This window comes from Hemibagrus wyckioides, linkage group LG05 (assembly GCF_019097595.1).
Source record: "Hemibagrus wyckioides isolate EC202008001 linkage group LG05, SWU_Hwy_1.0, whole genome shotgun sequence".
Taxonomy (NCBI): domain Eukaryota; kingdom Metazoa; phylum Chordata; class Actinopteri; order Siluriformes; family Bagridae; genus Hemibagrus; species Hemibagrus wyckioides.
In genome coordinates this window covers 10,867,616-11,003,195 of record NC_080714.1, presented here as the reverse complement: position 1 = coordinate 11,003,195, position 135,580 = coordinate 10,867,616, and the positions used below count along the sequence as shown (strand labels likewise).

The 135,580-nt window shown below is 36.3% G+C and overlaps 5 protein-coding genes across 5 annotated transcripts in view; 4 read left to right on the top strand and 1 right to left on the bottom strand.

Annotated features, from left to right (window-relative positions):
* Positions 1-7,297: 7,297 nt before the first annotated feature.
* On the top strand, positions 7,298-12,279 carry LOC131352745 (vesicular inhibitory amino acid transporter-like). The gene is made up of 2 exons (XM_058389076.1): positions 7,298-7,968; positions 10,257-12,279. The coding sequence occupies exons 1-2, from the start codon at positions 7,594-7,596 to the stop codon at positions 11,442-11,444; spliced, it is 1,563 nt and encodes a 520-aa protein (XP_058245059.1). The 5' UTR covers positions 7,298-7,593; the 3' UTR covers positions 11,445-12,279.
* Positions 12,280-20,030: 7,751 nt separating this feature from the next.
* bpifcl (BPI fold containing family C, like) lies at positions 20,031-32,413 on the top strand. The gene is made up of 16 exons (XM_058390672.1): positions 20,031-20,177; positions 20,335-20,465; positions 23,212-23,323; positions 24,265-24,393; positions 25,703-25,855; positions 26,319-26,382; positions 26,473-26,530; positions 27,455-27,546; positions 27,872-28,048; positions 29,074-29,133; positions 29,660-29,827; positions 30,421-30,488; positions 30,595-30,637; positions 30,733-30,796; positions 30,890-30,966; positions 31,947-32,413. Exons 2-16 carry the CDS (start codon positions 20,366-20,368, stop codon positions 31,986-31,988), a joined length of 1,407 nt encoding a protein of 468 aa, XP_058246655.1. The 5' UTR covers positions 20,031-20,177; positions 20,335-20,365; the 3' UTR covers positions 31,989-32,413.
* A 356-nt stretch (positions 32,414-32,769) lies between these two features.
* On the bottom strand, positions 32,770-87,668 carry si:dkey-11f4.7 (piezo-type mechanosensitive ion channel component 2). Its single transcript, XM_058390671.1, has 52 exons — positions 87,647-87,668; positions 79,526-79,627; positions 77,225-77,270; positions 76,470-76,626; positions 74,845-75,049; positions 74,408-74,621; positions 74,049-74,214; positions 73,296-73,397; positions 72,065-72,191; positions 71,808-71,968; positions 70,643-70,906; positions 69,356-69,461; positions 68,271-68,458; positions 67,245-67,393; positions 66,953-67,120; positions 66,723-66,764; positions 64,603-64,635; positions 64,408-64,511; positions 64,080-64,243; positions 62,504-62,680; positions 62,182-62,328; positions 60,896-61,096; positions 60,587-60,791; positions 60,024-60,125; positions 59,732-59,897; positions 58,537-58,780; positions 57,983-58,079; positions 57,226-57,385; positions 56,943-57,032; positions 56,427-56,527; positions 53,179-53,291; positions 52,976-53,084; positions 52,785-52,856; positions 51,971-52,137; positions 51,619-51,812; positions 49,453-49,641; positions 49,094-49,357; positions 47,437-47,695; positions 45,720-45,908; positions 44,616-44,814; positions 41,247-41,379; positions 40,259-40,406; positions 39,952-40,166; positions 38,700-38,858; positions 36,902-37,049; positions 36,502-36,690; positions 36,316-36,408; positions 35,454-35,623; positions 35,229-35,345; positions 34,667-34,746; positions 33,331-33,550; positions 32,770-33,155 (listed from the first exon to the last, which is right to left on the bottom strand). Exons 1-52 carry the CDS (start codon positions 87,651-87,653, stop codon positions 32,900-32,902), a joined length of 7,878 nt encoding a protein of 2,625 aa, XP_058246654.1. The 5' UTR covers positions 87,654-87,668; the 3' UTR covers positions 32,770-32,899.
* A 12,596-nt stretch (positions 87,669-100,264) lies between these two features.
* Positions 100,265-124,231, top strand: LOC131352854 (guanine nucleotide-binding protein G(s) subunit alpha-like). The gene is made up of 12 exons (XM_058389351.1): positions 100,265-101,682; positions 111,028-111,100; positions 112,267-112,321; positions 112,668-112,787; positions 115,613-115,710; positions 117,376-117,430; positions 118,597-118,670; positions 119,697-119,755; positions 120,158-120,278; positions 120,496-120,626; positions 122,182-122,249; positions 122,394-124,231. Exons 1-12 carry the CDS (start codon positions 101,544-101,546, stop codon positions 122,538-122,540), a joined length of 1,140 nt encoding a protein of 379 aa, XP_058245334.1. The 5' UTR covers positions 100,265-101,543; the 3' UTR covers positions 122,541-124,231.
* Positions 124,232-132,513: 8,282 nt separating this feature from the next.
* LOC131353491 (dedicator of cytokinesis protein 3-like) overlaps positions 132,514-135,580 on the top strand; it is a 62,535-nt gene continuing 59,468 nt past the window's right edge. The window contains exon 1 of the mRNA XM_058390573.1: positions 132,514-133,248. Within this exon, the coding sequence (XP_058246556.1) occupies positions 133,212-133,248 (37 nt within the window). The 5' untranslated portion in view covers positions 132,514-133,211. The remainder of the gene's footprint in view (positions 133,249-135,580) is intronic.

The following is a 135,580-nucleotide window of genomic DNA, read 5'->3' as shown; positions in this document are numbered from 1 at the left end:
TGGTGGAGAGCATGGAGCCAAAACGCATGCAAATTGAGGTTATTCCACCAAATACTGACTTCTTAATGTTATTTAGCCAAAGCATTAACACATTTTGTTTACAAATTATTTGCATTTTGTTTTATTTGAGTTATTAAAGCTCTGCAAATACTGCATGATCTTGGGTTATTTTGATGTGTCGTCATTTCCTTTAAATATACACTCTAAAGAACAATAGTTATATTTTGAATTTAGGAGAAATATTGTCAGCAGTTCACAAAAAATGAAACAAAACTGTTCATCTCACCAATACATGAACCTGTAAGAAAAAAACATAAGAAACTCATTATTTTGCAGTGGTCTTTTATTTTTTTCCAAAGCTTTATATGCAGGTGGTGATTTGTAGTAAAGTACTGTTTAATGTTTCTCATTTCAGTTGCATTTGAATGCCATAAAAATATTATTATTTATTTATGATTATTATTCAAAATCAATATTATCTTCAACATCAAAGCTGTTCCTTTATTTTTTTATTTTTTTTTTTACAAAAAGTGTGTTTTCTGTCTTGCTGAGGACATCAGGGTATGTGCCATGGGACTTGTAAGTAACAATTTGCTAATAAATAACATAATCCATGTGAATGAACAAAATGTGACAATAATAACTGATAAATCTAGTCAGCAAATCTGTTGAGTTAAATCAATTAACTCGACTCAACAATTAACATGCTGCTTATGTTCATTTTAAATATGACTGTTTACATTTTTTATAAGTTGAAACAAAATAGCATATTCAGCTTGGTTTATGACAATAGGCCGTGTCAATAAATGTTACTAATAATATAACACAAGTAGCTCTTGGTCATCTTTATTTTCCCAAAGTACCTCAGGAGACCCCTGATATGTACACCTCAATTCTTTACACAATCATTCCAGATTTTTTTCATGTAAAACCTTTCATATAGCAACTAACACACTCTTTTATAATTGGGCATGTGACTGTGCTCAGAATGACCCAGCCAAGTAACTGATGAAGTTATTCTGATTAACCCTAAATATAGCTCTGCTCTATCTGTAGGATATTTTTTTTCACAATTTAATGGTTTCATCTAATTTAATCTAATCTAATTACTGAAGCCCATGGTCCACAACATGCATTTACAGGATTGCATATATTGATCAGGAAAGGTGTACGAAAGAATTCTGAAAACGTTTTATGTAGCATTGAAAACCGTAAATCATCCATCATTAACATGATGTCCCTCCAAAATACATGAAAAGACAAGAAGAAAACTTATCATGGAGACTGCCAAGTGACATATAGTATAACAACATTAAAGGAGCTGCAGGATCTGGCAAGTACTGGTCACTCCCTGCAGATGGCACCAATCTCCTGAATTTTCAGTTTGGGCTATGGGATAAGGTGGCTAGACAGAAGTCCTTTCTTATGACAAAATAAAAAAAATCATTAACTTGATTTTGCTAAAGCATACAGTTTCCTGTATGAACTGTGTATCAAAATGGGTTATGGTCTAATGAAATCCAGCATACATTTTGGATATCATTCTAAAAGATATATTTGGTACAAAACCAAAATAGCTAATCACACAAAGTAGGGGAGAGCGGGACGGTTGAAACACTTTTTGTATTTTCTTCAGTTTCTCAGTGACCGTTTTAGTATAATTTTAATATATTACACTTAAATCTGTCAGGTACTCACCCACATTGTTGTAACATCCATACGTGTAATAATATATGAACAATGTAAACTTTAACAGACAAAGTGAAATGTTGCAACTGACCCCCTAACAGGGGACGGTTGCAACATTCATTAAAATGTAATTAAAAAATACATTATATAACATCATACTGCAATTTCTTTATTTTATTTGTGAACAGACAGGGTTAAATTGGTTAAACTGATAAAGACAAAGAGTAATAAAATAATGGAGGTCGTAGGTTGAGGTCATAGGGTCTCAGGTGAGAAATCGATATGGGAAGGTGTCTCTTGTGCAGTTCCAGCAGGTGCGGGCAGCACAGGTGGCAGTGGTTGAGCAACAGCAGCTGGAGACAGGATCTGCAGGAGGTGTAGGCAGGGCAGATAGAACTGGTGGAGCTGCAGTGAATGGAGGAGGATGGTCTGTCACCAAAGATGATGCAAAATCAACATCTTGGAAGACCTCCTGATTAAATGGCCAAATGCCAAAGCACCTAAAACCTGACAGCACATTTGCTGGTGTTGCTGCCAAAGGTTGCTGCCAACCTAACAATCCCAGGAATGTCATAAATTGACATTGTCAGCCCTGGTTGGCTCTTCATCCATGAGTCACAGAGTTCACAGCTCATTTTAGAGGACCATAAGCAGTACAATCCAGTGGCTGTAGTTTGTGAGAGCAGTGAGGTGGAAAGGAAAGCAAGACAATTCCATTGTCTCTACAGAAATATATTCCTGTCAGAGACAAATGGGATGAGTGGTTGTCCAGTATAAGCAGGACTTTAGCAAGGAAATTTTTTTTTTCTGGAAGTGCTTCAGAAACACAATAAAGTCTTCTTCCAGCATCCACCCAGATGCACTGGCTGTTCCAATGCATCCAGTTGGGCCATCACGGATAAAATGTTCTTTGAAATGGACACGAGGGAATACAAAGTGAGTTGGGATCATATTCCCCAGTGACTACACAAGCAAGGGTCATTGACTACACAAGCAAGGGTCACAAGTGTCCCTCTTTCTGCTGATGTGGATGACCCAAACTGTCTACTGCCACGCCTGGCAACAATATTTTCTGGGTTTTCGACAGTTGTAACCCCTGTTACATCCATGTTCCACACATCTTTTGCATGAAATTTGTTGCAACAACAAGCTGGGATGGTTGCAACACCTTGTTGCCTTAGTAATAGTGGCAATGCATTTCTTTATTTAGTGTCTGTATATTCTCGGTTCACTGCTCAAACACAAAGATTTAGCTCACAGTGACATTCATGAGCAGAATTAGGTCATCACTGAGACAAGAGCACAGAGACACACACATACACATGCATACTCTGTCATAGTACCCGGTAGGCATGACGGGGCAGTAGCTGGAAAAAGTGCATTAATCATACACAGAGAGAGAGCGAGAGAGAGCTCAGTGGTACTGAGATCAGGGCTATGTGCAGGACACTTGAGTTCTTCCACACTAGCCTTGACAAACCCTGCCTATATAGAGCTCACTTTGTGCACAGGGACATGCTGGAGCTTGTCTTACTTCCAGTAAAAAGAAATATAAATTTTACACACATTCTGGCTAATTATGTGCTATCAACTTTGTAGCAATAGTTTGGAGTAGGCCCTCTTATGGATGTAATCAATAACAGTCTATATACTTTCACCTATTAAGTGTATGAGCTCAGTGTCTTAAACAATGGGCTATAGTAGTAATGTTACACAATCAAGTTATGCACCAACTGATGAGTGCATATCAGTAACAGATAGTTCTTAGAGGGTACCTGCTATTAGACTCCAACTGGATTTCCATATGATGTCCATCTGTGAACCATTTTCCCTCCTTTCCTTTTTCCCTTGGTTAAAACATTTTTTTCCCAGGATTACATTGACCTTACCTTATATACATTTAGGTGGAAGCTGTTTCACAAATGATGTATCTCATCAACTAGATTTGGTACAACACCTGATTCCCAAAACTCTATCCTAGAGAGGCTGTTCGACTGCAGCAAGTCTCAATCTACTCTAATGCCGTATAAAGCGGACATAAGTGTGTGTGAGCGTGTCACAGCAGCATGGATGGCATTTCTCTGGAGGCTGATAAAGTTATGCACCTTACTGAAAGAAAGACTCAGGGTGGGATCTTGTACTTGGGCTGGATTACCTAGATTTTGTGCTAGATTTTACTTTTATGGCACGTCTGTCATATTACTGATACAATCAAAATAAATATTTGTAGATAAATAGATATAGATATAGATATAGATATAGATAAACCTTCCGGGCCTCTACGAGACTGAAGGGCAAAATGTTTCTTCATGAGCACTTATTATGAAGGTAATATTTAACTACTGCAGTAATTGCAAATCTGTTTTAGTCATGTTTTCTTGAAGCCACCATATTTATTACCATAATTCATGAATTTAAAAAAAATCATTGATTTAATGATTAATATATTATATATTAATATAATCCATTTTTAAACATGACAAAAACCTACAGCCACTATGCCACTTGATGGGTTGGCAAAACAAAGCTGTGGCACTTAAAAGTAAAAGGTTTCTATTTGTTTTTAGAAGCACAATGTGATAAGCTTTCTGTCAGTACACTGGGAAAGTGGCATACAGACAGGTTTGTAGATATTGCAGCTATGTTTAACAAGCTTTTTTGTTTAACTGGTGAAAAATAGACCAGACAGGGCAATTAATCTTCATACTCATGATGCAAGGAGTGTCAAATATATATTGTAATATAATTACTGTATATCATAACTATCTAATAGTCCACATATGTTTTAATTATTGTCCTCATTTTCCAGTCACTGTTTGTGTGGTTATAACTGAAATCAATAATGTGTCTGGCAACTTGTCACAACTCATAAAACCCATAATGTAAGCATTATTCCACAGGATGTATGACAGTGTAGATGCCCCTTTGTTCATCACAGCACCTGCCCATGTAGTGCTTTCGGCATGTCCATGTCATTTTATTTGCGAATGCATCCATGAAGTCACATGATCACGTGATGTCTCTCAAAAGGCTTGAAGCAATGCCTGAAGCAATGTTGACTGGTGCTTATTAGGGCAAAAAATAAATATAACAAAGCTTAGGTGTACAAAATTACCTGAAAAGTTTACCCTATATTACAAGCTATGTTATGTTGATTTTTGGAAGGTAATTACTGCTACAATTACTACCTCCACTGCAACAATAAGAGGGACTATTACAGCCCCCAGTCAGATGTACTTATACACACATGCACACATAGATACATAAGCTTGCGTGCATGCTTATTCACAAATCCCACCCCGCCTCCTCTTTCCTGAAGTCTGCTCTCTTTTGTCCTTTTCCACAACTTGCTTTGTTCGATGCAGGTGCAGTTGAATTGTGGGACTGGCTGCACAAAGATGGAAAATGTTTCATTGTTCCCCAGTGCCCAAACTGACCAGACCAATGAACTACTACTACTAATAATAATGCTACTACTACTATGATTATTATGATTATCAAGTGCATGGAGACTTGATGGTTAGCACGTTTGCGTTGTACCTCTGCCACTTGGGGTTTGATTCTTACCTCCATGCCCTGTATGCATGGAGTTTGGAAGCTCTTTCTGTACTTCCGGGGGTTTCTCTGGATTCTCTAGGGTCCCCCCACAGTTGGGTCTGTCATTTTGAAGAGTGGGAATGGATGTATGAGTGTGTGCAGTTTTGCCCTTCAATGGATTGGAACCCCATTTAAGAAATCCCCCCCCCCTTGCACTTGGAGCCTACTGGTATGGCTTCAGGTTCCCTGCAACCCTGTCTAGGATAAGTGATGAGAAAATGAATGGATTTTTGTTGTTATTAGTTTTATCTGTTATATTAATGGCAGATATAAAATAATATAGAATAGAGTGGAATATAATAGATATAAGACATATTTGCTTACTAGGATGGAGGAAAGAACCATGGGAGGACGCAAGATTCCAAGACTCAGTGTGTGTGTCTCTGTGTGTGTGTGTGTGTGTGTGTGTGTGTGTGTGTGAGAGAGAGAGAGAGAGAGAGAGAGAGAGAGGAACTTTCTTTCCTTCTCTGTCCCCGGTGCTGATGCTATATTAGGAGTGTCAGTTGAATATATGAGAGTGAGTTTTGTAGGTTTTATGGACGGGGACTTCAAGGGATATTAATTGTATATATATATATATATATATATATATATATATATATATATATATATATATATATTCAATTTTACAATTTAACAGCAATATGTTGTTTTATCTCTATAGTGGAAATCAGAATAAATAGAGCTTTTAAAAATGCTGTTCCGAATTTGGCTCCCCATGCTGGGTTATTGGTGTGGGTGCTGACTGTGCCTCTGAATATATATTGAATGTGTCCAAAAGTAGCCTAACTCTTACTATGAAAGAGGGGCTGTTTCACAATCAATTTTTATTTGTCTAAAAGTATAAAACATATATACTAAGTATATTTAAAATACTAATTATTCTAAAAAAAAATAGACTAAGAATACAATACAATAAAATAGGAAAGAAAAAAACATAGAAAATTATATGATTTGATCACATGACTATGATTATATTTTGTGCAGATGTGCGCAATTGCAGCGCAGGGAACCAATACTTGGTTAAATGCTTGTGTATATGTTTAAAAGCTCATGCAGTGAATTACTTGCTGTTGATTAAAAAGAATTGTAATGCTTGTAATGACTGCAAAAAAAACCAAGAGATTGCTATTTTAAAAGTTCATTCAATGAAAATGAATAACTGTACGAATGAATGAACGAGTGAATGAATTTATGGACGTATAGACGGAAGAATTAAATGCTATACAATCAAATAGCAGATGTAAACTTATCAGTAATAAGTATCTTTCGCCATTAATTCGCTGTAACCTTGTAGCTATAGTACTCACTCATTTTACTGACCCTTAAAGTGCACTATGCAGTTTCCGCATACCGCGTATCATCCAGCATTTATTCCATTGTCTGTGTAAATAGGAATTAAATTAGAATTGAGATCTACAGGCTGTCACAATTTTGCCATTAGTAACGGACAAAATTTCTTACATTTTAAGTAATGCACAATTCATTTGTTTTTTATTAAAGTGTGACCATTAAATACGTCTTCATCATTTTTGCGTTCCAACCCCAAACTACATTAATTATGTAGCTTAAAAAATAAAAATAAACATAAATCGCCTTAGTTATTTAAATAGCTTTTTACCAACAAATTACATATATATATATATATACATATATATATATATATATATATATATATATATATATATATATATAGACTCAGTGTTTAACATTTAGAAATAAATTACAGATAAAATGATTAGACATTTAATTTGTTCGTTTGAACAACCCTATTCAGAACACAAACTGCCATTTGGGGAACAAAATTATTAATTGTTTATAATAACCCCTGTTTCGACTCTGAAACTGAGTAAGCAACTTTCATATTTATGGAACGCGAATATCGACTACATGATCAAAAATGGTGACAGACTTTTCTTCTCGACGCTGACTTTGGAACAAGCGCCACTAAACGGACTAAACGAGGTCTCACACACGCGCGCGCGCACACACACACACACACACTCGCGCGCAACTGGCATTTGCCACACTGAGGAGTTGGTATGCTTCTGCTACTGGACTAGATTTTAAAAAGGAAACTACTGAATTGGGATTTTTTGGGGGGGTGTGTTCATGGATTACTCATTCTTCGCCTTCGGATTAAGATGTATTTTAAGAAGAAAATATTAGGACGCATTCTTTGAAGAGGAAAGACATTAAACGGAATATGCAAAAGGAATGATTCGTGTTCGGTGATAAGCTGCCTTGTTTGCGCAAAGTGATTGTTTTGTAATTCTTAAACACCCGATCATCTACAGATTTATAATCATGGCCCATCTAATACGGCACACGGTTTCAAATAAAATCATCGGTCTAATGAACAGTGCGTCACATAAATCCGAGGCGAAGGTGAGCGGTGTGTTTGCGCGCCTCGGCTTCCAAACGGCCACCGATGAGGAAGCTCTCGCTTTCGCCGATTGTGATGGCCTGGATTACGATTACAGACGTGGGCTAAGAATGGACGAAGTGAAGACGACCGAAGAAACAGATGGAATGGTGGCTGAAGACAGTCATTACCAAAGACACGGTAATGGCCCCTCAGAATCCCGAAAAAACAGCGACTCGCTCGAGGTGGAAGGAGCGCAAGACAAACGGAAAATCACAGCATGGGATGCGGGCTGGAACGTCACCAATGCAATTCAGGTGCACAGCAGTTGCTGCAAGTAGTCTTCCTCAAATAAAAATTATATCAGTAATTTCCTTCAGGCATTATTCAGCTTATTTCTAAATCGGGGCATTTGCAAACAAAATGTATTATCTATTAATTTTATATTAATAGTTAAATAGTAAAATAGTTAATAAACTAGACTAATAACTAAAATAGATAATAATTTAAATAAAACAATTTACACGAGCTGCAATAAACTACTGGTTTTCACTATTTTTCATATAATTGATTTTTAACAAAGATGTCAAATGCGTTCAGTGAGCTACTATAAACGGGGGAAAAAAACACTTGTTTTCATGTTTACGCACCATCACTCACGGTAAGACCTCGTTCTATCAGATCCGATTTTATTCAGTGTCGCTTGGGGCAAATTGAAGGCGATATCACGATTTCACTCCGCCTTCAAGTCGCACACTGGGCAATAAAAAGAGAAAATGTATGCCACGAAGAAAATAAATTGAACAGCAAAAGAACAAATCATTGTTTTTAAACTGGCAAGCCATCCAACTACCCACATTTTAAATGAAACTGTTTGTACTAAAAGCTAGGCAACGTTTTTCCTATTGGATAAAATAACTGGATAAATACAACTTTAATAAAACAAACAAGCAAACAAACAACCAATCTTTAATAATAGTAATAAAAAAAAACTAAAAACTTTATCGACACCTGTGCTGCTTTATATCACCATCAAACTCAAACGGCACACACCATTGACTTGTGAGAAAAAGTGGCTCTGTGTCCAGTCAACAATAGCCTATACATATAAGTAGAGAGGCTATCACATTTGACTTATGCTACAGGTTACTGGACTATCAAGTAAATTTTTAGAATAACGTCATAAAAGGCAGGAAAGAGTCAAGAACATATAGTCTAACGGCATACAGCAGATATTGAGCAGCAGATATTGAGCGGAACAAACAAACGTTTGTTCAACTGGGTTTTGATAAAGCAGATGTTTCCAAACTAAGAGTTAGCATAAGCTAAAACACACACACACACACACACACACAGAAAGGCCAGAAACCTGCCCACAAAATCATTTTTTTCTCTGGCTTTACATTGGAAAATGATTTTTTTTAGTAATTACTAATGTAAGCACAAATCATCTCATATAACCCCATTCCCCTCTCCTATATATTCAGTTCAGTTCAATTTTATTTGTATAGCACATTTAACCAGGGACAGTGTCACTGCTTTAAATAATATATAAATTCAGGTCATAAATGATACATTTTGTAAAATTTTGTTTAATTTATCCCTAATGTGCAAGCCAGATGCAGCAGTGGTAAGGAATAACTCCCTGAGATTTGCGCACTGTGTGTATAGTGCGTATAGTGTGTATAGTGTATTGTCTGGCAAGACTAGATATGACAGCTTAACTTATGGGAGAGCCAGAAGGTGACACAGACTTGGCATAAAGCAGCCAGCCACTCCACTGTACACAAACCTGGGGGGGTGTCCCAGTTCCCCAAAACACTCTATTCTTATTAATCCTCTATTCAAAACTATTCACAAAAGACTTGACTTAATAAATGCGTTTACAGTCTAGACCTAAACACTGTGACTGCGTGTAAGAACTGCAGGCCTTTGTATGAAAAAGCTCTGCCATTTGCTGTGGCCTTTACTACTTGAGGTATCAACAATTAGCCTATAATAGCTTGTTTGCTCAGGTACTGCAGCGTAAGACCATGGTACTGGTAATGGTTCTGTACCCTGTAGGTACACTATATGTACTTACACTCTGCTTTTTTTGCAGAAGCATTTTTTTAAAGTAACCCATTTTGGCATAAAACTACAACCTTGGTGACCCAGCTTCTCCTTCTCCACTAAAACCTGTAGTTCCTGCTCCAATGAGTCAATGCATCTTGCTGTTTTTACCACTAAGCCCAAAACAGACTTTCTGAACAGACAGACTACATATGCAACTGGCCGTTAGTGGTAAAGGGTAAATTGTAAATCAATTAGTACAGGGAAACAAACCTTAACACAGAAAAAAAACAACAATAGAATGAATAGATTGATATATAGGAGAAAAGCAAGCAAACAAGAAACAGATAGATAGATAGATAGATAGATAGATAGATAGATAGATAGATAGATAGATAGATAGATAGATAGATAGATAGATAGATGTAATGTGTAATGTTCATTTATATACTAGTGTTTGATGTCTGCCATTGCAATGTTTCCTGCTCAGTCAAACACTTGTGATGTATTTAAGTAATTTATTCAAGTAATTCTAATTATTTTTACACTGCAGGGTATGTTTGTGTTGGGCCTCCCCTATGCTGTCCTGCATGGTGGCTACCTGGGACTCTTCCTCATCGTCTTTTCAGCGGTGGTGTGCTGCTACACAGGCAAGATTCTCATTGTGTGCCTCTATGAGGAGAACGAGGATGGAGAGCGTGTACGTGTGCGTGACACGTATGTGGACATTGCGAATGCTTGCTGTGCGCCACGCTTCCCTGTGCTTGGTGGCCATGTTGTAAATGTGGCGCAAATCATTGAGCTAGTGATGACATGCATCCTTTATGTGGTTGTCAGTGGCAATCTGATGTATAACAGCTTTCCAGGATTCCCTGTGTCACAGAAGGCCTGGTCGGTGCTTGCTGCGGTGGCGCTCCTGCCATGCGCATTCCTGCGCAACCTGAAGGCCGTTTCTAAGCTAAGTCTGCTGTGTACTATTGTGCACTTCATCATTAACGTGATGGTGATTGCCTTCTGCCTGTCACATGCACAGGACTGGGCATGGGACAAGGTCAAATTCTACATTGATGTCAAGAAGTTCCCCATCTCTATTGGCATTGTTGTTTTTAGCTACACATCACAGATTTTCCTGCCCTCACTTGAGGGCAACATGCAGAAGCCTGCTGAGTTCCACTGCATGTTGGAGTGGACACACATTGCTGCCTGCATTCTCAAGGGCCTGTTTGCCCTTGTAGCCTACCTCACATGGGCCGATGACACAAAAGAGGTGATCACAGATAATCTGCCACCTGGCATACGGATGTGGGTTAATATCTTTTTGGTGGCCAAGGCATTGCTCTCCTACCCCCTGCCCTTCTTCGCTGCTGTAGACATTTTGGAGAAGTCTTTGTTTCAAGATGGAGATGGGACCCCATTCCCAAACTGCTATGGAACAGATGGGAGGCTTAAGTCTTGGGGGCTTGCCATGAGAATTGGGCTTGTTGTTTTTACCCTTCTCATGGCTATCTTTGTCCCGCACTTTGCTTTGCTCATGGGCCTCACTGGAAGTCTCACTGGTGCTGGACTGTGCTTCCTGCTACCCTGCTTATTCCACCTAAAGCTTCTCTGGCGCAAGCTTTTGTGGCATGAAGTCTTTTTTGACATCTCCATCTGTATAATAGGAAGCATATGCAGCATATCAGGGTTTATTTACTCCACTGAAGGTCTCATTGAGGCCTTTAAGTATAACACCCTGGATTAAGGATATTACAGATTTTCTTAAATGCGAATGAAATGCTCCTTGATTACATATATGACCATGAGATGTGTTTCATTTAAAATCATTCTGTAGAAAACAATTAAAACTAACTATTTATTTCTTGTTAAAGTTTGCTGTGATAGTTTAACTATGTACTTGTTATTTTCTGAATATCTCCCTAGCAAAATATAAGCCAAAAGAAATAATTTCCTAAGTAAAAACTAAGTCAAGAAATGTTGTGATGCAAACCCAGCCAACATGCCTTGTGTAGCGGAAAATAGAAATCAGCATTAGCATTAGCAACCTAGTATTAGTGATGTTGGAAATTGAATACATTAAATATATCATTAAATGTCAAAGACCATCGAGCTACAGATACTGACCTTTTAAAACACAATTTCTCTTTATTATTATTATTATTATTATTATTATTATTAGTTTATTTATTTTTTAAATTACCAAATGTGTTGAGATATTTCAAGTAAATTTAAAAGAGTACAATCAGAATATTTGACAAATTATTTGGATCTCTGATATTTTATTTAAATGTTTAAGGGTCAGAAGAATCAAAGTAACAAATTAGCGAAGTTATCCAAATAAACACTGTCAGAAACTGTAAATTATTGTGATAGAGCATATTTTATTTTGTCCCCATATGTTTAGTAAGATTGTTTTGTAATACAGTGTGTGTATTCATGAGTGAAAATGAGGTGCAAGGTGGGCTATGGAAAAGTGACTGAGTTGTGTGTTTAATGTAACCCAAACCTAGGTTGGCCTTGTGGTGCGTGTACAAGAATAAAAATGTGTACAAGAATAAAGAGAGCGTGCGCCCTGAAGATATCCCTGAAGTCAATAAACTAAATATTTGTTTCATCAGTGACCTCTTGGCCTTGTATAACAAATACATAGATCCTCCAGAGCTCTTAAATTTACTCAAGTGGTATTGATCTCTCTCTCTCTCTCTCTCTCTCTCTGTCTCTCTCTCCTTGTATGTATATTTGTATCTTACAGGTTACCAAAAAATTTAAAAATCTTAAGTATTTATTTGAAATTTATTATTGATTATTTTGTCTATTTGAATGTTCTTTTTTTATTATTTATTTATTTATTTGTCTCTGTGTTTTTCAATCCATGCAGACCTAAAATATGTATGGATGTAACTTAGGATACAGGGAATACAGGAGATACTGGTAACATCATGTCCTCATTACTTTTACCCACAGTTTAGCTAGATAAAAGACTATGCTATAGTATGATTGCTTGTGGCAGAAACAGATTCAATTGCTTTCTAAACATTTCAGGTTAGCCATTGGCAGGGCCTATTTTAGCTTGTTTTGGTTTAGTTTAACTTAACAAGTTTCTAGTAGGTTTCCATTGCTGCCAACCTTGACATTTGCTTCCAACAAAGAATAATTTGACATGATTACTGTAACATGAATTTATCTGTGGAAAGCTGAAATTGCTATTTTGTGGCAGATATCCAAGTGAAGCTATAACTTGCAATTATTATAATAACACTTGATGTTGACACTTTCATTTAGTCAATAGCCATTTTCTGTGATATGGCTCTATTGGCTTTGTAGTTTTACTCTGCAATCTAGCAAATATCATCTCCCAAAAATGTAGTCTGGTGTACTGGAGTGTAGTGTACTGTATTTTAGTGTAGTGGAATGCAGTTTGGTATTGTGTAGTGTGTTGGAGTGGATTGTAGTGTGGTGTAATGTGGTGTAATGCATTGTAGTGGAGTGGAGAGTGTGGTGTTGTGTAATGAGAGTAGAAGAATGATGTAGAGTAGTTTATGGTAGATTAGAGCAGTGTAGTGTACTGTAGTGCAGTGTAGTGTAGGGTAGTGTTGTTTATGGTACTGTAATGTAGAATAGCGTAATACATTCCTATATTTATTTCTGTAATATAACAGGTATTTGAAATGGTGTACGGTAACAGGTAATGGTCTCTAGATTACTCACTGAAAAGCATGACTAACGTCTACCTGTGATTTTCACAGTGATGTTCGGAGTCTCATCTTTATCTCTGCATTAGAAAGTAAGTGACATTTGAAAGATGATTCCATGTCTTGAGTATTCACTTGTAACCAATCAATCCATATGTCCTAACATCCTACCAGATGGATTTTGCTTGTTGAATTTAAAATATGCAAATCATCAAGTTCATTTCTTAGGTTGTAATAATAACAATTAATTGAACTTATCCAGTATGACTCATTTAATACTTGAAAGGGCTTGTATTTGAGGGATTACATAAAAGCCACTTGCATTTTGTTACCCACTGTAACTAAACAAAAACCAACAGTGACACAATATATAAAATTTAGATATTGACCAGATGTATCTTAAGCTGTAGTACTGGCCCCCTGCTTGGCTGGGAACATTGCCCCGCCTCCCAGCTCTGCTAAAAAAATGGCCTACTTGCTTTGAAATCATTGTTGCTCCACCATCTGGACTCTCTGTGGGTTAAGCTTCTCCCTCTGGCCTCTCAATAGTCATTGCTCCACCTCTCAATCCAGAGGTTCAGGCCCTCCCAAGCTTGGGCACTTCAGGAGTTGTATCTTAAGGGGGCTATTATGTCACATTCTTAATTCCTCCCCAGTCCGCCAGAGGGCAACCTCACTCACATTTTGTTAAATTTCTTTTCTTGTCTGTGTTTGCACATGCTTGTTTTGTGTTCCCCTAATTATTCACCCTATTTAAATTCTGCATATTTCCCTCTAAGTTTAGACATGCTTAATTTTCTTAATAATGTGTTGTTATCTGGACTGTTTTTATATTTTGTTATAGTTGTTCATGAGTCACTTGTTTGTCCTGAGTTAACTGTCCACTGCTCTTCATAAAAATCCTCTAGGTCCTGCACATTATTTGCTTTTCCAGAATCTTCTGCATATTTGACCTCTTTGCAAGGTTTTTGATTGTGGTTATATGAATTTAAGATCCAACGTTCATGCTGAAGACAATAGAAGGACTATACATATAATATATAATATATATAGACTTTTAAACAGAGTGAGCCATGTAAATGATTAGATTTTAGATTAGATTAGATTCAACTTTATTGTCATTGCACATAGTTACAAGGCAACGAAATGCAGTTAGCATCTAACCAGAAGTGCAAGATAGCAGTGCAATATGAACATATATACAGATATATATAAATAAAAGCTATATATAATGCTTTATCGTGTTGAAATATCTTTTTGAAAAATTATATTCTGTCCTTCAGAAGCTACACGAGATTTTTACTTGTTCCCAGAAGACAAAATAATAACAATTTACACCAATCATCCTGTTCAAAATATGGCTACCAACTCAGGAGGGTGAGGGCTAGCAGATGCTTCCTCCAAGACACACAAAAACAACTATTACATCTTTAATCAAACTACACCTTGTGCAGAGTTACAAATTAACATTTGTATTAATTTAATTAATTAAAAAATGCTGACTGCCCTATACTTTACATAACATACATAAACACAGGCATCCACAGTTGGCTAATGAACTAATTGCCATGGGAGAGACAAATGCTATCCTTCACACCCAAAAAGCATAGCCAGCTATGTGCCTTTGGATTCCAGGTCACAGATGGCATTGGCAAATTCCTGGTGATAGCAGGTGACAGCAGCCTCTCTTATGTAAAATGAAACAAAATCCTATCTATGCTATGTAGTGCTGAAATTAGCTGGCTGATTTTAATTTTAATATTCCTGCCTATAAAATTTTAATTCATATAGTCTGTTCATGTGCAATATTGCAGTTAGAATGGATTACATGTACATTTATATGCTGAGATCACAATCCATTGCCCTAGGACATTTGAGTTTTGTGATATGTTGCGTGTCATTGACAGAAGGCAATGGTGGATACAAGTGCAAATATTCATTACTATAGTATAAAAAAGAACAAACAAACAGCAAAACCTTACTCAAAAAGCAGAAACATACACACTAGGAACAAGGCTATGGCAATAAACAAGGCAAGAGTTAGAAATGGGAACTTATGACACGATACAAAAATCCTCTGTGGAACAAAGAGGGGAAACTTCCTCAATAGAACAGGTGAAAAATGCAAAATAGGTGAACATAATCAGTGCAGTAAATGGAATCAACAACAAAAGAAAAAGTTAAAAATATGCAAAAGGTGGTCTGGGGCATTGAGTATAGTGACCATGACAGTACCCTAGTTTAGGTAATAGGTTCTGCTATATTGCTTTGCAGCTAAATGGTACTTTGAACCCATATACTGGAAGGTGGAGCAGCAACCCTGAGTTTGAAATTTATTAAGAAAAACAGCAAACTAACAAAACAGGAAACACTAGGAACCACACTAAGCAACTGAAAATACATAACTCAGAAGGGCATCACAGGACAACACATCAACAATGGGACTGCGATGTGAACAATGCAAAACAAAACAAAGACTCAGCAAAGACCAGCACAACAGACCAGGTATATATAGTAAGGTAATCAGGGCAACATGGGGATCAGGTTACAGGATTAGATCAACATGGGGAAAAGGTGGGAAATGGAACAATGTATCGGACAAGCACATGGGAAGACACAATCATAAACAAAAGCACATGGCACAAGACACAAGCAACAGCATAGAAAAGCCTGAACTGTCCACGACTCTAAGACTTTAGCAAGAACCTTTAAGTCAAGAAGCTTTAAGGCATTTAAAACTGATATGTGTCTGTACAAGGAGCATTCGTCTGGTGGTTTACCTTTTGTAGGAACCAAGGACATATTAGCCTCCATCAGCTAAGGAAATCAGGGCCTGGGGCTTTATTATTAGGAAGCGATTAAATACTATTCTTTATTTTACTAAGAGTTAACAGATTGTCTAAAAAAACATTCTTAAGCTCTTAAATTTGAGGCAAGTATTCATACAGTGAGGGAAAAAATTATTTGATCCCCTGCTGATTTTGTACGTTTGCCCACCGACAAAGAAATGATCAGTCTGTAATTTTAATGGTAGGTTTATCTGAACAGTGAGAGACAGAATAACAACAAAAAAATCCAGAAAAACACATTTCAAAAAAGTTATACATTGATTTGCATTTTATTGAGTGAAATAAGTATTTGACCCCTTTGCAAAACATGACTTAGTACTTGGTGGCAAACGCTTGTTGGCAATCACAGACGTCAGACATTTCTTGTAGTTGGCCACCAGGTTTGCACACATCTCACATCTCAAGGAATTTGGGCCCACTCCCCTTTGCAGATCCTCTCCAAGTCATTAAGGTTTTGTGGCTGACCCTTCGGCTCCCTCCACAGATTTTCTATGGGATTAAGGTCTGGAGACTGGCTAGGCCACTACAGGACCTTAATGTGCTTCTTTTTGAACCATTCCTTTGTTGCCTTGGCCGTGTGTTTTGGGTCATTGTCAGGCTGGAATATCCATCCACGACCCATTTTCAAAGCCCTGGCTGAGGGAAGGAGGTTCTCATCCAAGATTTATCGGTACATGGCCCTGTCCATCGTCCCTTTGATGTGGTGCAGTTGTCCTGTCACCTGGGGATGGTGTGCTTGGGGTTCATAGGCAGCATTCCTCCTCCTTCATACACGGCGAGTTGAGCTGATGCCAAAGAGCTGGATTTTGGTCTCATTTGACCACAACACTTTCACCCAGTTCTCCTCTGAATCATTCAGATGTTCACTGGCAAACTTCAGATGAGCCTGTACATGTATTATACATTGATTTGCATTTTAATGAGTGAAATAAGTATTTGATCGCCTATCAATCAGAAAGATTTCTGGCTCCCAGGTGTCTTTTATACAGGTAACGAGCTGAGATTACAGTAGGAGCACTCTCGAGGAGTGCTCTTAATCTCAGCTCATTAACTGTATGAAAGACACCTGTCCACAGAAGGAAGCAGAAACAGAAACAGCCTTTATTTGTCACATATACACACAGCACAGTGAAATTCTTTCTTCACATATCCCATCCTTGGAGGTTGGGGTCAGAGCGCAGGGTCAGCCATGATACGGCGCCCCTGGAGCAGAGAGGGTTAAGGGCCTTGCTCAAGGGCCCAACAGTGGCAACTTGGCGGTGCTGGGGTTTGAATCCCTGATCTTCCGGTAAACGACCCAGAGCCTTAACCACTTGAGCCACCACTGCCCAAGCAATCAATCAGATTCCAAACTCTCCATCATGGCCAAGACCAAAGAGCTGTCCATGGATGTCAGGGACAAGATTGTAGACCTACACAAGGCTGGAATGAGCTACAAGACCATCGCCAAGCATCTTGGTGAGAATGTGACAACAGTCGGTGCGATTATTCCCAAATGGAAGAAACACAAAAGGACTGTCAATCTTCCTCAGTCTGGATCTCACCTCATGGAGTTTCAATGATCATGAGAACGGCGAGGAATCAGCCCAGAATTACACTGGAGGATTTTGTCAATGATCTCAAGGCAGCTGGGACCATAGTCACCAAGAAAACAATTGGTAACACACTACGCTGTGAAAGACTGAAATCCAGTAGTGCCCACAAGGTCCCCCTGCTAAAGAAAGCACATGTACAGGCTCATCTGAAGTTTGTCAGTGAACATCTGAATGATTCAGAGAAGAACTGGGTGAAAGTGTTGTGGTCAAATGAGATCAAAATCCAGCTCTTTGGCATCAACTCAACTCGCCGTGTTTGGAGGAGGAGGAATGCTGCCTATTACCCCAAGTACACCATCCCCAGGTGACAGGACAACCGCACCGCATCAAAGGGACGATGGACGGGGCCATGTACCGTTAAATCTTGGATGAGAACCTCCTTCCCTCAGCCAGGGCATTGAAAATGGGTCGTGGATGGATATTCCAGCCTGACAATGACCCAAAACACACGGCCAAGGCAACAAACAAGTGGTTCAAAAAGAAGCACATTAAGGTCCTGTAGTGGCCTAGCCAGTCTCCAGACCTTAATCCCATAGAAAATCTGTGGAGGGAGCTGAAGGGTCAGCCACAAAACCTTAATGACTCGGAGAGGATCTGCAAAGAGGAGTGGGCCCAAATTCCTTGAGATGTGAGATGTGTGCAAACCTGGTGGCCAACTACAAGAAATGTCTGATGTCTGTGATTACCAACAAGGGTTTGCCACCAAGTACTAATTCATGTTTTGCAAAGGGGTCAAATACTTATTTCACTCAATAAAATGCAAATCAATGTATAACTTTTTTGAAATGTGTTTTTCACTGTTCACTCTCACTGTTCAGATACACCTACAAACCAATGGCAAACTAAACCAGTGTCAAGAGTGATCAAGAATTTATCATGAATAAATAAAAAAAGTCATGGTGGAGCAACACCTTCAGAATCAGGCACAGAGATTTATCACTTGTCTGCTGAAATCATGTGTCAAGTGAGTCATGTGTGATAACAGGGTTGACAAGCTAGGGTACAATGATAACAAAAAAAACTTCATTGTGCTTATATTATTAATTACAGCTCTATATATATTTTATGACCATGAAGTGGATTGATCTCAAAGTTAAGGTTTTAAGTCTCACTTCTTCTTTTGTTTGCTGGGGTAATTACTTTCACTTCCTTATTTGATTAAAATTAGAAATCTAATAACCATTTCTGAGGAAAATGCATGAGACAAAAAAGGGCAATCAATTACATTTTCATAAGAAATGTATTTGTTTACTGGTCAGTGGGCTCACAGCTTTCTCACAGAACGAGCACAAACAGTGTTTATGATTACAGCATCAGTTTTTTGAAGGTACAAATCTACAGCATCCACTTGGGATTATCCAATGAAGCAGAGGGTGGACACAAACTGTTTTTTTTTTTTTTGCAACTCTTTACAGCATTAATGCAAGACCATTAACAGCAGACGGTGTATTCCAGGTGTGAACAAAAGAAGAAGCAGGAGGAACAGAGTAGAAATAAAGTGCAAGAATGAATCATGCAGCTCTGGGTTGTGAGCAGCAACAGCAGAAAAACTGTCAGAATCTGGCAGCATCATTATGTCAGGCAGCAGGAGAACATGTACAGCTCAACAGAGAGAGAGAGATTATTAGCTTTGCTCTAATCATTGTGGTTTAAAAGGATATATCACGACCAGAGCGCAAGCAGAGACTCTGGCAAGTGTAGCTATGACAGCTTAACTAAAAAAGAGAGCCAGAAGGTATACTGGCATGGGGCACCCAGGGACATCAGCATCCTGCCACTCCACCAAATGTTTGAATGCCCTTTCAGTCCTCCTTCTGAACATTGCATATCATAATAATATGTCAACCAGAAGAGCATCTGTTCCTATTTTAGGGTTGCTTCCACAAATGGTTTGTTTCCTTTAAACTTGAGCAAACTACTGTCTTTGTACCATTTCCATCCTCTGGCATGCTTTGTTGGGGCAATTATTAATTCTAGAAATCAAGATTATCCTGTAAACTTTTTATGAACAACATAAGAGCAATGTGCCGCACAAGTATAACTGAGCTACTTGAACTGTCTTTAGATTTAGATTTCTTAGAGACATTAAAGATCAGACAGCGTCATTTGACAAAAAGTAGAAAGTGAAACTCTTGGAAATGTAAAAATTAGGTACACAGAGATTTTAAGTATAACAACAAAACCTTTTGTGTGTGTGTGTGTGTGTTAAATGAAAGTAATGGTGCTAGCTTTGGTTTCAGTTCACTATCTATAGCAGAAGTAAGTAGTATAATGAGTCATGAACCAAGCTTTTTGAGCATATATGAAATATACACTCCTGTGGAAGCAACAGCTGTAGATGGTAGGTAGTTTTAATTTTCAGGTTATACCAACTTAACAACTGGATAAAAGATTCTTTAGTTTTTTGTTTTTATCTGTGTGTGTTATGTGTTATAGAAAAAGGCATGTTTTGTTTTCTTATAGAAAATGTTTTTCCTTGCTCCCTATTATTAACTCAGCAGGTGCAGCAATTCAGTAATCAAGGCCAAGATGTGGTTGGTTGCTACTTTCCTCCTATTGGGAATAACACAGACACATGCTGAATATCCTTCATTGCAAGCTGTTCTGTCACAGAAGGGATTGCAAAAAGGTATGATATTTCACTTTCTAGAAAGAGGACACAAAAAGAGAAACTAGACCGCAACAAAAGGACTATGAATCATCTTATCTAGCAAGTGTCTGTACTCATTTCTATAATAAGAGAATATTTTTATGTATGTAATGGAATTCTACGTTCTTTTATAGGAAATTGTATTTAAATGTAAATGGCCATACAGTTACACTCCTCCATTGCCATTTTCATATATGTTTCATTCAGTTTTATATATTCAATTATATTTACTAAATCCTATTGCTCTTTTCAACATAACATTACAAGTTATGGTCAAATGTGGTCAAAATTTCTGTCAGAGCAGGCGTGCATAGAATTAGAAAGAAACCCTGCATGTGAAACTATACTAGTTACTAGACTTACACTTTGATGAAAGGACTACTGATCTCACTGCATCACTTAATGATCAAAATTTAATGCTATAATGCCACTGATTATTAGTGATAGAAATTTATACATAGAATGGATTCATTAGGATGGTTTTGTATGCTGTAGCTTTACAGTTTCTTTTACTGGAACTAAGAGGCTCAAACAACTTTCAGTTTGACAAAGTTAGCCCCATATAGACATGGTTTGACAGGTTTGGCTTAGAAGAATTTGACTGTTCTGCACAACACCCTAACATCAACCACACTGAACACCTTTCAAATGAAAGGTGGCCTCCTCACCTAACATCAGAGCCTGATCTAACTAATGCTCAAGTGGCTGAATGAGCACAAATCCCCAGAGCCATGCTCATAAATTGTGAAATTCTATCCTAGAGGAGTAGAGGTTATTACAACAGAAAATTGGGACTAAATCTTGAATAGAATGTTCAAAAACCACATATGAATGTGACGGTCAACTGTCCACATTCTTTTGGCTTTATAATGTATGACAGGATGCATATGATAATAATTTCAAAGAATGACTGTAATCACACAGCTTTACACTTTTACACGATTTAGACACAATTTTGTTGTTAATGATTATGAATTTTGCTAATAATGTCAAATCATTTGTGCAACACAAAATGTGAGAGGACAAACAATGAAACTTGTGAGACATGTGATGCAGATATATTTCCTCTTTCCTTACCCCACCTCCACAGTATTTGTACTGGTCTTGATTTCGCATCATTAACTTTGGAGGAAGTAGGTCTTAAAATGACAAATGTCTAAATGTTTTAGGGGTTTGATTCCTGTCTCTGTCCTATGTGTGTGTGTGTGTGTGTGTGCATGCAGAGTTTGCATGTTCTTCCTGTGCTTTGGGGGATTCCTCTGAGTACTTTCATTTCTCTTGTCTTGTTCTGGCTGTTTGCTATCACTAAATTGTCTGTAGTGTGTAAAGGGGTGTGAGTATGTGTTTCATTATGCTCTGCGATGGGTTGTCTCCCTGTCCAGGGTGTCTCCCACTCAAGACCTTGGAATAAGTTCCCTATGAACCTGCATAGAATCTGTGGTACAGAAAATGTATGGATTGAGGACTAAAACTATCTGCAAACATATGGTGTAGTAAGCAAAGAGTCATTTTGAATGCAGACATAGTACACCAATTTGGATTAAAAGTAATAAGATTTCCATGTTTGTATACAATGTTTGGAAAATGAATGTGCTGGTGATATTTGGGCTAGACATCCCTTGTATTTGCTGTCTTAAAATCTCCAAGCATATAAAGGGTGTGAAATTTCATTTCAAGTCCACATGATTTTTATAGATGTCACCAAACCATGTGGTTTATCTGCCTGAGGTGGAATGTCAACAGCTGTAACCATGAAAACTGAATTCCTGAGGTAGATAGGTCAGCCCTTTGGAATTAACCTTAAGATTAACCTCTGTTTTCTAAGTTAATACATAAATTTCTCTTACAAATTATATGAACACCAACTGGAATTTCTTTGTATTAGGTAAATCCTCTTTTTGCTTTAATGACAGCATGCACCTGGCATGGTCTCCACAAAGTTGTGCAAAATAATATGATCAATTTTAGGTTAAATCCATCAGTATCACCTGAATTTGTCCTTCAAAAGAAAAGATTAGTCATGAGGAAAATCTCACCTTTTGTACCAAGCAGTTAACATGGTAAATTTCACACATTTGCTTACATTTAAATAGGGATCCAGAAATTGTACAGAATCTTAAACATTAAACATTTAAGATCTGCCATCTTTGTTTTGACTATTTTAAAATTCTAAAAAACTTCTGCTAATTGCATATTTAAAAAATATATATATATATATATATATATATATTTTCTGTGTGGGCTTAGATATTTGGACATTACTGTATTCTGTGTACTGTGTTTGCAAGATTTGGACATTCTATCCTGACAGCAGGGGGTAATTCCTGCTGCTTTTATGCCTTGGTTGAGTACTGATGGCTCCAGCCACATTTCTGTAAGCAAAAAAATACACAGCAGTTCCTGTTGTTGCTCTGAATCAGTTTTACTGTCCAGTGAATCCTTCAGTGCTGTGAATATTTTTTTCACACCATTACCCTCTTGCTTCTGAAAAAGTGAGGAGCCTTAATTCCCAGAACTCCCTCTGGTGTTCAAATATTGTAAACGTAGAGATGATTCTTTTTACAGAAAAAAAACATGTATCCATGTTGTGAGAATATTATGAGTAATTAGCTACATTCACATTAAATAATGGCTTACTATGTAATAATTTAGTGTACAGGGTATGAACGTATTGTGTGTGTGTGTGTGTGTGAACATACAACATTGTGTTAATTACTTTGTGCAGTATCTCACTGGGTGACTGACTGGCTTCAGGGTGATCTGAGTACAATTACGCTCCCAGAGATCAAAGGGAGCATCAGTATTTTTGTGGGCTCTATTCACTACTCCCTGCATGAGTAAGTACTTAAACTAGTGATAAGTGTTGTATTTAGAAAAAAACAAATTAAAACAAATTAAATAAACCAAAAGCAATATGAAACGTAAAGCAGTTGTAGAGATTAAAACTTTAGGCTTTATCATTCCCTGGCACTGATGCTGCCCCCAACACCCCCACCCCCCCACCAGCAGATCACAAAACAGTAAATGGCATTTGCCACCACAGACTGGTAGAAGATCTCCAGTATCCCAATAGCGGATCTTTCTGATCTTCCTCAAACAGGGGCTACATACAGTCAATGTCATATGACACGATACATTAAGAGCCAGTGGGTGTAAACTTTTGAAGAGGATGATCTGTATAAATTGTTAGTATTTTGTTTACAGATATGATTTTTTCATTTAGTACTGGCCATCAAAAGATACATAAGATGTTTTAAGAGAAATTGAAATATTTTAATGGTTAATTTGTGCATAATCAATTGGACTATAAGTAAACATGTTATGTGAAATAGCTTATGAAAAAATAAAAAATAAATAAATAAAAAACAACATGCAATTTTTATGATCCCTCTTATCACCACTCTTAAAATTAATAAATAAATAAATTAATAAATAAATAAATAAATAAATAAATAAATAAATAAATAGCATTTTGTTTATTTTGTTGGGGCTGCTTATGTATGCCAAGGTCCCTTGCTCAACACATGGGGGAAAATACATGACAACAGGATACAAGGTTAAAAAAACATTTTGTAAATGTTTACTAATGCATTCATATGGTGTTTTTGTTTTTTGTAACATAATTTTCCTCTCAAGGCTTTCAGTGTGACCAAAATATAATCAGATTGTGTCATTTTGAACAAACCTAGGAAAAGATCTATATTGTTTTTTATTACTACTGCTTTAAAGTTTTGCTTCTCTAACTTGCTATTCCTGCTGTTCTCTGTAAACTCCTCAGCATGACTATTGTGCGCTGCGATTTGCCAGAACCCTCTGTATCCTTTTCAGAAGGAACAGGGTTGTCTTTCCAATTGCAGGGACTCTCCCTTGCCATCACTGGTCAGTGGAACACTTACTTTGGCATCATGTAAGTGTGTGTTGGGGGGGGGACTTCTCTGTGATTTCATCATATTACTTTTTAATAGGTTACTGTTAGATTTAAGTTGTTAAGTGGCTGTGGATAGTCAGAATTTTTGTACGTATGTATTAAATTCAAGTTTCTAAGCTGTCAAGAATGAAACTTTAAGTATTTCATTGTCTTCACTACTTGTTAGTTGAAACAAAGATTAACTTCAAGTTGTGTTTACTCACATTTTTAAGGCAGCAGTTGAACTTTTATTTTTAAGTTTAACCCTCATGAAATGTTTTACAGTGTAGTCATAAATATTAAGGTGTAGGTGCAGGGTGCAGTTTAATTTTTTTTTTTTTTTTTTTTAAAGCATTATTAGAAATGTATATATTCCATTCACACATACTGTGCAGGCATAAAACTAAATGAATGACCATATGAAAAGCAAAGAAAGTAATCTACCCTGTATCCTCAAAACAATACTGCATACTGATCCCACAGTGTCTTACAGTCTTTCAGTAATATTCAGGTAAATTATAAAAATGTCAGTTACTTAAAGAGGTATACAGTTGTATATATACCCATTAGCCATAAAATTAAAACCACTGACACAAGAAGTGAATTGAACATTCTGGCATAAGCAGTATGATGCAATGTTCTATAGGGAACCCTTGGGTCTTGGCATACATGTAGATGTTACTTTGACACATACAACCTACCAAAACATTGCTGCAGACCAAGTACAACCCTTCATGGCAATGCTGTTCCATAATGACAGTGGCATCTTTATGCTACACTTCCTGCTACATTGCAAAAATTGTTTAGGAGTGGTTTGAGAAACATGACCAAAGGTTCAAGGTGTTGAATCAGCCTCCAAATTCCCCAAATGTGTGTTACCCAAATGTTTGTTGGATGTGCTGGACAGATGAGTCTGATCCATGGAGGGCCCATCTCACAACCTACAGGACTTAAAGCTACTTAAGCTGCTAAAGTCTTGGTGGCAGTCCATACCTAAAGTGGACAGAGCTGTTTTGGTGGCACAAGGGGAACCTACACTAAATTAGGCAGGTGTTTTTAATCTTATGGCTGATCTGTGTATTATACCAAAATAAAGTCAGTTTAAGGAATTGAGTACCTATGTAAATGCAATATTTCTATTTAATCTCTTAGCACTTATATTTTGGGGAATTGTTTTTCATGGTGAGCAGAAAATAAATGAATTGAAAATTTATGCTTCCTTAATGACGATGTACATATGCATTGTGCATTATAATGTCATTGTAAAGATTACAAAAAAAAATACTGTAATACATTTTCTTTACTGCAGTCATGATGGTGGTTGGTTCGATATGGCTCTTTTTACCATCAATCTCAACACATTGTTGGAGTTTGAGAACACTGAAGAGCACCTTTCCATTACCACTGCCATGTGTAATGCTGATGTAGGAGGTGTTCAAATAAATTTCCATGGTGGAGCAAGGTAAGTCTAAATGTAACTAATCTTAATGTTTAATATTTGACAAGAAGTACAAAACACACTCAAGTACACAAAAACATATCAACAACCAGATTTAGTCCTCCTTTGCTTTTTAAAAAAAACCTCCAATCTTTTGGAAAGGGTTTTCGCTGGAGTGTGGCTGTGTGGATTTGCACGTTTGCACAGCTAGCATTACAGTTGAAAATCAGGACTCTGTGCAGACTACTTGAGGTCCAGTGAAGGAAAACTTTAACGATGTAGCATATAAAATCATTCTATAAAACTGTGTGCTTCCAGCTTTTTGGCAACAGTTAGAGGCCAACAAATATTTGGCCATAATGAATGCTTTCCATGCACATACTATATCTAATCTAAGCCTTTATTTAGCCCATCTGCTTGTGCTGTGAATACTGCATATATATGAGATATAAAAGGATAATTAATCTCAGCCTACAATATTTTTCAGTTTCCTCTTCCGGAGTTTTGTAAAAAAGTTCAGTGGATACATTAAAACTATGATCCAACAACGGGTAGGAAACTTTGTTGTTGTGATTCAAGTCATGATTCTTTGTATCTTTAGCCAAGTATCAAATAATGATATATTGCTTCTCTTCATCCAGATATGTCCACAATTTCAGAAAGGAATTGAAAATATTGACAAATATCTGGCTGCAAATGGTAATTCAATGCTTAAATTCTTTATAAAGCTGTGTAACCGTTACTTGAGTAAAAATGTGTAACTAGTGCACATCTTTGTTGAATCTGTAACCATATTCATTCGGGAGAACTTAGGGTTAGTTATCATTTGACTGCACAATTTCTAAGTTGGCAGTAGTAAAGAAAACTATCCAAGGATGTTGATCTGTCCTGAATAATCATATCAAGTCTGAAAACTAATTTCTAACATGAACTAAAAATTCAGTCCTTACATAAAAAAGCATGCAGTTTTTTGTTTGTTTGATTCTCTTCCTATTTTATTTTATTTATTTATTTTTTACATGCAGACACAGTAGCATTGTTGAGCACAAACTCTCCTGCCTTTGTACATATGGAGGATTATAAAATCCAAAATATCAGTACAGTTTCCAAGTCGAATTGTAAAATGTTCAGTGATTTCATACTAATGTTACACAAACTGACAAAATCTTTTCTTAGTTAATACCACATGCTTTCACACAAAAAAAGGCCAAAAACAGGGATAGGTAAAAGTATCAGAACAAAATTAGGAATGGGCAAAAGTATTAGACAGTAACAAAAAAAAACAATAAACTGCAAACAGGCACAACATAAATCCAAAAGGCAAAAGCACAGTCCAAATGGGCAATGGTCAACAGGGCAAAACAGGAATATCAGAGCTTAACAGGATCAGAAGTCAGTGGTATAAACACAAAAAACAATAATAAAATAATAAAACAACAAAAGGGCTGTGGACCAAAGGAACAAATAGAGAGGGATATAGGGATATATAAAGCGTGAGAAACAAACTTGCATAAACATGCAAGATGCATAAACAGGTACACAGTTAAAAGTCTGGTGACTGTAAATGTGGGAGTGCTAAAGTAACACACTAAAGTAAACCTCTCATTATCTTTTGTTTAACAGATGTCATTAAGTTTGATTCTTATGTATATTTGAATCTTTCGCTGACCGACTCGCCTGTTGTGTTCGACAATGGATTTGAATTAAATGTAAAGGTATGACAAATATTTCATTTGCTAACACAATGCCACTCGATTAGGTTACATAAAGATTTATGTCTGTGGATTATGATTGTATGTTCTGGTTTTCCAGGAATATTAAATAAAAGAATGCCTTAGAGTTGAAAACTGCTTTTAAAAATGTCCCCCTATTTACATATGCATCAAAGATTAGATAATTAATGCAAATAATATACGTCAAAATTCATTCTTTATAAGCTGCCTATCAAACTGTAGACTATAAACGAAAATGCTGGATACAAATGATTTTTTTTACACTGATTATTTTGTGATAAATAATGTTCTTGTTTCTTTGTAACAGGGTGAATTTTACAGCATTAAGTCTCCTTCTGAGCCACCATTTTCTCCCCACAATTTCAAGCTGCCATGGGAAGCAAATTACATGCTGTCAGTGGGTGTGTCTGAGTTCTGCATAAACTCAGCAGCATATGCCTATCTTAAATCTGGAGTGTTGAGCATCAACATCACAGATGGCATGGTGAGGATATTATCTAAAAAATCATCTGTTTCTTCTTCTTACTACAAGATGATTTGTCTATAAATTACAAAAAAACAATGGGTAATTAAAAAAGTCTACACACTCTTGTATCACTTTTTGTGATATAAAAAATTAAACCATGCTCAGTCTCGTCAGAATAGAATAATTTATGGGGGAAATGGAAAAAGAAAATGCTACAATAACCTGGTTGAAAAGTACGCATACCCCCAAACTAATAGTCTTTTTGGGTAAGACTCTACACAGTTAGCTTATCTTGAGACAGTAGTTTTATTCCATTCAATATCTGATTGCACCTGAATTAACAACTTAAATATGAACTAATAATGAGTTAAGGAATGCATTAATCACAAAGTAATAAAGAATTAACTCTGATTATGGTGTGAATCTTATGAATTCATGCATGAAGAACAACCACCTGTACAAACATGTTATTACATGTTTGTTAAACAATGTTAATGCATTAAGGAAAATGTTTGGGTTAAATCTAAATCTAACATGATCTAACTAAGACTAAAACACCACAAAATGATCTTAAAGAACATAAAATGTTTACAGATTTAAAATTTTTACAGGTTTATTTCATTTTACTCTTGTGGGTAAAGGAACACAGCCCAAGCCACCCAGAGCACATACTAGTATTGCAGTGGAATTTTAAGAGAAATGAATAGAAATCAATGCAGCTTGGGCTGAGCTGAATTGGTGTTTATTATTAATGTTTTTCCATGTTTTACATGCTAATTATAATATTAACTAAATATAAATAAACTTACTGAAGGTGGTCGTTATTTTTGCATGATTTGCATGATTTATAAAACTCACTGTGTTGTAAAGGTTAGCTCTTCATTAGTGTGTGAGTATGTACACACACATACACACACACAAACACATATATATATATATATATATATATATATATATATATATATATATATATATATATATATATATATATATTACATAGTGCTTGCATAAGTATTAACAAGTATTGATTTCTTGTTCCAAAGATCCCCAAGGCCTCACCCATTCACCTGAACACAAGCCAGTTTGGATCCCTGGTTCCTCAGGTGTGTATTGGGTTTCTGTAGGGCATATCATCTAATGTTGCCAGATTGACTGGCTAATCAGTACTTCCAGGATTTTTTTTTGTGGCCCAAAATGTTTTTTTCCAAGTTTTTTTTAAATGTTATTTTATTTTTTTTAGCTTTTTTGCAGACTAAGTGAATTAGTGAAATTGCAAGCACATGATTCTTTTTTTACATTATTATCAGTAAAGACACATATGTAGTTGCTTTGTATGATAACTTTGTATGATACTAATGTTCAATGCACACAAACTGAATGTATGTTGTTGGCTTGATAGTGTCACATGACGAGAAACATAGTTCTGTAGTAATTTTGGAAAATTGAAAGCTCCTCTGAATATTATGAAGTTTGCTTTATCGCAAAATTGATAAATCCTGGAGAGACCTTATAAAATTGTGTAAAAAGGAATTTATGGTTTACAGTCAATTAATTTTCACGAACATGATCTTGCACCTGATCTTTGGTCTTGCAGTCAATTAATGTCCTTTTTGGGTTTTTTAATTGAAGCTTCCCAAGAAGTATCCAGACATGGAGATGGAAGTAGTGCTATATGCCACTGATACCCCACTCATTTCTTTTAATCAAACTGTGATTAATGTGGAATTGTCTGCTGCAGCCAAATTCAGCGCTATCAAGTCACCCACTCATTTAATCCCCCTCTTCACACTGGATATGGTGAGAGTTTTCTTCTTTTATTCACATTTCTGATACACTTTCTAATCTACAGTACTGCATTGTTCACTGGTCCTAAAGCTTCTACTTCCCAATGCATAAAACAATCATAGTCATCTAATGTATGATCTAATATTTACCTTGGCTTATGATGCCAGTATCTTGTAATAAAACCAGACCACAAATTATATGAATAATGATCAACAGTGATCAGAAACTATCAAATGTGTCAGTCAGGAAATATCAAAGAAACAATGCCAGTCCAAATAAGTCTGCCTAGGGGAGTATTTATCAATCATAGTCTTGGAGTACTCCTACCATCGCAAACAAAGAGTTTTGCCTCTTCTACCTCATTAATGAATCATTAAATTGAGTCAGTTGCACAGAAAACCCCAAGATCAGTTTCTACAAAGAGAGATTCTTAGTATTTTACAGAAACGTGTAAAAAAAAAAAAAAAAGAAAGAAAGAAAGAAACAAACAAAATTCTAATTTAAAAGCATTGAAGAAATACATTGAACGTAGAAGCACAGTAGATTCAGTGTAGATGACATGTGAATAACACTTGTTCTGCATGACCATATTTCCCCTCTACAAGCACTATTCTTTTAGCGCTAAAGTCTACACCGACGGTCAGCTGCTGAAGGGTGTTTTGGAAATGAAAAAGTAAGTGTATACATACCTGTTTTATCCATCTTAACTTTGTTTAAATGAAAACAGAATAACAGTTTAACTTCTATATTCTGTTTTTAAAATTCTCGGATGGCTGCAGTTTGACCGTGCAGCTTGGATCGACAGAGATTGAGAAATTCGATGTATGTGCTTAAGAACTTCTCAATACGTTGATTTTAAGCTTATTATAACACTGTTAATTTTACAATCTATCTGACACCATTCTGATCTTTTTCAGACCGCACCATTTGAGAATTTGATGAAGACAGTAATGAACAGCTTTGTACTTCCAAAGATAAATGGTGAGAAATAAATCCTTCTGACATTTATTAATTCATATTTAGCATCATTTGACTTCTCTGATTTTAATATGAAACAACACTATAATGTTTCAGCCCAACTGAAGGAAGGCCTTCCATTGCCGAGTGTAAAGGGTTTCAGCTTGAATAAATCAGTGATGACCATTGAAAATGTAAGTAGCACTGGTAAGCTAGCTGTTTAGTGCTCTTGAAAATAGGTGTAAATGGAGGCATTCTAGCAGTGAGTGTCTTTATATAGTTAATGCTAGATCTCCCGGCACATTCTCTAAAATCCATTAAATTCAACACTTGCAGTATTTATACATTTGTTGTCACAGTTAATCCATAAATAAAGTGTTTAAAGGATTTCAGTATCACAAAATCAAACAAACTCTGCAATTATCTTAGAAATGACCTAAATCTAAATCACCACAAATTTTGCTCAGATTTAGGCCAAGACATATTCAACACACATTTAGCCAAAGCTCTGTTTAATTCATGTGCATCACAGAAAGTACTTACATATGTGTATTCACTGGTAGTAGTTTAAAAGCAGAATATTGTGCTTGTATATTTACCAAATAAAGTAGGATTGTGGAAAAAAAAACTCCAGAATTTTGAAAAATGTAAAATCAAGCACTTTTTTTTTTCAAAATCACAAATTTTGAGTGTAAGTGTTCCTGTCACATTATATACCTTTGATACCTAGATGAATCCACCAGTATAAAAAAATATTTTTAGTATGAATGTGTGTAAGAAATCTAGCATGATCATTTCAGTTAACAAGATGTGTGTGTGTCACAAACTGAAACTGAGTACCTTTTTATCTGCTGATTACAGTAAAAAGCATGACAGTCCATCACCCCAACTGGCATTTTCATTTATTTAAAATATAAAATTTCATTTATTTATTTATTGATTTCATTACATGTATATAGCAAACAAAGTCTGTAAGACAATAGTTCGATTTTTTTGTAGACATTACAGAGATTTTCAGTTAAGAGAAACATTAAACACTGTAGGAATGTGTTTGCATGTAACTGCACATGTATGGGGTGTGTGATGTGCCTGTGCACATTAGTTATATTTAGGATAAAACTGTGTTTTGCGGTTATCGTTTTAATGCTACATGTTTCCATTTTTCTCTACCCAGGGATTTTTGTTTCTTGCAGCAGACATTACTAGTCCCTTCTAGTCCCTGAAATAAGACATAATGTGATCTCTGGACGTGTAATGAGAAATACAGACTCCTCTGCTATCACCATCATAAGGTGTAACAATCAACTGTTACAGACGGATTTCTTTTGAACATGAAATGTTATTTCTAAAATCATTTGTGTAATAAAAATAAACTATCAAGTAATCATTTCCAAACCAGCTTGCCGCACTGTAGTGCTAATCCTAGAACAGATATTATCTGATTATCTTATCTATCAAATCAGCCGGATTTTATTATTTTAATTTTCAGTTGGTTCACTGTCATATCCATTATTCTTTTTCTATGGTATTTTCTGTAAGGTGGAGCAAATAATGTATAATGTAGTTATCCAAATGAATTGTTACTTGCTTGCAACTCAATTTTTCAAAGAAATTAAATGCATGAATAACGTTAAAAAGGAATGCGTCTATGGCACCTTTGTTCTGCTACATTGAAATGAAATAGTGGGATTTATGAAATAGACACATGCATTAGAAAGAGTAAGGCAGAGCTTAAGACGATTCTCTTTAAGGAAAATGTGGCTGAAAGGGTTTTAAGACATCTGCCAAAAGACTTATTTGTGGAGACATGATGTACTGCAGCAAACCAAAAGTAAATAATAGCTGTTGTTTTCACCCTTTTAAGCATCCTTTAAGCACTGCTATACCCTCAATTTTTCATACATACATGTCATATATACAGTATAAAGTAGAATGGAAGAAGTATAAAGAATTTCATGCTCAAATGGTAAAGACTGATAATACATAGCATTGGGCAAATACGTTCTGAGAACTCTGTTTAGAAGTAGGACTTAATTAGGGAAGAAGGACAACACTATTAAAATTGTGGTATGATATTTAAAAAAACAACAACAACAACAGTAATCACTCAAAGGAAACTAAGAAATGCTAGTCTGTTTTCTTTTCCCTGGTCATTTTGATCATGGTTTCAGGTGATCGGTATAAAAAGATGAGTTTTTCAAACAGTTGCTCCTCCAGTTCCATCTCGCCAGTCTCCCGGACAACAAAGATGTCGGTGCACAGTTTCAGCACACGGTCCACATTTGGTAGTTCCTCAAACATGATGGAACGTGATATTCCATTAAAGAACTCACGCACAAATTTACCAATCACCAGTACCACTGACATGTACAGTCCCACGATGCTGCACAACACACAAGACACACATCAGCTTGTAACCTTTTTCAGTGTTCTTTGAAAACAGCTTATGCACATTTTACAAAACATACTATGCTATTCACTGTGTGCATGTGGTTCAAGCTACACATTCATTGCCTACTAACTGTTATGCTAGGAGAAAGAGGGAATAGCCTTCTTACCCATATCCAGCCAAGAATCCCAGGCTGGATGGACTGACTTTGTCATTGAAGACCACTATTTCAATGTTCTGGCATCTGGTTACTGGATGACCTGGACTGCACTCCTCCACCACCCACCAGTATGGCGCATTACCCTCGTTGCTATTGTTGGCTTGTTTCAGTTTGATGGACAAGGGACGGAAGAAGACCAAATTATGGTCATCTGAGCGATCAGAATTTTCTGTGAAGTTTAATACAGCCAAAGGTCATTAATGCATGCATTTCTATTATAAGATATAAAATATTATATATCATATATAAAATTAAGACTAACATCACCACTACTGTATGCATTTAAGCTGAGAAGTTACTGAGCGAGTAAACATATAGAAAATGTTTTATATATTACACTGCCGCCAGAAAGTATTCACCCGATCCCTGAATTATACTTTCTCAAAATACCACAATGAATGCTTTCTGTGGAGTGATTCTTTACAGAAAAAAATAAAATGTTTGGATGCCCTCTGAACTTTTTTAAAAGGAAAAAATCTACAAACTGTCTCATTTCAACACCTCAATGTGAATTGTCATTTTGCAGCAATCACAGATTTGTGTTGTCTCTGATGTGTCTCTGTAAGCTTGATATTTGGCATCTTCTTCTATTCCTCAATGAAAATTTTCTCCACCTTTCTCAGTTTTCAGGTCATGCCACAGTATTTCAGTTGTATTGAAGTCTGGGCTTTGATACAGATGTTCCCTAATGTAAACCATCTTTTTTTCAAGCCATTCTTTTAAATTCTTGCCCTGTACTTTGAATCATTCCTGTTGGAGCCTTTAATTTTGACTGGAGAAGTTTCTCTGTTTTACCTTTTCTAACTTCTCTGAGTATTGCTCTTCTTGCTCAGTTTGGTTTAACCTTGCTAGTGTTTGGGTTGTGTCATTTTATTCACTTTGTTGTAATGGATTTCACAGTGCTATTTGCTGAAGTTTTAAGAACCTTCTCCAGCATTTTCTTCCTATCTGTTTCATTCTGAAGCTTCATGGCTAATTCCTTGGTCTCCATGACCTAACCTGATCTGAGAGTTTAGCTGTTAGCTCCAAAAAACAAAGATACTTATTGTGTAACTAAACAATGGCTGAATACAGGTGGATTTAAAATGAACACAGGTATACCTTCTCTTGAGCTCTTGACTTTCCATTTTTTAAATAATTCTCAGTGTGTGTGTGTGTGTGTGTGTGTGTGTGTGTGTGTGTGTGTGTGAGATCATGAACAAACTGAACAAATTCTTTTTATGACACTATGGTTTCTTTTTTAAATATCTAGTAACCACTATTTATTAGAACATGAATGACTTGCCAACATTAAGTCTATGTGCCATTTTTGATTCTGGCCCTGAGGGTCCTCTGATATATTTAGGCATCAGGTTTTCAATTATCCTACAAAAAACACACAAGAAGCATAACAAAATTGACATTTGCTTAACAATTGGATGAACATAAAAAGTCTTTTATTTCACACTTGAGTGAAATTTTATATATATATATATATGTATCACATGCACAGACCCCCTTAGTTTTTTTTCCCTATTCCCTCATAAGGTTTTGTCTAACACAATGTCTATATATTATGTATTCTATAACTAGTACCTTTGCCATTATTGTATTGTGTCCCTGTGCTTTGTGTTGTATCTGTTACTATACAATATAAGCATTTTGTATATGTGACTGCTGAGGGTGGGGGCATTGTTATGTCCCTCTAAGTTATTTGCTGCTTGCCCGATAAGGTGATGAGCATATTTGAGCTTGGACTATAGTTTATAAGATCACATAATTCTTAATTATTTTCAGATTAAGGAAAAATACAAGAATAAAGGAGAAAGCTATATAAAGAAACAAAGGAAGATTTTTAAAATACTTACACTGGTTTGGTACGTGCCCCTTTGAGCATTTGCACAAGGTTATGTTGAAGCACTTTGTCCTCATACTTCACAGTATGTTCACCTATGGTCTCTACGTTCATCGCAATGGATGCATTTCTGCCCATAACACAAAAAAGGTTGGTGTCTGGTGGTGTCAGCAAAGTAGGTTTGTGTGTGTGTGTGTGTGTAAATCTTGGATTTATATCACGGTGAGTGTGCATGTACCTTGTTAAGGTCCAGCGCATGGTAATGTAAATGTGTGAAGAATTGCTGAGTTCATGGATCATGGCTTCATGGCTAGCTGGACTGATGCTCCACAGCAAACTGGCATCACTTTTAATTTTTGCTATTACTATGTCCTCTGCCATGTAGTTTACTATGAACTGCATTGCAGACTGGTCGAGGTGAGAAAGAGTAAGAGATAAAAGAGATTAAAGTTGAGTTACTCAGAGTGATCAAATAAGAAATTTTTCATACATATTTTATTTCATACATACATTCTTTTCTCAGCTGCTTTGGTCACAACTTTAAAACAGTATCACTAAAAAAGTGCAAATAAATCATTTATCTTCCCTATCTGAAGCATATAGAGGCTGCAGTGAGTTTTATTTAAATACTGACAAGGGGCTTACTTAAGGTATTTTTAGACTAGAAAATATATACACATTGTAGCACAGGTTAATAAACTAAATAACTAAACTAACAAGAAACTAAACTATTTATTTATTTATTTATTTGTTTATTTTTAAGATGAACACACCTGCTATCTCTGGGCACTACAATATTACTTCTGCAATATCATGCCTCATTAAGTCCATAAGTGGCAATGTGAAACAACAACATGATGGCCTACATGAGCAATGTAAGCAATTAATATTTTCTGTGACCACAACTGTAGCTGGATAAATTCATCTGTATTGTTTAATGTTCTGAAGACACAAGAACCCACTGACCTTTTAAACATCTCCTTAACAAAGGTAAACTCTGTTGTCTGATATCAAGCTCACAAAATAGTGATAAATTATTCCATTTACTATAAGCATACAAAGCCTACAATTACTATAAACATACGTATTTATGAGTTTACCGGGTGAGTAGCATAAACATTTGTCATCTTTTGGAATTCAGCTTCAGAAAAAGGCACTAGATTCTGTTCTTGGGCACTCATGCTAAACAAAGGCTGAAACAAGAAAATACACAGACAAATGAATGAGCAAAGGTTTCAGTAATACAGATTTGATAAAATTATTAAAAACAATGTCAAATCTCCAACCTCGTATCCTGATATGCTTAGCTGAATGGAAACATCTAATGGTTGATTAGTTACTCCAGCTACTGATTTGACGAGTGACATGAAGAGAAGTGGAAACCAGACAATGCAGATCAGGGAAAAAATGATCACTCCACCCATACCATATTTCACGACCTTGTTTTTTTTCTGTCCGGGAGTGTGAGGATATTTCTACAAGGAAGGACAGAAGGGAATATTAATCAACCACACACAAATCTTTAATCCCTGACTTTTCTAATTATAAATACACATCGTTGTTTACTGGCCTTTAATTCTGATTGGATTTCAGGAAACTAATCATGATAAATGGAGTTATATGTATAAACATTAGGTATTTGTGTTCTTAAGGATTAAGGATATATTTGTGTAAAAATTGTTCTACCTTCTCAGACTCCCTCCAGCACTTGAGAATGAATATGTTGGCATAAATGTCTTCTACACAAATCCAACTAGACAAGCTAAGAGTGGTATCTGTCCATACCCAGTCCATCACTGCCCGCAGTTCGGTCAAAAACGGAACCATACGGAAGCTGTGAGTTTAAAATCAAGGCAGATAAGATAAAGAGGCACAAATTTGAAATGGTAAAAAATAATGTAAATATATAAATATTGAAATGTTTAGGTCACAGCTATTAACTTAGAGATTAACTGCATTCATTCATTCATTCATTCATTCAGTTCTTTATCTTCTTATTCATTTGTTTTCATTTGCTTGTTTTGAAAATTGCAATTTGTAATTACTTCTGGTTTGGCCAATCAATCCTTTCCGTAGAAATAATAACTAATCACTTAGATAGTAGACAGAATGGAAGAGTGTCTATTGGAAAGTCAGGTGGATATATACATATAAATTAGTTGTACTGGATACCATTTTGTCACAATGATATACATACATATACACATACATACAGGCTATGCAGCACTGCTGTGTCTACATATACAGGTATATCTCATCATCTCATCTCAGTATTATTCAATTCAATTCAGTTTTATTTGTATAGTGTTTTTAACAATGGACATTATGCTGTTTACAAAAATTCAGAAAATAATTACAAAGTTTAAAAGGAAATTTATATTTATCACCTTGTATGTTTGCTAAGATGCACTCCCTGTGATTTCAAAACCTAGTACTATAAACAATATATTCCATTAGCATAGCTAATGCAGATAGTTTGCAACAGGAATGCTGTTGTGTAAAAAGCTGTTCCATTTGAACAGCTTAAAATGGATATTTTGTTTTGTTTTGCTTTATTTTGTTTTGCAAACTACCAATTTTCATCGCATATTGTTGAGGCAATATGAATATTTTGTCTCCCCAGTGATCCTGAGAATGTTCAATACTGGAACTATGAAAAGTCTACTGACTCAGTGCATCTCAGTGTGGTACGGAAACTGCACAATCCATGAACGCAGTGTCCTGCAGAGAGTGGTGCATCTAGCTGAGGTGTGCATCTCCGGGTCTGCTCTCCCCTCTCTGCACTATATCTACACCAGACAATGCAGTACCAGAGCTGCCAAAATCATCAAATATTCCACACACCCAGATAATTTCAGCCTGCTGCAATCTTTTTCCACAGACTGATGGCTAAAACTGAGAATCTCAGGAGGAGCTTCTGTCAAGCCATCAAACTATGTTTAACATAAACATATCCATCTTACAGATCCCTTATGATTCTATAAAGACTCATTTACTGCATTCATTCTGCACAATGCACTTTACTGTTACTACATGTATCTCACCTACATGTTTAATATCACTTTCCATTCTGAAACTTTTGAATATTCTGTACTTTTACTACATATAACATAATTCACTCATCATGCTACTATATATAACACATTGTACATCATATTATATTACTTCTTATTATTTTCATTATTATTTTTATTTATTCTTTTTCTTTAACTTAATTTCTTAAATTGAATTTATTTATAAACAAAATCTAAGATTTTTATATCACTAACTATACTGTATATGACTGTGTACATGAAAAATAAAATAAAATCTTGAATCTTAAAAAACATTTGCAACTGCAGTCTGGTTATCTGTGTAGTAAAAATTAAGTAATTCATTATTTGTTTTTGTTTTTTTTTTTAAAAAAAGAAAACTCTCTTTTAACTGTCCAATAACCATTCAAATCATTTATTTTAGCTTATAAATGAGAGTGAAAAGCACTAACCCCTGGAAGAGAAAGAGGTTGAGATAGTTGTAGTTCTTAGTGAGGAAATTGCCCAGGACACGATTCGGGTAACCGCATTTGATCTGATATGCTGACAAGCCAAAGTAGATGCACTTCACAAAGTACCATAGCTGTGCAACATGATTTCGGTTAAACCTCCTGCAACAAATGACAGTCAGTTTAACAAATTAAACATGATTAACTATTTTAGTCACAAGTACTCTCAAAAGACATTTATAAGGTTAAATGCAGGTTTATTTAACAATGTCTTCCTACTTGGGTCAAAGGAATCCATTTTAAAGTGGAACAATACTAAAAATATATTTTTCTAACAAACTTTTTTGACTGGTGCAACTTCCCTATTGCTCGTGAAAAACATTCATAACAGTACATTACCAACACTTGAGGTTATGTTTGAATGTGCCTTGCAGTATTTGCAAAATGTAAAATCATAAAAATTGCATTTAGTATTTTTTTTTATTAATTTTTCTGTAAGCTACAATATTAGTCCACAAGACACAATATTAACTGAAGTTACCCAACTGAACCAGTTCAAACGTTCGCACAAGCTTGATTCTTAATATTCTGTATTGTTACCTGGATGATCAACAACTGTTTTCCTTTGTGATAGCTGTTCATAAGTCCCTTGTTTGTCCTGAGCAGTTTAGTTGTCCACTGCTCTTGGTTCTAAAAAAAAAAATCCTGCACATTCTTTATATCTTCTGCATATTTGACGTCTTTCAAACAGTAGCTATATGATTTTGAGATCCATCTTTTCATACTGTGTCCAACTGAGGGACTCGTATACAGCTATTACAAAAGGAGCAAACATTCACTGATCCTCAAGAAGGCAACACACCACATTAAGAGCCAGGGGCTTGTAAACAGGATGTAAATTGTTAAACTTTTGTCTTCTGGAAAAAATGTAAATATTTTATGTAGCTTCTGAAGAGCAGTACTAAATAAAAAAAATATATAAGACTTTTAAATGAAATAATAAGTTTTAGACATACTGGGGACAGTAATGACCCCAACTATATGTGTGTTTTTTTTTTTGTTTGTTTGTTTTTACTAAAATACAACTATCAAATCAAAGACCTTATGTGGAAAAAATATGTATGAGGGTTAATGCAAAAATATAATTTTCAGACAAAATTGTAAACTCTTCCACAGAAAGCCATGCATGAGCACAGCATAGAAGTGTTTTTAGTGATAGCACAAATTTGTGACCAATCACTGAGTAATTATTTACCTCTCAGTGACACCAGGGAGTATGAAGAACATCCAGACGTGTATTCCAAAAACTAAAACCACCTGAAACACACACTTTCCTAACAAGGTTTTCCTCAGGTAAAGAGCCCGGTCAACAACCATAGTGGCAAACTGGATGAGAAGCATGACAAGGAAGGCCTCAGGTACTTGGTCTTCGGACAAGGATTCAGTGATATCAGCTGCTGCTGTATGTTTCTATTTAAATAAACACAAGAGTGAGTGTATAGTCTATCAAAAACCTGAAAATGGAAAGAGAAAATTAATACTTTGATAACAGTCAGCCTTACCCCAAAAGCCCAGTAGCCGAAGATAATAATGATAAAGTTTACAACATCAATCAAGAACATCAGAGCATATACATCACACACAGGGCTGTAGTCAGGATGAATGATGTCATAGAAAAACTGCCTGATGGGTAAGTACACATGTAGAGCACTAGAAAAACAAAAAAGAAAGCTTGCTGAACTACTGAAGCCCTGTGAAACTGTATGCTTATCATATAAATGTAAAGCAATAAAGCTTTACCCTTCAGTCAATATAAGATTTAACAGAGATTCAGTTATCCTTGATAAAATGGTCATGATGAAATGAACAATTAAAAAAACGAAACATTTTTAACAAAGAACACTGTAAATGCTGTGTCCTTTAAATATTAGGCAGCAACACAAAAGTTAAAACATCTTACTTACTATATGCAATGGAACACTAACATTTTTTTAATAACTGGAAGTATAAGCCATTTCCCAATTGATGGCAAATAATGCCATATGCAAATAACGGTTAGATTTAGTGGATTAATCACACCCATACTGTATATGTAATATAGTAACCATGACTGTTAAGTGCATGAAGTGTCCAGAATTTCACACTTCATTTATCTGGTTGAGTTTGATCAGTTATTCAGTCAAGTGCATCATCTGGGTACTTGATGCACACTTGGAATTTTCAGTGTGAACACAATACTCCCACTATTTATACTACAAACTGGCGTAGAATAGTGCTAAACTATGCAGTTCAAGATGCACCACAACATTTGTAGTCTTCCACAGCAGCTAAAGGGATATGGTAGCTAATAAGAAGAATAATAATAAGAATATTTTTTCCCAAAATATTTTCCTTAAATACAAAAGCCTTATTTTTATTACACACATACTTTGGGGCGAGATACACGTCCATTACTTTCTGAAAACTACATTTGTGACAAATTTTTAAAATTTGAAATTTTCCACAGCTATTAATTTAGAGTAGTTATAAATTATGCTAGACTTCACTCACACTTCTATGATAGCAGTCTTAGCTTCCAGCATTCTCTCTCTAATCATCTTTCTGATCTGTTCCTTCCTGGATAAAGGTACTCTGGAGTGGCGTTTCTTCTTCTTTGGCCGATTTTCTTTCAACCGGCTAACCTCTGTTGAAAATATACCAGCAAACATTACTACGATTCAAGAAATCTGTAGCATATGTTCCAAGTAAAACAAATTATACCATCTCCTAGATAAGCTAGGTGCAAGGTTTGGATATTGTACTATTATTTGAAATAATTATATACATACAATATACACATGGGTGACAAAGGAAAAAAGAGCATACATCATGTCTTAGTAAAGTTTGGAGTCATTCCAGCTGCCAACACAGAATCAGTGCCATATATTCTCCAAGTTTCTGCAGCTGTAATGGGGCATGAAGATTTTTCTGAAAGATATTCCCTCAGTTTATGTTTGATAATAATGGAGTGTGCTGTCTAACATTCTGTGTTTTCAACCAGCCCAAAAGAACCCACGTCACCACCTGTCTTCATCTCCCTCCACTGCCTTCCTCTAGACACCTGAATCAAATTCAGTGCCTTGATGCTCATGTACAAGACATTGTTATGTTCCCTCCCACAACTTGTGTGCAGTTAACAACTGATGTCAGGTAGTGCCTACTTAGCAAGTAATGAGGACACTTTCCAGAACCTTCAAACTGGCTGTCCCTCAGTGGTGGTATGAACCAGACAGCAGAATCTATCACTATCTTTAAAAAAATGACTAAAGACCCACAGTGAACATTTAACTAACCCCTATCCTGTATCAACTCCAAAAAAAACTCACACCACTAATCTGCACCTTGCTCCTCCAGCACTAAATAAAAATCAATATAAATCTTGTATGATAGCAGTATTGTCCTCTGCTTGATATATCACTTTGCTTGTATTTCCTCGTTTGTAAGTCACCTTGGAGAGAAGTGTCTACTAAATAAATAAATAAATAATGTAAATGTAAACAGTCCAAAATAATTAGTCAGGTGATTATTCAGAACAACTGTTCATATGCAGATATTTTTTTCCTTTTGTATTCAGGAAGTATTTAGACTAGTTTGCATCCTTATTTTATTAGGTTACAGACAAAATTTACTGCCATGATTATGCCATATTTGGTGCTGAGCTAGATTACCTACAGGCCCCAGCAAGTCACATGACCACATCACAGATCACTCACACCAGTTTTGTGTTACTTCTCATTATTACTCTCATTTATCTTCTGGTATCTGAGTTTCAGTGTCAAGCTTTTGTTGCTGTGTTGTGTTTGTTATGTATGTGTTTGGGCTGTTTTTTAGTTGCACTTTTTAAAATAAATTGTCTGCATTTCCATCTACCTTTGCCTAATTTTCATAACAATCTCCTGGAATATTACATTTAGACAAGCTGTCATGTCAACACCAGTGACATCTCTCAGAAGCTGCCGCAGTCTACAAGTATAGCTGCTCAGGACTCCACTCTATAGCACAGTGCCCCATTAGAGCATCCCAGCTCACCTGACTTTGGATCATGAACACCTGTTACCAGTCATGCTATGTACACTATATAAACACACTCCAAACACTGACACAATGTGAAGTATTGTGCAGTGTATATTTGCCTGATGTGCTAAGCCTTTGTTCTCATGTTTGAGTTCTGGCTCATGGCTTGCTCATTGTCTCCTGGTATACCAATTCAGTCTTTCCTTGTATACCTGTTTTTTCTCTTGTTTGCTTTCAATATAGCATATCTTCACAACTGCATGCACCCTCTGCTGCCTGACACAAGTATTCAGCACCTGTAATTGACCATAGGTGAATCTTGTTTGTACTGATTGTCCTTTCTTATATTAACCAGCTGATTGGATATGCTGACCAAAACACATAGCCAAAACATCAGAGAAGTAGTGCTAAAAGTATGTGAATGCATTTGAGTGGTCTAATCAGATCAGAGGCTGGAACCATGGTTAACATCAATGGAGAGACTATAAATAGCATCATCATAATGCTTTCCATTCTGCTTGACTGGCTCTGCAGTGGATCCTGAATGCTAGAATGTCACACTTATCTTATTACATAAGATACTCTAGGATAATTCAAGGGTTAGTGTATAATTCTTAACAAATATCTACCGTATTATGTACATGTTATATAACTTATATTTTAACATCTATAAATGCTTATTAGTTAAATCCAAAATGTTGTTTCTTTGGCAGACATTTTTAACCAGGGTAACTGAGGCCAGTCATGTACATAACTACATGTTCCATATAGTTCAGGCCTGCTCAAACCCAGATAGCAATATTTATAATCAATTTATTGTATTAAACTGTGCAAAAGATTCAATGTAATTTGACGTTTTTGGTTCAAACTTCTTTCATTAACAAGTTTGTTTATTTTCTATTTTCTTTGGCCAACAGATTCCTGCATTACCCACAATGCCATTCAACTGATTTGCAATAATCGCACCAGTGGGAATTCATCTCCACCTCTTTAGTCCTTTGGCCAGTCCAGATTTCTCACCTCCCCATTTGTATACTCTGTTGAATCACAAATGGTCCCAAAGCTTCCATTTTCATGCAACAGCTGCTGTCCTTGATCTATACAAGTACAACACAGTTGTATTCTGGAATCTGGAGTCCAGCTTTTGTCTCCACTATTTGGATTTCTCATGAATCTAATGTGGAATATCTCTGGAAAATGGTCAGTGGGTGAAGAAGCTCTTAATCTTTTTTAGGAGTAGAATCTGGCTGTAATCACTTTTGTCTGATATTTTCTTTTTCTCACATTAAACACCAGTGTAAGTATTCTATTAATTTCATCCATGGACAAGACTGCACACAATTGCTTTTCACAGAAATAGCATAGTCGTATGTTACTGTGTTGTACTGTGTTGCTGAGATACAGCCTCACTTCCTTTTTGGCGACCTCACCATAAGATTTAATGGCCAATTATGGGCAAACAGCATATAAAATTCTTTAGATGACTTTTGTGAAGCTTACTCTGAATTGTGACAATTTTGATGATATGTGCCAAAATTGGTGATGATTGGACAAAAAGGTGAAAATTGGTGTCAGGTGTTAAATTCAGGGTTTGTCTGGCTTTTACATTTTGGATGCATGTTTCAAACATTATGACCATGAAATAATTTTCAAATTAGGCCCAAATTTGGCACAATGGTAGCACATTTACAAGCACTTGGTCCAAATTTGGTCAGAATGTTCCTTAGACCCTCCTCAACTGGTTTGCCAAAATTTGGCCAGAAGAAGAATTATGTAATAAATAATAATAGGGTGCCTATTCACCTTCAGTAATAAAGTGCTCATACATGCAATAATGCGTCTAATATTATATACACAATCACGCACCATGGCTTTCAGAATCTTCTTTTCTTCTGAAAAATAGCTTAGCAGTGGAGGTCTGAAGAGGCAGGAAACCAAGTCGTCTTTTTTTATCTTCCTTTTCTCCTTTTGCACCTCCACTTAGCCTGTTTTTTTCTGCTTTCTTTTTCAGCTTCTTAAGGAAATCAGGCATCTCTACCTCTTTGTTGTCCCAGAGGCCATGACACTGCAACCACAAACATAACATAACGTTTTTCTTTTCAGTTTCTAACATCACTTGCTCATTTTTAATTCCTGACACATACCAACACACAACACTGTAATCTAAAATCTTGAACTCTAAATGCTCTAAATTCATGAGCATTGCAAATGAGGGTCTATAAACAGGAGTGGCTCATTAGCTAGACTAGAGCTACTAAGACCACATGTTTATACTAATGTTTATCAGAGGGTGATACAATTGTCATTCTACTTTTGACAAAAAATCTAATTTCTTGCCGTTAGAATTAAACATTCTGCAATGAAACTTGCAGTGTATAATACTGCAGTGTATATCTGCATCATATCATACAAAATGAAGGAGAAGAAGTGTGTGGTTATTGCCACAGATCTTGTGTGTCTTCAGTCCCATTGGTAGTGGCTCCACCAATGGGACACAAAAATGTTAAAGTTAAAATTAATCATTTTTGCTTTTTTACTTTCAGAGAATCAATCCAAAATGAACATTTAGAACTTACGAATGTCAGACAGCTTTAATCTACCATTTTTTCTAACTTGTTCTCTCTTAACACTGGTTGAAATGTTGCCAAAGGCATATAAATATTTATTAGGATTTTCTGGCATTACATAATGCTTCATTATGATTCTACAACAGAAAATAGAAAAAATGAAGAGAAATTCCTTCTATGAGCAGGTGTGCCTTGAAATTTGACTGGTAGTGTAAAATTAGTTACCCCATGTAACTAATGGAATGTTTTAATATTTTGCTAGATTTTTTTTTGCCAAAAAAGCTCTAGCTATTCCTCTGCATAAATAATAAATATTAACTAAATAAATAGCTAAAATAAATCATTCTTTAACCATGTTTGTATTTAATTTATATTTGAGAAATATGTATACTGCCTTCACCACCTTGAGGATGGAACGATGGAAGAAAAGAGCAAGTAGCTGGATAAGATCAAACAGAACATAGCCGTCTTTCTTTTCCACTCCTATAATGTTCGGCAGAGCAAATGGTCGCTCAGCATTAATGCCACGATATGCAGAGGTAGTCCACGGAAAGAAGCCGAACTGGAAGAAGTACTTCACTACCACTGTAAGCTAAGAGAAAGAAATGAAGAGAGATCCAGATGGATTAACATTATTATAGAACAAGCCATATAAACTACAGAATACACAATAAAAAAGAGGCATTTGTTTCAGACTACCACAGCTTAGCGCAGCTTTTTTAATACACATTCGAAGGGTACAGGATATAAGAAACTACTACGTAAGGGTATCTCTGATGGGATTGTGGAATTGATTGGTCTTCAACAGGGCATCTGACACTGCACATAACTCCGGGTTACTGTAGTTCTAAATCCAGTTTTTAACCCCAGATAGAGGAACATGTCTCTCTTGTAAATTAGAAGCAGGGATAGCACTGCTTTTTACCAGGGGTTATGAAACTCTGCCTCCAAACATGGTTAGCAGTGTTTCTGCAGTGTTAACTTCACATTTCAGTGCCAAACATGCTTTGGTGTTAGAATGTTATGGCTTAACAATAGACACCCAATCAGAATTCAATAGTGCCTGCTTAATATCACGTGAAAACCAGGACAAGGCAACAGTTAACAAAAACGGCTCGGTAGCATGAAGCGGCAAAACACTGAATATCATGGTGTGAATTGTAGCGGGGGAAATACTGACACTGAAAAATTAGTGGATGGATATCAATGTACGCCTGGTTATCTATGCAACAAACTTAAAAAGGCACACACTGTATTTATCCAGTCATGGTTGTCGACACCACAAATATGCATGTACGATTAACCCAAGGTTTATGAATATACAGTGTGAAATGGCAGATTGTGAATAGCTAGGCAAAATATGAGCAGTGTGAAATGTTAAACACGATACTCCAGAATTTCATTTATATGGATTAACTATTCCAAGTGTGAAAAGCCCATATTTGAGAAGATCCGATTTTCTAAAATGCACACACTTGGCAGTAGAGTACATAGTGCTTAGTGTAAGTGCATAGTGTGTAGTATGTCATTTGGGATGCAGCTAATGAGATCCTTGTGCATATTTAGAGAACAAGAGAAACTAGGAGAAAAATTAAGCATTACACAATATAAGTAAGTAAAGCAGTTAAGTTCATACACAACCCCCTTCCTTCTATGACTACTTTCATAATTAACCCTTGTGTTATTCACTCTATTGACCCAGGGCATTATTAAGATTTTGAAGTGGTACAGAAAAAAAAATACATAAAAATACATAAAAGTCCTTTACACATATTGCCTTTATCTCAATCCCAAACAACATAGATATCATTTGTGATTAACATTTCCAATTACAAGATCACATTAACAAAAAAAAGTTAGTGTCATTCATTTTTGTGATACAGCTATAAATTGTATAACAAAATATAATATAATAAAGACCTTGGTAATAAATCTAGAAAAAAATTCAGTTCATGTTTATTATTTTGAACTGATTTATCATACAGGAGAACAACAATAAAAGCACGAGAAACAAAAGATTTTTGAATGCAAAACACTTTCAGTAAAAATATAAAATGGGTCAATTTGACCTAACACCAAACAAGGGTTACATAGGAATAAAGCACTAAAATTGTACTGACCTCAGTGTAGATGATGGCAGTCATCCAGAATCGCTTAGTGGGCCGTGGAACAGAGAGCATAGCCCAGAGAAAGATGAGAATGGGGAGGAAGAGCGTGAGCAGCGAGGCAGACACCATGTGGTTTAGAATGATGACGAAGTAGCAGAGCATCTCTGACTGGGAGACCATTGTGTTATAGAGGGCAAAGAAGAGCTGCAGGAGCCGGGGTATCGAGAGGTAGAACTTATCCGAGTCATCAATTTCTGGGATCTGGAACATACTTTTAGGGTTTGGGTATGTTTTCATGAATGGCTTTTTGATACACTATAAAAAATACAACTAAAAATAAAAATATTACTTGTTACTATATGTTATGCCAACATTTTACGCTGACATTTTTTCCTTTCTTGGGTGGAACTGATATAAATTCTTACTTTCTTTTATTAAATTTCTTATAAAATATATTTGCGAGTTGAATGTGCATGAACATCACCACAAAGTGAAAATTACGAGTAGGAAACTCGAAAGCTCCATGTTTCTGAGCTGTGGATGTGCCAGTAATGGTGGAGTGTATGTATGCAGTGTCTGAGGTTGATAATAAATTTATTGAAATTGACTGTTTACTCATCTCAGAAGCTGATTTCAGTTATTAAGAGTTTGGTAAACATAGCATGTTATTGAAATACAAGCAAACTGGTTCACATTTAAGCACCCATAGGAGAAAAAACTATTTGATTTGCATCTACAATGGCTTCATAAATTGATTTAAAAAAAAAAGAAAAAACACACCTGACGGATATTCTTAGTTCATCATTTTTTAGAAGTGGAGATAAATATTATTGCTGTAGTTTTTGTGGTTTAATCTTTTCAAATGAGACGTTCAAAATGTCATTGATGCTCAAGAATACAACATGATACATTCAGAGCTATGAGATTACAGTCGCAACAAAACATAAATAGTTGTTAATCATCCAGGTAACAACACATTATTAAGAATTAAGGGGATAGAAACTTTTAAACTGATTACTTTGTGTAAATTCAGTTATTATTATGTCTTATGGACTATATGTAAACATTTGTTATGTGAAATAAGAGCTAATTAACAGCGGAACTAAAAAATAAATAAATAAATACAAAATAAATAAATAAATAAAATTTTAGCAATTCAGCTAGCTACATGCAAATAAATGACCCCAAAATACTAAATAGTTTACCTCTAGCAATGTCAGGTCTATGCATCCAACTATGGTTCCCATCACATTCACCTCACAAACACCTCACCTTATTTCTGATCATCAGAACACAGTATGATGTACACACACAGGAATGTATATAAGGATATATAGTCATAATCAATGCAAAGTCTGCATTTTTGTATCAGTTACCAAGCCTTATATTTAGTCACAGGTGCCTTTGGTGTTGATTTTGCATTGATAAACCTCACCGTATCTACCTCTTTGCCAAAGCCAGTTTATGCTTTTTATACATGACGTGAGCTTTGCCTGTTCTTGACCTTGTTTTTGTCTCATGTTTTTGTTCTGCGAGCTTGCTTATAAAACTTTTGTTTACCTGCATCTGCATCTGAATCTACTGCCTGACAAATAACAGTTATAGTTTATATAATCAAGTATAGTACTTTATATAATCAAATATAATAGTTTGAATAGTTTGATCTCACTTGTTAAGGATCAGTTCACTGGCAGTGAGAGCTCTGGTCTCCTGAGTAAGTGGTTGAGGTTCTGAAATACTCTCACTCTCCACATCCATAGCCATAGACTCCAGTGATGCTGACTTGAGCAATTCATATTTCTTCTCAATCTGCTCATCTTCTTGCTTTTCCTCCCATTCTTCTTTCTCACCCTCTTCCCCATCTTGCCATTCACTACTCCTTTTGTTTTTTTCTTCTTGATCCTCATCCCTTATAGCAGATGGTTCTTCGGTGCTTAAGGAAAAAAAAAATGATAAATAATGAATGATAAGACTAATTAAACAATGTAAACCCCAAAATTTTAGGAATGTATCAATAGTAAATCCTACTCCAGCAGAAGGTCCGCTTGATCAAATGAGACCATGTCTACGTTGGTCGATCTGCAAAGTTTCCGACGTTGCTGTTCAGTGGATGGTTCAGAATGTTCAGTTTTGGGTGATACTAAAGAGGCGGCATCATCAAGGTCATCATTGAGAGTTGGTTGGCGTGACATTAGCATGGTCTCATCCGTCTGACAGCTAAAAAAAAAAAAAAAGGAAAGAAACAGGAATAGAAAATATTTACAAAAGAGACATTATTAGCTGTATTATTAACTGCTAATGTTATTACTGTTATGTTATTGAACTATGATACAATATGTGTGACTTTATTTATCCTTAATCAAGGTTGTGTAACATAAAACATCATGAGTTTATTTCTTTTCTTCTGTCCATGATCTTGCCCAAAGTGATGTCTTGAGCCAGATATCTAGTGTAACTTTCTGGCCAGCTTGAGTAATGAGCTAAACAAGAGTGTCACTAGACCCTTTTTACTATGGCACAAGCATCAATAAAATTTTGCAGACAAATTATTGTCTGATAAGGTTTACAGATAAGGTTTATAAGATTACAGTAGATCTGTTTGAAAATAGACTTTCCTATTCTTTAACATTATCATTTACATAATTTGAATTATTTAAAACAAGGCTGATTGTACAGCCAGTTAAAGCCTAAATATCCTTTGTATATCACATGTCTCACCCCATCACTTTGCTCCTCCTCCCTTCTTTTTTCTTCAGTTTACTTGCAGTCAGGTGATTTTATCTGAGGACTGACGAGAATAAACTTCCCCAGAACTAAAAATTCCCTCTAGAAGATCTTTTGTAAAATTCATAAGGATCCTGTGCCCCAGTATTGATTACACTCAAAAAATGTCTCCAGAGCTAACTATGTTTCAAATCACTGATATCTTTTCCAAATTTGGGAACTGATGTTTATAATTATCAGCCATCCAATAATATTTTATTCAATTTACTTAAGTTTGGGGGTTTGATACTGTACATTCCAAAAAGGTCAGAAGGTTTATCAACAAAATAGCTGGGAAATAATACTGCTGTTTGTCAAAATGTGGTCCTTTCACATTCAAATTAAATTTCCATTGGTCACATACACAACCATACACACATACTACATGCCATGAAATGCTTTTTTGAATGTTTGGGTCAAAGAAATAGAACTAAAATAGAATAAAAACAGACTAATGGTTGTAAGAAAAATACGGAAAGGAGAAACAATATTTAAAAAATATTGCAAATAAACAAATACTGTATAATATAAAAACAGATCAGTGGCAAAACAATATGACTATTATGAACAAAAATTGCAGATGTGTGCAATTGTGTGTAATTTGTGTGTAACGTCCTGTATGCAATACGTGCTGTGCAATATCCAGTTGAGGAAGTGGGTGTTGAAATAGTCCATGTTCTATTTGTGTGTTGTCCTGGTTGTGTGGTTTCAATTGCCATTTCATTATAATGATGTTTACAATAAATCCCCACCAAAACAATCACAAACAAACTCTGGAGTGGTTCACTTGTGGTAAGAAAGCAATCTGACCCAAGGGATCAACAAACTAACCTGTATAGTAATGCATTATGGGAATTGCATTACATAGTGTGTTTGGTATAATGGCTCTTCCCTGAAGGTGAATGAAAACAAGGTTATCCCAATGAAACCTCAAATCCCACTCAGACTGATAAATCATAATGATTACAGCTAAAAAGAAAGCCACAATAAGCGTGTGGACCTGCTGCCTATCCATCCTTATGGATGACCATTAAGATGGATGGATGACCATTATCTTCCAGCAGAACTCTGGAAGATAAATAGCCACACTCTGACCAATGAGAGGACAGTGACATTTACACAGATCTACAGGTCTGAAATCTTTTTCTATGCTTTTAACTTTGTAGTTTGGGTTAGACATTTTGCTAAATCCTGACAGTCCTGCCCTTAAGCTCCATACTTATTCCATTCAAGGCCTGATAGTAAAAACCTCACACTTGTGCAACAGTTTTTGTTTCATCCTGCAGGGTGCCACTTACTATGCACACACATCTTATTCATATCTGTACTTATTTGTTTATTAGTTCAGTCTGAATAATTCGTTTACATCCCTAATGGGCAGGTGAGAAGCAGGTAATGCAGTTAATTATTGTTTTTTTAGGACACAATCACCTGGACATACTGCTGTTCCAGGAGAGTTTGGAGTTGGTACTCCTTAGTTGAGCATAGCCATGAGATGTGATAGGCAATGGTGGTGGTGAGCTGGCATTTGTAATTATCTCCACATCCAACAGTGTTTGTGTGTTCTGTCTTGACAGGCAGTTCTGGTAAAATTCATGAATACTTTCATGGGACACATCTTTACCCTGAAGACAGACATAGAGGGGAAAAAAAAAATGAAGGTGTAGAGTGCTATATGATTACTGTTATACAAAGTGTGTTACAGAAAAGCTTGTAATACTTGTATTTTTTGTTTGTTTATTTTAGATTAATAGGCTGTGTCAAAACTATGCTAATCATGTACCTTGTTCTGTTGCTGGCTCAGCAGTGCCCTTTCCAGGCGCAGGACCTTCGAGATATCCAAATTGTCCTTACAGAATGAGTTCAAACCCGTTGTTATATCATCAAGAAGTGACCGAATGAAGACCAAGCTAAACTTCAAACCGTCAATAATCCGCTCAGATAGTTTAGCTGTGAGACAAAAATGAGAGAATATTTTACAGGCATATCCTTTAAAAGAATCAGGTTTGTGCATCCAGACATTATAATAACAATTCTTTATTGCTTTCATATGTACACCAATTAGCCATAACATTAAACTACTGATAGGTGTTGATTATGTTATTACAATGACACAATGATTATGTTGTTACAATGGCACTTGACAAGGGGAAGACAATAGTCATTTCTCAAAGTTGATGTGTTGGGAGCAGGAATAATGGGCAAGTGTAAGGATCTAAGTTACTTTGACAAGAAACAAATAGTGATAGCTAGACGACTGGGTCAGAGCATCTCCAAAACTGCAGCTCTTTTGGGGGTGTTCCTGGTATTCAGTAATTAGTACACACGAAATGTGGTCCATGAAAGGACAACCCAAGAATCAAAGATAGGGTCATGGGTACGCAAGTATTAGTATAATATTAGGTTATTTTAATGTTTTGGCTGATCTGTGTATATAAATTCCAAAGTCCTTATACTCCTGTAACTGAAATAGGACATATCTCATGGAAAACTTTGCAAATGGGGTCAAATCTGCATAAGTTGCATAAAGACAGTGTTATGCCTGAATACAACGTTTCATTTCACAGAAAGTATTGATGAGCCAAAGCCAGTGATACCTTTCTCTTCCTCCTTTGGCTCAAGTTCCGACTCTTCCAACTCCTCATCACTCGACTTGTAGCTTTCTATGCCTGCAGAATTTAAAGGATAAGATCACTCTGACCAGGGGGAGATAAACATATGATAAAATATGATACATATAAAAATCGAATGTGAAAATTGCATTGTAGATGTGTTGGTGTGACTGTACTCAGTTCATTGCACAGTTCCCTCTTTTCTTCTTTCATCAGTTGAACCTCCTCCCTCTTATGGGTCTTAAGAGCAGCCTTGGACCCTGCTACCCAAGCCTCATAAGCCAACTGTGAAGACAAAATGAGGGAAATCTCTGGATAACACACATTTGTGTGTGGTCTCTTCAAATTTCTACTTTTGTTTTATATTGATAATTTAAACCTGAAGAGCAGATTTCTTTTTTGGCACAGATTCTTCTTCTGTCTTGCTATCCACTTCACCCTCCTCTTCTTCACTGTCACTTTCAAAGAGGCGATACCCACAGGAGTCCCAGACTACAAAATAACACACGCACACACACGCAAACACACACCATTTATTATATCGCTGAAGTACTTACTTGTAGAGGGAATACGAATTGTCTGAGACTTTAAAATATAGATTACATTTTGATCACATAGTAGAAACTTCTAACCTGACTCCTATAGTTACACCAGTGACATGCAAAACTAGTGCTGCACAGTGGCACAGCAGGTAAGTAGCATTGCCACCCCCAATTTGAAATTCCAAATTCCAAATGAATTTTGCCTTGTTCTTCCCCCTCCAGAAAATATGGTGGTGCAGTCACACAGTTGTTTGCAAATGTATGTTAAATTGTTTTTAACACTTTTCTTGGCTAATGCATGATTCCGTTGGTGCGATGTTATAGATGTAATACAGGATCATTTATTATTTTTCAAATGATTTTGAAATTATGAGCTGGTATGCCTAAACTTTTACTGATGGTGTATGTACAACACGTAGGGTCCTGTTTAATTAATACCTGAAAAGTTGATATGACAAAAGGTTTTAAAGATATATACTCACCAGAGGGACGAGAGGTCCATGGTTTCCACCATTCTGTATGATCACTTTCTTCTAGAAAATGGAAGGTCATGCATGTTACAGTGTTTTTTGGCTAAATGTAAGATTGCCATAGTGGGTTCCATGTGTCTTAGTGGAGGTTGTGGCCCCAGATGTACTATATGGCCAAAAGTATGTAGACACTTGACCATTACCACCATATATGCTGGTTGAACATTCTATTCCAGACTTATCCACATATTTCTCTGGGAATGCTTTCCATTAGATTCTGAAGTAGGTCTGTGATAATTTGCCCATTCAGCCACACGAATTAGTGAGGTCAGCTGAGGTCAGGACAAGGAGGCCTGGGGCCTGTCTGATATCAATTCAGGGAACCTATAAATGGTCCTTGCTATGTCATGTTCCTTCTCTAGCCACTGCAGTCAACTGAAGCAGCTAATGTACTGGTCATCATCCAGTTCTGCTAATTCATTGAAAGGCATTTAATAAATCAATGCACCTTCTTGACCTGTGCAAGTATGCTTGTGTAAGTATTTCTTTTACCCAATGGTCTAAACTCTCTTTCGATAGTGGAGCCGCTTTATAATGCTTCTTTACCCACACAAACTGCTGATCATTGCACTACCAGCTGGCTGTCACTTCTACATTATGTTGAAGAGCTCACTGAACACAGGGTTGGCATAGGCACCACTGCAGGAGGTGACAGGCTTATTCATATTTTGCAAAGTAAATGCTTTTGGCTGGAATAGTTGAATTTTGTTCCCCAAAACAAACACTGCAGACAACTTAAATCAGCTGATTGCCAATAAAAAAAGTCAGAAACAAAAGCTATTTTATATCTCCATCAGTTGTTGGTTTAAATAGCAAGCTGTACAAAATACTTAGAACCGAGTCTACATCCCGCTGCAGGACCACCTTCTAGATAATGTGTTAAATAAGGGGATCACACTCAGGGTTTCATATATCATGAGAAAACATTGCACTTATTTTAATACACTCACCATGTAGATGGGTTTATGCACTAATTAGTGTGTCTAATCACTTGTACTGATCTGCACAAGGATCCTGAGATCACTCCCATAGACCGGACCTAGATTTTCAAGGTGTGTCTGCCATATGACAGCAACCCATGTATTTGGGACAGCAGGTCCAGTCTGACAGTTAAGGTGTATAGAGGGCTCAATAATACCATAACAGGCAAAATCATGTTTTGTTGCTATTCGCAACACTAATTGCATAGTCTATTGGATGTCCTTCAAAACAGTTTCATAGAAACTGAAAGATGATTATTATTATTATTATTATTATTATTATTATTAAAACTAATAATAACAATAATAATAATAATAATAATAATAATAATAATAATAATAATAATAATATTATTTTGGCCAATACTGCGACATCCATGGCCATTTCTGTAAATTAGATTGTGCAGCAAGCTATCTGTTTGCTCTCAAACAAATTAACATAACAGCCCACTGATGTATCAGCCCAGATAACTTCAGAGCAGAAAGTGTGCATTTGCCCACTTCCAGGGCTCGCAAAACATGACCATGATCCATGCTAGTACATTATGTCAAAAGTCTGAAGACACATATGGAAATATGTACTGACCAAGAAAAGTGTTATACAAATCAAATCACTTTATATTTTAATTAATTAATAGAATTTCTGAAGAAACCTCAAATGTTCAGTAAGCATTTCATGTAGGAGATTTTACTTCATGTTCCCAAATAGACCAAGCAGTTGGGTGCTTTACTTAAGTTCTAAAATTGCTTTTTTTAAACCACCACTAGTTCCAACTAGTGTCCGTATCTCAACCATTTTGCTACTGCAACTCTTTAATAAAACTGTTAGAGCTTAGGCTTAGCATCACAAATGGGGTTAGGCATTTGTTTAGTACAACATTATGTTTTGATTCTCAAAATACTCTTATAGTGAACTGCAGCACTCTCCAGGAGATTAGTAACAGCAAATAAGAAAACTGTTCTTGTCTGTAGTAAGCTCTTCTGTTTGTTTTTTTATATGTAAGTGCCAAGCCATTTGCTTTTCTCTCTTCCTGCTGCAATACCACAACAATGGAACCAACTTTTTTTTACCAGAGGGCTCAGTCACTCTGTCTCCATTTTTGCTTCACAGCAGGGAACATTGCAGAGTCAGAGGACAGTAATGTGCTTTCAGCAGTAATAGTGGTATCTGTTTTTTCCTTGGAGGCACTGAACAGACAAGCATCCTTCCTGTCAGCTGTATTGCCATTTTGCTCAGAAGTATTATACTTCAGATATAGCAAGACTCTGCAAGGGTTTATTAAAAGTACTAAAGGATTAGGGCAGTACTCAAGTCTGTCATCCAAATCGACCAGGGCCTAGCATAAAATGCTTAATTCAAGAGTCTTGAGAAAGATAATCTTTTCAGCAAGGCAAGAAAGTGGATAAACATGACAGAGCTAAAACCGATTATAAGCAACCTACCTGGGGCCACATCAATGATGAGTAATTACCCAGGAAACAATCACTTGAAAAATGAAAAGTGATCAGGGGGATGTCCAATCATTAAGTATTCTATTTCAAATAGTTAGTGCACAGACACATAAATCTGATTACCTTTTCGCTCTGCATCACTTTTTTGTTCAGGCCCTTTGGTTTCCAGTGATATAGCAGCCTGTTCTGGTTGATTCTTTTGTTTTGACTTGATTTTCTCCATCCTAGAAAGAAAAAGGTTTAGCAGACATTTTTTTGGATTGTTTCTGTGGGGATTTGCCTATTCCAGTACTAGAGCCTTGGTGAGTTTGGGTGCTGATTTGGGGAAGGAAGTCTGGCATACTGCTGGCAATCCAGTTCTTCCCAAAGGTTTTCAGTGGGGTTGAGGTCAGGACATTTGAGTGCAAATGATTTGAGTTCTTGAGACCGACCTGGTCCAACCCTATCTATATGGACCTTGCTTTGTGCACAGGGGCTTTGTTATGCTGGAACAAGTTTGGCCTATTAATACTACAGAATACAATAACATCATAGACATCATGTGCCTCCAAATTTGTGACAAAGTTTTCAGGGAGGCCCACATACAGAACTTTTTCTCCTTTGGCAAGAGGAAATACACACACATACACACACACATACTGTTTTTTCAGGAGCTCCACAGATTTCTTCTCCAGCTCCAGTCTAGCTGCCACACGTTTCTTGACTTTGGCTTCAAATAGTTCTGCACCTCTTGAACAGATAAAGACAACAGATTTTATTTCGGAATAGTCTATTATATTTTACATATACAGCAACCAATATAACATCAGTCATACAATCAGTATATTAAGTGAACTACTGCACTGTGTGCCTTTTATAAATCAAATGTACAGAAAAATATGTTCTTTAAATGTTCAGAAGGCTGTCAGTTAGGTTTTTTTACCTGGAGGCAAGGATCTTAGCAGCTTTAAGGTCAGATACAACATACAAGAAGTAGTAACTGAGAAATATTCTCCTTTGAGCCAGTAGCACAGTAAAACAAACTGCATCCCACACAATACCAGCCTCCCCAACTGGCAGCTCGCAGTCATCCGTAGGCTGAGCTACATGCACAGACACATAGAGAATATATAAAGACACGCACACATCCACATATTCATATACATACAGAACATCTTTGTCTTAAAGTGTTATGTACATGGATTTCTCATAATTATTTTTTTTCATATCACAAAGAGATTTTAATTAAAATCCTTGAAATAAAAACATGCATTCACTCAGATATATTCAGACTACTGCTAGTCATCTGTACCAGACTAAATAAACTATCAAACCAAAGCAAAAATTGCAAGACTGATCTAAACAGCAGATCTGAACATTAGGTGATCATGTAATGAGATCTGAAAGAATAAGTGAGGCCTGACAATTTGTATGTGAAGAACTGTTACCATATGTTAACTTAAGGCACCATTTCAATTATGAAAATATATGGCGATAACATTTTACAGTGCATGTATATAAAGAACATGTATATAAATAAATTTGTGCTCTTGTGTACTATGCTCTTAGGTTTTGTTACATCTAAATGTAGCTTATATATAAATATATACCATATAAACACACAAAGCTTTGTTTATTACTATCTACATCTTGTACTTTTTTAAAGTATGCAGGCCAAGAAAGGGTCCATATTTACTTACGCACATCATAGCCTTTGATAGTACAGAACATACTGAATGCCTGGATGAGCCAACAGGCTTTCTTTAAAAGACTGTCCAGATAAGCACAGGATCCCAGCTAGACTCACACACACACACACACACATCATACAAGAAGAGTGAAATAACTGAGTGGTCAATAAAAGCACAGAAACACAGGCTACAGAATATAATGTAATAATCAACTTAACCTAAATGACATTAAACAAAAAGGCTATTATTAAATACTTCTGGATTATCTTTATATATGTGATTTTTTTTTATAATTAATCTACTAAATTATGTGTGTAATTACTAATTATGTAATTACATGCACATAATATAAAAAGGTAAATGTCTAGTGTCGCTGCACTATGTTACTTACTCAACCACAAAATGAAATAATTTGGCATGTAATATTTTCTATAGATACTTTTCATTGCATTTTCAACATGTTTTTTGTTTTCTGTGTTTCTCATGTTGCCCAAGTGATTAAAAAGAATCTTTTTTTCTCATTTTGATGGTCAAATTTAATTATTATTTGCATGCATACTTACAGAGATAAAGTTCTTCAGGCAAATCACCACACAGGTATAGGCAATAAGGCAGTCCCACAGTCTGAGTATGTAGCGCACAGGCTGCAGCAGCACTGTGTCTCCAAAAAGCATAAAATAGAAGCAGGCCACCAGATAGCCCAGGCAGAATATGTTGATACGTGTTGTGCCAGTGATGAAAACTAGGCATAAAACCAACCAGAAGAAGTAACTGAATACAAAGACCTTTGCCATGTCAAGATATGACCTGAAAACACACACACACACACACACACAAACACACACACACACAGACTGTTCTTTATTAAAGAGCAATATGACCAGCAATAATGACAACAGATCTTCAGCCAAACATATAGCAAAACACAGTTATCACCTACAAATGTGTCTAATTAAAAAAAAAAATAGCTGAAGGCACTGCCATTAATTATTTTATACATAATGAAGTGACCAGAACACACAAAATGGATGTCAAGTAATTCCTGTATGCTCCAAACAATGTTTTCTACAATCATACACAGTTTCATCCACATTTGATTTGTTTGTTTTACTCAGTAGTAATTTAATATTACACCCCTTGAATGCCTTCATCATCATCATCATCTTCATCATCTTCATCAACTATTGATCCTATGCAATCTAGTCATTGATTTGTTTTCGTGATTGACTATGCAATCTAGTCATTTGATTTGTTTGTTTTACTCAATAGTAATTTAATATTACACCCCTTGAATGCCTTCATCATCATCATCATCATCATCAACTATTGATCCTATGCAATCTAGTCATTGCAGTCTAACCTAATTCATTGTTCCAAACAGCAAAACAATATTTCAAATGTAACTAGAAATCTTTATACAGAATATTAAGAAAATGTGAGTAAAACATTTTAACTGTATTGGCAAGGGCCATGCATTCCGTAATATCTGCTCGATGCTAAAATTGACAACGTACAGTATTAAAGACATTAATGAATCACAGGACATTAGCAGTTAGTAACATCAGGGTAGCTCAGTTTAAAACCATTGAGCTCTGGAAAATGAAAGGCATGACAAAGATAAAAGAAGTTACTACAATTGTCTTTGATTTAAAAAATAATAATAATAATGAAAAATAAATAAAAGTTCTTGAATTAGCTCCATAGTAGCAATATCACAAAGCTCCAAAAGTATCCACCTTGACAAACACATATACACACCGGCAGTGCAGAAAATTGCCAACTGATGTGTACTGATTAAGAGAGCGAGAGTCTAGGTTTCTGCTGATCTCCACATTGTCCCCTGCCACGAGTCTTACAGATGCCTTATTCTCTTCTTCAAACACCTCCCACTGCAGAGAGGCTACCATCAACAGCAAGAAGTCATCTACAAAGAGAATAGAAAGCAAGAAGGATGATAACCACAGTGAAAGTGAAAAATCCAGAGTTAATAACAAGCCCAAGAATGTCTGATGTGAATAAGAAAACTAATACACTGTATAAACAGACTCACAAAATATGAAAGTGGGGTTAGGCTGCATAGCAAAATCTGGCAAATACAACCACTTTATCTGATTGGAGCTGAGAGCCTTAGAGCCTTTCCTCCAAGGATAATCTGCATCACAATGGATAAATTATTGTCAACATGTTATACACTGTAAGACATTTCAAGGTGGATCAAATTAGAAACAAAAGTTCACGTGCTGCCTTTAAAAAATTGCATTTATGTAAAACTTTATTTTAATAGTCTTTTAAAATAAAGTTTAAACTTTATTTAAAGGTATCTTTTATTTAGATAAAAACTTTAAAGTTTTTATCTAAAAACTTTTTTCTTTATTTCAACATGATTGCTGTTTGATCTGAAAAGTAAACTAATTATATATTTATGATGGCTTGATTAACTACAGAAAGTAACTTTTAAAAACATAACCGAAAGCTTTAAAAAAAGATATATAAGCAATTTTACCAAACAAGTTATTTAAACATGACATGTTAAATCATTCAATCATCATTCTGCAATGGTACTGTACTGTGCATTAAAGAAAGTGGCTTCTTAATAATTAATATTTGGCATACCAATACAGATCGCAGGAGGCACCCCGATACAGAGCAAATACTGGAGCACCATTAGGCTGGCAGTAAAGCAGCAGTATCTGGGCCAAACTTCACCAATAGCCTTCCTCCGGCGACGTCCCAAAACTGCGATCAGTGCAAAGGAGTGCAGAAGGGCATAGAAATCCATCCTCTGGCCAATCACATTCACTGCCACTACAAATGATATCTTGTACAGAAACATATGAGTTACAGATTAAAACCATCACCTCAACACCAATGCTTATAGAACTATTAAGATAAAATGTAGGGTCACATAAACATTGAATCTACCTCTAGGCCAAACTTGTAGAAGAAATAATTGCAGAAGTATTTGAGGCAGGGCAGGATGCCTTGATCCAGGTGCTGCCATGTTACATTGTTAAAAATAGTGCCTTTAAGAGGAGGTTTAATGTTTAAATTGAGATAATGGTAGAGCTGGTGCCGATGGACAGTCACGTCAAACACAAGGAGGCCCAGTATTAGTAAATGATTCTGCAGACACATTCACACAGTATAAGAACAGCATGACAAGGTCATACATTTTATTTACTCACTGATCACTTGGGAACATCAATACACCTACTTATTCATAATCAGCCAATCATATGGCAGCATACAGCCACTCATGCAGATACCAATTTAGATAATAGAGCTTCAGGTAATGCCAGGCAAACTGGAGTATCTCAAAAACTGCTGATCTCTTAGGATTTTCACATGCAAAAGTCTTTAGAGTTTACACAGAACACTGCAAAAATAGTAAAAATCAAGTGGTTGCTAGTTCTGTTGGTGGAAATGCCTTGTTGATGAGAAAGGTCAGGTCAGAGTAAATTGGCGAGATTAGTTCAAGCCAACAGAAAGGATACACAAAAACCTCAAAATATATGAAAACATCAGACTATTTAGTAGTCTGTGACACAAAATAGTCTACGATTCCTCTTCTTAGCTGACAGGAGTAGAACATAGTGTGGTTCACTACTCTTGTAGCCCATGTACCTCAAGGTTTGATGTTTTGTATGTTTTGAGATGCTTTTTTGATCACCACAGACTTAAAGAGTAATTATTTACTTTGTTACTCTATCCGTTTTGTTGGTTTGAATCAACCTGACCATTTTCCTCTGTCCCCTATCTTCTGTGTAAATGCTAGAGACTGCTGTGTGTGAAAATCCCAGGAGATCAGCAGTTTCTGAAATATTAATAAATCTGGCACCACCAAACATACCATAGTAAAATTCATATTTTGGGATCACTACCCCGCTGGCCTGTATCTGTATGATATCTGTATGACACTAGGTGTACAGGTGTTCCTAGTGCTCAGTAAATCTGTACTTGGATTCTGAATAAGTAATACAAGCTAATACATGATGAGTGAAAAAACAAGACTATTTAAGTAAAATATGTGCAGGTCCAGTTACATAAATGTCACTGCTATGATAAGCAACTAACCAATCACTGAACTGTGATAACAGTTACCTTTTAATGCTTTCTATGATTTGTTCATGGCTATAAATAAGTGGTTGTGTTTTGGTTCATGTTAGTAGTTTATGTTACCACATTTGATTAGCACCAGAGCAGCATACCTGTAGGCAAGGCAGAATGGCATCGCCACATTTTCTCAAACTGCCAACCCACATAGATGGATCCACAGGTTCAATATACAAAAGAGATTTCTGCAAAAGCTGTTCCACATTTCCATTGTACCAGCTCTGATTAGAAATCAGCATAGCCTTAAAAGAAACAACCAAGTATGTTTAATTTTACAAAATCAAGCATGCAAATTGTACAGAAGTAAAAAAGTTGAAATTCTTTCATTGCAATATTTGTCATTATTTACAGTACTCTAGTACTGTAATATTGGTGTGAAGTAAGCCTGGAGCAGGCTCACAGTGATGCAGTACTCACAGTAGTGCAGTTAACAGAAAACTCAGCTGGTTTGATGAATTTCAACTGATACATCATTTTACACACAACCATCACGCATGCCCAGACAGAGGATACAGTAGAGGCCATTGGACGCAGTCTTGCATATGGGACAGCAAATGTCCATGATGCCAGGAATACAAAATTCATCAGAGACACCTGCATGACAAAGAGAGAAACTTATTGTTTAAAATAGGATTGAAGTTTTTGTAAGACAGAAGTAACCAAACTAAAACCAAAGTACCCAGAACAAACCCCCAAAGCATGGGGAGAACATGCAAACACCACAAGCATAGGGTAGATTCAGGAACTAATGCTCAGTGGAGGATTTTTGAGGCAAAAGTGCTAACCACTAAGCCAACATGAGCTTTCAAGGTTCAATAAGCAACAATCAAAGGCAATAAACTGGTGCAGGATCCATAGTTTACTGAAGGTCAAGCAAGAATCCTGAAGACAGAGTGATTGACAAACAGTCAACAAAACAGACATAATCAAAACAGAGCTAATTGCATTAAAAGGTAGTCAAAAACATAAACTAAAAACATTCTGCCACCAAACATGAAAGACAAAAAACTAGTAAAAAGGATTAGAAATACCATCTACATAGAGACAGACTTTACAGTTACTGTAGATTAGATGAAGTGAGGCAAATTTGTCTATGAATTTGAAATTAACCAATAAATTTTTAGATTTTTTTCAAGCGGTTATCACAACTTGTAATAATTATGTAAGGCTTGTAGTAGGAACAGATAATGGACTCTTTCAGTCAGGGCCATATCTCTTTATACTTGATTATATACAAGAGGAAAGGGGCCATAAGGCAGCCCCTACTTATTCCTAATGAGAATACACAGAGTTCTTACACTTTAATCCCTGTAGCTGCTCTATCCTACTCAGATTCACTGTGTCACAAGCATGAAAATACCCTGGATGGAATGCCAATGCATCTCAGGGCACCAGGACACACACACTCACAAATACATTCAGACACAGACTCACAGCTAGGGACAATTCATCATTTACAATTTAATTTATATTCTCTCACCTTTAGCTCGAAGACATCTGATTTATGGCCTGGCACTACTAATAAAATCATGGCAACAGCCTACTAGGAACCAGCACAGAGCAATTTGGATGACACATATTAAAAAAAACTGCTGCCAGCGTGAACACAGTAAAATGACAATAGTTCAGGACTGGAAGCTTCAGAAAGTAATTGAATAATATGCAATTATGGAATGGTGGTGGTATTTCTCACTGCTTGAGAATTTTTGAATTTGCGGATCATTGAATCTACCTGGAATGTGTTTTGTGCTGCTTCGCTTCTTCATGACAGGACAAATCATTTTGTAGCCCCTGCAATTTTGCCTTTAATTAATGACTCCAAAACTGTGCTTCTAAATTTATTCCTCATAGCTACAGGAGATTAATTCAAGATTTGTCCAATCACATATTACATTCCTATATGCTTTAAATCTTATTGAACAGTAAATTTCTTATTTAAAACATCATGCTGGAGTTTGATGTGCGTGTGTGTGTGTGTGTGTGTGTGTCTTACCTCTTTTAGGCTAACCCAGATGATACCTGCAGCAACAAGTTTGAGGCTATGGAGCTCTAGCAATCTCCAGCAATACTCCTGACCCTTACCCAACCACAGCAGAGCATGTAATGTGAATAAGCCTATCCGATCCACCATTAAAAACCATTTGTTCATTGTTGATTCTGAAATACACAGATACATATGTATGAGCATCTCACTGCTTTAACTGAGTGTTAGTCGACTAGTCTTTCACAGTGTTAAATCAAAATTATTTAGAATTTCACAAAAGGGTCTCTGGAAAACAACTTTTTATCTGGTACTAATGTCAATTCATTGAAATGCTTACCTTTTTCTTCTGGTACTTCTTCATCATCCTTAACTGATGTGGAATTGAGTTCTAAGCTGCCCAACAGATCATCCCCCTCTGCACTCAACTGCTCCTTAACCAGCCTGCCACAGAGCATGCAGTCAGGATATTTTATGATATTAAGAATATTACAGCTTAACATTTAAAAATAAAACAGTAAAAACAAAGATTTACCGGTTTTGTAATTTTTCAATGTTTTCTTTTATCCTGAAATGAATACAGAAAATAAAACAATTTATTTTCTAAGTAAGCAAAACATTTCTAAAAGATTAATATTAACAGAGTACCACATACATTTCATATCACACATATACTGAAACAGGAGTAAAACTTTTGCCCAACAGTTTTACACAGATATAGCATAACTGGCACTTATCAATGAATGATAACAGTTCCCTTTCGAGTGAACTCGACGCTGCCTCATAGCTGACTCTATGGAAACTGATAGCTCTTTATGGAAGTTGTGTCTGAAGCTCTGTGTGATATTTTCTTTCCCTACTATAACTTTAGAGATCACTCTGTGATTTCTCCAAAACTGCTTGTGAATATAATGTTGTCTGTATTGGGCTCTATTGTCCGTGATAAGCTTGATGACCACTACTTAATGCAAGAGTCTCCCATTTTTCCCAGACCTCCATACTGAGGTGTTGAGGTGGTGGAATAATACCTGCCGGCCACTTATTCTAACTATTCAGGCATTGTGTGCCTAGATGAACACGGGTATGCGGTGGTGCCTAGGGCTTGCAAGCTATCTATCCCCTTTATTGGCCTTTAGAAAGCCTGCTCTCCCATCCCACCAAACCCTGTTGGGCCACGTCAGCCCTCATAGGGTAAGCCTACATGGCATCAGGTCAAGCCTGCACACAATGGCAGTTTTGCAAGGGTACCAGGCAGGCCTGCTAAAGGAGCTTGTCTGCAGAGAGAGGCTCAACCCCTAACTGAGGTCCAAACTCTGCCAAGCCACAAATTTAGCCCTTGATGCCACAAATCAGACAGACCACACCATTTGTTCCATGGCTGCATTGTTTGGCACGGAGAGGCATCCGTGGCTTAATCTGACAGAAATAAAAGAAAACGACAAAGCTGTCTTTTAGGTATCAATTCTTCCCTCATGGCAACAAAGCGCTAGAGACATTAAACAGTAGCCACCAGCTTCAGCCTGACCTGCAGAGGCAGGAAAAGAAGACTAGCATTGCAGCCCAATACCTCCCCCATGTAAATCCAGGGCAGCCAGCTAGTGCTTATGGCCAGGGGCATGAGGTCCCTAGGCTTCCCTCTTAGATTGAGGAGCAGTAGTAGATGGCACAGAGATTGCCAGGAAAGCTCAGGGACTACCTTTCATCCCCTACATCAGTCATCAAAGCAGTCTGGATTTGTGCCCTTTGTTTAGGTTGGCACACCAGATCTTGTCCTGGGCAGAGACCAGATTTCTCTCACTGAGAGTGATTTACATTCCAGGGCACATTATCAAGAAGCAGGCTTCCTGTCGAGGCAGGTGCTGCGGCCCGGGGAATGGCATCTATATATATTACAAATAAACAGAATTAAAAAAGAATCAGTTAAATGTCAGAATTAGAACTGTCACATATAGCAGAAACAATTCACTGCCATGCCACCAGAGGGCAACCTTTCCTAAATTCTAGTGTTCTTCTTGGTTGTTATTGGAACTTCCTGTTTGTAGCATATATATATAAATAGACAAAAGGACAGTACACTACATGTGAAGCCTCTCACACACACACACTCACTCCTAACACTGACTGCTAACATTGACTGCTAACACACACCTAACACAGCATACAGTAATAACACACACACTAGGGGTAGCAATATTATTTTATATGTGCTAAGTAAATTAGGTAGTGTTGAAAGCATCGCTAGGAAAAGTGGAAGACATGTAATAGCTGTATTCACATACACACACATAGAGCACCTGTGTTATTCTTCTCTCTTCCCTATTTTTAGTATCATCTGTACTTCTGTATGTTTCTATAGGTATACATCAATTTGTAAATGTTTACAATTAAATCAAATTTAGTAATGTAATTGGAAAAAGGCCAGCATGTATGAGTTCCAAGCACAACTGTCTTTGAAACACTTATTGTACAGTCCCATTAGGTGAGACAGCAATCAGCTGCATGATAAGCTGCATAAAGATTTATGTTTTCTTGTTTAAATGATATTTTGTATTTTTGTTTGGTCTGTGGTAACAGTAATGATCATAGGACATAAGAATCTCCAAATGTTCAGAAACTTTTGACCAACACTATAGTGACGATGATTTGAAGACTTACATGTCTGATATCATTTTCAGTGTCTCTCTCAGTTCTTCTTCTCTGGATTGAAAAAAGGGCAGAAGCAAAACATGATCACTATCTATCTCTGGTGACGTTCTATGACAAGAAAGTAGATGAGGCTATCAAGTATAAGGTCCCACAGCACATGCAAATTAGATCACACTATTAGGTATCAGAATAAAGCAGAGCCTAATTTTCTGAGAGGGTCCGAGAAATATTTAACTCACGTTGATGTACCATCACGCACAGGAACATTCTGTAGATCAGTGAGAGTGAGAAAATCACAGTTAAAGTAGTGCAATTGTAGGATGCAGGCCAATAGGAAGGCAGCAGGAAGTAAAATCTGTGCAAATAACTCTACGGTGTCAAATTGCTCCAGGCCAAGATCACGAAGTCTGAAATGAATAATTTGATCACATATTTTTCAATTGTGAAATGTATTAGAAGTTGCAATTTTATATAAACAGAAACTATTCTGCACTACAGGGTTATAGTTAACAGTGTGCTTGTTGCACTTACCCCTCTTCTGACATGCCTATGATTTGACGAAACAGGCCTGAAACAGTCTTAAACTGGTACATGTATATTAGAATCAAAACCAGCATGGAATAACCGACCACCACAGCCCAGAAGTACTTTAGAACCTGCCGCCACACATCATACCGGACCTAAATAGGAGAATATAGCATTATAGTGCTGGTTCTGTTACAGTAACATAACACCCAGAACATAGTCAGAAGCTCCCACTGGACAGTGGTGTTGTGATGCTGTTACTGTCCCAAAGTTAATTATTTTCCTATAATGGCTCATTCTTTCATTCTCATTTTTATTCCACAATTTGCTCCATTTTTATCACTTGTGTTATAACAGCAATTAACAGTTCTCTCACTTTTTCCTGAAGTTAATAAGATACACTGCAGCTTGTTAGCAAGAATCCACAAAGCACAAAATCTTCCATCCTTTCTGTTTGTCTGTTACAAAACACTGAGACTGGATGCATAAACTTCCACACAAGTTCAACCTAGGAAATATTTATCTTAGCCAATTCAGCTACTGGCGTGTTTTTTGGGAGGTGAGAGCAAATCAGAGAACCCAAAGGAAACACAGACAACCATAAGGAAAACTAGAGCCATGTTGTTATGACATAATCAACATCACTTGACCAACAGATTTACGAAAATGTGCTGCAGTTTGACATTGTTTAAAGTGGTTACATGAATGGCAAGTTTAATGGCTCACCGCTGCTTTGGAATTTATTCCTACACTAAGGCCACATGATTTATGTCATGACTCAGTATCCACTTATCAAAGCAATACAAGGAACCTAGTCAGAGACAAAAGATAAGTTCAAAGGTTTGTTGCTTATAAGTAACAAGTAGAAATCATCTAGAATAGTAAAATAACTGCACTAATTAGCTGCCTGCCCTGGGAACTTAGCACTAAGCACTGGAAAACTCATCCAGGAGTGAATATGATTTGATCTGGATTGTTCCTAGATACTTTAGATCCTAACTTTGCAGCTGAGAAATGTAAAGGAAGACTCACCTGGTAGAGAACCACGCAGAAGAGGAACAAACAGATGTAAAGGATTTTATAGACAACCACTTTCCCAGAGAAACTGATGACAAAAAACATGGAGCAGCAACAGACTATCCAGTATTTCACCAGAAGGCCTTTAAGAAATGCTCCTATTATATTCACCATGCTGGTGGATTCAATTTGATCAGCTATGCCTGGACACAAACACAAATCTGTTTCAGACATATAGTACCAGCAAGGCCTGAGAAGAATTAAGCTACATTCACACATACAGAGATTTCAACTCTGCAAGTTGCCAGTCACTGTACTAAGAAGTCACAAATATCCATTCGTACTTCTGGTAATAATGTTAATCAGTGGGTGGAGCCACTAGATAAATGCTAAATGCTAACTTAGTTTAGGATTAGTGAAGGATTCTTCAACTTAGTGAAGGATTCTGGAAACAGTGTGTGCTCATTATTACAGATACATGTGCTCTACTGTTTTCACTCCTATTGGTAGTCACCGCACCATGTTGTGCCATATTTGCATAAAGTTATACTTTTCTCAACTTTGTTGCATGACTGGACACGCCCACATATAGTTGTCAACGGTCATTGTCCCTTATGTCACTAGAAGTCTCCAGGTCTCATTAAAAAATGAATGATCTCTGGTTGCTTTGTCACTGTGAGTCGCTGTATGTGTGAATGTAGCATTATTGATATGACATGCATTTGTCTGTACTTGTAGTGCATTTATCCCATGTGTTTATTTACATCAAAAAATAATGTCTGTCAGGGATTGTGGATAAGGCAGATGCAAGTGCAGATCTTTTGTGAAGTTCAGAGAAATAATCAAAAACATTGAAAACAAAAAAACAATTCCTGAACAAAGACAAAAACATCCAGACTGTAAGTGAATCTATGGAGCATACAATGGCACATGAACACAATAATCACAAAAGAAACACACAGAAACCAGAACTTAATTAGGGGTGCTAAGGAGTAGTAACGTGAAACTGGTGCAATTGATCAGTAGGACATCTGACATTTGACATTCTGAGGCTCAAGTGTAATTTCTGTGTAAAGGTATGTACAAAACTGTATACGTACTTGTGCTTTTGACCTCATGAAGACTCTCTTCTTTCAGCTGTTGCTCTTCTTGTTTCTCAATTAACTGTTGTCGTAGCAACATCCAGAAACTAAATGAATAAATCATCTTCGAAAATGAAGGAAACTAATGTTAATGAGATTAAAACCTAATGCATACAAACATTTTGTGAAACTTGTCCAGCATTTTTGTTCTCAAACCAAATATGCACTGCAGCCGTGTCCTTAAACATGTTTTGCATTTCAAGGCACAGCTTCGCAGCTTGCAGCTAAAGGAATGCAACCCACTATACACAACATGACTCGTCTTCTTCTCTTGAACCAGATCTAGCTCAGACTGGTTGTCATGGACGTCATCTGAGTATGAGTGCTGTTCTCACCTGCCTAAACACACCAAAGCTTCATTCAGACTGAGTAGATGCTGCATGCACGTGTGAAAGCACGCTTTAAGTATAATTCCAGTGACTGGATTGAAGTTGATGCTGATTTCCTATTTCAAGATGTTAAATCAATATCTAGAATGATCTTTTAAATCATTCTTATTATCTTCTCTTATAATAATTTTTAATAACTTTGTATAACTTCTTATTTTATAAGATATTGACATTAATCCAAGTGTCAGGAACAACTGGGAAAATTTTCCAGCCAGACCACCAGCTGGGGTGCTGGCATGTGTAGTGCTACAGCTTGTTTAAAGTCATGTGGTTTTCTTGATTTAGTGTCACGTCCAAGTTACGTTGTATTGTTTTAGGTTAATAAATACAAGGACTGTGTTATCCTGCACTTGGGTTCGATTGGGTGAGTCTCTCCGAAATCGTGACACTGGGGCATTACTTTGATATTATGTCATTATATGACATATTATGTCCGGTTAACATCTAAGTAGTTTGAGTCAGTATCTTAAGATAACAAGGTGTTAAATCGAAATAAAGAGATAATGTCTAGAATAAAATTATGAAATAATTCAAATGTCAAAATACTGACATTCTGACAATATAAATATATAATAAGCCACAATAATGGCATATTATTCTGAAACTAGAAATATACCATAACATCTGGAAATGACATGAAAAGTTTTAATATTGTTAAATGTATTGAAAATGCAAAATAAAAGCATAGCACAATTGTGAGGTGTTTGTGATTTTGTGCAAATGTGGATTTAAATTTTGCTTTTTAAACTCAATTTACTGTAATTGTTTAATGTCTTCTTTTCAAATGTATATATAAATCTGATTTAATGCATATTTTTGCACCTACTCTTTGCTGGCACTTTAGACTGAAGTTTACCTTTGCTCCCAGGTGGAGACAGGGTGTTTGATATGTGTAGACATCAAAATCAACCAGAACAGCTTTGGGGAGAGCAGGGAAAAGTTCACTGTGATGGAGACGGAAAGCGCTAATAAAGCCAGCGACCATGAGCAGCGTGCAATAAACAGCGAGAAATGGAGCGCTGATCATGGTGTACTCCCGCCGGTGCCTTGACATCCAGATAACACAGGACCATACCAACAAGGCAAATGTGAGCCAGGAATTGTAAGTGATGCTCCATACCTGCACATGTGCACACATAAACACACACACACACACACACAAAGGAAGATGCAATATTTGCCATTTTGTATTTTTAAGTAAACACATACTGCTACACAAAACTGTTATAATAGAACTAAAAGTTAAAAGGTGAGAGAAAAAAACAGTAAAATAGTAACAATTGCTATAATAATATAATAATCCTTAAATCATTATTCTTATTATATTATTACATAATATGCATTTATGTATATAAAAATATATTTTGTAACATAAAATATAAAAAATAATAAAAAATATAATGTAATTATTATTATTATTATTATTATTATTATTATTATTATTATTATTATTGTCTAATCAACAATCCAAAACAGATGCATAGCCTTAGCTATAAATAAATGCCTCAGCTAACACAGAATTAAACATTCCCTTATTATTATTAATATACAACGAAGCTATTCAGAGTTTTACTTCTATTTCATCTGTCCTTTCCTTTCATTGTTTATTTTGAGTCAAAATCCAACTTCCACTTCTGCTTGTCAGCCTTTACCCTGTTTAATGCTTACAGCATACACATGATTATGAAGATAATTATTATACATTTACGCTTTACTAAAAGACTGGAATGAGGTCCATTGTTCATTTGTTTGTTTGTTTGTTTGTTTTTACCAATGGTGAAGAAGTTTGAAATTAGCAACCAGTACACTAAATTACACTATACATAAATAGTGTAATTTAAACTTTAAACGCAAAACACAAGGAAAAATAAAGATCGAGCTAGAAAGAAAATCTGACTAATCGACAAATTAAGTTTTGTGTTATCTTTTAAGAAAAAAAAGGTGACATACAACGAGAAGGACTGTTTTACAGACACACATGCAAAAACACATACTATATACACATGAATGGAATGTGTTACCATCATAATGATAAGAGCAATAATGTAGCTCTGTTTCATAATAGACCGACCAAGCAGAGTGAAGGCACTCGCTTTCGGAGCAGAAAATGGCTCTTCACCAGTTAATGCTTCAGTTAGTCCATCTCCAGTAGAACAGCTCACTTCTTGTTCTTCTGCAGCATCTGAACACAAGTGACAAGTTTGAGATTTTGTAAATCACATTATAAGAGTTAATAGATTAAACATAAGTTTCATGGCAGATGGTTCAGATGTAATACCATAAGAGCAATCATGCTGGATATACATTGGAAGGGAAAGACACTGTAGGTAGTCAGCATCTGATAGAAGTGGGTCCAGCCCAGAAGGATTATTGTTCTGCCAACTGTTGTTTAGCATCATAATATGCTGGGAGAAAAAAACAACAAAATTTTTAAGCCTTGTTTTGATTATAATCAAATGTGTGTGTGTGTGTGTGTAAAATACATATGTTATTCATCTTCTGTAACACTTATCCTAGACTCACACACTCACACACACACATTCCACATTATGGACAATTTAGAGATGCCAATCAGCCTACAACATACACACACACACATACATATAAAATGGGATAAACTCCATTTTCCCCATGGCCCAGTATATATATATACTGGGCCATGGGGAAAATGGAGTTTACCCCAAGGGACTTGAGGCATAAGTCCATGAGCAAGATGCCAACCTATCACATGGCACACTCACACACACACACATTCCACATTATGGACAAATTAGAGATGCCAATCAGCCTACAGCATACATACACTACCAGTCAAAAGTTTGGACACACCTTTTAATTCAATGTTTTTTGTTTACGGATTTATTTTCTACATTCTAGAACAATACTGGAGATTTCAAAACTATGAAATAACACACATGGACTTAAGTAATCCATATGTAATGACAACAAAAAACAGTCAGTTGTTATTTTAAGACATGAAGGTCAGGTGTTCTGGAATAGTTCTTGCAAGAACAGTATTGTCAAGTGCATTTGCAAAACCCATCAAGCACCATGATGAAACTGGCTCACATGAAGACCATCCCAGTAAAGCAAGACCAAAACTTATCTCTGCTGCAGAGGAGAAGTTCATTTAGAGTTACCAGCCTCAGAAATCACCAATTAACAGCACCTCAGATTAGAGCCGTTATGAAGGCTTTACAGAGCATCAGTAGCAGACATTTCTCAATATCAACTGTTCAAACGAGATTATTGTGTATTTCGGCCGCCTTCAGCATTGTTTTACAATGTAGAAAGAAATAAACATCAGGAAAGACCATGGAATTAGATGTGTCCAAACTTTTGACTGGTAGTGTATATGTACATCTAATATAACATACATGTAATTGTTACAATTATAGAAAATATTAAAGGGCATTAATGGAAGATTTAAGATCTTGTTCACAATAATACTATCTACTTTTATTAGTCTGTGTGTGTGTGTGTGTGTGTGTGTGTGTGTGTTATATTACCTCTGTCATTCCAGAAGGAAGGTAGTCACCATCTGCTACTTTTGAGAAACTAGACAGAATGTTTGATTCTTTTGAAGGACTTTCAAGCTCTCCTTCATCATCCTTAAACGAAAATACTATAATCAGCATTTTTGTAAACAGTCAAATAAGGAGTATGTATTTCTGTGTTAGAAACATTCACATATAGTGGTAAAATTTTTTATCATATTTGTCTGAATAACATAATAAATATATAAATTCTTTGTGTTAGTATTTTTATTGCAAACTCCTCAGATTTTTCAAAGCCAAAAGGGGTCACCGGGCCACTATGTATGGCAGTTCAACAATGATCGTAATAAAATAGCAATCTACATTACAATTTTTGGTCAAGTAACTTCAAGGAACTGTAGAAAAAAGAATGAACAGCTATACCCATGTGCACTGAAGCTCCAAACTGTCAGCAACTACCATTATTTCATTATTGCGATGGATTGATTTTAGAGCCAGAATATTCAACCGTTCACTCTGAGGTATATATATATCTGGGGTATATTATTTCTCCAGAGGTCAAAAGGGCAAACAGGCATCAGCACAGGATTGAACTTATGGTGAACTTGTGGTCAGTGTTCAATACAATTGATTGAATATGTCTGTCTATAACTAAGTGATGTCTATATCCTTATGCCCTGCATTGGAAATGAGTTTGCAGCTATCCATCAATTTTCTTTTCCTGTTAGGGTGTATATTTCTTCTGCTTTCTAAAAAATGAAGTACCTCTGTAGCTGTGAAAGCCCATTTTTGTAGAAGGGCCACCAACGTGTAGTAGAGTAATAGGAGTAACAGAGGGTTTATTATCATAGGCCAGTTCATATCTGGATGCAGGCCCAGACTATATGGCTCTGATGAGTTTGTGTGGATAAAGGCAGTCATGCCAAACAGCCTAAGAAAGAATGAGAGAAGGAAGGAAGGAAGGAAGGAAGGGAGGAAGGAAGGAATAAGAAAGGAAGAACGTTAGACTATTTACAATAAAAAAAAGTGTGATTCCATGATATTTTCCATTTTCCTGAATATTTATAATCCACTTATATGTAGCTACATTCACAGTCATTGACCTTCTACTGATGCCACAGTACCTTGCGTAAACATCCTCAGGAGGTATGAGATGCTGAAACAGAGGTAGCTGATAGAGGTAGAGGACCAGGAGGTGTCCACCACTAAATATACTTATCATTATACACAGTGTGCTGAAATGGAGCAGATCAAAAGAGAAGCCCAGTATCCAACACCACACAAGGCACAGGAAGGACCCGAAATATAATGCTGATGTCAAGGAGGGTAGCGCTATCCCTGTGAAAAGAAAGACAATAAAAACAGTACCAGAATGTGTTAATGAGGCAGAAGACAGATACTGAGGTGTTCACCTGCTAATTGTAATTGAAAAGTTGAGTAAATATATTCTGTCTGTCGAAGTCAGCAGGTGGCTATATGCCATGTGTATGTCTGTATAGAGTATGTACTGGAAACCAGGTAGTTAGCCTAATAGCAAGTTTCACAAGTTTGTGTGTATTACCTGCAAGCCCCAGCAGAATGGTGACTACTACTTTTCCAGCAGTGTTCATCATAGTAGCGAGTAGTAGTCTCAGACCAGCTGCGAAAACAATTAGTTTCTGCACAAACTGAGGAGGCTCTGGAGGTGCTTTAATTTGCTCAGAACTCTCTGTAGATGATGCATCACTCTCGTCTTCATACTCTGATTCAGATGTTTCGGATGCTTCCTAAAGAACCAATATCAAAGTAAATAACATATTTAAGATTAAGATGTATAGTTAAAGTCAGAAATTTGCATAATGTACAACCCAGCCAAATACACTTGTAACAATTCCTGGCATGTTGGCTATTAGTTACTATTTTCTCATTAGACCACCTTTAGCCCTTTTAACTAGTACACTGGCTTTTCATTCTGCTGGCAGAATAGTAACTGACTTACTGAATATTTTCAATTGGTATAAGTAAACAATTTTACTGCCACAAGTCAGACAGAAAATTAATTAGGATAATTTTGGCTTTCAGTGTAAGTCATTTTTACCTCTGTTGGAAAAACAGAGGTCATTTTAGTGGGTGAAGCTAACGCCTTAAAATTAGAGCCTGCTTATGAACAAGTACTTGGGGCATCTCAGACAGCAGAAATTGGTTTGATATCATCATTTACTTTAAAGATATAAACATTTTTGTGAAAAACTGTTTTGGGGTTGTGCTAGGAACTTTTCTATAAAAAAAAAATATTGCACCTAGTAGGCTAGGTGAAAACTGCAAATTATTAAAGCCCTGAGTCTTCCATATGGGCCATTAACCACCACTATGAAGTGTGACCTGGCAAAGAAATTCAATGCTGAACAAGGCCACCACGAAAAAAAAAAAACAGGCAAAAATTAAATTCTGGATTACTCTTTAAGCATCCAAAAATCTGAGATAGAAGTGGACTAACGATAAAGGCTTAACTGATGATAAAATACTGAGGTTTTTTTTCTTTTGCTGCTAAATTTAAAAGAAACTTTCATCAATGGCAAAAGCAATTTAAAAATCAAAAGACTAATAAAAAAGATTTAAGGGCTTAACAGAGAAAATGCTAACAATTAATAGTGTAAAAATGATGTATTTAATATTGGCCTTGTCTAGCATTCCATATATTTTTAAGTGCATGTGCAGAACAGGAATTCAAGTCACATAACGTGGTTTCATGAAATTGTCAGACAGCGGCGCTGGACTAATACTTATCCTTGGCTTAAATCCAAGGTCTTAAATCCTCACAATGTGCACTTAACTTAGAGCTCAGTAAGCTCAAACAGAACATGCTTTTATCAAACTATTTACCTTTAGTCATTTATGGCTGTATACTGTAATCATTTATAACCTCACTATAAGGTTGCATAGAGGAAGATGAATTCCCATTTGATTCACATTCCTTATAAGAGTTTTTTTTTTTAGATTTCCTTTGCCACTGTCAAATCTAGCTTGATCCTTAGGGATCTAAATCTACTTCCTGATTTCTGGCACTTATTTTATATATATATATATATATATATATATATATATATATATATATATATATATATATAAACATTATGTTTAATCGCAATAGTCTGGTCTTTTTTATTGTGTGTGTGTGTGTGTGTGTTGGATTGCTTTATACTCTACCTCAGTCTCAGATTGCTGAGTTGAATTTTGCTCTTGCACATTGGTAGGTGGTCTCAGTAGCTTGTTACACAAATTCCGAATGAACATTGATGCCAGAAACAACCCAAGATCTGGCGCCAGAAGGCGAATTATGTTGCCAACATCCACATCACTGAATCTATAAAATATATATACATATATATATATATATATACATAATGGCATAAGAACCAATAATATAACTTTTGCAGGTGGCATGAGAGTGCATTGTGATTATCGCTGTGGTTAGAGGGTTTGTGGCTGAACTGTTTAACGCTGACAACAAGCATAATACTCTACTAGATCTCATGAAATGGAGGTGAAGATGGATAAAAGTGTAGACTTTTATTGTGGGAGGTGTAAAAAAGAACAGATAAACAGTAAGTACAAACCAATACAGCAAAACATACGGACTATTTGCAAAGCTATGGAAGACAAAGCAACAAACAAGACAAAATCATGATAAAGAGGTTTACAGGAACTAGAACTTAAGCTGGGGTGCTGTTGAGGAAACACAGAACAGATGCGGGTGTTAGTGAGACATTTGTCCAGGTTATGTGACATGCAAGGGCTGATGGGAAATTTAGTACAGCATAACTTTGATACTTGTATTAATGACTGTCATTTGCATAAGTCTTGCATGTCATCCTGCTTTTTATATTGATTCAGTTTCAAACATTCAAATGTTCTGAATAAAAGGAAAGAGTCAAAATATTTATTTTAAAGGCATGTCATACCTCACTATTCCAAGATGATAGAGAACATTGTCCATTGGTCCACTCACTATAAAAAAAAAATGGAAAACAGTTCAGATACTTTTGTGCTCAATGACATTTGTGTAACACAAGAGAATATATCACATGACACAGAAATAATAATCAAGTACAAAAACATCAATTTATTAAATAGCTTAGCATAATATTATTTAATATAAATAGTTTGAAATTTGCATTTGTTTTAAATAGTAGCTGGCTTTTTTAACTTATTTCTATGACATAGCAAAGTCAGGAATGCATGTGTGGAAATGCTGTGTGGAAGTGTCTTGTAATTCATCGCACTTGTAAAAATCATCTATTTAATTGTTTGAGATGTAAATGTGATATGGTGCAAACCCGTTACATAACATTATTTCTAAGACTTGCCTTTTAAAGTATAAAGGACAATGGCAATAAGTGGTTTAGTTAAAAAAAAAATGCTACCCATGCTTCCTTTGGGCAAGCATCAGTTTTACTTCTTGAGATCCACGTGGGAACTTACTGGATTAAAAATGTATTGTTAATATATTAGTAAATAATAGTAAAATAAATTCAGTACAAATAAAAAGTTTGAAAACAACATTTGTTTTCGATGTTAGTGACTGGGGAACTGTTTTGCAATGTTTGAGGTTTTTCTCTGCCTTCATTACACTAAATCCAGTGGATATTTGAATCTGTGAAGTATAGACACTCCTGAGGAATAGAGCTGAGGTCAATTGGTATACATAATCAATTTTTATTAATACATTTTTTTTATTGCGATCAAATGGTAAACTTTTATGATAGATTTGTATGTGTAAGCTGATATATAAATATTGATATTATAAAGTAATATTTCATCATTCATTCATTACAATTAAACAGTCAGTAATTTAACTTTATTACTCATTAGTTAATAGAGTAGACATAGTTAATAGAGTATATTTTGCTTATGTAATGATTATTTAATAAACCTAAAATATTAATACATTATTATATAAAATGTACTAATCAATAACAAAATAAACCTGAGCAACTTCATAGTCTTTAAACAATGATTCATTAATCATTATCTTTAATTAAGGAAATGTTTATGTTAATTGAAGCATTACTGAGTTTTGTTCCGGAGTTATTCTAGGCCATTATTATCATACAATATAGAAGTAAAATCACTTTGTGGTAGCACTACAATGTAATTCCGATAAGCAATCACATTTTTTAATAGCTGTAATAATTCCATGGTTTGTTCTATTGGTACTTTATTACTGTTTTTTTTTTTTTTTTTATGAAGACTTCATGATACTATATTTATCTCTCTGGACAAAGATAAATTGTACAGATGTAAATGTAAAAAGATTTAGATTTTTCAAACTTTAAGCACTTCACTTTTTTTATAACAAATTAACACATGCCATTATCATGCTTACATTTTTAACAGAAAGTATGCCTGCAACCAAAAATCATCAAGAGTGGCTATAAAATGCTTTAAAAAACAATCTGAGTAGATACAGGCCATGACAATAATTAGTGATGTCTGTTTTTATGCCCAAAAAACAAAACAGATGACACAAATATAAAAATATATCAGTGTAAATAAAATCAATATAAAGACAAATAAAGAATTAAATTAAATTGCAAGTTAAATACTATATTCATTTTTCAGTAAGAGTTTTATTAGGATCAGAGTAATGGTGGCTCATTCCTGAAACACTGGGCTATTTCATTTGTCTATCATTACTGGGGAGAACATGTGAAATTCAGTAAGCTCAGTAAGCTCAGGCTCAAATTAGGAGCCCTAACCAGAATAAATGCCTTATACCTATTTCTCTTCTGGGTTCTCCAGTTTTTTTCCACCTCCCAAAAACAAGATGTTGAATTGGCTACACTTATTAGCCACTAGAGAACTGTGTGTGTGTGTGTGTGTGTGTGTCTGTGTGTGTGCATGGTGCCCTGTGATGGACTAGCCTCCCTTCACGGGTGAATTTCTGCTTCACACACAGTAGTACTTGGATAGGCTCCACTGTGACCCTGACCAGGATAAAGCACTTACTTGGGATGAATAAATACATTTTTGTTTGTATGATGTGTAAATGTGTGTAAAATTCCACACAAGATTGTTTATAACTTCTGCCTGTGTTCTCTGAGAATGTTCTACTGCCTAAAGCAGATCTTGATAAAGAGTGAACACTTTTAGTGCAGTCTCTCTACTTCATATGGCTGCATCAGGGGTAGAAGTAATATGAGATGCTAAAATAAATAATAAATAAATAAATAAATAAATAAGCAAAGGAGGATGAATCTCACTCTCTTTAGGAACATATGTGAAGGTGATCTGTAGCCCACATTGTAAGGCCAGAAATATTACAGCTGTGGAGCAAACACTCAGAAGAAACTGGCCTGTCTTTCCTGTGGAACACACACACACACACACACACACACACACCAGTCAGCTGTGAAAGCAGAGTGTTTAAAATAGAAATAAATGTTTTGTTTGTTTTTGTAAATAAAATAGAACATTAATAAAACATTAACAATCATAATAATCATAAGGTATGCTTCACCAAATGTTTCATCTTATGCAAGTAACAATAAGCATGGTTTGTGAAATCCCTTGTGAGTAACCACTACAAATTTTTATTAGTTTATGAGTGCAGAGAGCTTAATGGATTAGGAAAATGACAGCTGAAGAGATAAATCAGCACTGCTCTTACAGACTTTATGCTTCCAAGGATGTGGTCAAGCCTTTATTGTCATATCCGACTAATCCAAGCTGCTGAAAGTAGCTGCTACAGCTGAATCAGCAATTTTGGCAAAAAACTGAAAGCACACTCTTTAAGAATATGGGCTTTAATGGTTTATGGCAACATGTCCCAGTTCAGTTTTCTACAAAATGAACACTAGGCATATGGAATGTTAATAATGCGTGTTAAATTATGCACCAATTTTAATATTATCATTTAGAAGTTTGTGTATTAATGCATGCCAATTACAATAAAAGAGAAATACATTTAAGATACATGTCAAGTGCTTTAAGTTTTTAGTTCCTGAGATTACTAGGCTCTGTAAAAGGTTCAAAATGTTTATTGCTGTATTTTTACATAGTCAGTCACCATGTTTAAGAGACAAATAATATTTTGCACTCAAAGGACAGCATGAGCTGTTAAGAGGAAATTCCAAAAAAAAAAAAATACTGGATTAATGTGAAAGACAAACTGACGGTTCTTTCTCAATAAAGCAAGAATATTGCCAAAATACATTCCCCAAAGGTATTATGTTACAGTAAATGGTACAAGAAATTCCTGCACTTACATCTTCTAGTAACTTAATAGCTTAATAGCTTTTGTCCCCTAGGTAAAGGTGCAGATCTAGAGGGTTCATGTGCATAAGATGTCTTGCTGAGGTCCCTCTCACACAACATATATATATATATATATATATATATATATATATATATATATATATATTTGTAAACCATTACAGGACAAAATCTTACCAAATAACGTGTTTCTGCCCTCCAAACCCCCCTAACCATCCCCCTCCCTATCCCTCTCTGGATCTACCTGATCCATTGGAGCTCCTCCTTCACTTGAAAACCACTTGCTATTGCTGAGTATAGCACTATAGGTTTACACCCTAAAAACAGTTTACACTCAAGTCTCCATCATTGACAATTTAAGTCTATTTAATATAATAGACTTAAAGCTAAAACTCTAATACTGCTGATGCCCATACAAGTTCCTTTAACATAATTAGAGCTTTTTGGCTCTATTGTATAGCATTATGAAGGACTGGTTTATAATGGGTTCCCTTTTGATTCTGGTTCTTTGGGTAACTAGACCTTCACTAGACATGATGTCATGTCAGTTGTCATGTAATTCCCTCTTTACTGCACACTATGATGTATGGTGCACGTCACATGTCTTTCAGCACGAATCATGCTTTGTTTAGATCACTGTCCTTATGCATATTGTTTTGGCTCATGTCTTCAACCCATCCTGTTTTTCACACATTTCTAGTTTCTATTTCTAGTGTTTGTATCATTTACTGGTTTTTAATGTATACTTGTACCTCAACAATGATAATTGATTATGCTAGTTTGTCTACTAGCATAGACCCTACTTTAATAAAAATGTTTCAATAAGTTGGAGTAGGCAAGGATATGTTTAAATGAATTGTCGTTTTTACCTCCCTAGAGTGTAAAAAGATACAATTGAATTTGAAAAAGCATGATAAATTATATTAGGTTTATCTTGTTGTTTTTGTAATGTTAGGTTTAACTACTATTGATTCTGGTAGCTAATATAAGTAGGTAGGCAATTTCTCTGTCTTATGATAAATGCTGGTTATTTACATGACATTTCACTTCAGATTAATTCATTATCAAAACTATGAATCATAAATCATGCATATTGTTTTTTTTAACTAGGTACAAATTTATTTCCTGTAATCCAGCTGTTTATTGTGGGGTATTGGTGGCTCAGTGGTAGGTTTCTCGCCTACCATGTGGAAGACCCAGGTTTGATCCCCAGCCACTGGGTGCAGTGCCGGTCCCAAGCCTAGATAAAATGGGAGGGTTGCAGGAAGGGCATCTGGCATAAAACCTGTGCCAAGTTGTTGTGCAGACCAGTTGGTCTGCTGTGGTGACCCCTCTCGCGCAAGGGAGCAGCCGAAAGATCAACAACAAACAATTCCAGATTTTACTCAGATTGTTGTGACAGCTACATTGTACACCAAGTGACATCCCTTTGCCCTTTACAAAAGATCCAAGCATTAAATTTCCTGGCCAGAGAAGGAGATTCAAGCTTGGTCATCCCAATATTATGTATAATTTATAAAGCATCCATCACCTTTGTCTCAACCTCAAGAGAGTACTGACATGAAGCAATCCAAAGAAATACCATTAGGACTGTTTCTAAACCTTTGGTTGCACTAAGCAATCCTAAGTTTTCTCAGATCCACAGTGTGTTGCCACACCAGTGTCTGAACCAGGGGAATGGAGTATGGCTTTTGACTACAGACCTATTCTTGTGCTGAGGATGCAAAAAACTGAAGCATCAAACTGGACCCTTCATCAGATCATCAGATGTATCATTAAGGTGATTTACAAAAATGGTTAATGTAAAAAGAAAATTATATATATAAATATATATAAATTTATAAACTTATCTCTGATCTTCTGTATTCTGTATTCTGTATTCCGTATATATCCTTCTGTAAGCCCAAGTCACTGACCTTCTAAACAAGGAGTGCCCAGTATTTCCGGGAAAGGGTCAGTGTGGTTGCAGGTTTTCAGTCCAACCAAGCAGAAGCTACACCTGTGTCTGTTGAAAGCCAAGATCAATTGATTATACAGATAGAATCAGGTGTGGCTCCTGATTGACTGGTATGAAAACCCAAGATTGGACACCCCACCATCTAAAGGATCATCAGCAAATATTCATGCCTTCATTCCTGGATCATTCCTGGAATGGCAGCCTACTTGCAACATAAGTAAGATAGTACATTTTAGGCACCAGGGAGGTATGATGGAGAATATAATTGATTGGAAGGGATATGGCCCTGAGATAAGATGCTGGATTCCAAGTCAGGACATTCTGGACCCCATTATATATAAGAAGAATGCTGATGGCAGACATCACTGCCTCATCTAGTGTCGCTCCTTATTTAGTAAAAAGGAGTAGGATTGGAGACAAGTGCTCTGAATCAAGAAAGCATTCCGTTTCTTTCTTGTAATATCATCACATAAGAACTGCTCTCAGACTCTCAGATTTGTAAATGCTGAATTTCCTGACCTTAACATTACATTTCCAAGGGAGGACCATATACATCTTTTTAATCTGCTCCCAGATATTTCTCATGAACTTCAGCTAAGCAACTAACTCTGTTGCACATAGCCAACCCGTGGCACATGACCAATCAGAGATCTTTGTTTCACTCCTCCTTTAAATAGTTAAGTAAGTTTTTATTTGTCACATATACATTACTGCACAGTGAAATTCTTTTTTCACATATCCCATCCTTAGGGGTTGTGGTCAGAGCGCTGGGTCAGCCATGATGCAGCACCCCCAGAGCAGGGCGGGTTAAGGGCCTTTCTCAAGGGCCCAACAGTGGCAGCTTGGCAGTACTGGGGCTTAAGCCTTAACCACTTGAGCTACCACCACCCAAAATAGTAAAGCTGTTCTATGTGCATTGATTTATTATTGTGTTTGCCTTTGCCTAGTCCAGTCTGATTGAAGATCTGCTGACCCTTTGCCTGTCTAATGTTTCTGATCACTGATTTAACTTATTGGATTGGTTGCCCTGGTTTGTTCAATAAAACTTGCATTTGCATATAAAATCAGCTTGATTGGTGGCTGGACTCAATTCAACTCAGGTATATCTAACAATGGTAGTTTAATACAACTCAAATTAGGTAGCACAAATTAGTTGGTGAGTGCATTTATGGATGTCCTAATTCAATTCAGAATTTCAGCTTTCATTTACTGATATTTACATGACTAGATGTTTTAAACCACTTTCAACAAGGCCATTTTTGTTTGAACTCCCCCATTTTTCAAGTGATCAAAATGTTGGATGGACAGCTGTTTTATATTGCCCAGGAGTGCCTTGTTAGATTGATTGTCTAAACAATTAAGTGATTTAAGTGTCTACTCTTGGCTTGATCCCTGGGTTTCACCTGTAAAGCCTGCATTTGTTGTTAAAAAGGATAAACCAATGTGAAGCACAAACAGCTGTCAATGGTGAAAAAAGCAAGCAGAGAACAGAAGGAAAATCTATCACATTAGCTGTTGCACAAGTACTGGGCATAGTCAGTACAGCAATTTAAAATGTGCTGAAAAAGAAAGAAACCACAGGGGTACTAACAACCAGACAGGTCAGCTAAGGTAAACAGCAGCAGATGATTAAAGAAACATTGTGAGAGCTGTGAAGAAAAACCCCCAAAACAATAGTCACTTACATCACCAACAACATGTAACAAGCAACTGTTCAAAGAAATGTTCCATTGGTATGAAAATCCATACCAAGAGATGCAAAGCAACAGTAAGAATCAGAGATCAGCCACGAAATGTCTAGAACCAAGATGGACCTCTAGACAAAGTGATGGTAAGGCCAAAGTATGGGAAAATTAAAGGATCTGCTTATGATTTATCATTTGTCAAGCATAGTGGTGGTAGTGTCATAGCTTGTCCTTGTATAGCTGCTTCTGGAATGAGCTTGCTAAGCTTTGTTGTCAATGTAACTCATGACGGAAGCAGCAGAATGGATTCCGAAATCTGCCAATTTACAGCAAAATCTATCTAATCTAATTTGGCGGAACTTCATCATGCAGCAAGACAATGATACAAAGCACACTGACATCACAACAAAGGACTTTATCAGGGGAAAAGTCATAGGTTTTAAACTAACCAAGTCAGTCAAACAGACATGCTCTCCTCCTGAAGAGAACAAGTCAAAGAAGCTGTGGTACAAGCCTGAATTTAGCTGGATTAATCTAAAATAATATTAGAAACCAAATATCCTTCATGTTAAATCCTGTTTAAATGTTCCATACATTTCCATTTTATAAGCACACAAAATAGACAAGAAAAAATTTTATTCCTTGTTCATGGGAAGGGGGGAGATGGTTGCTGCTGGGACAAATGTTTGTTTTTGTTTGTTAAGCAGAAAACCAACTCTTCTCATATGCAACATTAGCTGAAACAGCAAATGTGTTTCCGATAACTGGATTTTCACTAAAAGCTTTATATCATTTCTGCCATATCCATTATCATAGCTAGTGAAGACTGAGTCAATGCATCTAAAATATATTGCTGTTTAATCAGCATTCACCTCAGAGATAATGTGCACATGCAGCTTGCGAGCGAGAAAATATTTACAGGCGACTAAAGTGGAAACAGCATTTCATTGCTTCCTATGAGGAAAATTGTGTTTCTAAGACATTATATTAAATAATATTAAACAAATCTATAATGTAATCAAAAGAAAATCCAAAGAAAATGACCCGTAATATGAAATGTAATGTAACAGTCAAATGAGGCTTCGGGGAAAGAAAAAAAAAAAAAACAAGAAGGAGCACAAAGATGAAAAAGAAAGAGAGAATGCTGACACCACAGCTCCTAATTCCTCTCTGTAATTATACTGTGATAAAAAATGTATGAGCCCACAATGGACATGCATCTTTACAAAGTACATAGTGGCAAAGGGCGCTTCTTTAATTTAGTGGTATGTATTGATCGGTGGAGAATGTTGCTTACCCATTACATCAGTGCATACAACAAACTATAGTATAACTAACGATAAACTAACAATTATATTTTACAGTATTTTTGAGTCTCATAATAAACAAATGTGTCAAATGTAATTACAGTAGTCGTTATCTTGCAGTTAGAATGAGATTCAATGAAGTTTTTAAATGAAACTGAGTGGTTGCATAGGGTAAAAAAGAATAAATCATGCATTTTTAACACATTTCAAATACTACTCATTCATGTAATCTGTGATAAAATAACATTCTCCTCTAATATTTACATCAACGTTTATAATTTGTGGCAAAATGCATCAGTCTTCTCAAGCTCATGGTGTACCAAAAAACATTATCTAAGATTCACCTCACCATATAAAGTAGATTTTTTTTATACAAGCTTGGGGATTAACAGGTTGCTCCTTCACCCAACTCTGAGCCTTTATACTGTAGATTGCACAACTTAGAAACCATGAAGATGGTTTTGGACTACAATATTTTTCATCAGAATACAGTTCATAACTTCAACAAGACAGACTTTACGTTAAAACCATAATGAATTTCCTGGTTATTTGATTGCACTTATTGACCATATAGTATACAGTGATAAGAGGTAATTGATTCATAATCACACTATCTGGTTCTCTGTCACCCAGAGAAGGATGAGTTTCCTTTCGAGTTTGGTTTCTCTCAAGGTTTCTCCCTCATATTATCTCTAAAGGAGTTTTTCCTTGCCACAGCTTCCTCGGGCTTGCTCATTCGGCATATTCTTTATAGTCTGAAATTATATATTTCTCTATAGTTGCTTTGTAACACATGACCATTGAAAAAATTGCTATAGAGATAAAAAAAATTAAGTTGAATTAGAACTGGATTGTGAAAGATTTTACAATTTTACAACACCTTCACTTTGCTTTACTGAACTGTGGCTAGAATAGCATAAGCTGTAGAAATTCTACATGATATATCAAGACCTAATGTGTTTTACATCAGTCTAAACTGAAGCTGAGTGTATAGTAGCCAGTTTCATCTGTCCTGGCTGAAGGTTTTTACTATAAAAGGTATGCTTCTTACTCAGAAGGACAATTCCCCCTAGGCTTGTGCTCATTTTTTTCCAGCAGCTTCTGTCTGAGCAAATACTAGCTTTGGAACAGAAAAACCTAGTCTTCATACTCATTATAGAGGATCTATCACAATAATTCAATCAAAAATGTTAAATAGTAATAGTAATTACTACAGAATTTTCACCCTCACCTCTGTTGTCATATAATGCTTTAAGATAATCATTGTGCATCACTTAAAGACCCTTCAGAAAATCTAATAAGCAATACCCATTAAGCAGTTGACACATATCACTATTGACCACTCCGCACATATGTGTCTGCTTCATGTTTGCAGACGTCACTTAACCTTTAACACAGTCATACTCATTGTCTTGATCTCAAGTCTGCCTCTGGATGCTTATGTCAGATTGTTTAGACCTCTGTCACTTAAATAAGGGTTGTGTTATAAATATTTGGGAACCATTATTCATGACAAATGTAATCACTGCCAATGTAGGCTTATTTACACATCAAGCTTAAGAAAGTCAAACAGCTTCTGTTCCAATTCTGCGCAGCTTCCAGGTGTTAACAGCAGCACAGTGTGTAATGTGCAAGAAAAAAATCTTTGGCTGTCACACATATTTATTACTGTGAAATCCAGTCTATTTATGGCATTTAGTTATGTAGTACTTGATAATTGAACAAATCATAAAGTGTAATAATCATAAAACACACACACACACACAAATATTACATAACAAATGTACTACATAACAAATGCATTAAGTGTAATGAGTTTAAAAACAATAAAAATGTTTAACGTACAGTATGCACATCCCCATGGTCAAATTTCAGAATACAAAATGACCTAGTCAAAAAACATAAAGATAACCAGTGTAACAGAAAAGAGATGTGGCAAAAATAGACAATTTAGTATGTAATTATTGGACTTACTGACTTATTCTAAATATACTGTATAAATAAATATAAAATGTCTATGTATAAAATGTAAATGTATGAAATGTCTGTTCTACATAAACAGTTGTCTGTTCGACACAAAAAAATATATATTTTATATGAGCTGAGTCATGCTCCATACTTATTTTTACTTATTTTACCAAAGAATGCTTGCTTACTCACCCTTCATGGAATCTGGAGAGGGGCTTGGTAGGAGAGGTACGGACAATAGAAACAGCAGATACACCACAGAAAGCCCATTGTATCGAAAAGCTATAGCTGTGTATATACACAATACAGATTGTAGATATCAGTATAATTATCATTGTAATATATATATATATATATATATATAATCATTTACCAGGAAAAGAATTGTAGTCTTTTGCCAGAGTTATAAAAGCCAAGACATTTAGAGTAGATTGTTTCATTCAATATTCATTTTATCGAGTTCTAAAATACCTATATTAATATAATAATACATATAATATGTATAATAATATATACATATAATATATGTATATATATAATAATACAGAGCATAAATATATATTTATCTATAGTATATTAAGTATGTTATTGTGAATGTTCATTTAACACATAATTAACTAATAAATGAATGACATAAAAGACTATATTTGTAATATATATATTAAAAACAAGGTATTTAAGAAGCAAGTTTATTTAATTGATTTAGTAATCTTTTTTTCAAGTATTAACTTGAAAATATAATTGATATATTATTTTAATTAAAGAAAAAGAAAGGAAAAACCTGAAACTGTGTTTGCTATAGTGATATAGCAAACACAGTGTTTCCTTTCTATATCACTATATTACTGTACTTAAAATTTAGCTTTCCAGGATAAAAGAAGATATTTAGGCATACATTGCTGAAAAAAAAGAGTTTTGTTTTATATGCACATTTTCACATAAAGCACCTGAGAAAACATATTTTACATAGTTTTTTGTTCATTAATAAAATATATAGACTCTATAATGACTGCTAATATGAATTAATTCTGCAATTTACATTTTAGAAAAATAAAATTAGTAAAGTACAAAGCTGAACTTCACTTACCTGCTAGTAAAATTAGTGGTAATGCGACGTTATAGAGCATCCCAACTACAATGTCCCCTGCCATGGTTATGTCAAAGAGTCCACATTCACTGTTTTCACTGAAAGAAGTCAGTTAAAAAACTGCAGCTGGTACAGCAAATCCCTACAAAAGCATCATCATTTCCCACATAGCAAATACACAAGATGTATTTTTAGCTAAATAAAAAGCAAGCTTGTGCTGTAGTTACAATTCAGAAACTGTTTGTAAGGTTTTCCATCATGCTATCAACTTTTATAGGAGGAAGCGTATCTAATATTCATGGAGGCTTGACCATTATCTACTGACGTCTGGAGCTGTAATAGTGCAGCTGAGTGCTCTAGTGAAAATATAACACACTGAGGATAATAGAATGTGTCTCACCTCGGTAATCAATACACAGAGGTTATGTATGTAGTCATGCGCTAAACAGTCTAGCAAGACTAAAATTATTAAGACCCTACTTCTTTAAGGAATGAAGGTGTTCACTAATGTATAAAAATTTACTTTAATTTAAAACTAAACAATTCAGAGGATTTTTTTAATTCAGCTCTTTTCTGTTCAATAAATTATGTTTAAATTTCTTTAATAAATAAATACATTTTTAAGAAATTTATTTTTTACATAATTTTGATTAAGCTAGAGTTTTCTAATCAAAAAATAGCTCTATATATTGAATTGTATTGTCTGCACAGTGATCTGCACTGTAAATTGTAGTGATTTCATTTAATGTTAAATTCGTAAAACAAATAACATAGACAAGGTTAAGCTGAAATTAATTAATGTTGTGCGGACATGTCTGTACCACATATCAGAGGGTTAATTTCTCTGAGAGATACTTTCCCAGAGAGAACATTTCCCTGTATGTTTCCTATTTTCCCACCTGATTTTCCCAGTGTAGGATTCAGAAGTTTAATTGAGGTTCAGGCTTTCCAAGTTCTTCTCACTAGCAGATAGAATAGCGCGTCAAAGGTTGGTTTTCTGAGTGCGGTGCATGGCTTCCTTGGTTCGTGTCCCATTGTCACCAATGAGGACATGTCTTGGCTAGTTGCTTTCCTCCTTGTCTGCTCCAGATTACTCATCCATAATTGCTTTCCACCTTCTACGGACCCTGCTCTGTGCACCTCCTTTAATGTTGCTTTCACGGTGAAGGGGACTGTGTCCTTTTGTCAAGCTGAGAGGTCAGACAAAGATTCTACTAATCCCTGTAAAAGGTCCAAAAAAAGACTAAGTGCCTTCCTAGATTAAGGTTACTGGGACCCACCCCTTGGAACAGAAAATTGCTTTGTGAATGTGGAAAGTTAATTAACTGGCAGAGAAAAAGCCTGTTAGTATGTGAGATGGAAATATATTGACTAAATATAGTTGGCTTTAAATAAAAAGACAGTAAAGGCTCTGGCACCAAACCTTTTGATCTGTGTTTGTCTCTTTCTTAGTTTGTAGTTTCCACAAGAGATAGGCCTCTGGAGGCTGTGGGGATAGTCCCAGGCAGAATACATCACAGTTGGAGTTTTTCCCAGTGGACAAGAGAATTGCCTCATTTAGAGCTTGAGTCTGAAAAAAGAAAAGCTTTGAATGCTGCTTTTTATGTGTATACACCAAATAGCCGTCGAGCCTTCTTGCATAAGACAGTGCACATGTGTGTTCATGTTTGTGTGATTGTGCCCTGCAGTGGGTTGGCTCCCTCTCCAGAGTGTCCCCACCTTGTATGTCAAGTCCCCTGGGATAGGCTCTTGGCTCCCCACAACCTTGTGTAGGTTAAGTGGTACAGACACACATACTCCTGCTTCTTCTGTTCATATAATTATATCATTATATCAAAATCCATCCAATATTGAAACATATTTTTATTAATTGTGACTATACTGATACAGATCAGACTGTGCCTCCTTGTATCATCTGCTTTCACAAAACCTCCATCACACTGAGGTGAAACAAATCTTTTTTTTAATCTATCTAAGCAAAGCTAAGTTAGGAATCAACATCCTACACCAGTGCATTATAGTATCATTCCACCATTTTGGTAGGATTCATTTATTGTTTGTATGCTACAAACATGGTCGAATGCACTGAAAGAGATTACGTAGATTTTATTGTGGTTTTTAGGAATTGCCATTCAAATGTAACTCACATGAGAGTAGGAAGTAGGAAGTATTGATGATGTGAATCAATACTTTCCAGACTTTCCATCTTTTCATATTTGGTATGTAGCTTGAGTGCCTGTTGAAATTACAGTAGAACCACCCCTTTTTGTGTTGAAACAGTACTGGAATGCAGAGCTGGTAGGAAGACTGGACTGAGTCACCATCTGCTGGCCACAGAGCATCATTGCAAAACAATATTAATAAAATTGACTTGTACAAGAATCTTGTGCAACAAACAATATTGCCATTGACAAGAAATGTTATTGGCCACAAATGGGTCTTATTATACTGATTTTTTCTTTTCTTTCTTTTTTTTAAAATGCTGCTCCTAAATCTATATTATGTAACATGATAATGTACATGATAATGTATAATGATATATAACATGATAATGATGTCAGACCTGATACAAAACTCAGGGGTGCATCAAAAAAAAAAATAAATAAATAATAATAATAATAATAATAATAATAATAATAACACTACTTTGAAACACTGTATTGGTGCTTGATTCATTTTGCCATAAACATTTGACCGATAACTTCTGAAGGTTTATTTAGGCAAAAAAACAAAAAAAAACATGTGAATTCTTTGGAATCTAATTCAGAAATAACAGAAATTAGGAGGAGGAAGCGACTGTATTAATAATGTAAATGTGGTATTTACAGAATTATGAAAAAACAAGGGCTCTCTGATTTTTTGAAGGATATCAAAAATATCAGCAAATAATGGTGGCTATGTACTTGTATTAATAATCACACCAAACAAAGCAGCATACAAAATCAAATCAGTATGTTTTGATGTTTTGAACCCCAGAGGAGTCACAGGAAGTGAATTCAGTTTAACTTAGCAGCATTTCTTTTCTGACCTAATAGTGAAATGTATAACAGTAAATGTATGATAGTTAAAATGTATGTTACTAATGCCATGCAATGCATAGAAATAACATCAATTAATTCATGTAACATAATTTAACTGTGTATGGAAAGCTAAAACATTCAATTAGATTCAATTTTTTGTATAGCGCATTTTACAATGGACATTGTCACAAAGCAGCTTTACAGAAATATAAAACTTAATTTTTTTTTTATTTCAATTTATTTGGATCTCTAATGCACAAGCCAGAGTCAGTGATGCCAAGGAAAAACTCCCTGAGACGATATGAGGAAGAAACCTTAAAGAAAGACAGATTCAAAAGGGAAACCATCCCTTGAGAGTGATACTGCAGAGTGCAATTGTAAATAATTTCCTTTTTATATCTGTACACTATATAGTCAAGTACAATTCTGTAACCAGGACCCATGAGCAATTTATGAATATAAGCATTGGTGTGATGTCTGAATTCATTATAATATTAACATGAAATCTTTCCTGTTGAAGTTATCAACTGTTATTGATAGAGACTTGAGCACAAAACCAATCATAGCAATTGCAGTCCAAAGCTATCTCCATGGTCTGTAAATGGAACTATCCATATCAATCCTATGTATCTCCAGACTGTCCATGTGGAGCAGCAGCAGCAGCAAGCTGCCTCGAAGTGATGAGAATCCAACCAGAAGTAGGGCATAAGAATGGATCAGGCAAGTCCAGAGATCAGAAGCAGTCAGGATCACTGATATCTCAGGAGTAGCATGTGTAGGTTAACAAAGAGAGAGAGAGAGAGAGAGAGAGAGAGAGAGACGACATGCTGTAATGTGATTGAGGCTCCTTCTTTGGAATCTATTTCCATTTGTGCCCTACAAATACACAAAACATTTGTCCACATTGTGTACAAACCTACTGGACATTAATTTCTTGTTTACAGAAGTGTTGAATAAAAGTCATAAAAATCATGCAGTTATATAGAGTAGTTGTAGAGAAGCTAGCTATGATTATCTACAGCACTCACCCTGCAGGATCATGCCTACAGCCAAATCACAGACATTCCTTAAATGTTTTTAAAAAACAAAACGATTTTCAAAGAATAAGATCCATGAAGTAGATTACTATCTGCACATATGCATCTGCAATTATGCATTTGACCACCAGAGTCCACTAATGTGCACTGCGTCAAAGAATTTTGCGTAATTTTTTTTTAAAACACCTGAGAGAAAATCTTCATTTTACCTTCACTAATAGTGGGCATACATATTTTGTGTGCATACACTTCTAGCTGTTGCTTAGTTATAGCACAGCACCATCACATATCATCACAATCACAGTAGAATTGCTGAACCTCCCATTGCATCCAGTTATTGCAGTCTGATCATGACATAATAGGCAACTTGGCTCATATATAGTATCCCTCTACCAAACAAGTGGATTCATTGTCATATCAACAGCCACAGCACAGCAAAAATTATGCATTTTTGAAACTTGCCGTGTTTCTCACACTGATGCCACCTTTAGGCAGTTATGTACCAGAACTCCACTTTTGGGTCCACTAATCTTTCAAGAGGAAAGGGATGATGCCAATCAGTACAAGGTCATTCTAACTAATCCTATGATTAAAATTTCTATCTTCATAGGAATGGTCTCACCCAAGATGACTACACCCCCATGCACAGGGCATAAGGGCAGGCTTAATGGTTTGGTGAAGAAAAAAAATGGTATAAATCATATATTAAGGTTTTCATAGTTACTGGATCTTCACCAGAATGAACACCTAGTGCAAAATTTGGAGCAATGTGACAGACAGCATGCTCCACCACCATCATCAAAACACCAACTGAAAGAATATGGTATGACAGAAAGTCAATCATCCTCTTAGTATACTTCCAGAGAGTCTTTACTAAGGCACTTTGGTTTTTCATCTTATGTTTTGTCACATATAATGAGGATACTCTGGCTAGCAAAATATTGCATTAGAATTTGTATAACAAATCAAAACATAACACTGTTTTATACATATTACCTTGAGAGGAATTCAAGAAAAATGGCAGCAAATTAGACAAAAAAAAAACAGGATAGTAGACTCAGACATCTAGCAGTTATGATGTTTGTGAACTTTACTCAAACCTACTTTGAACTACTTATATGATTCATTTATAACTGTCACATATTACAGCTATAAATGGAGATTTCAAATTTTAAGTACCTACAAACTCCAAGAGACACATTCTCTTTTCAGAAAAAGTAGAAAACCCTCAGAAAACTCAAACAATTAATGATACAAAGAAACCCTTTTGGCTAAGTAATTATAAGTTATGAAACACCAACATTGACAACATAACAGCTTCATTGCATTGAGCTGAAAGTACACTATATTGCCAAAAGTATTCGCTCACCTGCCTTGACTCGCATATGAACTTAAGTGACATCCCATTCCTAATCCATAGGGTTCAATATGACGTCGGTCCACCCTTTGCAGCTATAACACCTTCAACTCTTCTGGGAAGGCTGTCCACAAGGTTTAGGAGTGTGTTTATGGGAATTTTTGACCATTCTTCCAGAAGCGCATTTGTGAGGTCACACACTGATGTTGGACGAGAAGGCCTGGCTCTCAGTCTCCGCTCTAATTCATCCCAAAGGTCTATCGGGTTGAGGTCAGGACTCTGTGCAGGCCAGTCAAGTTCATCCACACCAGACTCTGTCATCCATGTCTTTATGGACCTTGCTTTGGTCACTGGTGCACAGTCATGTTGGAAGAGGAAGGGGCCAGCTCCAAACTGTTCCCACAAAGTTGGGAGCATGGAATTGTCCAAAATGTCTTGGTATGCTGAAGCATTCAGAGTTCCTTTCACTGGAACTAAGGGGCCAAGCCCAGCTCCTGAAAAACAACCCCACACCATAATCCCCCCTCCACCAAACTTTACACTTGGCACAATGCAGTCAGACAAGTACCGTTCTCCTGGCAACCGCCAAACCCAGACTCGTCCATCAGATTGCCAGATGGAGAAGCGTGATTCGTCACTCCAGAGAACGCGTCTCCACTGCTCTAGAGTCCAGTGGCGGCGTGCTTTACACCACTGCATCCGACGCTTTGCATTGCACTTGGTGATGTATGGCTTGGATGCAGCTGCTCGGCCATGGAAATCCATTCCATGAAGCTCTCTGCGCACTGTTCTTGAGCTAATCTGAAGGCCACATGAAGTTTGGAGGTCTGTAGCGATTGACTCTGCAGAAAGTTGGCGACCTCTTCGCACTATGCGCCTCAGCATCCGCTGACCCCGCTCCGTCAGTTTACGTGGCCTACCACTTCGTGGCTGAGTTGCTGTCGTTCCCAAACACTTCCACGTTCTTATAATACAGCTGACAGTTGACTGTGGAATATTTAGGAGCGAGGAAATTTCACGACTGGATTTGTTGCACAGGTGACATCCTATCTCAGTTCCACGCTGGAATTCACTGAGCTCCTGAGAGCGACCCATTCTTTCACAAATGTTTGTAAAAACAGTCTGCATGCCTAGGTGCTTGATTTTATACACCTGTGGCCATGGAAGTGATTGGAACACCTGATTCTGATTATTTGGATGGGTGAGCGAATACTTTTGGCAATATAGTGTATCTCCAAGATACCTACCTCCAACCAGTTAACAATAAAATTATCTGAAATGTAAGTGTAGAATATTATGTAGAATTCAACTCTTTTCTTCTTCTCAGTTGATAAAACAGTATAACTCTTTAAAAACCTGATTTGTAAGGGGACTGTGCAAGATCATTCATTGCCATTGGTTTGTGAAAGAGTTAAATTATATATAAAACATCTAGGCAAATTTAAGGGGGTTGTGTAGATTTTTGATTTTTGATTTTTCCATTGTATATCACTGTGTTATATCTCTTCATTTCACAGTTTCACAGACTTGTTTAGTCAACTGCTATTGGTAGATAATGGTGTAGGCAAAAAAATGTCTAAAAAAATGTCTAAAAAATATCTAAAAAAAAATAAAGTATCAGTATGCTTTGCCCACCAGAAAAGACAAGTCTGTGTGTTTCCAAAAGTAAGGATTTTGAATGGGAATGCTTGGGAGGCAAATCTTAAGCACAGAAACAGGTTCTGCGGGACTCAGTTAGCACCCTTTTCTTCTAGCAGCCTATTAAACCTAATTTTTCACCAAACTAATAACCAATAGCCACTTATCTGGTCCTGTGCTCCCATTTTAGTTCTTTTCCACTCTTGCAGACTTTTTTTACACCCAACAGCAAAGAAAGTAGAATCAGTTATTTAAACAATGTGAGAACAATACTGAGAAAATGAGGCAGGCATTACTTTTTAGCTAACATTCAGTCAACATTCAAATATAAAATTAAAGTTTTTAGAATAAGCAATCTCTTAAAAATATTTCTAATTGCCAGAATTATTCATTGCAAACTATTTATCTGAATAATTATTCATTCAGTCACCTGTAAGGGACAATAGGTACATTTACCACAGGAGATTATGTTCAACAACTAAATGTACCATTTTCAATGTACTTCAACAAGGGTGCATTTATTTGCTAAAATGATTTTTCAAAAATCTCTCTGTGGGTAGATGCCCTTGGAGCAGGATGAGGTCTGGGAAAAACCCCTGATGCCCCCAGATCCTAGCAACACCCCTTGAGTTAACTACTCATTTGTGGCTTAATTAAATAGGAACATAAATGAGGACAGTGGCATGTCAGATCTCGCAGTATGTAAAAAATAGTCTGTTTTACATAAATATGCTGGAATGCTGGAAGCTGCAATTAATTCTGGTATAGCTATAAGATAGATAACACTTGTGAACTCAAAATTCCTAAAAAAATAAGATAGCATTTAGCTATATTTTTAAAGCCTTCAGTTGTTCCATTGTGATGTGACTAGCAGGATAATTAAACTAAAATTAAAGTCAGGTTTGTAAAGCAATGCAAGTAAATAGTGCTTTAGAGACATATCACTCTATCAGACTTTCCTAGAGTCCATACTAAGAGGTATAACCCAGACATTTTCCAGCATGAAAATTCTAGTATGCACAAAATGACATAGTTTGGAACGACTGGCATAGAAGAACTTGAGTGACCTATTGTTATTGCCCCATTTGTGTTCCTCGTGTTTGTATTTCCTCTGTGTGCATTGTGTAAGTCAGGGTGACCAATCATATCTGCAAAAGGCTGGTTTGGATGTAGGTTTTCATTCCAACTAAGCAGAAGCCACACCTGAATCTATTGAAAGCCAAGATCACCTGATTAAACAGGTGGAATCAGGTGTGGCTCCTGTCTGATTGAAATGAACACTTGCAAACAATCCCCTTTGCAGATAAGATTGGACACCCCTGCTGTAGGTGCTGTTCAGTTCATTTCAGGTTTTTCCAGTTACACTCCATTCCTGGACAAACCTTATACTCCAGACCACCAATTTTCCTTGTTGCATGGTTGCTTAAGATGTGAACAGTTTGGACTTAGCAGTTTTTGTAGTACTATTCAAAGACGATTGATTGATTTTGGTATATGACCACAAGCTTGTTAGTATGTTTTTAGATTTCCCTTTATATATATTTCTTATTGCATACATATTGTTGTTTTTGCTGCCATGTTTGTTGGGTGGGAGCATTTTGTCTGTGTTTTTGGTTTGTCAGTGAGAAAAGGGAAGTCAAATATAATTTGTTCAACAGGTAAGACAGCTTCCTCTTGCACAGTTTTTTTTTTTGCCTGGGCTTGATTGAAGCAATACGGGTGACTAAAATATTGTTTTTCAACATTATATCTCATAAAAAGATCATTTGTGCCATTGTTCTCATTTTCACCTATATTTCACACACCTACACCTGCACAGAACCCTGACCTCAAAGCAATTTGGCCACAATGCAGCAAAAAGATAGCTAGTGACAGGAACGTCATGTTTGTGCCATAATTGTACAATCTAATTTCAGCTTTACACAAACAAATTTGCCTGTAATTAGTGATTTTCCACCACCACAATACTGAGATAAACAGTATACCATCTAACAAATAATAGGGTGTGCCTTTATAGAAAATAATCCTCACTGTTGTTAAGAGATATGTTACACCAGAAATAGATTATTTTATAATAAATGCATGCCTCAAAGTGTTTTATTCCAATTACACTGTACCACAGTGATTTGTGATTACAAATGTTCATTTTCTAATGAACAAAACACTTTTTAACTATCTACGGTTATATTTTGATGTTTGTGAAACATCCATGAGTCAAGTCAGTTCCTGTCCTCACATGTTTTTGCAGCTATAAACAATTTTTTCTTACTTGTCTCTTTTTAGACCAAAAAGTCAAAACACTGTGAATGATCTGTTATGATGATACACTTGCATGTTAGAACAAGCAATTTAATATAAACCTATCATTTAGATTACAGCTGGAACTACTTCAGAGCTGTACTTTTAACCAATCAGAATAAGAATTCAATACAGAGTGTTGGTATAATTTAAAAGAACAGACATTTTTAAATATTCTATTAACACTATGAAAATTCATTTAAACAATGCTCCCAAAACTCATTTTCACTCAGTTTTTTCAACCAGAGGCTGTTTTGGGGTATTCTGCAATTACTTTATTTGTAATGTAACCGTCCACAGTAGTGGCTCATGGCACAAAAGAAAGTAGACACTTGGGACTGATAGAATTTGAATTATGTAACATAAATTAGTTCTTTTTACCTACCCTACTAGGTTTAAATGTTATTATTTTATTATTATTATATTATTATATTATTATATATTTTATATGGCGTTTTACTTTTTAAAAGTAGCTGTTTTGTCTGTTTTATTGCTGTACCAATGTTATTGTTGTCCAGCAGGGGGCCTACATCTCTCCAATTTCCCATCGCTCTGTTCATAAGCAGCTAAACAAAAGTCACCAGACTCTACGTACAGAAACCCAACAGTGTCCTGACTATTCATGTAACAGATAAAATATGGTGAATAATTCTTTTGATAATACTTATTGAAAATGTTTGATAAGATCTTTAAAAATTTCCAATCTGCTAGCAATATGGAACTCCAGTTTACTGTGAGAAAGAGTTAATTATCTCCCTACAATATACTACTGGAGTGGCAATTCCTTGTTTTTGCTGTAAACTGAAAGCACTTGTGCTTGAGATCAAAAGATGAAGATGAGAAGAACGTTAAAAATTGCAGCTATTATTTCCTGGTATTTATATGAAGAATAGAACATTTTGTTTCAGATCACCCAATTTTTAGGTGATCGAAATATTAAAACATGTAACTTGTTACCCAGCAATGTCCTGTCAGGTGATTTAATTAGCCTTGAAATTCCAATGGTTTTGGTGGGGACTGTATTCCATTGTGAGGATTGATGAAACATTCTGTCATCTGGTATTTTAAACACAGGCACAGCGATTAGCTCACTATAGTTAATAACAAACAAATCAAAAAGCTGCCATAAACACTTATAGCTAACAGATGTCCTTTATAAAACAGATTTCTTGCTGCAATTACACACTGCTAGCATAATAGCCCTTCAGGGTAAGTTCACCTTCAGTAATGGAAAAAAAACAACCAGAGATAGCTTTGCAGAGGCCTAACATGGGAAATATTTGTAGTTGTTTTTTTATGTTACAAAATGAGTACAGTCCCAATTTTTCTGAATTTTACAGTAACATTACCAGCAGTAACCAGACACAACTTTGTTTTGTACAAAACTGTCCACTCAGATTCTTGCTTTAGTTGTATTTTTGGAAATATGTGTTTCCTATGTAAAAATGACAAATAAATGTGTGTTTCATGAACCATTGTCTTGCTAACTATACTATTTTCTAATTAACTTAGTTCTGTTTTCCACGATATATGCACAAGAGTGATGGAAACCACAGTGACCCTGACTATGGCACAGCATCTCGGAATGAAGTAAACAAATCCACAAGACTGGCTTGAATTATACACTCCTCAGACCATAGTGATCCAGTGTTTCTTCATTTCCCCACTTACAACTTTATTATATTAGCTATTTTAATCTGTAATTAGTTACCATTCACGGTCTGACACACGTGTGTGAAATGTATAACTGTTGGTTTCATCAAATTCTATTATATATGCCCTATAATTAAATGTATATTAGAGACCTCTAGAAAAAGAAAGCTGGAAAGAAAGTACTAACTATAACTTGTCTCTGGTCAAGTGTCAGTGTAACTAGTACAGTTTGCTTCTTCTGCTAATTTGATCCAATTTGGTGCTAGGCCTAGCATATAGGATGTAAATCAAACTAAAATACATATTGAACAAAAACGTGCATAAATCATGTATTGGGCTGTAGGCTATACAGTTTGGCTACTTCCGTTTCACACAGTAACTATAAAACACGCTGGACAGTGCACGCTCTTAAGCGACAATAGAGGTCGCTACACGTCCTGAAGAGAAACGAGTGACTTGACTATTGCTGGTGTGAAGCTTGGGCAGACCAATCGCTTCTGCCCCTTAGATTCTAGCTCTCTAGAGTTTTCTGACCAAGCACAGTTTTCGTAATTACGACTTAGCAGATGAGAAATGTGAGCACCCGGGGAGCGCGTGAAGGAAGCCGGGCTCGCCGCGCTCGTTATGCTCCATCGTGGTCAAAGGGGGCGCTCGTGCTTCTGCTTCTCCTTCCGCGCGATTTCAGCGACGCTGATGTTCCGGAGGGTCATGTGATCTGCTCGGTTCCCAGGGTTCCGTGAGAGCCTATTTGCCCCACCCCACCTCTTCAGTGCTGGCTAAGATTGCTTTGCCCTGCTCTCGGACAGAGACAGAAGGGGGAAGAATTAACGTTTAAAAATAAAGCCTTTTATGGGCTACCCTCACACATCCAGCGGTTCGCCGAGGGACTCGCGCAAACAGCGTGGAGGAATGTGAGCGCGCGCGCGGATCAGTCTCACCGGCCTTCTGCACGTGCGCGAGAGGTGCAGCTCCGAACGCTGAACCCGAAGCTGAGGCTGTCAGCGCCGAGGTTAAACAGTCGCGAGATATGTGGAAAAAACGATAGATTTCTCTCGTTCGGTCGTTTTAGCGTGTTGGGATTGTGACCGCGACTGTTTGGGTTTGTTTTTGTTCAGTTGAGGGGAGCTTCGAAGCGAAAGGAAGGACGTACGCTGAATCTCAGGAGAAGCTTACTAACGAAGGCCCCTTGGATTGGAGGGGGGGCAGTAGCCATCGCAGAAACGGGCGAAATGAGGAAAGATTGAATTATTTCCACAGACAAAAGACAATATACGGATTTACGTCTTCTACAAAACACAGGACATGTTTTGAGATTTTCGGATTCTGGGTGGGAAGCTAGAACAGCACGAAAAGGATAGTTGCAGCTAAATAATTTTCGCTGGTCTTGCTAGCCAGCTAGCTAGGCTACACGGCTGCCTCTGTGTGGATCAGGGCTACAAGTAGGAAACGAGGGCCTTGTTATGGTGAAATGGTTAAAACCCAACAAGACCCGTGTGTATGTGTTTCAGTGTGTTTGAGGAATTGGTAACGAGTTGTTGTTTTATTTTTCACTCAGTACGTTAGGTAAATCCGTTTCGTGACATGAACTCGTCTTTTCTTCGGCTCTTCGTTGGAAAGTTGAGGGTGGAGGCCTCGAGTGATCAATGGATGGATATTAAGCTTCTTTAGCTGTCTAGGACGTGAGCATTAGCTTGTAAATCGAGCATATTTAAGCGAACATTTGTTACCGATCGCTTTTCTAAAATTCAGACTCCTCTTTACCCTTTCACCCAGAGCTATGAAAACACGCATAATGAACTCGTTAGTCATACATCAATGTCATGGCTGAAATGGTCATTGAGGTAGGCTATAGGTTACATTGCGACCACTTCAAAGATGTGTAGCCTACATGTCCTGGGCAGTTCGAGTAATATCGTGGATCGAGCACAAATAGAATAAGCTTTGTTCGTGTGTTTATTTTTTGTCACATTTCCTCTGGACCTACTCTTTCGCGGGAAAGATGGGCTGCTTGGGCAACAGCAAGACCGAGGATCAGAGGAACGAAGAGAAGGCGCAACGGGAAGCAAACAAGAAAATCGAGAAACAGCTTCAGAAAGACAAACAGATCTACAGGGCCACGCACCGACTGCTACTTTTGGGTGAGTTTCAAAAACGGGAAATGCTTGTTTGTTTGGTTGGTTTTTTTTTTCAAGGCCTCGAAAAATGAAATCGTCCGTTTTGCATTTCAGAGCGAATTCGCCCTTGTTTTAAAAAAAACAGCTTTGAGCTTGCCGTGTCAGAAGTTTTTAGCATGAGGCTCAGTTGGTTGCTAGCTAAATTAGCACTTGAAAGTGACTTTTAGAGGAGGAATGCCGCTGTCACACCTTCGTTGTGTTACAGCTGTGTGTGTGTGTGTGTGTGTGTGTGATCATAGTGGTGACATTTGAATAGCGTTAGTGGCCAGCCCGAGCGGAAACGTGCGACATGCATCGGCATGTGGGTGTGTTCTGGTTAAACTGGTAAGATGCGAGCAGCGCTGGATCCACAGGCCTGTGTCTCAGTCTGTGTGCGAGAAATATCCACGCCATTTAGGCCCGACTCCAAATCGTCCAAACCAGTTTGAGGCCTTCATTATTTAATTCGGCTGTCACTTTTTTCTCTCTCCCACAGTCGGGCTCTCTCGCTTCAGTTTCTTTTTGACAGGGATTGCACGTTTTATTGATGGATAGTAGAAACATTGGCAAAGCGTGTAGCTCACAGTTGTATGCATTGTTTAGCTAAACTGTCAAATTTGTAATACATGCGTCGACAAAAGTGGACCTTCTTTTTATATGCAACGTCATTTCCGGTGTATGTGTCGATTGGCTGCCTGAACTGGTGATGACCAGCGCTTAGTTGTTTACAAGCAGTTTTCAGATGTTTGTTATAGTTGATATTTTCACCCTTTTTAAAAAAAGATTCTGTCATTGTTGTACCATTGTATTATTGCACACTTTATTGGAAGTATATTACGATACTCCATTTACAAAACGAGTCACTTTCTAGTAGTTCCTGTCGTGCTTGTATTGTCATTAACAAGACACACAGTCTGATTTCATGAAATCATGCTTCTACCACAGAAGAAAATCAACCTACAGATTATTCACCCAGCAAGTTTGTTTTTTTATTTCTTGACATTCAAATGGTTGGGTTTCATCCAATACTTTAACCTAAATAAAACAAAAGTATATCATTAACTTGAATACGATATTTAATACAGCTCTGTTCATTGAGCTGGGGATTCAGAAATAAAGCTCCATCATTGCAATAAATGGCCAAGTTATTATTGTGCAAGTATGAATAGTTTGATTAAGGTGATAACAATATATCTGTACTAAAGGATGGAAATGTTCACTGCAAAAAGTTTGGAAAGTCCTGCTGCCGATTCATGGCTTTATCACTATTTAGTTGGACAACAGCAACCTTGTTCAATCAGTACCACAACACACATTTCATTTCATATAGATGTAAGGTACAAAAACATGCTTTTCAAATGATTATCATCTGTATCTCTGACTAGCGAGAATGGTTACTGAAGAGGAAGGTATGAAAAAAGTAGAGAGAATTTTTACTTAGAAACTTTTTATTTTGTGGTGAAAATGACCTTGTAATGAGGCTTAAAGACACATCTCTACTCTTGTCAGGTTATGTATACTGGCAGGCAGATGATACCTGATGATGGCGATCATTAATTTATTTGATTTACTTTTTTTTTATGCTCTAAACACCAGCTTCTGGGAAGTATAGGCATTATCACACTTAACCATTAGAACAAAATTAGAGAGCAGGTAATGACGTTCATTTCTATTTTCACACCCCCCCCCCTTTGTCAGACTTCTTTTGTGTCACCGGCTGCCGGGCAACGTAACACCATCATGGGTGGGTCAACCATAGACAGCCCTCTTCCTGTAGAGAATTTACTTGATTGCAGAAGACACGGTCGAGCTGCTTTGGGCATATCGACAACTCGAGTTCTTGACGTAGAACTCAGCAGGCACTCTATTTTCCATAACAAAACGCAGTGCCAGCAAGTCTTGTGCTGATAGCCAAAATGTCTTGTTGGTATCTTTGTTTTATTAATATATGTTTGTTTAAAAGCTACATACTATTAGAAATGTTAGCCACACTGGTTGTAGTGTGCTCCTGTGTTAAATGTACTCCTGTGTTAGTCTTTTATAGCCCACATGCAGAAAGTGACACATGCCCTAAACATATTAACAAACTTGTTTGGCTCGGTTTATATGATCATGCACCCTGATCATACCTGTTTGCAATATTCAAACCAAAGAGATATTCCAAATTTCTATTAGCATTTTACATGTATTTAGTCTTTCTCCACTGCAGTAGAAACACCTGAAAAATTGCAAGACCTAGACAAATCCTACTTGGCTTTTTAGTGATGCTGGTATCTCAGCATCTTGAAGGCAAAATTTATCCTGAGCAAGTTGCACATCAGCCATATGTTATATTCAGTTTTGTCCAGTAATTATATTAAATTTATATTAAATTTCTGAGTTGAATTTCTAGGTCTAAAAGTCGTTCATGTTGGTTGCTTGTTGGTTTTTCATTTTGGTTAATGGTTTCCTTACCATAATACTGTTCAGCTCCTGGCTGTTAATGGCACTAGTGGGAATTATGTTGAACCCAGAAGTAGGAATTGCGTCTTCAAGTTCCAAGAGTTTGAGTTACAAAGTGTGGAGAAAAAACATGGATGTTTTTATAAAAACGTGTCTCAAAATAATGACCTGTGCTGTTCAGAAATTATTGGGCAAAATATGGGCAAAAATGCCACCGAAAACATATATAACTGTTATAGTCTAATGTATAAGAAGCATAAGTGTGAGCATTTTTGTATGATGTCATCCTGAACTTGGCTGAGGACAACATTTTGAATAGAAGTTGAGGTGCCATTTTCTTTCTCTTTTCTTTCATTTTCTTTTTGTTGTTGGAAACATCAGCACAGCTAGGTTTACAGCTTCATTGCATTCTGGGACTTTTTGTCCAGCATTTTGCTGTTTCTGCTCTGGATTTTGAGGTGTTGAGTGTCACTGGACGATCATGTATAAGAAGAGAATCCTGATATGTTATGGAGCTAAGAGTGACTGGAGCTATTATGTGTGTTCAGGATTTTTTTTGTGTGTGTGGGGTGTTAGCAACAGAAGTGTTAAGCATATCAAAGGTATTAAAATATAGACCTCACCCTAGAAAAAGTGAATAGTTATGGCACCCTGTCATCATTCACATAAGTACAGAAGACCTTTAGGCTCCACATTTCTTGTATCATTCCACTGACATTTGCTGCTCTTGAAAAACAACCTGAAACCTTTAGCAGCAAACTCTCTTGAACTTGTTACACCCCCTTGAATAGATATCATTTTTTTAAATATATATATATATATATATATATATATATATATATATATAATATACATACACACATATATACACAAAACAGTGTGAAACATAAATCTGTCTATAAATACATCATAGATATAGCATCAGGTTCCTGATGTTGGTTGATAGGAGTGAAACCCAAAGTGGTCTTCTGCTGTTTTAGTTCAGCTACATTAAGGTTTGGTGTTTTGCTGTCTGAGATGTTTTTCTGCTCACCAATGTGTAAAGTGGTTATATAAGTTTAACCTGTAGGCTTCCTGGTCACATTTAACCAGTCTGGTTATTCTCCTCTGTTCTTTCCCATCAATGAGGCATTGCCACTTGCAGAATTGGTGCTCACATGATGATTTTTTTTTTTTTTTTTTTTTTGCACCATTCTGTGTAAACTCAATTGACTGTTGTGTGTGAAAATCCAAACAGCCACAGAAAACTTGAACCCCTGGAGTATTTGCGACTGTGTAACGAAGTAGACTATAACGTTCTGTTTCTTGAATCAGATGATACAGTAGTTTGTTTTTGTTTTTTTTTTGTCTTATAAAATCATGCCTCTGCTAAGGATGTCATTTTTTGGTTCCCTATGTCTTTAAGGTCTCACTCAATGCGCTGTGACACTGTCTAGTGAGCAGTGGACTGAAGTGTAAATTTGTGTACAATATATGCTAATACCATAAATATAGGCTTGTACGATGCACATGTTCACACAGCTGTGCTGCTGTTTCCTCCTCATTTAGTCCAGGGAAGAGAAATGACTGCAGCGATTCTGAGGCATATATTCGGTATTCAAAGGATTCAAAGATACATTGTTAAATTCATACGTTACATTATAAGCAGTCTTTTTAAAGTTTGAATGCATCACAAAAACACTGCCATTTTCAGATAAGATATTCTGCTTTTTCAATCCTGTGAATGTTTTACTTAAAAATTGTACTCTACAGCACCTGTTGAGGTGATGATTATTCGTGCTGTGATGAAGCCGAATCATAGCGAGACGACATCATACTGAAATCGTACCAGATTTGAATGTTGTGTTATTGTTACACTTGTATTGATAAGTGTGTACAGATGGTAGTAGAGATTTATTTTTACATAAGGTTCTGGGATAATTACCTCCGATTAATAACCACCACCACCCCAGTTACAGTCAAACTCAGTCATGTGATGCATCTGATAATCGTATCCCATCCATATTTGTATGCCAATGTCATGTAGCACACATATCACTGACCGTCCCTCAGATATGCAACACCTCACATATCATGTAACAACAACTAAAAGGGAAAAAAATGAATGGTTCTCATATACTATGTGACTGGCTTCCTTTAATTTCACATTGTTGCTAGAACTGCTGTTTACCCCAAACTGAAATAAGAGGCAGTTTCTCTTCTCTACTCCAGCACTTCTTTGACTGTATGGGTGCCATGTTGTGAATGGAGCCTGATCATACAAAACATCCAGCTTCTTAGAAAATCAAATCTACAAGAAGCTTGCTTACTTTCGTCATTTTATCGCTGTCTGAAAGTGAGATTTTTTTTTATCACTGAGAAGACTAAAAATTCATCACTGACATTCCCTTTATAAACGAACACACTTTGAATAGAGTTTTAGTAACTTCTTTTTCCCGAAATCTAAACAAATATATCATTTTAATCACAGTGATGCTAACCTTGATATAACTACTTCTAAGGAAGAAATGCCATAAACATGGCGTAAGGCCCACTACTACACTGTCTTTTGTTGGTTACTGTTAATCCTGTCTTAAGATAAATTATCAACACAAGCATGACATTCTCAATGGACAAGTCTTTAATGCAGGAGCACAAATTACTGATGGGCAAACAAGTGCAAATGTCTGTCTAACCTGATATTTTAGGCTCCCAATAAAGGGGAGATTGAGACTTGTAAGCTTAGGTTCAAAAGCACCAATTATCAAGCACCGATGCCTTTTTAACATGTCGCCATGTATTAGTACCAAGAAACCGATATATCTGTATGATAATTACCAGTTTGAAAGCAGTGTTCTGTTCTTATTCTGGGGCTGTGTATGGGAAGCAGGATTTGCAGTGCAGTCAATAAATTTGGATATTATTTACATTTGAACAGTTTATTAGTGTTAGTAATCTAAAATGCTTATTCCTAGTTGTTACCCCAGGTAGTGGAGGTTTTTTGTGCCAAAAATACATGATCTTGAAGCAGCTTTTTTTTAATTTACAGTGTAACATTTTTTGTGGAAAACTACCTCTAATGGTGAAATTGCAAGTACAGGATTGTTCTTTTCAACTCCTACCATTGAAGACACGCATATAAATGCTGTCTGTGATGGCTGCTCTATTCACACACACATGAGTCGAGGGAGCTTTGGCTGAGTGCATGCTGTGATAATGCGGCTGGGCCGTAAATCTTTGGAAAATCTTCTGTGATTTTGAAAATTCTCAAAATATCGCTGATTTTGCTTGGTTTTGCATTCATTTTTGAGATTGGAAAATCATGAAATCCTGAAGGGACTTTATAATACTATATTTTCACCAGCCAACAACAATCCAAGATTGTTAATGTGAACACATGCCTGCATGTGGCCCTGTAATGTGCCACTTCAAATTACTGTAGTCTATATGTCCATGGTTGATGGGTTCCCAAAGCTAGTAAATAGGTACATGCCAAATCTCGTACTTGTGCTTTATTCTATATAGAATAAATAGCTTTCACATTGAAAGTTCCAACAATTAGAAGTAAAGTTAAAGTGCAGAATGTTGGACACTTCATGAATCCAACAGTCACAGCTTTGCTTACGTAGCAATGGGGTGGGGTCACCAATGCTAAATGAGAATTATTTTTTCCGATGTCCTCCGCCCAGAACACACACGCCCACACGAACACCTGAGTGCTTATGCTCTAGAGGCAACATGATTAACAGATAACCAGAGGCAAATTTTTCTTATCATTGGTTGAATGTTTGTGTGGCCCACATGACTTGATTGCTATGCAGTTTACAGAGACCAGAGGAACAGATCACCCTAAAATATTTACATATCAACCCAAATCTTAAATTAAATTTCACAAGCTGGGATAAAGTTCCCGATCCAGAGCTCCAGTAAAAATCTATCGTGTTGTCTGCATCCTAACAACCATGTAAAAACCTGTTAGTGCACTTTGTGCTTAACAGAATGCCATCAGCGTTCAACATGGCACACGTATCTACTTGTAGCACTGTGTTGTATATTTAGTTCTACTTTTTATAGAATAAAATCAGTCTAGAATTTGTATCATATAACATTTAGGTTTAGCATTCTTTCTAGAGTTTAGTGTTTTAAACATGTTGTGCCGAGTTCTTAACAGGAGCACGGGGAGATAAGTGACACAACAAGTTGTAGTATAAAATGAGCTTTTTTCATGTTAGGCCAAGAACTCAATATGTGAACACTGAGTAATATTTACTTAATGAATTCAGTGATCATAAATTCATTAGCCTGCCCACCAGGCAAGTGAAAGCATTGATGTGCTTACCCCATCCCCTTGTGTTGGTTGGTGGTTTGCTCACTTAATTAACTCGACTGAAAAGCCTCAAACGGATGATAAGCTGTGATGAAATTCTGTGTTAAATCAGTGTTTCATAGTGATTGTATTATTAAATCAGCATTGTTGTATGTACTTCCTGGTCACATGACTGGTCTGGATTACTTTGAATCAAATCAGTGTCTCAAATAAAACAAGCATCAAATCTGCCTGTTAGCCCAAAAGCAGCAGTGGAAGCTGAAATATTACAACTTCCAACCTAACCATACCCGTGTTGTAAGCATGAATTTTAAACCCATGGCTGTTGAACAAGGACAAAAATGCTGATGCAGTGAATTAGGAACTGTGTTAGATTTTATCAGCTGTATGAATGATGATGAATAGTCTGCGTCTATGTCGCCACATATCACTGACATCAGAAGGTTGTGAGTTTGAATCCTGGTGTTGCCAAGCTGTCACTTGTCACGTCCTTAACCCTCAGCTGTTCAGCTCTGTTACAAGTGGCTTTGGAGGAGGGAGTGTGGGCGGATAACATTTAAATGTTTATTCCAGCTCACGTGACCTAATCAGTAATTTATGCTGAAGAGCTTGCTTTATCCTTCAGTCTGCTGAATCTATGTACAGATCTATCCAATCACCCTTGAAATAATATGAAATGACTGTTTCTCTTTCTATTGAGATTCTCTGGTCTGTTGCAATGGCTGTCAATTTGAAATGGCTGATGCTGTGACGTTGCTTCTTTGAGATTTAAGTAAAAAAATAAAATCTCTAGTAATATGCATTTCCTGTTAGCCCTTTTTGCATCCTGTACGAACCTTAATGGTCTGTCTTTCTCTGGTGCAGGATAGCATCCCTTGTATGTAGTCGCCAAACAGATAAAGCCATGCCAGGCTTTTGTGCACGTAATGTGTTCACTCACAAAACATGAACAGGGGCTTTGATTAAAGTAAAATGAAACCCCGGGCTACTCGACTAGACGAGTTCAGCAGCTAACTTAGCTGCTGTTCAACATAAAGCATTTGCACAGATTTTCATTTTATTACAGATTTTAAAATGAGCTTAGTTATAGCTAATAACTTGTTAGGTTTATTTACATTTGTATTCAGTTTTGCAAGCAATCCTGATCATGTTATTAAAAAAAATAATAACATGACTTAATGATGACTTAGTGATGTGATCAGCATTCTATCAGTATTCAAAAAAAAGTCAATTTTTGACTGTTTGAGACTATTTTCTTTGCATTTTTCCTACGTGGATATGGAAAGTTGGCATGCCATGAAACGAACCTAGCTCAGCCGGTAGTGAAATTCACTCTTTGTTATAAACAAGCGGGCTACAATGGACGAATATGTTTAGACAGCCTAGCCCTTACAGATGCTTGTTTTTTTCCACTAGCTGACTACCAGCAATGGCGCTATATATAGCAAACTATGAATAGAAAATATAAATAGCAAGGAAATAATGGGGCGGGGAATCGCATTACACATCCCAGTCTGGGTGCCTAACTTTTTTTTGACCATAGGGCTGGGCAACATGATGATTATAATATTAATGATGTGATAATTTATGTCAGAATTCTGTGACATCAGTGCTGTCGTGCTTTGTTTGGGTCTTTTTTTTTTAATATTTAAAACGTACATATAGAAAAGCGACACTGATGGTAAAAAGTAAATTTTTGTACTTAATTTTACAAAGTTAAAAAATACATATTAAAGTACAAAAATGATGTTTTTCCCGCATGTTCATTTTGATTGTTTTTTTAACTAAAGGTTATTTGTTTATAATAATAATACTTGTTGTTATTTTTATTTTTATTTTGTAGATTAAAGCGGATCTTCAGTTTTGCTGGAAGTTACATAACAAGCCTATATATAGACAATACATAGTAGAGCTTACAGCAGTATTTAAATTAATATTTTGGGGCAGAAATTAGAATAATTTTTGTTTGTAATATTTAAAAAAAAAAAAAAAAAATCTTTTTTTTGGACACGAATGGTTGCCATAGTTATAACATTTATCATTGTGTGACACAGCTAGCATTGTTACATTCTGGAGGGAGAATGTCTGTATATAAACTTCACCAGTGTACATGTACATCACATCATTTGAGATGAAAGAGAAACAGTGTGCGCTCTTTGCCACCGATCACGTGTGCTCTACTGTCTTCGCTCCCACTGGTAGTCACCGCACATAGTCCCTCCATATTTGCATAAAGTTCAACACGCATCTGGTCACAAGTTGTTGCCACTCATAATGCTAGCAGTCTGAATGATCTCTGATTGATTTGTTGCAGAGAGTTGCTGTAAGTGTGAAAGCAGCATTAATTTCTTAGTGCCAAGCCCCAGCAGTGGTGACTCTGAGTACTGAGTGAATGGTTTACAAAGAACGAATGTGCTTCTGTTAATAATGGCTCTTTGAAATCTACACAAGTAGGCATAGACGAATAAACTGATGACCATAAATGTAAAAGATCACAATTTACTACAACATAAACATTGTAAAAATAAGCTTCTTTCTTTGATTAAGAACAAGAGTCTCTCTCTCTCTCTCTCCTAATATAGGTGCTGGGGAGTCTGGGAAGAGCACTATTGTTAAGCAGATGCGGATTTTGCATGTTAATGGCTTCAATGCTGAGTAAGTATTCATGTAACAGTATGTTTAGTTGGTATTTAGGTTTGAGTGTGTGTGTGTGTGTGTGTATATATATATATATATATATATATATATATATATATATATATATATATATATATATATATATATATATATATATATATATATATATATATATATATATATATATATATATATATATATATATATAATTTTTTTAAATTCACTTACTCTTGCAATGCAGGGTTATGTAATATAAGCACTGGCAGCTTTTATTTTAGAGAACATTTTAATAAAATGTTATTTTAATAAAATGAAACTACTAAATGTAATGATACATTTATTATATAAGCATTTACTAGCCAGTGATTTAGATTCCCCCCCCCCCCCACATCTGTATCTTTATATTGAACAAATTATTAAAAGCAATACACAAATTGTTTTTTTGTTGTTGTTTATAAGAAACTGTGTTCACTTTGAGTAAAATATTCAAAAATATCTTATACACTTTTCTTTGTGTGTTTGACATTTTTCAGCTTTGAATTAACTGTAGATTCATAAAAAAAATGCCACACATCATGCTTAAATGGCATTTGCTTTCAGAAATTTTTGCAATTAATGTAAGTTTCAGTGTTTCCCAGTGTCTACTATGGCACACTGTCTTGGACAGGTCTCTACTGTAAAACAGATTCTTTATGCAGCCAGTCTGATGAAATAAAGAGCAAAGAAATCATTTGGTTGCAAATCAGATCAGTTCACTAGGAGTGCAAAAATTCATACCCCTGAAACCTACCTGGATTCTTGTCTTTTGCTCATGGCATGACAAAATAGGTGCACAGGCTGTGTGGTTGTGGCCATTTAATAGTATTAATTTAATTGTATTTTTGTACTTTATCTTTGAAAAGCAGATGTTATATATGCATAATGTTTTGTTAGAATATACAGTGTATAGTTATCCAGAAGGGGTTTTTTTTTTTTTTTTTTTTTTTTTTAATACAGTAATGAAAATCAGCTATATATATGTATTTGTTTATCAATAAATAGACCCTAAAAGTGAGCTTCAGTCCTTGACGGATGTATCAACAGCTCAAGTTTACCATCATGGTCTGCTCTCATGCACGACTCATCCCACGTCTGACTAATGCAAACAAAAAGTCTCTCTAACACAACTTTTTCTTTATTTTCAGAGAGAAGAAACAGAAGGTTCAAGACATTAAGAACAACATTAAAGAGGCCATAGAGGTCTGTAAGCATTCATCAGAAGTTTGTTAACTTGATTAATAATGAAAGTGATTGCTTGTGGTGTTAGTGGCACAGCTGTAATGCTGTTAAACCTGTATGAACACTATCATCATTTTAGCACCTAATGATCAGCTTTATCAACGAGAACTTTAGTATCCCACTCTATATCTCTCGCTCATTGTATGTGTTATTTTAGAGCTCAATATGCTCTGTAAGTTTATAGATGGAATGGGCCTTTACCTAGAATTTAGAATATGCTAAATGGCTCTGTATGGAGCTTCAATGCTTTACTTACTAGGAAGCCAGGGAGATTTATAATCATTTTATTCTTGAATCTTGTTTTCAGACTATAGTTGCTGCTATGAGTACTCTTGCTCCACCCGTCCAGGTCGCCTGTCCAGAAAACCAACGGCGAATTGAATACATCACCAACTTACCTAATCAGAAGAACTTTGAGTTCACATCTGTAAGTATTAGGCTATACCAGAGCAAGACCATGTTTTCAGCATACATGCAAGAGTGTTTACATTGACTGTGTTTGACTTATCCAGAGTGGGTTACATAGGTGCTTTCAACCCCCATCAAACACCTCATGCTAGTTCTAGGAATATTATCAAGCTAAAGCCCTATCAGAGAGAGTCAAGTACAGCAAAAACAAAACAAGGGCAAAATACCACTAGTGTTCATTACTTGCTAAATCATGTATCCTTTGGGGTGTCTTCCGAAATTAGTAATAAAACGCAGTATATTTTGGGAAATGTGTTGGTATGCATTCTGTTTCAAGTATAGAAAATTACTAATTATGAAAGGCAATAAATGTGTGTTCCAAATTTTCTGGACCAGGCTTATTAGGCTGTCTGATGCTCTTTCACATGTCGCTTAATTTTCTAATTTATTAAGTGAAAACTCAGGCAAAATAAATACAGGAACTAGGATTTACTCTCTCAATACGCTGTCCTCTATTCCAATATAAAGAGAGACTATTGGTCCAGTCACATGGGACATCTGGAGAATTAATTTATCAACTGGGGTCTTGCAAAGCAATATTAGTCAGCTCCATAGGGATTTTCTGTATGTGCGAAGTGAGTTGTTAAGGGATTGAACTGGAGGAGGTTAATGAACAGTTGCTGTCTTTTTTTTTTTTTTTTTTCCTCTACCCTACTCATTAACATCCTCAGGGGTCTTCATAGGCCTTAAAGTGCTCCATGCTGCCATATTCCTTAGGGTCAGATACTTAGCAGGAAAGTCCCAAAAGCTCACTGCCATGATACCATTGCTTCCTAAGCAATAAAGCATATACGACTGTTAAGATGGGATTATATCTCCATATTAAAATGTCATATGCGGTGACGTGTATCTTTTCACTTACTGTATTGTAATTAACAGGCATTTGTTCTGAATGAAAGACTTTCACAACATGAACACAAGTTAGTGTTTTTAATGGAATATATTTTCCTGAATTACATTTTTCAAATTAGAATCTTAAAAAGAAATTGGGTGATTTTTATTATATAGAGCTTCTGACTCTGAGATTTTAAATGCAAAAATGTTATTTAGGCCTGAAATAAGACCTCAGACTAGGGCTGCACAATTAATCGATTTTCTTATCGCAATTGCGATTACAGATGCCACAATTACGTAATCGTTCAAAGCTGCGATTACAAAAAAAAAAAATCTACTTACGTTATTCTGTGCTTAAGGGGTGTTTATTGCATGTTACATTGTGGGGGCGAATAAAGACTTTTAATTGGCCTAATAGTCTGTAGGCGTGTCCTTATCAACGCCCCGACTATCCACTTGCGTATGTCTATCTCATGTTAATTTAAAGAAACATCAGATAGTTTGCAAAGTGTTGCTGAGAAGAATCGAGAATTAGAACCGAAAGGACTTTTGACTGACATCTCTGTGCGCACGCACACACACATACTGCGAGAGTGTGTGCTGGAATATGCTCTAGAACCGCTCTCACAATGCTTAAATGTCACACCTATGACTGTGCAGCGCCGCTTTCACACCACGTGACTAAAATACCTTACAGCCCTTGAGAGCAACAGCAATAAATAAGCCTAAAAATAGATCTAAATAAAATAAATGAAATAAGCCTAAAAATAGATCTAAATAAAATATAAACTGTTAAAGCACTAAGATATTACAGTTTGAACATCATGACTTTCTATTATTCAACTAATGCAGTATTTAAGTTAAAATACATACATGACTTAAGTGAACAATGGGTCAGAACAGACTCCATCATTTAGCTGTTCTGTCAGTTGATAAAGGAATTCTGATTATTCCACCCTCAAAGAAACAGGATAGAAAAGTCACCAAGATAAAAAAAAAAAAATATTTATATGTTATAAAATATGGCATGCAGTTGCTTCAAACAGTGATATAAAGCTATTCAAAACACCATTTAATGTAAATTGTGATGATCGTAATGAATAATCACAATTACATTTTCAGGGGAATAATCGACAATTATAATTTTTGTCGTAATCGTGCATCCCTACCTCAGACTATTCTAATCTTAAATCAGAAACGAAGTTATTAATGCTACATGGATCACACCCTTATTTTCTTTATTATTTCTTGTTGTTTTCCAGTATAACGCATGCCATTTAAAAAAAAAAACAAAAAAAAAACACTTGAATTGCATTGTGCTGTCAAGTTTGTTGAGAGAATAAAATAGATGAATGAATATGAAGAATGAGACCACTAGCACACAACTATAATGTTGGATATTATTCTCTGTATGTCTTGTCAGATATAAAGTCACTTATATCATTGAGAAACTTAAAAGCATTCCCAAGACCTAAAGTGACGTTTCGTAGAAATAAATACATAAGCCATTTGAACAAATAAAATAAATATTTCAATTGACAATATGTAAGCTTTTGTTTGGAACCAAACTGTGGCCTGTGTCAAGAGGGCAAAGCGAGCTGGGATCAGCGAAAAAGGGCATGTGATGGCCCTCACATGAGACTGAGTCCTGTGTCTTGCAAACACATGATCAGGGGTCCAGGCATGTTTCATCTCAGAGTGAGAGCTTTAATCCAGCCAAGCAAATAAGGTTGTGTGGGTTTTTTTTTTTTTTTTTTATGTATATTAATGTGACTGAGATTATATTTGGTTTTCTGTCTTGATTCAAATTTACTGCTAGCCCTACATAACCTGCTTATAATTAATAATAAATGCCCCATGACACTTATAAAATGGCTAAACCTAACCTTTTTTATTGTTTAAGTATGTTTTTATTTTTCAATATTACAAATTTCTGTCATTTCTTTTTAGGAGTTTTATGAAAATACAAAAAGGCTATGGCAGGATGATGGAGTGAAGGCCTGTTACGAGCGCTCCAATGAGTATCAGCTGATTGACTGTGCACAGTAGTGAGTATCTATATACTGATGCATGCTGTAATTGTGGTTACCTTTTATATTCAATATAATATCATAGCATGCCAAACACTGAGCAGTAAAAAAAAGTAACGCATATGGCCAAAGGTTTGTAGACACCTGACCATCACACCCGAATGACACGAAGTTGGAATCACCCGATTATAGAGGATTTCTTTGAATATGCTAGAATGACATTTTCCCTTCAGTGGAACCAAGTGTTCAAACATGTTAATGCATGACACTGCCCCTATGCACAAAGCAGGGTAGGAAGTACTTGAGTGCCATGCACAGAGCCCTGACCTCAACTGAGCACCTTTGGGTTGAACTGGAATGTGTCCTAGGCATCCTCATCTGACATCAGTGCCTAATTTTACTGTGGCTGAATTAACAAATCCCTGAAATCTAGTGGAAAGCCTTCACATGAGAGTGGAATGTATTACAATAGCAATAATAGTGAAGGGGGACTAAATCTGTTTAACAAGAAGTCAGTTGTCCACAATTTTTTGCTCAAATAGTGTAATATTAAAAATTTGATTTTGGTCTTTTTATATACATCTATGATTACATTCATGTCACCTTGAGCTGGTCTGGTCATTCTCCTCTGACCCTGTTGTCAGCAAGGTGCTTTAATTTAAAGTTTACCCCGGTGTAAACATCCCAGTAGTTCAGCAACTTCTGAAAATTTTTTAAAGTCAGCCTACCTGGCACCAACAACCATGCCACAGGTTCAGCTTTTCACATGTCGTAGTGCAGGCTTAAATAATTTGAATACTTAAGCAGTTTTTATTACATTTGTATTTGTTTCTCTCTTTGGTGTTCTATTTGATCTTATTGCACCATTTAGACAATGCAATAATGATTTCTTCATCGTATGCAGTGCACTGTGTTTTCAAAAGCCATACAAGATTCACTGCAATGAAGAAAATTCCAGCAAGATTCTCACGTGATCCAAATCATGTGCTCCTTTTTTTAACAACTACAGATCAAAGGCATGAGTGTGTTGATTTGTATGCCTGAATCACAGTCTAGTACAAAAATATTTCAAATGCATTCAGGCAGAACAGAAAACAAAGTCATGATACAGTTGAGGAAATAATCAAAGTAGGTCAACACCTACAGCCCCCAGAATTAATTTCGATTTTATTTTTGCTGTTATGTAGATAGTGAAGCAGGTGACGCAGTGTCGCTTATATTTTTAAGTTTCTTGAAAATGTGCAGTATATTTATTAAGGTGTGAAGAAAAATCTTTGATTTGTTTTCTACTTCTGGATTTCATTTATTAAATTAATAAAATGTTATTTTCATTTTTTTTTTTTATACTTAAAGAATATTTGACCATTTTAGCTCTACAATTTCTGTTCTACAATTTTTCTGTTCTGTAGCAACAAATAGAGTCTGTGTCAAGATATGATTTCTAACTGTGGATTAATTCCACACATCTGCCTACTAAAAATATACCTGTAAATTCACAAGGGGGTAAAAGACAGCATGGTGTAGTTTCATTTAAATTCAATACTCTTTATGAATTTAAATTCATTTAAAAAATGTTAATGATTCAGTCTAAATGTAATTATTTGTGTGATGACTTTATTTATTTATTTATTTTTTTGGATTTCATAGCTGATATTAACATTTAATTCTCTCACACTTTTTCAGCTTTTTAGACAAAATCGACATTGTGCAGCAGAGTGACTACACACCATCTGACCAGGTGAGTGCCTCAGTTATTTTTTGTATGGGTTGTTTATTGTTTAATGCATTTTAGCTTAGCAGTGCTACAAGCACACAATTTGTGCCAGTACCATGAAACTGAAAATTTTTGCAAGTCAAAATGAAACTGAAATTTTTTGCAAGTACTAATGGAACATAAGTTTAAAATTAAGAATATATTTAGTTCAGTTTTTCTGGCGGATCCAGGTATACACATAAAAAATATTTACCTTACATTACCTGTTGTAAATCTTTCACATGTTTGGTTGTGAGTTAGCTGATAGAAAAGTTTTTGAGTGGAGGTTAACTTCTAACACACCAGAATGACAATCACCACATAAGTCTATTTTTTAGCAAAACTACACTCACTGAATACTATTGTGCGAAGAAAAATCAAAACCCTGGACTCATTAGTTTCTTACAATATGATTGCAATAGCACTTTATAATAATGATCAATAACAATGACTGACAATAGTCCTCGTGTTTACCAAGTATTATCCATATTTTATTAATGTACTGTCAGTACTTTTCCACTGAATGCCACATCTCATGATTTTCAGTCATGATTGGACATGCTGTGTTACACGCACACTAGCAGCAGATAGTATTGGTACAAAAACCTATCCTGTAACATTGTGCTGTTTTCAGTGGTTTGGTACCTCAGGCCCTTAATCAACCATTATATATTAGCCAAAGCATAATGAGAAGAATGTTGAAATAAATCATTTGATGGATGGCTGGATGGGAAATTCTTGAATGAAGTTGTAAAGTAGGCATCTACCCTATTAACTGTAGACATGACCAAGTGGCATACACAAGGTTCTATATGGGCCACACCAAGAGCAAAGAGCCACCAAAATGTCAGTATTTTAGATTTATTATTGTTATTCACAAGCAAATTTAAAGTATCTCTTATAGAGTTGTCATGTCCGGAACTGTTTTTAAGCTGTATTTTAACAAATGTTTTGATGAATATCTGTATTTGCTTTGAAGCTGTTAGGGAAATAAATATAAATACAAACAAATCACTGTTTTCATATCTCTTCTCTAGACCACAATCACATTTAGCCCTGCCATAGATCCTGCCATTGTTGAACCAGTCTTTATTTATAGTGCCATATGCCATAGTTTAACTGTCTTTATTTTTTGTGCTCATCTCTTTCAGGACCTGCTCAGATGCAGAGTTCTGACCTCCGGTATTTTTGAGACAAGGTTCCAGGTGGACAAAGTCAACTTCCAGTAAGTAGTCTGAAAGTGTTGAGCAAACTCCTCTTTGCATCTTTTGTATTTTGTGCAGTCATCATGCATATTGTGGCTCTCTTGAGGCCAAAGTGTGTGATATTTATTTGTTCTGGGACACCGCAGAGGTCAATACACGATGTGAAGCTCTAGCAGAGTTGTGTTTAGGAATATCCACCAGAGGGCAGTGTACCTTATAGTTTCATTTGCTGTAATGAGATGATGCACTTGAAATTTAATATTTATCAGCTTTAAGTACACAGAATTTCTAACTGTTCTCCCAAAGTGGAGACCATGAAGCGCATAAAGGTGTCTATGAATAGGGGTCTATTTATTATTGAATTGGAAATGGTCACTTTCAGTGTCTAATAAATAGGCAGCATCATATTGTTATACTTTTAATGTGCCTTATATTTGGATTATGTTGGTAGAAATTTGTGCTGCATTCTCATGTGGTCTTCTGATCCCTGGGCCTGGTCTCAAAGTTTGAGAATCCCTACACTAAAAGAACAAGTAACTCCAGTGCTGTGTGTAAATTATAATAAATCTGAAGAAGCACATAGATCCTTGTTTTGTGTAGCACTGTCTAAATCTATTGATTTTCTGGGCTCTACTGAAAATTGTAAAACTTTTAATAGTCAGATTTCAGTGTACATCTTGGATTTGAAAATAAAAGACCTGTTTTGATCCGTGTTTGAAGCCAAATGATCAATCATAATGTACAGTGTTACTATACTGTATATGCATACAGAGGAGGAAAATTTAGGTTTTGCTTACTCATTTACTTATTTCCTTGTTCAGTGCCCTCCTATTCCCTGACCTGAGGCACTACAGATCTAGTCTTGGGTCCTGTATCTCTAGTGTGTATATTAAAATGGCTGCTGGCTAGTTAATATACACCACTGATTGGCCAGCTATTCAGTGTATAAACATAGTGTCATGGACAAGAAAGATTTTTAAATGCGACGTTGTGAAGAATCCTTGTGTGTGTAATGTCATGCATAAAATGTTTGTTTCTTCTCTTAGCATGTTTGATGTAGGTGGGCAGAGAGATGAGCGTCGGAAGTGGATCCAGTGTTTTAATGGTAAATGTTACACGTTCTTCTGTTCTGGACAACATGAGGCATATTGCATAATTTTATGTTGAACACCCTTGTTTGATTAACCTGTTGTCTTATATTGATTGTGATTGCTAAAAGTGAAGATGTTACATTTTGTTACATGTTAGATGTTACATACTCTTTACTTAAAAAAAAACAACTATGGATTGTGTGAATTTGTTCAGGTCTCTTAATGTACATTGTTATATTTATTTTGCTGTTGCTCCATTAGAATTGTATTTTGTTGCCCTATTTCAAAAGTAGATGTCAAAATGCAAGTGCTCATTTACTTTATGGATATTGATTAAATCTTGTTTGCACCATGATCACCAGAAACCTTGGATGAAGTCATAACGTTTGCCCTTTCTGTCTTCCCTTTTCCCTCAGACGTAACTGCCATCATCTTTGTAGTGGCCAGCAGTAGCTATAACATGGTCATCCGAGAAGACAATCAAACCAACCGCCTCCAAGAAGCACTTAATCTCTTCAAAAACATCTGGAACAACAGGTGAGCCTGTTCTTTAACATAAAACATTTTTAAATAAGTTAGTTTAAAAAAAACAAACAAACAAACAAAAAAACGACTATCCCTTAACAGTGTGTTTAAAATGTTTTAAACAATAGAAATACTTGCACTCAATAGATTGTGTTTGTAAATGTATTTGAAAAGACAAACCAATAAAAATCCTAACAGATTTTCTCTCTTTTTAATTTTTTCCCCTCAGATGGTTGCGGACCATCTCTGTAATTCTCTTCCTGAATAAGCAGGACCTCCTAGCTGAAAAGGTCATGGCGGGAAAATCAAAAATCGAGGAATATTTTCCTGAGTTTGCTCGCTACACCACACCAGATGATGGTGAGAGTCACATTGCCTTACGCATCATACGTGATGCATCATAGTTCCAGATTGTAATCTCTATCCTCTGGAGTGCTATTCTTGTAAATCTTAGCTTTGATTCAGTATAAATATTTTTGCCCTTACATCAACATTATAAATATTTTTGCCCTTACATCAACATTTTGAACATGTTCAGTTGTATAAAGATTAATGTGATTCATGTATTTGTAAGATCTTGACTATTTCCTGTCTAACTCATTTGAGATGAACGCACAGTTACAATATGAAATTTGTATTTTGAGCGTTCATCATGCATTTTGTGGCTCTTTTGAGGCTAAAGTACGTGTCAATGATTGTTAACGCACCGAACTACAACCTTCTAGAGATCTAGTCTTTTGTGTTTTGGTTAGCAGTTCATCATCTGTACAGTTCTAGTTTATTTGACATGTGCAACGTTATGGGCAATTTTACTAAATTGCAGAGTGGACATGCACTGCATTATTTTTCTAGCAAGCTTTAACACAGAGCTAATTGTTTATAAATCCAAATATTCCTGTATTGCGGTTAACTAACACTATTTCTTTTCAGCCTTTCTGTATCAAGCCAACCCATTCACTGACATGCACTAGGGCCTTTGTGGTAAAATTCTGCTTTTGCTCTCGGTCAGATAGGATTTTCTTGTTTGCAGTGTCGGTCCTTCTGTGTATGGGTGGAGCTAAAAATAGTGCAGGCCATTGATTGATCAAACACAGTCATCACACAACAGTCCTGATTTATGTCTCTGGTTGGAACTGCTATTCACCCAGCACAAAAACATTTAGTAGTAGGCTAGTGTATGTCTGCCAGAGTTTTTCACCCTCTTCAAGAGTTGTTCTGGTGGACTTAAGAGGCCAGCCATTTTAAAACAGCAATAATGTACACCATTACACATGCTGCCCTTAACAAACTTGCTATATTTGTCCTTAGCTCAGTCTATGAGAAATGCAGCAGTGGCAACACATTAAATTAGATTTTAACGTCACATGTTGCCTGATTTTCATTTCCGGATAGTATTTTATTACTATCAAGGTCATCACCCTCCAGCAAACCTCCTCCTACTGTACTGTCTATTGTTCTATGACAGAAAAGCGCATGTGGATGGGATACAGAGAGTTGGGTCTTAGTTCTTTGACATAATTAGTAAACACGGTTGACATGATGGACATTTTATTGTATTTATGGTAATGTTTTGATGATAATAGTTGTAGTATTTTATTCAAAGTCTATATAATTGAATGTTTTTCCGTTAAGTAAAATGTTAGCATAGACAAATTGGCCCATCCTTTAAATAAATGTTGCTTGATGAGTTGCTTTTGATCTTTACTGAAGTGTGGCAGACTGTATACGTTACAGGAGATTAATGACTGTGCACTTTCAGTTCATGTATAGCTGTATTCCAGAGCTGTATGCATTTAGTATCTTTTGGAAGCTTTTGTCAGTATAGATAAAATGTTTCCTATTGATCTTGCCATTTTTATTTTTGACTTGTCAATTTTCATGTGAATATGCATTTACATAGAAATGACTTTTTCAGCAACCCCCGAGCCAGGAGAGGATCCGCGAGTCACAAGGGCGAAATATTTCATCCGGGACGAATTCCTGGTGAGTGGAAATAAAAATGCAAAAATACTCTGCCATGTATAGCACTTGTATTCATCTGTCGATTTATGGTGGTTTGATTTGCTTACAGTTGAAACCCACCTTTACATCTTATGCTCTTTTTTGCCTTTTCATTTACCTCCTCAGAGGATCAGCACAGCAAGCGGTGATGGCCGCCACTATTGTTATCCACACTTCACGTGCGCAGTGGACACGGAGAACATTCGCCGCGTCTTCAACGACTGCCGAGACATCATCCAGAGAATGCATCTCCGCCAGTATGAGCTCTTGTGATCGGCCGAGCTTCAGAGGCAAACTTTTAAAGAGACTGACTTTTGAAAATCTTGTGTTTTCGGCGGAGTTTGAGAGTGATGGATCGTCTAAGAGCTGTGGGCTTCAGGCCCTTTACACCACATAAACACACACACACACACACACTTTTATCATGCTGTTGAGGACCAAATATCATGCCTTATCCATTTGAAGCAGCAGCCCCATTTCAAGGCAGTTAACTGCACACACATACATACACTGACTGAGACGTAAAAGTTTATTTAAAAGTCAAGTTATATGATCATTTGCATAAGTAGATGATACACAGACGTATCTAAAATTGCTCAACCTGACAAAAGTTGTACTCCTACAAACACATAGCTTACAGTTTCTAGTTTTGCTTCTTGTGTCAGCTCACCCACACATCAGTGTGTGTGCCACAACACACACGCCCCACACATACACACACACACACACACACACACACACACACACACAACGCTGACCCTGGCAGTACCTGACAGTCTTGAGCTGATTTGTGATGGCCCCACTGCTGGACCTGAATCACAGGACTGTGCTTGACTGTTGAGTTTTCAGTTGGCTGGATCAGCTTTATTTGCCATCCCTTGACCTCTCTTATGGAGAGAAGGATGATTTCCTCACCAATGCTAGAAGAGCAGGACAGGCCGCAGTGAAGATGGACACTTGAGATGCAACCTTGTCACGTGACTTGCTAACTGCTTTCGGAATGATAAACTTGAACGATCGCAACTCTCCACTCCGCATCCCCACTCCCTTCTTTGATCTACTAATTTAATGCAAATAATTTGATTGAGAGCACTCTTGCTTTTGGGGGGAGAACACACACACATACACACACACACACACACACACACACACACAAAACAGGTAAAGATGACTCTTGCCAATGGAATACTGCTCCCCTCTACTGTATTTCCTATTGGTCACTCTTGCCATCTTCCCAGTCCAACTTTTCCTGTTCTCCTGCTCTCTCTTCCCCCTCCAACCCTCTATTTTATTGCTGGACTATTATTCTTGTACAGACTGCAAAATGTATTATTTTGTACTTTACTGAAAAAAAGACTTGTAGAAGTTCCTGTGCCTTGATCACAACACTGCGTGTAAAAAGAAAAAAGAGCTAAAGGCGTAAGGTATGTCTGCGCTGTATTGCTTAGCCTCTTAGCCACCCTTCCAACCAATCAGTTGAGCCTCTTTGTTGCTCTTTCTCTTTCTGTCTCTCTCTCTCTCTCTCTCTCTCTCTCGCTCTCTCTCTCTTTCATGCCTCTGCTTCTCCCATGTTGTGTTATTCCAGATTGCTTTACATCCACATGCCCCCCCTTCCTGAAGAGAGAAATAATAATTAGAACAAGTATGGATGTAAAAACAAACAGCTTCTTGGTTTTTAATTGAATCAAGGAAATTTGACATCAATGCACTTCATGTTTTGTGCATTACTGCAATTGCAATCCTGTATCCAGGGGACTGGAAAATGACCTTACTGTTTTATTTCAGTTTTAGCTTTAAGGTTAAAAGGTGGTGGGGGAGGGAGGTGGCTATCCAAATGCAAAACCTGGCTTGTTTCTACATTATTCCATTTTTCCTAACTAAAGAAGAAGCCAAAATAGTTCTGTTTTGAGTCATTCTTGGCTGTGTCTCAAGGAAATCATGACATAAAAAGAGGATTCACATTATTATTGTTATTATTATTATTATTTTTGTTAATACTGAGCAAGGATTTTTTTCCCTTGGTTGTTTTACCCAGGTATAACCACTAGATGGTGACAAACTTATGGCAGGTTGTAAATCGGCTCCCTGCAATACACAACATACTGTTGCAGTCAGATGTTTTAAAGGTATTTCTTTATGCTAAGCATCAAATCTGCTTTCGGAACATGGGTATTAAAGGTCTAGTATTTAAAATAATGTATTATGTAGGCTACTTGCCCATCAGTGAACTCATGGAGGAAAAACCTTTGCAGTGATTGTTAATGAGAGAAATATCCTTATCAAGCCAAAAGGGGAATAAGCGCTCTATTCCAAAAGAAAAAAAGTTGATTTGTTCAAGTATATGAACGATCAGCTGGCAGTTTCTGATCTTATGAAGCCTAATTGCATATTGGCTTTTAATGCCTGTGTATTACCAAGTTTTTCAGATTTTGTTTGTTTTTTTTAGGTGTATATATACTCTAAAACTACTTTGGAATGTCAAACGGTTTCCTAGTTTCTATACTCGCACAGGTATCATTACACAGTTTATGGCCCTTGCTGTCAAGTTTAATGGTCAGTTTTGGCAGAGTGGCAGAAAGCAATGTCTTCAAGTGTGCCATCAACTAAACATCGAGGTACAGGTTGACTTTTGGGAAGGTACTCTCTGACTTTTTGGGAAACCTGTTATCAGGAGAGTAAAACCTGTACTAGAATAGAACAACTAATTAGATATATCTGAAGTTGTCAAGTGGTTCAATTTTAAACAATTGGGAAAGTGAAAGTTTGTCTTGAAGCTTTTTTTTTCATCCTTTATCTACACTAGAGCGATAACAATAAGGTCCAAAGCACTGCCTTGGGAGAGACCATTTAAATAACACAGTATGCACTGTTCCAACAATGTTATTAGGAACACTTGTACACATGCTTATGTTTGCAGTTATCAAATCAGCCGATCGTATGTGTAAAGTTTTGCAGATACAAGCCAAGGGCTTAAGGAAATGTAGAAGACCACATTTAATTCCTGTCCTGTCAGATGAGAACAGGAATCAGCAGGCTGACCGAAATATTTAAGATCAGAATAAGACTGGCTGATGTTTTTCTAGTCAAACTTTCCAGTTTCCCCACTAATAGGACTGGAACCTGATGGACTTCTGATGTTGCTCATCCACCTCAAGGTTTCATTTGTTTTTTGGACTTGCTATTCTGCTCACCACCGTTGTAAAATGTTTGGGTTTCTGTAGAATTTGAGTCATTGAAACCAGTCTGGCCATTCTCCTCTGAGCTCTTTCATCAAAACGTCTTCACCTGCAGCATTGCCACTCACGTGATTGGTGTTTCGGGTTTTTTTGGCACTTACTATTGTGTCCTGTCTAAAGACTCCACAGGAGATTAGCAGTTTCTGAAATACTCAAGCCAGTCCATCTGAACATCCTGGTCATTAAGATCACATTGGGTTTGTCTCAACCAGCTCACTAGGTCATCATCAATCAGTACATCATGAACAGAAGTACAGGCCCTGGTAAGAACCCTGGATAACTACACATTTCTGGATTCCTGGATAACTTCATTTCTGGTGACGTTCTAATTTCCTCTTCAGTCACCATAAAAACCCAAACATACAACTGTAGGCTAGCTAGTGGATTTTTTGAAGTCCAAAAAGTCATTAGATTCAAACCATATTTAGAACTTCAAAGTTAAAATTCTCAAATGCAAATAATCTTTTGAGGGCAACAACAATAAGCTTCTTAGTTGGCTAAGAGTATTTCTGCCCCTTTTTTTTGTCAAGCTGAGAGGCTTCAGATAAATATGATCAATTCTGGTAGTGAACATTAATGCACCCTGGTTTTTGCAGTACATTGTGGGGAATTTTTTAGGAAGCGACTGTTCCAGTGCAGTGGAAGGGTTCTGTGATTGATGGAGCCCTTAAAACAGCCAACCCCTTAATATGTGCCCTGACTACTGAAATAAAGAGCTGAATAACACACACCCATTTTCACCCTATGAAATTTTATGTGAATATTTACACAAAGCTCATGACCTGTTTTGAGATTTTATGCATTGCAGTGCTGCCATATGATTAGCTGATTGGATAACTGCTTGAATGAGATGTGTAGGTGTTCCTAAGAATGTGACCTTAAGTAAATGTTTACTGCCCTTTAAAAACTCATCAAACCTCCTACAGTTTGTACCTCAATACCTCAAAAGAAATAACTTTTTTCTCACTGTTTAATTCAGTTCATTTATGTATGAGGGTGCGTCAAATGAAAACCTGTGAAAATGTCAATTTGCATTGAAACAAATTTGTTTCTAAAAATTTAGGAACCCGGACCCATGGAACACATGAATGAAAAGGAGGTTCTATAGAAAAAGTATTTAATTCTGTGATGCCTATTGGCAAAAAAAAAAAAAACATTGAAACTCCCCATTGTACCAGTCTCAAAAAGTCTTTCATAAGCAACACATAGCAAAGTACATCTAGGAACGTTCCTTCTACCCAGGAGGCTCCACCTCCTCTTGTTCTCTCTTTTTTTTTTTTTTTTTTCCCCCTTTCTTTCTCCTTTATGTACACACTGGCTATCATTGGTCAACTGCTCCATTTTATTGACTGATTACATCTCTGAAACTCTGAAATGTCCTGGTTTGGGGACTCTATGGCATAGTGTTTAGCATGGTTGCCTCTCACCTCCAGGGGAGTTTGAGGGTTTCAATTCCTGCCTCCGACCTGTGTGGAGTTTGCCTGTCCTCCCCATGCTTCTGGGATTTTCACCCCTGGGTTCAAAGACATGCACTATAGTCTGCTTAGCATCTCTGAAAATTCCAGTGTGTAATTGTGCCCTATGATTGGTTGGCACCCCATCTGTGGTGTCCCCCATCTTGTGCCCTGAGTTCCCTGAGATGGACTGAAATCTCCCTGTGACCTTGGGTATGATACATGCTACAGAAAATAGATGGAAGTCATGATATGTGAACTTTAAGTTTCCCACTTTGGAATTTGGAAATCAAAACATCCTGGTAGGGTGAAATCCACCATAATACAGCTGTGCAGAAGTTTGCATACCATTGGAAAATTCATCACAAGTTTTAAAAAAAAAAGTCTCAGCAGGTTTCATGTTAATATTTTAATAGTAAAACAAGCCAAATTATATTTCACAATGTGATGTAAATGTGGAATTTTCTGCTCTTTTGTTTCTAAGGCCTCTCCAGGTCTCCTACAGTTTAGCACCTGATCGAAGAAACGACTTGATTGTCGCTGTAAATAAGATTAAAAATAAACGTGGTAACTGTTCTGTCATTTGGCACCTTGAGGAGTCGCATTTCAAAAGAATTTGCAGGATCATTTCAATAAGATTGCAACCTTTTTGAACTTCTTACAGATAAGTGTTTCTCACCTGCTGTAATATTTTGGTGTAACTGATTTTTACAGGGTTCATACAAGGTGCTTTTTAGTGTATTTAGTATATGCCTGGAAAACCTTGAGTTATAGTCATTTGATATGAAAAACTACACCCTAAGTGTTTTTCAGTAGAAAATGTCATCAGTCTCAGACATGAGCAGTGACGCTCAATAAACAAGGAGGATCTACCAGGTTGCATAAGATGGCTGTCTACGCAATTAAAGTAAAGTAGGCATTTATAAACAGGAGTGTATGGGGCAAAAAAGCTTGTATGAGGAAGATATGATCAAACAACCAAGTAGAAGATCTCCATGATTATCAGGTAACAAAAAGTGCTTTGTGAAATTTTCTATGCTCTGTTTATTTGCCAGTTGTCCCAAGACTTAGGCAAGATCATTAGTGTCTGTTAGTATTTCTCTTCAAGCATTTACTCAGAGAACTTTCCCTTTTATGCGAGATCTGGCTAATTACTGCCTGACAGATTTGTCCCCCTGAAGCTAAAATACTGCTTATTTTAGTGACTTTCTACAACATGCAAACAGCACAGCTGGCATGAGTTTTAGAGCGGAACTGAAAAGTTATAATAGGAAATGTTCGAATTTGACATACATTGGGCCTCATTTATCATGCTGGATAGGAACAAATTTAAGTTTAGAAAAACTTATCCTATTCATGTTCCTGAGTGTGTGTAAATGTATGTGTAAAATGAATTAATGTAAACCTCAAATGACAAGCTGTTAATTATATATGTATTATGCTGTCTATATTAAATACCTTATACATTTCACTTGGATAAATTTCATGACAAATTTATCCCAGGCATTTCTTATTAAAGGCAATAATTCAAGAAATTGTAAATATGAAAAAAAGAGAACACAGATAAATGATTTGAGAGCAAAGAGAGGCCTTACCCAGTATTAGTATAGAGTTGCTAATAAATTGCTTGCTGAGTGTACACTGATCAGGCACAACATTATGAGCAGTGAGAGGTGAAGTGAATAATACTGATCATCTCCTCATCATGGCACCTGTTAGTGGGCGGGATATATTAGGTAGCAAGTGAACATTTTGTCCTCAAAGTTGATGTGTTAGAAGGAGGAAAAATGGGCAAGTGTAAAGGATTTGAGCAAGTTTGACAAGGACCAGGACTGGATCAGAGCATCTCCAAAACTGCAGCTCTTGTGGGGTGTTCCCAGTCTGCAGTGGTCAGTATCTATCAAAAGGAAGAAACTGGTGAACCGGCGACAAGGCCATGGGCGGCCAAGCCTCATTGATGCACTTGGGGAGCGAAGGCTGGCCCGTGTGATCCGAGCCAGGCAAAAAAAAAAAACCCAGGTGGTCATAATGTTATGCCTGATAAGTGTATATTCATTGATAAATGAGGTCTATTATATTGTGCAGACCTGTTTGTATAAAACTGTGGTATAATGGCCCCCAATTTAGCCCTTTGAGATAAGTGTTATTATTTCTTTGTGTGATTTACATTACAGTAATTTTTTTTTTTTGGTAAGTTTGTTCTTGGCTATGGTCAAGTAATCTAACAGTAGATTACTACTAACATTTGGAACCTGAGCCTCACACCTTTGTTAAAGTATGGATATAAAAAAGTCTGGGTTTTGTTGTTTTTTTTAAATACTGAAATAGGCATGTGACTTTGTTTAAATAACCATTCCAGTTTGAGTTTGTTTTTGTTTTTGTTTTTTTTTGACATTTTTTTAGATTTTCTGTTTGTTCCATTGAAATGGAAGCCATTTTACTTTAGCCAGTGATTAAGAGGAATTTGTTTTTATGTATTTAAAAAAATGAATTAAAAAAAAAAGCTAAACATAGAAAGTACATATTAAATTACATATTAAATATAAAAGTAAAATTATGATTGAGGCAAATATTGAGTAGATCATTCTTCAGGAACACTGCAGGAAAAATCTCACCCATATTTTATCAAGCCAATATTTAACAGTATGTTTTTCATTGGCATCATATCTCATCTTTACCAAGAGCAACAATGATTTCCAGCAGGACGGAATAAAAGCAGAGATTAATCAAATCATTCTAGTTACTGATTTCATGCCTATTACTGATGTCACAGCTATTTCTGCCTACACGATGTGATCTGAAATTGTGTGGAAGCCAGGCATTGCCATATGGATTTCACACATGCTTTTCTGCAATCCAGCTGACGTTCCAGCACTCGGGCTCGCTCCACTGAACGATACAGTGGATATTGTACTCGCATGCTATTAATAGCTGATCATTTAGGACAGCTTTATTACAATGATCTCTTAAAATGATATTTGGTTTATGCTATTCTATTCAGTATTGTCTTTTTTTTTTTTTTTTTTTTTTTTGTAAAGAAATTTCTCAGGTATATAAGAAAACCATCAGAAGCCAAAAAACAATGAGATTATTTCCCAGTTTATGGATATTTGAGATATATGGCATTCAGTTTACTGTTATTGTTTTACAGTACAAGTACAAACAGCAAAAAATATTTATACTTTATGTAACATCTTTTAAAATATAGCGTTCATATCAGAACGCAATTGAGAGGTCTCTGGCCTAAGAGACTATTTACTCAACAAAAGGTCAAACGTCTTGATGAAGAGAATCAGGTTTATGTACAACAGGGGCTCCAGTATTAAATAAAAGCCATTTGAATTGTAGATATGACCCTTACCCCAAGATTGGTGGTTCTGGTTACAGCTTGTAAAAATATTGAACACATCCGTTTATAATGAAATACACATTTATTGGCTTCCTGCTTCTCAACTGAGTCACTCACTGCTTGCTGGGAAAGCCTTTTGTCTATACCATTAAATCAGCCTGGTCTCCATCCCTCTGCCCACCCGTTCGTTTTCTTGTCAGGGTTAATCATGAATGATTACAAGTGTTATCTTTACGTATTTTCTCTTGAACACTGCAGATGAGTCATCACGGCTATGGCATGTTTAAAAGGCTTTTATTAGAGCTGCTCAGAAGTGTGTTAGTCAAAGCTGCTGTCAAGGCACCTTAGTGATTGCCCTTGTATGCGAGGGTTTCTGGTTAAATTATCGGATACATTCTGTTCAAGAGTTGTTTTGCGTAACACAGGACGGTATCAGCTGGTTGTGAGAGAAAGATAAGGAGGGCTCAAATCTATTATCTATAAATAGCTTGATGATGAAGATATTAGGGTTGTGTAATATGTTATATTGCAGGCTCTCATCTCCTTGTCAGAACATCCTATTGAAAATTCTGTAGGATCTTATTTGATTTTTAGAATCTTACTTAAATGATTTTCTTTAAATACTCATCTTCAGAATGGCCAACAATTAGGGGTGTGTGTAAAATCGTTCATTTGGTATAGGCAATGTGAGGAGTGCAAGAAGTCAGTAGATTACTTTTAATGATCTTTATTCTCACATAACATACAATTAGATTTCCCACCTTTGCTTCTCTATTTCACACCACTCCCCTCCCCTTAGTCCTAGTGTAACTATTCTTAGTGTTATAGCTGTATTCATTTTTCCTATTAAATGGTTATTTAAATATGAGCATTACTATTTTACATTTAGATAACATGCTTCAGGCCTGTTAAGGTCACTGAATGTTAAGTCTGAACTATATGAGAATTCTCACAAAGGGAACAGATGTTTAAAAAAGGAAAGGAAACCAATCAATAGCTAAGAACTAGAAATTTCTTAAACTCTGTGACATCTCAGTGTCCCAGATAGTCTGCCGATGTGATGCTATGTCTGAACAGAAGGCTATTTTTGTCCACCAAGAATTTAACATTTGTTGGAAATTGGGTGTGGCTGCTCATTAATAAAGCATACAGTAGCAGTACATTTATTTAAGTACATTATTAGTTACTGTACTCAAGTAAAAGATGATGAACTATGATGTTCAGAGTGAATAGCTATTGAAAATGATAATTTAGCCATCTTTAAAAAAAAAATGTCTTAGTTATTGTTATTATTAAAAATCAGAGCAGTAATTCTTTAAAAAAAAAAAATTCTCCTTCTACCCAAAAGAAATTCCACAGACACTTTCAGTACAGATTTGTTCCATGAATATTATTTAAATTTGTAATTTATTGGAGCTTTCTGTTTCTACTGACAAAAAAACCTTTGACTCAGACATTGTTTATAAGTGATATTCATTCATTTATGCATTCACTCACTTATGCATTCTTTTTCATTATTTTGGTCAGGGTCATGGAGGAACTTGGAACCAGTCCTGGGAACATTAGACATGACACAGGATACATCAGTCTTTGATGGAAAGCCAATCAATTTTAGGGCACCCATGCAAACACCCATTTACACCTAGAGACAATTTAGAGTCGCAAATCCACTACTGCTGGGGTTTTAGGAGGATAAAGAAAACCAGAGAACCCAGAGGAAGCACACATGCAGAACTCGAAAAGGACAGTAACCTAGACTCAGGATCCAGTTGGGGACAATACTGCATGTTGCAGTCAAGTGCATTATAACTATAAGAACTCAATAATAAATATAAGAACTTTGATGGTGGATTTTTCTTCTTCTTTTTTTTTTTTAAATAGTCAGCTTGTCTACAATGGTGAAGTCTGTGAAGTATAGCTAACAGCCTAGAGCTACTAACCTCTTTACGCTTTACACCCTGTCTCAGCTGTCAAAAGGACCGGAAGTTCAAAAAAAAAAGAGAGAGAAAGAAATTGAAGGGAAACTAATCAATAGTGCCAGAAATTTGTATTGAATTTCTGTGCTCTAGATAGCCTGCAGATGTTGCTGGGTCTGAACAGAAGACTATTTTTGTCCCTTAAAGAAAATTGAAGGTGGAGACTTTTTAGCTGCTTGAGTCATCATCAATGGAAACCTATTACATTTACATTTGGCAATTGAATAGACCATATTTTGTGTAGCTCTTCCTGCCATTAAATATGAAGTAAGGACATTTCTTTTCTTTTTTTTTCCCCCAATTCTTTCCACCTATTGAATTGTGAAGCCTTGTCCCCGGGAATATGTTAGAAGGCGTCATGTGACGGTAGTGAAGATGGCGCAGCGTAATCATATCTCTCACGTCCCTTCTAAACGAGGAGAGCAATTTACAGCACGGGACTTCAGGACGCAGAGCTCGTGACAACAACTGGCACGCGACAGGGGTTTTTTAGCGCTTTACATGTGATGCAGGACCTAATATTGCGAAATAAATAAATTAGCCCAGGCCAGTGGCTCGCTCGCTCCCAGATACTGCAGCAAATAACAGCGAAGATCAGATTTCCGCTCTTTCTCTGCCTGGAGAGACCTAGGGCTCTGCATCACACACTGTAGATGGTTTCTACTTGGTTTTCCTCTTTTTTTTGGTCGTGAGGGCACAAGCTAAGGCGGGTATGACAGTATGCGACATGGAACGGAGAAGAAATCGTTGTTCGGCTTCCTGTTTTTCTGTAAACAGTTAACATGTAGTCCTTAGTACATTTAGTTCTACATGTAGTGCCTGAGTAACACGCTACATTGCTCAGCCCTTCATCTTTGAGCATCCTCCCACGACACCGGCGGAATGGAGCTTGCTTTCCAGGCGAATTAAAATCATCTGTTTTTGAAATAATGTGGATTCCAACGGAAGATGAAAAATTCGGAGTCGGTGAGTAATAGAGACGCGCTCTGTTCTCCTGCATATTTATTGACATATAAATGACACGTAGGCTCTCCCCTATGCAACAATTTGCTCTTCCGTCAAGAAGTGCCAAGCTTAAGCTGATTGAATGTCTTATACCATAATCAAGTCCGCAATGTTTATAATAATAACGCGCAAAATAAGCTGTAAAGATGGATTTTTTTTTATTTGTTTTTGTTGTTGTTGTTGTTGTTGTTGTTGTTTTTTAGATCTGTTTCTCAGAAGTGACGGAAGGTATAATGTGGACTGATTAGCTTATTTACGTCTACTCTAACTCTTGCTGATATATTAAAGCATAAAACAACATTTTAGGGAATGTTGACTTGTTTTTTCTTCTTTCTTTTAAATGGAAATCCTTTATTTATTTATTTTTCCCTTCCCACACAAGCGTCGTACACGACTATTATAATCTTATTCACGCAGCAGCATGAGATAAAAATGTCTTCCTGTAGCCGCAGAGGGGCGCTGTATGCTCGCGCGCAGTCTAACAGGTGCGTGCCTGCGCGGGCGCGCCTCATTACGCTCCTGACGCAACGTTCTTCAGCGACTACGCTCCTGACGCCCATTCACAATGTCGAACGTTATGTCCGAGGATTACACCACCTTGTTTGTCAGCCAGCTTTTTTCCACCATGAATCATGTCTATCAGACAGCAAATTGTTCTACAATTACTATATGAAAAACCAGAGGAAAAAAAAAACATCTTTGACTGACCAGCTAACAGCTTCCGAAACACACACTGGGCTGGTCAAGCTAGAGAGAGAGAGAGACACTATTTCTGAATTACTGCAACATTTTTGGACAACAGTAAGATGATTAGGAAACTTTCATTTTGATCAAGAAAACTGGAAAATGATTTAGCTCTTGTAAAAGATGACCAGCTTGGCATGTGTTCCTGGCAGCTGGTAGCTGGTCAGACCAAGTTGTATTTTTCATCAGTACTTGGACTGCTGTGGTTCCAGAGACTGTTCTGGGGAAAACTGGGTGTGAAAACATCTCAGATGGAGACGGCAATCCATTGCAGGGCATCTAACGCACATACACTTATGTTCATGCAATCATTCAATCACACATTAAGCATAGCCAAATCCACCTCTCAGGATGTTGGATGAAGCCACAGTTTGGTTGGCTGTGAGTGCATGTTTATTTTGGAACAGGAAATCATGTTCTTTGCTTTTTTCTTTTTAATCAGAAGCATCACATCAAGGGAAATAGTGCGAGTAATTATCCAGGGTGCCTAGTTGGAGATTTCCCTTAAGCGGCCATATTGAAAAACATTTTCATTTTCAAGCAATGGGAAGGGGACCCACACAGACTGCAGGTGCTCAGGAACCGAAACTTTGCATGTTATAATTGTCACCCTGATCATTCCTCCCAACTGCATGATTAGGCTAGTTCACTACATGTTGTCATCCACTATAAAGACCCTAAATTAACAATGGACAGTACTCTCACCATCATCCAACACCTAGAGACTTTTGCAAGTGTATAAATTATGCAAATAATTCTAAAGCAAGTGCAGTGCAATAGTTCAGAGTAACTAACAGTGTTGGGCTTAAGGCATTTAGGATTGCAATTAGAGAATTACATGTGTGTTCATGATAACTCATAATAAAATCGGAAGCATTCTATTGTTTTACTGTCAATGTACAATGTTCTGTTGGCTATATCTCTTGAAACAAGTAATCTAGATATGGTTTTGCAGCACTGCTTCCCCCCTTCATTACAGTAAAGATTATTAGATTATACACTGATATATGTATATTGACAATCTACTAAAAGGTTAATATCAGAAAAATACAATCAATGCAAAAGTAAATGGAGAAATGTTGGCACAAGTCTGGAAATAACTCCATCTTTAAAGTATTAACTTACACATCTTGGATATGTTACACATCTTCACTTACATATATCTCTTTTTTATCCACCCAAATAGGACATATCATGTTCTCTTTTATCTACTTAGAACATTTAAGGCTAAGTGATGCAGTGCAGTGCAGTGTAGTGTGTGTGTGTGTGTGTGTGTGTGAATGGTAGAACGTACAACTGCTACTGTAGGCTACCTGCCATAACTTCAGTGTGTGCTATTAGATTCTAATAGCAATTTCTCCTCATCCTCACAAGACACTGAGGTAGTTTACAGCCAGTTGTAAGCAACAGATGATGACCAGTAAAATCTTTTTGCGCAGCTGAAGCCATTCTTTACGGGAAGCACAGTGCTCTCTTAGGTGTTGTGAACCGCTTGTCTTTTAAACTATGCACTCAAATGCTACTCAAATTCAACTTAAACCACACAATC

Coding starts and splice junctions, on each gene's coding strand:
- bpifcl (XM_058390672.1), top strand. CDS start 20,366: ATGTGGTTGGTTGCTACTTTCCTCCTATTGGGAATAACACAGACACAT. Junction 20,466..23,211: donor ACAGAAGGGATTGCAAAAAG/GTATGATATTTC, acceptor TACTTTGTGCAG/TATCTCACTGGGTGACTGAC. Junction 23,324..24,264: donor ATTCACTACTCCCTGCATGA/GTAAGTACTTAA, acceptor TAAACTCCTCAG/CATGACTATTGTGCGCTGCG.
- LOC131352854 (XM_058389351.1), top strand. CDS start 101,544: ATGGGCTGCTTGGGCAACAGCAAGACCGAGGATCAGAGGAACGAAGAG. Junction 118,671..119,696: donor GTGGACAAAGTCAACTTCCA/GTAAGTAGTCTG, acceptor TTCTTCTCTTAG/CATGTTTGATGTAGGTGGGC. Junction 120,627..122,181: donor CTACACCACACCAGATGATG/GTGAGAGTCACA, acceptor TGACTTTTTCAG/CAACCCCCGAGCCAGGAGAG.
- LOC131352745 (XM_058389076.1), top strand. CDS start 7,594: ATGGCCCATCTAATACGGCACACGGTTTCAAATAAAATCATCGGTCTA. Junction 7,969..10,256: donor ACGTCACCAATGCAATTCAG/GTGCACAGCAGT, acceptor TTTACACTGCAG/GGTATGTTTGTGTTGGGCCT.
- si:dkey-11f4.7 (XM_058390671.1), bottom strand. Junction 62,681..64,079: donor TCTGGGTTAGCCTAAAAGAG/GTAAGACACACA, acceptor TTTGTCATGCAG/GTGTCTCTGATGAATTTTGT. Junction 45,909..47,436: donor CTGCCATCATCTACACTGAG/GTCAGTACAATT, acceptor TCTTTCTCTTAG/CTTACAGTGGTAGTGAAGTA.